Consider the following 144,179-nt stretch of genomic DNA (forward strand, 5'->3'; position numbering starts at 1 on the left):
CACGTCTAATCATGGTTAGCCTCAGCCGTGTTAAAGTGACAGTGCCCTGAATATCACATGTAAACACAGGAAGACTTGAGAGTCATTTTTGGTCATTTTATATAAAACTTTATCAAAAATGCTGTAAATTATTTGACCTTTTAAAGCTAATTATGAATAGTGGGTGCAATGCATATTTGTTGCCGTTGGCTGCTCTGGCCTTTGAACTAGTTTTAAAGTAAGTAAAGAAAACAACAACAATGTCCTGGACTTGTGACTAGACTGTAACAGCAACACCTTGTCCTGTTTGTGTCAAAATTGTCTAATAACTGTGGCTTTGTTATGATAGCTTAGATTATTTGTTTTTCTGGGTTTCTTCCTCACCACCAACCCTTGCTGATGGCTGTGATTGGACACATTAAAATTAAATTCAACTGAATTTCATTTGGCCACTTGGGGGCAACAATGTGCACAACAAGCTGCACGCTAACATATTTGTTATGGCTAACACTCTTTTAGCAAAGTAGTTGATGGTAGTTCATATAGATATAGATATTAGTCTACTGTTAAACTGGCAATATAACTACCCACATAACATATGTAAGTCCAGTGTCTTTACATTTTATCTCTTTTATTTTTGTTGTGCTCTTAATTTAGATTCACAGCAAAATATGTAATTTCTTACCTAGCTAACTGTTTAGAACATTAGCCAAATTAGCTAGTGAGGTCAATTTCATCGTATATCAGTGTAGATATTAACCACAATAACAACTTGTCACAATATAATAATCGAGGCTATGACAATATGCAAATTTTTATCAAAGAAGAAAAAAAATACAATTTAAAAGGCAGAAATTATTTTATTTAGTCTTCTATTCTAGTGTCAACTTTTGTTATCGATATTATTTAATTTTAATTATGCATCAATTAAGTTAGTTGTTTTTCACTGACAAGTTTTTTGTTCTTTATAATAATGTTATTAACTTCTGTTTTCTTTACCCTTATTATAAGCCCCTCCTTGAAAAAGTAACGAAGTCCTAACTTCGGTATTTTTAATTGACCAGTGATTGCAAGAGAAACAGATTGTTGTGCCGTATTCATACTTGCCAACTGCTAGTGTGCTGTAACAAAAACCCAAAAAACAAAAAACCCCACGCAAACAAGTTACTGAGATCGTTTTGCCTTATGAGAACAAAAGCATCCCTCTGTCTAACTAAACCATTACCTTTGTCTGTGTGTCTGTCTTGTGGTATCCGGAAAAGCAGTAGACCCTGTGTGCACAGATGACAGAGATGTCCAAAGGGAATCTATTTTCCTGTGGTGAGGCTGGTTTGACTGTTTGATACTGTTTTTGGTTTCCTCACTTTGTTCTCAGCTGCTCCCCTCCTGGGTGCAAATTCCCACACACAGCCCACGCTGGACTTAAGCGTAACATCGGATCAAGCTATTATCCCAGGTTGGTTAACAACCCAGTGAGAAAGTGTTTATGAATAGACATGTCTGTTTATTGACATGGCATTTGCTTCACTAAAGCCTGCTTTGTATGAAACAATCCTTCATTTTCTTAACAGTATGGAATGTGAAAGGTGCTCTGCATTACACATTAAAATGCTACTGTATAAGGATTTTATTGACTGCGTAATGCTTTAATTACGGGGATTCATTCTGTTATTTTTGTGGTCTTGCAGGATGCTTGTGCATGATATAAATAAGCCATCTATAGGAAGAAAGAAGAAAGGTTATCAACAGAACAGACACAAAGATTAAAACAAACAAAATCACAACTTAAAACTTGATTAATACTTTCTGATCATTAGATTCAAGAACCAAAATAAATTTTTCATTCATATTTCAACTAGTAAGCTCAGTTTTCTTTTTACTGATAAGCTAAAATATCCTCAGTGGTTCATTAGTAAATTCAAATATTCCCTCTCAAACACCCATACACCATGTAGTCTCATCACCATCTAACAAAATATGTAGCAGCTCTCAGCCCCAGCCCATCCTCTGCCTCATAATCAGGATTTAAAGTAATCTTTGCCACAAAAAGCCTGATTAATTCTACCCTGCCTACAGTGTTTGTGTCTGCATGTGTGTCGTGTCTGCTGTCTGTGTGTTTTATAGGTCCACCAGGGGCACCAAAGAATAATATTCAAAAGTTATACTTTGTAGCTTTAATTAACATTTGATGATTTCAACAACTGTTTTGATTTATTTTGCTAAGGCAAGTCAATGTTCATTTTTTAGCTTATATTTGAACCGTTTTTTGACTGTCTGTCTGTCACTTTTCCCTTGCATTTAGGAAACATACATTGTCTCCCATGTTTAAATAATCTCACACCGATGACATCCATTAAAATAATTAAAAAAAAAAAAGCATTCACATCAAACTTATGTACAGTTGCTTTGTTTCTTTTTATTTAGTTCTTTATGTCTCCAATGTACAGTAGTGTTATTAGAAGATAAAATGACAAAAAGGCACAAATTCACAATAAAAGAAAGAAAAACAGGAGACGAGTTAACAGGAGTGAGAGAGAGAGAGAGAAAGTAAGAGAGAGAAAGAGATTTAACGATTTAAAAACAGTTTGGGATTATTATGGAATCATTTGGTTTCATACTCTGATTATAAATCGAGGAATCTAACAACAGATAACTATGAGATTGTCTCTGTTAAACCACGTTCTCTCACAAGTTTGTAGGTTCAGACTCTTAAAAACATCAGTATCTGTTCTCAAACAACCACATATTTCTCATGTGTAGCTTTAAGCTCCAACACTCCAGCACCCAGTTGAAGCTGCTCCGAAATGTAGAATAATTTCCCCTCGATTCCCCCACTGCTAACCACAGGAGGGCAAAGTCTAACTCGTGCCCCGGCGTCACGAAGGGCCGACGCCATCAGCTAATTATGTGGATCAATGAAGTGACCCAAGCTGCCGTTCCTTTGCAGAGAGAAGTCAGTGTAGTTCAGAGACTGACAACAGAGGTACAACATTCAGAACAAAAATATATATTTATACACTGTCCTGCCAATGAGACGTGGTACCTGTGAGGGAATAATGAAAGACAGGAAATAGTAAACAGGCTCTTTTCTTATTTTTTCCTCCAAATGTGAAGTGCTGCTTCACTTGAGCAGCCTAAACATCTATAACAATATGTAAGAATGCCTTTTTATGACTACAGTTGACAATATTCCTCAAAATGTCTTATCACTACTAAATTCAGCAACTAGAACTCAACATTTTCTGATTCTGTGGCCAGCGTGGGGTGTGTAATGCTGAGTAGATAGCGATTAATTAAGAGGATCAAGTGTTAAGAGGTGTGCTGTAGGCTTTGGCAGGACAGTCTGATCTATATATATGTGTTCATCTACAATAATTTATTTACTATTTACAAAGTCAGTACATACAGTACATCCACAAACCTCCATGAATCAGTTGGTAGCCCCATCACAGACACTGAGTGAGACACTTGATGGACACAGAGGTGCAGGGATTGAATATCCAGGGCCAGTGTTTTGGAGTCAAAGAGGAGGCAACAGAAAAATGTTTGCCACGATGGCCTTATTCAAGTAATCTGGCATATGCAAACATAAAAAGATCAAACATTATCCTTTTAAAATTTATAGTTCACAAGGTTGATAATGATCCTCAGAACAGTCCCTTTTAATAATTCATCAGTAATGTGTGTGCACATTAGATTAGGCTCAAAGACAATGCTCAAATGTCTGTCAATCATTTGCTTTACCTTTCTTGTTAATTAGGGTTAGGGCTGAGCCAATTCAGCTCCACGTTTCCCTGTAAACTGAAAACCTGAATCCAACCAGATTCAGCGTAATAGTCCTTTAGATTAATGTAGCTTAACATGAGAGTAACTTCTGGAAGTCTTCCAGAAAACCTTTGCATTTTTAAGAATTTCTGCAAATAACTTATCCTAATTAAAGAGTCAATGGAAGAAATAATTCTTGCAATGCTTGGGACAGACGTCATTTTGACTGATGACAGTACTTGATCGATACCGTTTTTATTTATTAATTGCAAATGAAAAACCCAATACTGAAATTGATATTTATACTACAAAATTCGGTAAGTATGCATTATTGTACTTTAGTAATGATTGTGCATAAACTAGAAAAAATAGGCTTTATTTATCTGTTATTTTAAAGTTTCTAAATTATTTTACATGAACTAATATTAGCTTGTTAGTGCAAAATGTCCATAATCATTTTCTTGTCTCGTTACCTGTTGCTTTCTCTTTAAGCTTTCCATACTGTTAAAACATGTGCAGGATGTGAAGTAGATGACGGGACGGAAGGAAGGCAAAGGAGGCCAAACAAACACCAGCAAGAAGAAAAACAAAACAGTGCCCGCTGTAGCTTAATTTGTTCCTTGTTTGTAACTAGGATCAACTTTCTACAAAGACACTCACTACCCTGCATGACACATTCACACTCATGCATACACCCAGAAAAATCCCCTCCAAAACAAAACACAAATTTAAATAACAACCTTTAGATCCCACAAGAGAAATCAACCCATGCAAAGACAATAAACATGGAATTTAATGATGAGTAAGCAACTTGAGCCCTCTTGAGTTGAGGCGCTCCAGTTTACTAAAACTGCAATGACCAAGGAGAGACCAGCGTGTCATGATAGTTATTGCTATTGCTGGATAACACCATTTATCCACTGAAGATGACACAACGGATGACAAGGCAAGACCTGATGCAGAATGACAGCACAGGTCACCAACAGAAGAATAAAAAAAGACACAGGCCTACACTTGTTTATGACTGTTCCAGTTGTCTGCTCTATATTTTTTATTTTGCAGGGTGACACATTTTACCAGCACCCCTCTCAGCTATTGCTCTCTCTGTATTTCTATTTATATGCATTACTCTATACTTGTATTCAGACACAATCTTCAATTACGGCAATTTCGAGCACCCCGAACAGCCAAATGAAACTGGGGAGGATCTGCTGAAAGAGGCATGAAAAATACAGCTGAAAAACTTGGTGACCTAGCAATGTTACAAAGACACACACCACTAAGCCCTGCCACAACCACACACACACACACACACATATATATATATATATATATATGCAAACACACATTCACAAAGCAGCAGAAAAGCTAATGAACTTGTCAACATATTTACGGGGGCAAAAATCGTATCTGTTAGGTCAGATTTATAGCAGAGATAACACAAAACTCTTAGCACAATCCCAACCTTGCAGCTGGGATTTGTAGATTTGCAAATCGATTTCAATAAGAAAGGGAAACACTGCATGACACAAATGGAGAAAAGGAGATACAATGACAAAAAAAGAAGAAATTAAAGGATCAAACAAGCAACACAGCACTGAGCATACAGCTTGGCTTGATCTGGAAAAAACATAAACATCCACTCACAAAATGTACTGAATCATTTTAAAAATCTTGTTTTTTTTAATATATATATATATATATATATATATATGTATATACACATATATATGTACTTCAGTACAATTATTCAACTCTCCGATATACTTTATATATACACTACTGGGATATCCTAAATAGAAATAAATCCTAAATTGCAGAGATAAATGACACTATTCTCTGTAGTTTAGAACAATTTAGACAGAAAGAGAGGACTGACTGACAAGATCTATAATTTTGCTACTGGAGGCCTCAGAGCAATTAACATGGGGACACTAGATCAAAAAAATAAACCAAAAGTACAGATGAGTGTGAGAGGAGGGAAGGACGGAGAACATCAGCTGAAAACTGGAAGTTTACTGGGTCCAGGTCCCTGAAACCAAATTGGACTGCAAGAGGTGGGTTTTGGACCGGCCGGTCGGATGTTGCGTCAGTTGAGACAAAAGGAGGATGTGAATCCGCTGGTGTCTGGATATTCTGATCTAAAAGAGAAGACAGAAAGACAGTCATCACTTACATTGTCTGCTTTTTTTAATTGCCTAATAAACAATTAATTTCCTTTATTGCAGAGGTCGGACCAAGTCATTGTCTTGCAAGTCTCAAGTAAGTCTCAAGTCTTTATCCTCAAGTCACAAGTCAAGTCTCAAGTAATGTCAGGCAAGTCAGAGTCGAGTCTCAAGTCACTGGTGTAAAAGTCCGAGTAAAGTCACAAGTCTGAAACTTTGAATTTCAAGTCCTTTCGAGTCTTTAAAAAAAAAAAAAGAAAAAAAAAAGCATGTTGCAGTTATATGCTAAATGTAAATATTAGACCATGTGATTTTTAAATCTGTGTTTTTCTCAACACATGACGAAATAGTGAACTTAGAAAATATACACAAATTGTGAAATTGCACCTCTATAAAATGCAGCTCAATTAAACTTAGCTCCAAGAATAATTTTCAACGACAATTCTGAGATAAACTGCATGTTATTCTTGGATGCGCTTGTAGGACCGGCTTTAAAATAGCATGACAAAAATATCATACACATTAAAGTTATTTGACATCACAAAGTTAGATGAAGTCAGCTATCTCATCGTAGCAAAAGAGAAGCACCACCTACCGTTTTTTATGCAACTTCAACTGTCGGACAAAGTTGGAAGTTGTTCCATCTCTGTCTGTGATTCTGTGATTCTCTTCTTGCATGTTTTGCATATTGCATTTCGGTTTTTTGTTGACTACTTCATAATTTATGTACCTGAAAAAAATAACTCCTTGTAGCATTTTTGAGCGTTTTTTTTTTCTTTCTTAAAAAAAATCTGGTTAATTTGATTGGCTGTGCTACAGCTCACGCACACATACGTACGGAGTGTGGTTTGAATAAATGAATGAATGAACTGAATTAATGGCGCACACTTTCTACATAATATACATGTTAAATTTTAGATTTGGGGTGAAATATCAAGCCTTTTCAAGTAAACCGGTTCAAGTCCAATTCAAGTCCCAGGTCATTGGTGTAAAAGTCCAAGTCAAGTCACAAGTCTTAGAACATTTTTTCAAGTCAAGTCTAAAGTCATAAAAGTAATGACTCGAGTCTGACTCGAGTCCAAGTCATGTGACTCGAGTCCACACCTCTGCTTTATTGTTTATTGCATGCTAATTAAATTGCATGCAGTTAGTGGCATGCTAAAAGCATACTATTTAGTTAGCATGTAACTAAATATATATGTAAATTTAGTTGGATGCTTTTCTCAAATGTACTCAGATTTCAAGCCTGCCTGCTCTTGTGAACCTCATTTCCAGCAACAACATGCATGTGAACTAGCCGATAATCACAGTGAAGAATTTAGCAACAAAAAAGCCTGTTAAATGTGTTAATTGGCGACTTATTAAGGTCACATTCTGCTGTTTTAGATTCAATAATCCAACATTTGTGACCCCTAATAACCATATAACTTCATTCACTGGCTGCAATTTCTTGTTACTTATACACTGTAACTGATATCTGAGATCATTTAAAGGGCTCTTGGACACTAAGGTTTAGCTTAAAACAAGACAAAGGTTTTGCTAATTGATTAATTTCTTAACTACGGAAGAAAAAAAACACTGAGGTTTCTGGTCAAACAACGCAAACAATTTGAACACATCACCTTGGATTTGGGAAATTACAATGAGCAGCTAGACTGGGGAAAAAAATCCAGTATTCCAATTAACACGTCATGGCACAAATTTACAATCACACAAAGGACAAAAATAATTTCACCTGATGAGCAGCAGCATTCACGGTCCAATACAGCCTCAGTCCTCTAGAGCGACCATCCCTTTCACAGGGTCCTTCACTCTCATCTGACAAAAGAGAAAAATCACACAATAAATTTTTAATTGTTTGCTTTAGTGTCTAGTAATCACAACATTTCAAGGCAACGAAATATGTGTGTGAAATACGTAGAAGTTGAGCTGCTGCATATGAAAGAACTGCATCTTCCAAACAGACAGAAGTAGTATAATAAAGTATGTCTGTCTGCTCCACAGCTGTCTGTGTGTGTGTCTGCAAAGGACTACAATCATAGCCTTACTTATAACAAGGTGTTTACATGGTGTTGGCTTCATCAAACTGTGGCATGGCCTTGACCTGGTCTGTACTAAGTGTTAAATAGCAGGGAATAAGCACTTTTAAGACTGAGGTCATGGTTTTCAGCCTGAAAAGACTGGGTTTCCTGTTCTAGATTGGGATTAAGGTGTCATCTTAAGTGGAGGGCTTCAAGTACCTCTTGGGCTTGTTCATGAGTGAGACAGAATAACAGGCAAATCTGGTACAGCACCAGTACAACAGCTGAGTGCTGTACAGGTCTGTTGTTTTGATGACAGATGCAAAGCTACATATCTACTGGTTGATCCTGGTCAAAAGAATAATACACAAGCAGCATAAACTACCTTGCTTTAAGGGGTTTCTGTGATCATCCTATGAGAGAGACTAAGAGAGACTACATGTAGAGGAACTCTACATCGAAAAGAGACAGTCAAGGTCTTTTCCCAATTAGAAGAAAACTGTGCAGCAGACCCAGAACACGCCAGATCGACCATGTCTCACAGCTGCCCTAAGAACGCTTCTGTATCCCCACAGAAGAATTGCAGGAGGTGATAGGGGAAAGCGAACTGTTGGTATGTGGTAGAAAACATTAAAAGATACACTGTATCAAGTTCAATTTAATCTTGCCTGGCTTACCTCATCCAGCTCCCTACATGTCTGCTCCTCCATGCGACGTATGTCTTCCATGTTCAGTTCAATCCATTTGTCAATCCAGCAGAACAGCTGGCGGTGAAAATTAGTGAACAAACGCTTCTCTTGCTGTGAGACAACAGAAACAATAAAGAGAAAAGTTATGGATTAGTTAAAGGAGCTGGATTTCTTAACGTAAGAGATGTGTAATTTCATCCTGTTTCCAATCTTTTACCCCGTTTATCGCGGAGAGGCTGGCAGCATACATGTGGAACATGATAGTTAGTCCCAAAAGGTTGATTCTGTTCATCTGGATGTAGAGTTTTCATTGGGAGAAACATTTCATCACTCATTCAAGCTGACTGCAGGTTTCCCTGATCTTATAAACAGTACATTTGCATAACGACTGAAACCAGCACCACTGAAGGAACAATGGGCTGTGAGGTCAGTTTCTTGATCATTAATAAGCAAATTGTAATGACCATTGATCAACAACCACTGATCAAATTCCACTGATCAATGACCATGGATCAATGGCCATAAGTACAATTCACAGAGTACCATTCTTCCCACTAAAAATGCTTCATCAAGGTGAACAGAATCAGTCTTTTGGTATTTATTTACCTGGATGAATGAGCATGCGTCAAGACATGATAGTGAGTGGTGCCTTTTTCCATTACTACCTCAAGCGGTCAGGATTTACTGTATGTGTGCAAAGGATAACACACCGTGGTGCAACAGCCATTAACAGATATTGTCAAGGAAGGAAAAAAAGGATATGTCCCGCAGGATAAACAATATAAATGACTTTTTTATCAATAAACCCTCCTCAGTAGCAGGCCATGACATGTAGCTTCCTGGTTGTGTCAAAATGATAATAAGGTAAAAAGCAAATAAAACAAAAAACCTCTCAACAAACCTTTTGAATGAAATTCTCCACTTTATTTTGCAGGCCCCACCACTTGAATTTGACAGTGACCAGCTTGTAGGCACACATGTGTGGGCAGTCTTTCTTGTTAGGCAGTTCCTTCTGCAAGTACATAAACACATTTTTTTTTACGTTACCAAATGTTCCTCAGGCATAACACATCTGTATGTCTGGACCTTTGCCTCTATTCAACTAATATTTAATCAATAAAGATACACTGAGGGCTATAAATAATGTTTTAGAAATCCAGAGGTCATCACTTCTCCTGATTTTCTCCAACACCTTTTGACAATAATAAAAAGGCTCTAAAACTAAAAGTATTGATTAAAAGATCCACTATAATATATACTAACTGCAAATAAGGGCTGGCTTCTAAAACCATTCAACTGAATAAAACCACTCAGGAAAAACTGATAAAAGACAGGACCCTAGTGTCCTTAGAAGCAGCTATGGCTACATTATATTGCTGCATTATGACCAAATTTTGTTCTGCACAGATCAGGCATCACTGGCTAAACATCATAGTTGCTAAGCAACAAGTATCAGTGCAAATATATTTTGTATTTTGCACATCAGTGATTAACATTAAAGTGGTTGAAAAATGTGCCTCTGCCTACTGAGATGTTTACAACAAAAAAGCTGCACCTTCCAGTCTGGTCCTAGAGGTCCTCGTCCTGTCTTCACTGACTTGAACTTGCAAGGATCTTCTTCAGGCTTGTAGTCCTGAAGAAAAATGGCAAAAGCCCCCCAACAATAAACAACATGTATAAGGTGACACGTAAGTATGAAAGCTAGATGCTGTGATGGTCTCATTGATTTTAAGGTGATGTTTTCACCTTTGGTTCCACTTGGCTTCTGTCTGCAATATCAATATAGACTACATCCACTTTCTTCCAGGTTTCGGCATCCAAACCGTGTACCTGAAACAGAGACAGAGAGAACAAAACTAGATACTGTGTCTGAAGGCAAGTTTCTCCAGGCAATAAAATAGCTTTTTAATAACATAACATTTACATTTATGCATGTATAGTAGCACTGTCCCAGTAAATATGAGCACCTACAAAAGGGGGATGCAATTTGGATTTCAAATAAGAATTATGAAGCAGATTTTGATTAGGAAACCACTAAACAACAGAAAACACAACCACAAGGAGAGGAAAATAGACTATAAACCTCACCATCGATAAATTAAACATTTTGTAAAAAAAACCCAACCACATTTGTGCCATCTGCATTGTTTCCACTCAAAATATGGACATTCAACTTGCTGCATGTAGCACCAAAGGTCATTACTGCCATTAATAATTACATTTTCAAGGTGTCCCATGTCAGGTTTGTGCCATGTCTCAATCTTGATCAAGAAGTTATCTTTCATATACTCATTCTGCAGAGAAAACACAAGTAAAATTGAGTGAAACAGGAAGAGTAAGCAAAGGATCTTAAAATATCACCTAACTCCTGTTCTCATACACACACACACACCAGCGCATACAGCTGTGTATCCAGGACTTAAGAGGACATTACATTAACTTACTGTAACCCTAATCACCTTAATCATAATTAAACATTTCTAAACTTAACCTTAACAAAAATGTCCTCATCAAAGTTTTTAATGATTTCTGTAATAGGGAGCCCCCCGCCCCAATAGAAAAACACATCTCCATATTGTGTGAACAGATTTAGGTCCCCATAGCTTGAGTAACACATGAAGCACACACAAAGTAATGGTGTCTGACTACGCCTGCTGCTTCGCCACTGAAATAGATCACGTCTTTCTCAACTTTCAGGTTAACTCGCTCTCTCTCTCTCAGCATCAAGGTTTGAGGTGTCTTTTGTGTCAACGCACACGATTTCCAAAGTAAACACGCATACTTACAGTGATGACTGCAGAGCCCGATGGCAGACAGCGCAGGAGCAGACAGAGAGAAACACAAGAATAGTTGAGTTGAGGAACATTTGAAAACACCACGAAACACTACCAATGCGCATTAACAGTATTGGACAATGTACAGATGTCACGAGGAATTGTTAAACACCAGTTGTCAGTGTGTGTGTGTAGGTACAGGTTGTGCCTTTGCCTGTTCTGTGTGTTTGTGTGACAGATGGCTGTCTGGCAACTGGCAGGCTGTGTGTGATCTCAGCCTGAAAGGCTCGAGTGATTGCACGGCTCTTCTCTCTGGGCATACAGTAAATTATTCAGCTACTCTTTCAAGGTGACAAAGACCCAGAGACACACAGTTAGCAAGAGTGTGCGCCATTATTTAAATCAGTTATCTTAAACCCCTATTAAACAAAAGAAAAGGTATATTTCTTTCACAAATAAAATCCACTGAGCGAGGCATCCCTGAGCTAAAAAAACACGTGATTCTGATAAATGTCACAAATCAAATCTGTATTTTATGTGATGAATATTACCAAAAGCACACGTGTTTGCACAGAGATTAAGCATTTTGTGTGCTGGTATAAAGTGTCTCTGCGTGTATGTATGTCGTACCTGTGCGACAGTATGGGTACGCGTTCCAGGCTTTCTCGTGGATATTGAGAGCTGAAGCTGGAGCCAACATTCTGACGAATGATGGCACTTTACTGCAGGCCAGAGGAGTGAAGAGAAAACAAGCCTAGTTAATTTTAAAGCATTTTTATTTCAGTTATTTAACTTCATTATAAGTTCTCATATTGGAGGTCTTAAGCATCACAGCAAAACCTTCCTTTACCTGACCAAGGCCTTTATATTAAACTTTAGATTTAGCTTTGCAATATAAACATAAATAGCTATAATACATATGAATGCCCACTATAAAGATCTAAAGCAACAAAAGCACTAAAACCTCGATAGGCAAAAACTACATGTGGTTGCTTCTGGTAGCTTACTTACATGCATCAGTGTGCTATCAGCATATTTAGATCTTTGTAGGTGAGCAAACAGTCCAGAACCCTAACCTTGCTATCAGGTTTTCCTAAAAGCTTCTTGGAAAGCCTTCAGCTGATCCAAAACACTGCAGTGACAGTGCTAACATGGACTGGAATGAGAGATCAAATTTGTCTTTCTCTTTTTGCTTTGCTGCTAAAGGATAAACAAACTAAGTTCTGAATGAGCATGCCAAATGTTAAAGACCTCATAGTAAAACATTATCCCAGTAAAGCATCCCACTGTCAGAGTACAGGCTTACTATGGTAGAATAAGAAGCAGAGCCTTCAGCTATCAGGCTTCTCTCCTGTGAAACCAGCTCCCACTTGGGATTCATGAGAAATATTCTCTGGGGTGGGAAGTGCTAAGTGTTGCTATAATTTACTGATTATGTCTCCACTGCCCAAGTGTTTATTTGCCAGTTTGCATGCTATGCTGTGTTACTATTTTATGTACTCTCTTTCCCCTCCAATCGATCCCTAAGTCTGGTTCTGCCAGACAGCTCTTCCTTCTAAAAGGGAATTTTTCCTCTCCACTGTCACCAAGAGTTTGCTCATAGCGGATCATCAGATTATTAGGGCTCTTGATGGTGTCCTTGTTGTTAACTGCTGCTTTATATAATGAAGCTGAAGTAAATATAATTAAGACTTTGAAGTAGCGGGATAATAGACGTACAAATATATGAAATAGAAAAATGAATGAATCGGATGCAAGATTCTTCTTCTGCATCGTTTGACACTGCAAACCTGTTGTACAAATACTTACCTCTGCAAATGGTATATTTTGTGTGTGTACTGTCCCTTCTCTCCATCTTTCTCATAGGGTTCATTTTTTAGCACCTCCACTCCTTCTCCTCCACCCGTCTCATTCTTACTGGCCTCAGCCACAGAGTACAGCTGGCCAACCTGGTACTGGAAAAAAGAAAAATATATAAAAATAGTTGGATTGATGTAAAAACATGGCTTAAAGGGACAAATAAAAAGCTACTTCCTCTCAAGTCTAGCTTAAAAGAACACATGCTGAAGTTACAATGTATTATTACCCAGATGAGAGCGCTTTCGCAGTGAAACACAGGTATATTTTTTCATGTGCATTTCATCTTTTTCTTTGGCTCTTTTCCTTGATTGCTCCATATTCCTCTCCTTCTTCCTGAATTCTCATAATCTCCCATATACTTATGCTTGCTCTCCACATTTTATTTTCATCCTGTCTACTTTTATGTCGCACCCGACTGTTTTTCTCTTTCACGACTTCTCAGTCTCACGCCTCTGTCTTCATCTCACCCCCCTCTCCCTGATCCCAAGTATGCATGTGATTGTTTAAGCACAGGACAATGGCTCTTTCATTTCTTAATCACCTCTAATCCACATATAACCTCTGCACAAAGCTGGACCAGAGCGCAGACACGCTTACAACATCGCAACGATGGGACAAGTTGATTTATTATGTATTCTGACCTTTTAACAGGAGACATATAAAAGTTATTCTTTGTATTCAGACGTTGCCGGGTGTGACTTCCTGTACTTCTGTGTCATTCACTAAAATCAAATGATGAAAACGCTGATTATGTGTTTGCACACAATGCAAGTTTCTCTTGCGGTCAGCAAAACCTGGCAAGCAGGAAACAAAGAGGATTTGACAATCTTCGGTAATCGCAACAAAAACTCATGCTTAGGCTGAAGAAATATGCTGCGCCTGCTGCGGCACGTTTGTATACATATAGATACATTTATAGGGCACAGAAATAACTAAGCTTGACAGAACATCTCACGATGGATTCAAGTGGTAATCTAATGCTCTCCTGTCCCTCCATGAACCTTAAGTGAGCATGGTAGACAAGATCTCACTTCACTTTCAGGCAGTGAATGTTGGTGTACAGTAAATCAACAGCAAAATTCCTGCCTCTGCCTGGCTCTAAAGCTAGTAAATAGTAAATTTAGTAAATTGACTTTTTAACATTAAAACATTGCACTTTATATTACATTTTTATGTAGTCAACAACTTTCAGTTTTCTCCCTTAGCAAATGATTTGTCTGTCTCAATTTTGTAGCTCAAAGATGAGCCTTCTCTGAAGTTTGGTGTTGGTAGTCCAGTGAGAGGCCTTAGGCAAGTCATGACTTAGGTAGTAATTTTAGATACCTCGTATAATTAGAGCAGGAGCTATGAAATTAATGGGGATGGTGAATTGAAGCCAAATGTTTAAAGATAAGTTTGGTTCATCTCGCAGCACTAGTTCTGCTGAGTGTGACCAGTATGTGGGGGTGGATTCATCTTTAGGTACCCACAGATCACTCTGTTCAGTGCAAAAACATAGTGATGGGTTGTGACTGCCAGATGTTTTAGATTTCAGAAAGTTGGTTTTGTTCATCTGGAAAAAAAGGATTACTCTGCAACAGCAGCAGCAATAAAAAAAAAGATGAAATGAGCCACAGAGGTTTAATTGACCTTCTTGAAATATGCAGACTATTACATTTTCTAAATAAGCAGTGAGTGTGACCATGATTGCTTCTTAGAGTTTATTCAATGACTAGACACATCTGCTGAGAAAAAAACAAACAAACCAAAAAAACTGGAAAGCCAAATGGACACTGGAGACGGTTCCCTCTGAACAGGCATGGATACTGTAGCTACCCCCTGAAAAAACGGGATGCAGGAACAGCAAAGCCTCCTGGGTAACAGCGTTGGACAATTATAACTCGACCTTGCCTTGTGGGATCAGTCTTTGTCCAGTTACGCCAGAACTTTCTACTTTTCATGCAAATAAAGTACTGATAAGCTTTATCTTAAACGCTGGCCCTTGGCAAGAAGTTAGCAGACAGGAAATTCAATTTCAGCAAAACTCTTCAGGGAGGTTTTACCACCACCAGGCTCTGACAGTCAGTACAGTCTCACTGAAAAAAAAAACACTGTTTCACTCAGTGAAATGGCAAATAACTGAAGACTGCTGTTTCAGAGAGTCTGAATTTAGAGAAGGAAACAGACATGCTCGAGGGATGTGATTCAGTTGGTTAACTGTCTTTAGGATTAGGTTTGTCACATTTAACTCGAATATTTCCTTTTCAGTACTTTTCTCAGCATCTGTTTGTGACACAGTGTCCACTTGTTGTGCTTTAGAGGAAATCTGCCTGATTATTAAGAGATATAATTGGAGATAATAAGATAATGTCTACAAACAGACACAGTTAAGAGAAGAAACATTTAAATCTGAAAACGCCTTCGGAGGAAATCAGCATTACTTATTTCTCACTCCACTGCTTCGTGGTTTTGATTTTAAACGAAAATATGAAACAGTATGATTTGGTCAAGTCTCCGATTTGAATTCTTGAATTCCTGTGACTGATCTGGCGTTTATGTAGCACACTGCAGCGTCTGAGCACGCACTGGTGCTTCACACCGATGCTTTAAGCTACAGTAAGATTAAGTGATTTAAATGTATTTAAATATTTTGTAATAAATGCGCAGTATTAGTCATAGGTGTCTAGCAAACGTAGATTAGACTGCTTTAATTTTCCAAAAATATAAAGGCAGAGGAAAAAGGAGGTGGGGGGTAAGCGTGATGTCATGGAAGCAGTTTCAGGTGACTCATTTACAATGCAGGCCTGAATAGACAGGCAGACTGCAATGGAAGTGATGACAAGACACGACAGATGGACGCAGACACAGAGTGTAAGGACAGTGAAATACTGTGTGGATTCAATGGTCTATCTAAGATAAGAGATTCTCTTAAGCTGGATCTTCCTATGCAGGCTGGATGTGTGTGGATATATGAAAAATGTGTTAGAACATGTGGGCATCAAAAATGTAAACACACAAAACAATCCAAAGGAGAGGAGCTTTACTGATACAGCTTCTGAGGAAACAGAGCTAAAAAAAAAAAAAAAAAATCAGATAACATAGGCTGAGCCTTGAGCAAATCTCGCTAACACACAGAGACACTTACACACATTGAAATATACTGAGATAGCACTTACCTCTTCCACGGAAATAGGAAGAATCACTCGACTGGAAAAGAGGGAAGAATACGTGAAATTACTCAAAATGTTACACTAAAACTCCTGAACTCGTGCTTGTAATGTATATTGAACAATGGGCAGACATGCAGCACAGTTCCATTCACACCAAATATGATGAACAAAAAAAGACATAAAAATCCAGATGATTCTGTTTAAACTGCTTCTTTTAATGCGCTAAAAACTCAAAATGTTTTTGGTTGTGATGTAACAGTTGAAGTTTAAGTCTCCAACATGCCCCTGACAGACTCAGGGGCATGTTGGAGACTTGGGCTCTTTCTTTTAAAAGTGAGTTCTTCCTCCCCACTGTCACCACAGGTTTCCTCATAGGGTTTTTTCATAGGAAATGGACAATTTTGCTATTGTGAAGTCAGATCTTTTGCTATTTTCATGCTACAATGGAACAATTCAAGTTTCTCAGAATATCTATGTTGAGTTTTAACTGCCCTTGTAAAGCACACTGAACTTGTCTGAGTACAAATCCCCAGAAAGGTGTTTTCTTATGCCTTTGGCGGGAAATGAGCTTCCTCTGTGAAAATGTCAAGCTGACAACATGAGAAGCCATGTTTAACTATTCAGCTTAATATTTATTGGAATACCAATTTTTCTCAAATACACACCCTTTTTGTTGTGCCGTGTGAGCAAAGGATAATAGTCTTTATCTGGATGTGCAGTACTGAACTATACAAAGTATGTGACAGCAGCTAAACTTCAATTCATCGTATAACACAAGTTGTTCAGAAGTTATTCTTTAAGATGAAGTAAATGACAAATCTAACAAATCTATCCTTGTGTGGATGGATATGAGACATTTGGAAAAAAATAAAATATTAAAAGTCCCATTTAGTATAAATTTAATGTATTTAAATGTGACCCTCGTATCACTGAACCATTAAAAAAAGAAGGCATGATATTTTTGCTGTTGCTTAGTTACAAATAAATCCCCGAATGTTTATATGGGCTATGTGAACGAAAACAGTCAAATTCACTTGCATAAACAGACATCAGATTTCTCTCATACAAGCAGCATTTGTTGGTTCATCTGCTGTTTTTGTTTTGCCTTTTCCAATAACTGCTGTGTCTAATTTTTTCTGTTGTATCACTGTGTTTTAAAACAAGCACTGGGGAAATGCAGAAACCCAACACACGGCCACATACACACATCACCAACAAACTTGTCCTGCAAAATCTGCATTTCACTCATATTGATAAAATGACATATTAAAAAATAATGATAAGACATCCAACTAGGAGTGCTGAGATAGCATGTTGCATTATACAAGCTACAATAATATTTGTATACATACAAATATTATACTGAAAAATCTACTATTTTTATTATAGTAATCTATTAATGAGTTCATAGTTTTATGCTAATTTATTAATCAACATGTAACTTTGCACTGTTGTTTTGATTAAATAACCCCATTCTTGGATTTTATATTGATTTAAAAAAAAAAAAGATCGCATACAATGAAGAATAATGAATAAAGTCACAATTAGAGAACTCTGGCACATCGATGTGTATGGAAAAATAAAACTTTACAGTCCATCAACGCTAACAGTTACACAGATGCCCACACACATTCAGAATTCAACATCTTAGCAAAAATTCATTTTGCACGAACATGCAAGCACACACACACACAACATCTGGGCTCTGTTACATTGCACACAATAAAGCAGCAGCTTAAACATGCTGCACCGCCTCCTGCATCCCAGACCACAGAATGCACATGTACAGTATGCAGCTTTGTTGATTGTTCTGCGAGTGTGTGAGGTATGCCCAAATTCACTTAATCCTACATCCCATTCGCCACTGAGTGTAATCTGGCTCTGAGTCCCAGCCAAACACTGACCGGTAGACCAGATGCTGCAAAGAAGGCAGGGACTGGCCCTAATGTCAAATGACAATATTTGAGATTTGAATTTACCAATATAAGTTCTGTTTTTGTTTACAAGGGTTGCAGTTACATTGTTTTGTTTTTTTCTGATGCATTAAAATTATTACTGCTCATCTCTTTTTAAATGGTGAAAGAAATATCTGCGTGCCTAAGGCAAATATTAAAATTTAACCGTCGGTGTAAAAAACAGAAAATGTAGTAGCCATAATGCTTCTTCTACACTCACTGACCATTTTGTTAGATACACCTTTTCAGCTGTTTGTTAATGCAAATATCTCATCACCCAGGCACAGGGCGATTACTCGATGCATTTAAGCACGTGGACGCATTTAAGGCGATCTGTTGAAGATCAAATTAAAAGGTAAAGAAGTAAGTTAGAATGTGGCGTTGTTGTTAGTGTCAGAGGGGCTGGTCCGAGTACTTCAGAAAGTACTATATAATGGGAATTTGCCCTACTACCATCTCCTGGGGTTTACAGAGAGTAGTCCAAAAAAGAGAAAATGCAGTGAGCAGCAGTTCTCTGTGGGGGGGGGGGGGGGGTAGTAATGCCAGAGGTCAAAGGAATATGGCCAGACTGCTTTGAGCTGATGGGAAGGCAACACTAACTCAAATAACCATTTGTTATTTGTCTCTCATGTCTAATATTAAAGGGCTACAGCCGCTCAAATTAAGAAAAATTCACACAGGCTAATCAAAATTGGACAATATAAGCTTGTAAAAATGTTGCCTGGTCTAATGAATCTCAATTTCTGCTGCAACATTTGGATGGGATGGTCAGAATTTGGCGTAAACAAAATGATAGCATGGATCCATCCATCTAATGCTTCAAACGAGTGGTGTAATGTTGTGAGGGATGTTTCATTAGCACATTTGAATACGATCTGAACATTATTCAAACACCACAGCCAGCCTGACCATCTGACAAATCTCCAGCAACTCTATGATGCTATTACAGGCTGGACTCACCAGACACCCCATAGTACAATATTGTCATAATACTTCACTTGCAACAAGATATAACTGTGATTTTTAATATTTTGCGATACGCTGAGTATCCCAATAACATATGCCATGATTTATCACCTTTTTAAATGCAAATTATGTCCTCAAAGTTAAACCTTGTCAACATCTGTTTTATCCAGTAAGATAAGCTTATCTCTCTTCAGTTATGTTTTTCTGCAAAATGAGACTGTCAAGCACATCAACGCTGTCACTAAAACCGACCATAAGATGGAGTCAGTCTGCTACCAGTCAAAGATTGAATGGAGACAAGTTGGCAACTAAATTCAATTTGATTCTGTCAATACAGCAATTAGGTGTGATAAATAATAGAAGGTCACATATCTGTTGATATTTATATTTAAAAATTCACATTTAACTCACTCTCTTTGCTCTCAGCAGCCTTCATCTACAGAACAATAACCAGAATACAACCAGCTGATATCCAGTTGAGTCGAGTCCCCTCAAGTTATACTCACTGACATTCAGACTGATGGCAACATGCTGGAAATCTGTCTGCATTTATAATTTAGAAAGCAACTATTTGCATACCTTCAGCAATCTCTCTGAGAGTGGTTGCAGTTAATCTACTGTAAATTAGACCGTGACTGTTTGTGGAAAAGCTGCCTCCAATTAGGCAACCTCTGCAATCTCTTTGCAATCAGTAGTGATCATGAGTGCAACACTTTACACACCTGGATAACTATTTAGTTATTACAAGCTGCAATTGGTCACAAGATGTTTAAAAATTCAATACAATCACCAAACAGCCATTAATTTTTGTCGTAGACACAAAGAGATTACTGTCTTATATTTACTTGTGTGACTGAGCCTTTAGCTTGCTCTGAATTAGGAGTTTCCAGTGTTGGATGGTTTTTTGGTTGAGTGGGTTTAATGCAAGTTTGCTTGTTATGTTATGTTTCTGTATTCGGTGACTGTTGTAACGTATTAATATATAAATATTTGGTGTCCCTGTATTGAGTATTGCAGTACTCTAATGTATCAATTTTCCCTAGATGCTAGCTTGTCCATTTGGACCAAATATCTGAGAAAAGTTTCTGGCACCTTGATCTAACAGCAAAAAGGGAGTCCAGCCTGGTACTAGCAATGTGTACCTAACAAAATGGCCGGTGAGTGTATATTTCTCTTACTCTCTGCAAGTCTCCTTGGTCTAATGGTCTTGACAGGAAGATCAGGTGTCACTTTGTTGCTTTAGAAAACAAACACCCATCCTGCATTGCTCGTCTTTTCTTCTTTTCCTCTTTATCTATTTTCCCTCCGTCTTCCTCTTTTTCCTGCTTCTATTCCTTTGATCAAATCAGGTTTTTATTTAAAAAAAAAAAAAAAAAAAATCAGGTTTTTAAAATCTAAAGCAGGTCCTACATGCATGTACACCTGCCAAAGTGCTTAAGCTGAAGAAAAGTGGATCATGAGTGATGTAGGTCAGTGGTTCAGGTGAGGAGCACTGAGTCTACAGAAACTGGACATGGATCTGTTCTTTTTCTCCTGACCCTCATGATGGTATCTTGGCGTGCGTAACTCTGTGTGTGGATGTGCGTGTACAAGCATCTTTGAGTGTTGACAGTGCGTAAATACATTTAGAATTTAATCGTGACTGATTTAATTAATTTCCAGGCTGGCTGTTGAGGCCCAGAGTCTCCCTAATCACTTCAGATCTTTAGGATGCCATCACTCTGATCCTGTGCTTTTTGTGCTGGGCCATTTATTGATTAAATGTAGAGGATGTGATGGTAAATCAAGACAATAACCAGTGACAGAGAGACTCTGATCAGAATTTTTTTTTTTAGACATTTCTGCCACACAGTTCAGGTCTGACCTTGCCACAAAATTGCAGCAAACATGCTTATAATAAAAAATGTGAAAAAAGCCCAAATGTATTTGGATTTGTTTTTTATTTAAAAGGCGATGCATATCATTGAAACTACTAAAACACAGAACACCTAAAGGAAGCACACATCGTTCTTTTTTGTGTCTTTTTTTTAAACAGGTGAACATCAGCTTCCTGGAACAAAAAACCTAATATACACACTGCACACTGACACCAGCAAAGAAATAAAGGAACAACATTCTGTCTGTGTGACAATGATGATTAAAACGTGCAGGATTTTCTCCATTTGAAGGACAATATCAGCCCAGTTCATCTGCCATTCATCGGCCTTGCCCTTATTTTAACCACCAGCTAAGAGTGAGCAGGCCTCAGTCAGTTACACAGAGGCCCGCAAAAACGCATTCAAACAATTTGTCAATTTAATTTTTTTCCCCATTTCAAGCCACAAAACCACACTGTGTGCCATTGCATCCTTTCGGCCCAGCAGCCAAATTCTCTAACATCTAACTGGTGCATTAAAACCTCGCCATTTGCCCTTTTCTCCCCCAAGCTTTGCGCCCACCTCCTCTACCTGCCCACTCCCACCGCTCCTGCTCCTTAATCAACCATCCACCCTGGGTCATTCTCCATCTCACTGTCTCCATTCCTCTAGATGCAAATGCTGGAATGCTTCATCGGTCGTTTCACCTTCACCGCGCATCAATAACATGGCCACAGCGGCTAACAGGGATGGACGCTGGCACGACGCGGCTTACGCCAGCCATTTGTCCCTCAGCTCCTCTCGAGCATCCGTCATTTTAGCACTACAGCGGAGGGAATTACTCTGTTCGCCACCACAGTGAAAGCCTCCAGATTTCAGCTGATGGCTTGTGATGCAGGATGTGAAGGGCACAGCCACGCCGGCTGCTGATGCAACTACAGCTGCCGCTAAATTTCCCTCTCAGTTTATTCCGCGAATACTTCAGGGTGGCGAGAGTGTTGCATGCATGAAAAATGATCACGGACACCGAGCAGGTGCGGGGTTTCGACATCACCCTGGCCGCGCTATTGCAATTTCCCGGTCGGGCGACTGGCCACAATGTCAGCGGTGCGAAAGGAGACGGGGGAGACAGGCAAACGCGCACACGTTATCTTTTCGAACACTCTCTCACTTGCACACACACCTACTTACTATTCCTTTATAAGCATTTTTTGTGTGCAGTATATCCCGGGATAACAGCCCAATACAGGTCCAGAAAGCAGGTCGATTCTTCCCTCTGTTAGTCGCTTCTTTTTCCGCTTGCTTCTCTTCCACCTCCCGCTCCCTATGTCATTCTACCTCCACAGTCGCTTATTTTCTTCAAATTCACTTCCTGATCGGGGCCGCGGAGCGGCGTTGCTGTTACGCGCAGAGCACCGAGGCCTGTGCAGAGAACACAACACACAGAAAGCGATGGTTCGTCATGGGAGTGGTCTGCGGTGGTGCCACAGAGCCACAACTCCACAGAACACATCTCACAGACACCAACATATTATAGGGTAGTGTTTGAAACAAAAAAACACAAAAGTAAGTCAACCCTCAGGAAACCAGCTGCACGGTAATTTAAGCGGTCTAAAAGCCATAAAACGTCGCTCATTAAACGTTTAGAGACTTTTTCAACAAATATTATTAACAAACATCACGCGGGACCCGTGCTAAGTTTATTCACACAAACCAGTAAAGCATCACTGACCTCTGAGTAGGGTTTTGACTGGTGTCCCCAGAAGACAACATGCCCCACCCCTCACACCTGTCTTTATTCGGCTCTCCTCCCTGTGCTGTAAGTGCGCACTGCACAAACAGCGGAAATTCACCAGGTGCGAGTCGTTACGTATGTGTGAGTAAAATAACACATATTCGACTTTATTGGGTGGAAATGTGTTTTGTGCTAGCAACCAAGGCAGCAGACCCCAAAGCAGTTAAAAAAAAACCCTCATGTTGGCATTCGGGCAAAATGAGGCTCCCTGAACCGTTTTTCTAAAGGGTGTGCAACACTCTGCGTCATCGTGACAGCGATGACGTAGAAGCGTAGTTATTCACCATCATCAGAGTATGACACGGAGATCACCGCTGGCACAGACGCACGGTGCGTCAGCTCTAAACCCTTTCCAACAGAGTCCTTGCATCTGATGTGATTATCCTCTTCCACACCCACTCGATGACAACTCACATGAATTACAGGCTGATCTGTAATTCACTCAAGGACCCCGGAGGCGTTCGGACCACACGTTTCAAGCAAGGCATTACAGATCCCTAATCCATGCAGTCCCTCATCCCGAAGACCGGGATGTGATTGCGAATGTGTGAGTCTAAAATTATGTAACGATGGAGTCTGTATTTATGGCGCATCTGTAACAGTCTGCCAGCATCCACTCATTCCTGTGTCATCTTGGGATTGCCTTTACCTCCTGTAATATCTATCTATCTATCTATCTATCTATCTATCTATCTATCTATCTATCTATCTATCTATCTATCTATGAGTCCACCGCCTTTTTTACACCGAGTTCCCAGATGTGAGTGACGTGCAGGTGACGAGAGGAGCTGAGGTGTCAAGTGACAACCATCTGCTAGAGTGTAGTATCAGGTGGCAGTGCTGCCAGGCCTGGTTAAGGGAAACATTTAGTGAGAGTATGCTGGGAACATCTGGTGAGAAAACTGCTCAGAACTCCTCTCAGTAAGATGTGAAAATTATTCAGTGTTTGGAAATGTTTGGCCATTTTTCTGCACAAAGGCTTATTTAAAACATTAAATTATGTCACCTGCTTTGTGGAACTGTATCTATGTTTTGATTTGGTTTGAATATTTAAGATAGTCTATTTACTTTTAAATCTTAGGCTGTATATCCAAATTTAATACAACATAACTGTAATTAAGGGTTTATAAGGACTATGAGCCGAAATCTACCCAGCCTTCTTCCTCTGGTGCTGGCTCCAGTGCAGGAATATGCTCCTAATGCTGACTCCTGCTGGCTGGTTGCAGAACAATCAAAAACCAATCTCCAACCAGTCTCAATAAATATTTTCTGGAATAGCAATTGATTGCAAGGCTGTACGTTTGATGAAAGGTGCTGATGAAAGTACTTCATCGGATGACTTTCATCTTGCATTTAAAGATTCCTCAAACCAACCAATCAAACAAACAAATTGCCTCAGAAAAAAATCTTAAAATTGACCACAGTGGTCATTTAATTTCTCATCCTTAATGTGGATGGAACAGATTTCAAGGTAGAAAGGAACACTTTTGCAACTTGATGAGAATTACATGCAGACACTGAGTGCAGTCTGATAAAAAGTGAAAAAAGCAAGAGTCTTTATTAACCTCGGCAGATTTCTTTCATATTAAACAAACTTGCACAACAAAACATCCCTACATCATGACAGGAGGAGCTCTATGCTAACAGCACAGCATACAATCAGACACAGAAGTAGTTGTCAGCAGAGAGCAACTTAAATATGCCAAGAAATTTGAGTGTAAAATAAAATAAATAGAAATAAGAAGGCAGAAAATTCTAAGGCTAAGCAGAACTATTGCTGAAGAGATGAAGGGGAACTGTCAAACTGAGCTTTTTTTGTGTGAAAGAAGGGTAAAAGTGCTGTATTTCTCTCAAGAGTAGGCGGACAGACTGGACCAAATACTGACTTTAAGGTAAGGCATCTGAACTGTAAGTAATTTACTCGTTTTTTTATTTGTATTGACATCGATGTGTAAATGGTAATGTGAAAAGCTGTTTTCACTGATATGTGTGATGAACCTTCAGTTAGATTCGACATCGAAATGCACCCTAAATTTAAATTATAAATAGAAAAACTAAAGTCAAAGAGTAAAATAAATAGTCTACAAACACACCACAGAGTGGCTCATGTCCTAATGGATTACAACCTTCAAAATACTGACATTCATCAATACTACACGATGCGCTAAGCTACAGTTGTACTGTAATCAGATGTTAGCTTTAAGAAAAAAAAAAATCCACCTCTGTAATTACTGTCCTGGCTGTCTTTACTACTCGCTTGAGAAACATCAGCAAAAAGGCTCTTCTCCCCTTTCTGTTTCTCCTTAACAACACTGAATCAAAATCTACTGTACAGCAAAAACCCAGCAGGTGAACAGAAAGGTGGTACTTTGCTGATTTTAAGTCAAAGTATGACAAAAACAAAAGAAAAGAAAAACAGATTCTGGTTTTCTGAATGACGTGGGCTTCACAGAGGAAGAATCATCCTTTTTATGGTCGCGGGAGAAATACTGAAAGCAGTCTTAGGAGTGAGCTGCACTAGCGTGCGGCTCATTGGGGAGGGGATACAAAAAGACGTCAGAGGAGGATTTGGGGGAATACAGAGGCTGTTGCCTCTTTCCTTTCACAGTCTTTTCTCTCTCTTGTTCTTCTTTTCGCCCTCTGTGTTTATACCCTTAGGTTTATTTATCTCTGTAGCATTTGGAAAATGGGCATATAGGTCCGTTGGTTTGTGTAATGTATAGAGAAGTACAAAAACATTATGTTTCATTGTGATATTTAACATTTCAGTTTTCCTTTTACAACCAGCTCCTTGTGTTCACGCGATTGCCCATGTTTCTCAAAATCTTCTTCATCCCTTCTTTTGTTTTCCTATGTTTGCTTTTCTCTAGACAAAGGCCTCTGGGATTTCAGAGCCGTTGATTTTGATGTAGATCTTAGCATTGTCATCCTTCAGCTGCTGCTCTTTGTAGAGAGTCCGTCGGTACCAGATCAGGTAGAGAGGCAGCAAGAAGCCCAGCATGCTTAGTACAAGGAGTCCAACATTGACCTGGAGGACAGTACAAGAATTAGCCACGCCCGAGGGCCTAATCTCTGATTGTGTTCATGTGTATGCATATCCATACCCAGAGTGGATCTCCACCCAGTGGTCCCATCATAGCCAAAAACAGTGGCTGCTGCAGCAGAGCAAACACAGCACTGACCAGAGACTGCATCCCTGTTAGACTTCCAAACAGTGACGAGGGATACCTGAGGACACACGAGACACGGCAGGTATCTTTAGCGTCTTAGTGTGAAGCTGCATCCACATATAGAAGAGTAAGATAATATGTGTGTGTGTGTATGCATGTGTGAGACTTACACAGCAGCATAAAGGCCACCAACAGCAGAGTGGATGAATCCTCTCACAACCGTGTGTAAGATAAATGACACAATCTAGGGAAAGATAAAAGTATAAGAAATTATTATTCATTATCATTTCAGAAGATCAATCATCAAGTCTATTAGATTAAAAGATTAGCTACTCTTATCTATTTACTCTTAATTAGCTAACAGCTAACACTGGTTAATCTTAGCTGTTAGCTAGTCTTAGTTATTAACACTTAGCTAACAACTAAGTATGGCTGATCTTGGCTAGCTGGTCTCAGCTGTTAAAAATCAAATTAGCAGCTATGGAATAGCTGCTAATTTGATTTTATCATTCAGGATAACTTTTCCATCTATTTCTAGAATTTCTGCTAAACTACGCAAAACAGTAAAAGTGTTTTGTTTTCACTTTGTTTTGCAAGAAAGTAAACATAAACACCTAAAAGTCTAACTGTACTGTGCAGTGTAGTATAAACTGCAGTCAACGGAGATTGCAATTTACATCTAGTGTTAAGTGTGAAAAATGTTGGTAAACTCAAGCTGGACTACTCACCTGCAGGGGGAGATTAGGCACTAAGCACGTAATCCCAAATCCAACCAAAAGCAAGTTTGTGAGCAAGAATGCTCGCAGTGCATTGGTCACCTTCTGAATCTTTCTGTCTCTGCGCTTGGTCTTTGTTTCTCCTCTTCAGGTTTGAAACAGAAAGAAGGAGAGGTCATTTTTCAGTCACTGATGTCACAATAACCTTTTATTTTTGGCTATATTAATCACATTCTGTGTCTAGAAATGTTGAGAATTTCACAAAGTGGGTTTGTCCTGCATTGCAAAGGATTACTAATATTTGACATACTTGTTTAAGGGTTCCTTGTCTTCTTGTCCGTCATCACAGTCCTTCAGCTTCCAGTCCATAATCTGACCAATCACAGGGGTGGTCATCAGGCAAAGTAGCTGCAGCACCCCGAAGATGGAAGAGTACAAACTCACTGAAAAAGAGATCAGGGTGAGCATACAATATAAAAAGATAAGGAGAACGTTTAAAATACAGTGACAGTGTTTGAAAGAATATACCTATACTGACTTGGTTAATAGGACAGTATAGTTAATATTTAGCATCTAGTATTAGTGCTATATTGAGTGGAACAATGGTTGATGCAGGGAAATGTCAATTTAAAAAAAAGTCAACAAAATGTTATTATTAGGAGGGGGTAAGGTTGTGTGGGTTATTTCTATGGGCTAAGGGAGTAATGATACACGGAAACTGCATCACGTGAAACTGCTCATATGGTGTGCACCCTTTGCTGCTAACGGGCAAAGTTAGTTAATAAGTACAGTAAATGGTCATTCCGTGCAGATTAAAGCAGAATGAAAGATCAAAACAACAGCCAAGGTCAACTGATGAAATAAAATAACTAGCTATTAAAAAAGGTGCTATTCAATGCTGTGAATGGTACTATTCACAGCATTGAATAGTACTAATCACTGCTGTGATGCGTTTCTAAATTGTAAGTGTTTTCACCTTGAAATGTAACAGTCGAATGATTTAGTAATCTACTGATACAGAAGACTTCTTATCTTACCAACTTCCATTCTTTCCACTGAAAATCCAATTAAAACAAGTAAGCCAAACTGCTTTCAAGTTATGATTCATATTTGTTGAGAAAGAAACAGCAAAAGCATTCATGTTTAAGTATGCGTGCAAACTTCAAGCAAAGAGAAGTCGAGAAAGTGACCTGTGTTGAGGTCTCCATCGGTGAGTGACTCCAGGACGCTGTTCATGGCTCCCATGTAGAACAAAAGACGAAGCTGAGTCATAGACATGGTCACTAGACTGAGCAGGAAAACTGGAGTGATGATAGTTTTAAAGAATGACTGGGCTGCAGAGGAGAAACGAAAAACGAAGAAGGGTAAATTCAGTGGATTTAAGTAAAAAGTGCATACATGGGTTCAGGTTTATAATACTGCAGTCTTACATTCTTCTTGTGGCTTGCACTCCATTTCCAGGTCCATGGTAGAGAGACAAAGATTGTTTCCATCTTTGGTAGTCAGCTCCTTTTGCTTTGTGTTGGTGCCCACGCTCAGACGACGGCCCACTGTGGTCACTTGCTTGTAGAACTGCTGACCTGTGATTTTATGGTCGAAGCCAAGCCAGCTGAACTTGATCTTCACACTGAGGAAGCAAAGGATGAGAGAGGGATTAGAAGACTGGATAACAAGAATGGGAGTAGAGGGGATTATGTTAAGGGTAACAGAGAAAAGTGGAAAGAGATGGGACCATGGGGGAATTGAACAATTAAAAAAAAACTAACTGTTGGTGTGAATTGGCGCTATATAAATAAAATTGAATTTAATCAATTTGCATGTGTGTTACTAACGTGTAGTCCATATCTTCTGGGCCTGGGAATGGTTCCAGTGGCCAGTTGAAGAAGCAGTTCGTGAAGACCAGTCCTGCACAGGCGGCCCACACCACCAGAATAGTGATGAATGGTACGCCAAAGTCATAGATCACCTGTGTCCAAAACAAGGGCCCATAAATACAAAGTACAGTGCAAAAAAAGACATAGAGAAGACAGTTCTATTCACAGTTCTTGGACTAAACCTGTCTGGGAATTCTAAGTTCTCACATGATTCTTATGGTGCACTTTGTTAATTGGGTTAGACAAAATCAAAGTTATCCTGTACTAATTGGCAGGAAAACCCACTCCTTGCATTTAACCCATCCTGAGAATTAGAACCAGTTCTCCTAATACTTCTGATAATCCATCTGTGGACCAGTTCTAGATTTTGGCAAGTGCCTTGATTGCCAAGATTAAGGTGCCAGGAGAAAATACGTAGCCTTCAGTGTTTGTTACCTTGACGCCGGGAAAAGTGACAGCAGAGGATGCGTAGGAGCCGATCATCAGGGCGATGAAGGTTGAACGGAGGTCCCCAAACATGTTTGGTAGCTAGAAGAGAAACGAATGAAGAAACAGGGAAAGAGGCCGTGAGCTTTACAGTGTTTTTGTTCTCTAGATTTTTGCATTAGATTGCACAGCAACTGAGATTAGATATATTCAGTTATCTAAAGGAAAAAATGGGGAGGTCAACTGTTGTGCAGCTGCACTTAGTTTAGTTTGGGAGGGGGTGGAGGTAGAGGGTGTGGGTGCAGTTTGGGGCACTGTGAGGCTGGTACCTACTGACAATGGGGTCACAGTTTACAGTAAGACCCAATTAGTAAGCAGACTTGGCACCACGGCGCGAACATCAGAGAAAACAAAAGTGCAACAGAGTGACATGAAACCAGCCCACCTCGGTGTATGTAAATATAAAACAGCATCACATAACACACACAGCTGTCCAACATACGACACTACTGATGAGTTCTTTCCAGCTGAAACAATCGGACGGGTCGGCTGAGGCGAGGTGACATTTGAGGACATAAAGATGTCTTTAATATACTTTTCTTTAAGAAAAAAAATGGATTTGGAAGCCAAAATGGGAGACAGCGGGTGACAACAAAACATCCGAATACAAAGGCATTCACAAGCTGTTCTGTTTTCAGGAGACTGAACAACAACAACCCGCTCAATTACATAAGAACGGGGAAAGCTAAGGAAGAGGTATGCGGTAGTGTTTGAGTGCTAAATTGAGAAGGCATGTGCACCCAGGTTACCAGGATTTCCCAACACTTTAATCAGGAATAACTTGAAAACTCATCTCATTGAGTTTAAATGACTAAAGGTGCTGAGCACAAGCAACTGCTGGATGAAACCTAGAACGCGGAAGGTGAGCTGACATTGGCACTGAGCCAGTAGTGGCCACCGAGGGCAGCTGAGTGTTACCCAACATCCCTCAGCTGAGAATGAATGCTTTAAGGTCTGCGGAGAAGTCACGGACAAGCAGTCAAGCAACAGGGTTGTGTCTAATGATTAACCCGACACTGAGGCTTTCTTGTAAATTGAGCTGCTGAGGAGATGAAGTGAAACTTGGTGCGAGGGAAACACATCTTTTTATGCACCATCTCTGGAGACTGACAGTAAAGGGAGCAAACAATTCTTTAAATCAAGGTTTTACTATAACACTGATATGAATGGCCATGGCAGCAAGTAATGAGAGACACGACAAATACAACAGGAGAAATAAAGGATGTAACAGCAAGAGTCAGTGCTGGTATAGAATCGGGATGTTTCACTGGGAGATTTAGTGGAGCAGAGGCCCTCTCCAGTGAACAGCATCACCATGGTAGAGAACTGGACTCCCATGTGAGTCACTGCAGGCTGAACTGATGTCAAGGCCAGAGAAGAAGCGGGGTGGATAATTGCAGGACAAGAATGCAAATAAATGATGATCTTTAGACTGTTTATCTCGGCTTTTGTATCCTTGCCTGTAGGGCTGATTACATTTAAACTGTTTCAGGTATAAAGGTTTTTTCTTTGCTCCAAAGAATCTGTGAAATTTGATGAACCGAATCGAAGGATATGACTTCAGGAATTAGGCTCTTAACTGAAGTTTTAGACTTCCAAGAGTGATGCTGCTTGGTTTTTTTTTTAAAGTGGGAATTTCTGTGTTTAGGGTCTGTGCAGCAAGTCCATTAAGTCTTTGCAAGAACAGAGAAAAACGAGGGATAAGTAGGAGAAATTCTTGATTCCTCCTTCATGTCCTTTGTGAAGCACAATAATATCCCTCTAATCAACTCCCTTACCCGCTATCTGACACTTGGCAGGGTAATCCCTAGGAACGTGTAGTTCAACATTAGAAAAAAGGCAAAGTTAAAAAAAAGAAGATTAAACAGGAGACAGGGTGGAACGTCAGACAAGAAGGGAGGGAGAAGGCGAGCAGGCAGGGAGCCAACAGGCTATTATAACAGAGCGAGTGAGACAAAGAGCTGTGTAGATAGAAACATACATCTGGACAAACATATTGCAGCAGGTGCAAGGACTCTATGGAACAAGGATTATAAAGCACACATCAGTGTGCACACTTACTGTGAGAGAGGTGAAGGTCATGCACATGCCCCCGAAGCCATTGAAAGTAAGAGCAATGAAGATAAGGACGGAGAGTTCTGCAAAAAAAAAAAACAACTATATATAAATATATATAAAAGTCAAAATCCATACAGTGCTCCAAATGTTACAGTGCAAAAAAGACTTTTGTTCATATGAACTCACCATTTGGTTTGTAGGCTCCATAAGCAATGAGTAGACAGGACAATCCAAAGCAGGTGCTGAAAATATATGATTGTGTCACACTTCTGATAACAAGCTAACTAAAGCTGTTCTTTTTAAAACTCTATTTATGACTACACGTGTATTTTTCTCCATACATCACAGTAAGTCTGGATAATTTCTTCCCTTCTTTGCTTACCTTCCCAGCAGTCTCAGTTTGCGAGGCCCATATTTATCCATGACAATCCCCAATGGCAGCGTGATGGCTGAGAGGAGGAAGGAGCCCACTGTGAAAGCCAAGTTCAGCATCTCATCCTGTTCTTTACAGATCAGCCAGCCGTTCATCCTCAGGGGCCCATCCATAGGGACCAGGGGCCTCATCTCGACACCGTCTCCCAAACCCACCACACCAGCCTCACTTTCATAGTCATAAGTGTACTCATCAGACGCCTGTGCTGAATGAGACTGGGACAGATTGTAGTTGGAGCTGTTACCTAAGGACCGAGATAAAAGTTGGTAGAATATAAGACGTTTTATAGGAATTATGCAAGTGGAAGATATTCAATAAGTTTGGATGTTGCAGGCTGACTTAATGTGCCCTTTTCACTTAGAAGTTTTTTTTTTTTTTATAATGCTGCGAAAAAACAAACACCACCCAACTAAGATGCAGTGTTGTGGATAATCAGGAATTTTTTAGGTTCTCTTCTGTGGCTGAAGAATATAGCTCTGAATAGTTTACTTATATCTCTAATACATCAATACATACCAATCAAATGTGCACAGCCAGTTAGATTAATTGTGAACCTCAGCATAAAATAAAAAAAGTGCCCCTAAAGATTATAATATAGAATGCAATTTGGATTTTATTGCTACTTTGGAATGATATGAACAAAACGTGATAAGCTAGCACTTGCAATAAACTTCACATCATTATCAGGACCTGCAAGGAGATAATGTGAACAAGTGCAAAAGTCCAGAAGACGTCCAGGTGATGAAGTGAGGGGAGCTGCAGCTTTGGACCTTCTTAGCATTAGCTTTCCAGATCACGCTCTTCCAGTGCTATCAGCCACCGGTTATCTCTGGGAGGAAAAACGTGTGTGTGTGGCATCCCAACGTGAAACACTGTGACGCACTTCATGACCAAGTGCCAAAGTCTTCCCCAAGAAGACAGATCAGCATCTCATACCCTTTGAATCACTGGGACACAATGCTGACGGGAGCAGCTGAATGGCAAACTATATTGCTGAACGTGCAGTTAATACCCAACACTGTGTCCCTGTAGCATGTATAGCAAAATGTTTGACTGGGCATCCTGGTGCAAAATGACTTACAAAGGCTAGAAAAGGCATTAAGATGTTGGCACCGAGCTAACGCTGAACCCTGCACTAACACTGCACACAAAACGAGAAAAGGCAGCTTCTAAATGCATCGATATCTTTTGCTTTATTTCATTTGAAGTGATCTGGTATTTCATAATTAAAATTCATAAAATGTTTATTACGAAACACAAAGCACAAAGTGCAGTCTATATATTTTAAATGCCAAATGTGTGCTTCTTGTGCCGGTCTATGCTGGACCATTATCTTTCCATTTCGCCATTCTATTTTTTACTGTTTCCTGGTTTGATTTCTACTGCTCATCACTTTAGCTATCTCACCCTCTCTGCCCTTTGTCACTGAACTTTAAACTCACTTATTACCAGCTATAAATGCTTCCTGCTGATTACTTTGTTCCTCAATCACGTCACATGTTTGAAAAAAAGCTGAGCTGGTGCTTGCTGCTGTTCTCCTTTTTTTTTTTTTCTTCTCTTATGTCATCAGAACAAGATAAGATGACTGTGGCAGTTCTCCAGGAAGTTATTGCTCAACTTTTACTTGACTGGTGAGTGTGCACAGCTTCACAGCTAAAACATTTGCACTACCCTATAAAATGTTGTTCCTTTGCAGGTAAATGTGTATGGGACAGCTGTCAGCCTTTATAAGTTTTTATTGCTGAATGTTAATATTAGCCACTGGTGCAGAGGTGAGTAAAACATCCTGCTGCATGTTATAAATGCTCCAGGACTTAGTGTGGATACTAACATGTTTACCTCTTTCAGGCCATGGGACGCCACACAGTATCACCTGGGGTCCTCCTTTACGTTCCCCTTGTTTATTCTCTTTTAAAAGACCACACCGGGGTCACTTAGGCTGAGTGCATCAATCCAACCTTTGTTCTTAACGACACAAAGTACCCGGTGTAACTTTTGTCATAGTGTGGGACTCTTGACATAAAGAGAGCAAGCTTTAAACAATACAGACTCAGGTAAAAGGATCAGCCGATCAGTCCATCATTGGTCTATCAGTTGACTCTCAACAAGTCTACTGCACCATAAAACCTTTTATACTTTCACTTTAGACCAACTGACCTACCTGTTACACTGCTCTTTATTTCATTTGCCTGCTCAGATTTAATTTCCTGAGTCCTTAAAACAGGTTATGACACTTGTACAGAAAAAACCCTCATTCTCCCTAAAGAATGGAAGAGGCCAGAACACAGTAGTGTCGTATTACATCTGTTGAATAAAACCTGCTCCTAACTTAAGATCACCATTGCTGTCAATCACTTAATCCTTATTTTATTGGGATATTTCAGCGTACAAAAAGAAAAAGTGCTTTCCAAAAACTAAGTCAAAAAACCAATTGTCTTTTCTTTCTTTCTTTCTTTACAAGGCATCGCCATAACTATTTTGGTAATTATAAAACACAAGAGTTTCGACTTACCCTCCTCGCTGCAAAGGTACGAGTAGAAGCCCTCTGACTTGAGCATGATGAGGAGCGATCCCCATCCCAGCAGCACAGCAGAGAAGAGCAAATTCTCAATGATAGCAGTCACTGCCATCCACCAGCGCCTGGCAAATGCTGTGGCCAGGGTTGGCGCCATGGTTGATTGGGAAAAAAAAGTTAAAGACAGAAGCAAAAAGCAAGAGGAGAGAGATTTAGGGGACAAAGAAAGAGAGAGGGAGAAAGAAGATGTAGCTGGAAGTGCAGAAAGAACCTCCCTGACTGACGCTCGGATGAAAGATCACAGCTCACTTATCTGTGAAGAGAAAAGAGCAAGAGGAGGGGGGGGAGGTCTTACAGTTAGCCTATCACTGTGACAGACAGATAGAAAGGCTCACTTCTTTTTATAAGATTACAAGATCAATCACTTAACTTTGAACCCAGCTGGCTGCACTGCATGGAAATCTGTGCTGTTTGTTTGTGGCACTTTTCTGATTAATTTAAAGTGTCTGTGTTAGTTAGATACAGAGAAGACGCTAAGCTCTACACCAACTAACATTAAGTGGTGAATGATTAACTTTTGTCATTGTATGAGGATTATGACATCATGAGACAAAGACCTTGCATTACATTACAGGCCCTTATAATACATGCACCCATAGTGGACTTTCTGCTGATTTCTGGAAAAACCAAACTGGTCTAAACTGGACATGCACAGAAAATGGGATTCTCTCACTGCCCATGGCCCCTCATGCCCATCCAACCGCAGCTTTTCTCTGCAATTAGTGTGGCACATCCACAGCCAGACAAACAATAAACAAATCAACGGGAACAGCCAACCTCTCTCTCTGTCGCACACACACACGCACGCACACTGTCTGTTCAGCTAGTAGAATAAAAGTAGTTGCAGAGCTGCAGAGTTAGTTGTACGCCTCAATAAAATGACCAAATCAAACGAGAATACACTCCTGGAAATCATTTAATTGTAGGAGCTGATGTTGTTGAATGCTTCATTTAATTAAAAAAAAAAATGAAATCACTTTCCCACTCCTGTTTCAGTCATCCACTCTCTATAGCACACTTCAAAGCAAATTACAGATCTGCTTTGACATGTTCAGTGAGTCTTAATTTCTTACCACTGCGGCTCAGAGCTGCTCCTTCCAGCTTCAAAGTGATGCCTTCTGGTAGGCTTTGAGTAACCTGGTTTCTGTGAAAATCCACTTTTATATGCCAGCGTCGCCCGCACATAGCGCCCCCTATGGACATTACCATGCAGTATGTCTGGACTCCAACCAGCCTTTATTTTGTTGACACTTTTATCACCAGATAGTTATATAATTTAATAATTGTGGGTCTAAAGCCATTATTTTTACTTTAATTAAATGTGGTGAACTATGAAGAAAAAAGAAAATAACCTGTGTCTAATTAAACAGATTTTACAGGTAATGACAGGAAATATGACGGTTGTGTGTATCAGTTGATAAAGAATAAGAGCAGACTTCCCCTATTTCAGTATTTACGCCACCTGTTTACTTATGTTAATCTGAGAAATAAAACATCAAAAAAGAATACTGCATTGAAGTCTTTGTTAAAATTCAGCAACAGTAAAAGTTAAAGTCTTAAATCTTTAAAGTTGATTTAACTAAAGCTTCAGCATAACTGACCAAAACCCTCTTGAGCAACTCTTGTATTGAGTGTTTTTGTACACATAAGACTTTAAATGAGCTGCAGTTTTTATTTCCTGTACAGGATTCGCCCCTTCTTAATTTTTATTATTGGTTTTGTTTCTTAGTTTAATTCTAAGCACACTGTTAAATGAAAAAAACGGATCTGGTTAAAGCAAGTTAACACACATTTACACCGAAATGTCAGAGTTATATCAGCAAACTTGTTTTTCAGGTTGGACACTTGAGTTTGTCCCCCTGCAGTGGACTGTGATTCAGCTCTAATCAGTTGGCCACTCAATGATTCAGTGACCACTGTGACCATATCTGCATAAACACTGATGTGCTGCTTTGTGTTGTTACAGTCTTCAGTATCTCACACTGAGAGCACTCTTTAAACCTTTAAACCTTTCAACAGCAAAACAGTTAAACTAATGGGATCTCTCATCTCTAATTTTCAGCTCTAATCAGTCTGTTTGAATATCAGCAGGCCCATCACAAGGTGGAGGTACCCAGCCTTACTTCACAGTTATTGACAAACTCTTTACAGTCACATCAAGTACATTTAATCACTAGTGCACTGTTTTTCCAAGCCTTATCAAAACCATTTATTGACCTGCTTGCTTCTCACACCTTACATTTGTGTCAAATAGTCTAATCATTTAGATATTGTTTACTGTCTCAACAAGGGGCCAAATCTGTATGTTTAACTGTTAATCTTAAGGTAAAAACCAAAAAAATATCCGGTATCTTTTAAATTGTGGCACACACAATGAGAACTTGCTGTTTTTTAATAGAATTAACGCCACCTTGTGGCTTTTAGTGATCCTGGCACAGGCATGCAGGTTCATGGCCCATATGCAAAGCTCAAGCTCAGCTAAAAAACAGTAAAATGAGTCAAATTTGGGGAATTTGTTCAATTTTTTCACCTTTCAGGTTCACAAAAATGCTGCTATTTTAAAACAGATAAATGTATTGTGACTGCTTTGCTTAACACTTTTACTTGTCTGTGGTATGTACCATGAGTACTGTTTATTCTCCAATAAATCTTTACTCTCTCTGGAATTTCTACTCATTAGTACTCATTTCTAAGCATAAATAAGTCTAGCTTGTCTTAAAAATGTACTCTCCTCAAGTGTTCACATCTAGAAAAGAAATCTGTGGGTGTCTAGTGGGACAGATTGTTCCACATCCAAACCCAGCACTGTTGTGCTAGCACAAGAAAATGAATTACTCACACTGACGCATGCCACAGTGCAACTGAGTTTTTTTTTTTTTATTGCACATTCATACTTGAAATCCAGTATTTGGTAGCAGAAGTAAAAAAAATAAAAATAAAAGCCAACATAGTGCAACATGACAGAAAGCAGCAACAGAAACAAATCCCAACTGTAAAATGCTTTGTTTCCTTCATTCTAATGCATAAAGTCATCTTGAACATTATACATGATTGTAAAGTGGTATATATAATTTAACTGGCCTGGGCCGTGCTTGATATTTATGTACATGATCTCAATCAAACACATAAGTGACAGCAACTCCGTGTTTTATAAGTGCATCAGTGACCACTGTTATAATCCACACATATAATCTGTTGTCAGGGTCCCTCATCATTAACATATAGCCAGTAGAACAAACAGCGAGAGCAGCATCTTTATGGAGCTTTTAGTTCCTGGTGGTGTAAAAGGAAAAGAAATATAAGTGAGAGATAAGGGAAGCCAGAAAAAGCATTACCCAAAAATCTATGAATCTTCCCTGTGATGGGCTGCAGGTAACAGTTTTCTAGAAATGCATATGTTTGATCTTTGAAAAAGGGAACACTAAATGTAACACCCGCCTTATCAACATTTACGCTTAGTCAAAAATTCCTTAGCAGCACTGCATCAACAGTGCCACAAGGACACCTGACGCAAATTACTGTTTTGCTATACCCAATACAAACAGAGCAAAGACAGATAAACTTTAAAAACATTCCCCATCAGTTACACAACAGTACTGAGGAAATGCTTTGTCCTGCAGTACTTGTGACCAATGGTGTGCCGCAGAGGAGAGATGAATGGTATGCTGTGGTAGTAACCACACCAAATAAAAAAGACCACTGCTCTTGAAGAAATATTCCAGTGTTTATGCATGTTTGGTTACTGAAAAGCATGCCTCCAAACATTTTGTATGTAATTCCAGGCACAGGATACGGAATCAGGAATATATTCAGACACATAATACATAAAAAAAAAAATCTACAATGTTTAAAAGTATAAATAACAACCCAGTGTGTTAAAGTGTATTTTTGTGACAATGACATCATAGTTATTGTAATGCAATGCAGTCCTTTGAAACAGTAATAGTGACATAATACAAAAGTTGTTAAAGAAATTCAATACTCTGTGTGAAATTTATTTTTCAATCATGTATCCTACAAAATTAAGTTGCATTACTTTTAGGCTCTATTTGATATAAAGTTAAGGTGACAGAATACTGAAATCTTCCACCCAGTGACGCCCAGTAACAATTTTTACGTGAAAAAAACAGATCTTACCATGCGAGGAGTTTTCTGGAACTGAAAAAAACAAACAAGCGAAATGTTAAACTCATTTCTAATTAATAGGTGACAGTGTATTAACATGAGAGACTGCCCCGCAGATCCTTTACACTGACCAACCTTTGATGGTGAAAGTGGTCTCCATGCCAGCATGGATATGGTCAGTCACATGACAGTGGAGCAACCATGTGCCTGGGTTTCCAGCCACCATCTCCACAGTCTGGAAGGTCCCAGGGAACAGATCAAAGACGTCTGCACGGTGCACAAGGTCCGTCTGACACACATAAGAGTGGTGCAAAAAAGGGGGAACAGCGAAGAGGAAATATAAATGGAGATATGATTCTTTCGGTGCGAAAGAAAGAATGGTCTTCCCGCTGCGAGTGACCACTAACAAAGCACAAACAAACCTTGTAAGTAAAGGTCTCTGCATGAAAGTGAACAGTGTGCATGTCTATTTCGTTGCCCATTCCGATGAGATACCAGTCAACTTTCTGGCCCTGAGTCATCTCCAATCCATGGAGGTTCCCATATAGCTTCCCATTGATCCCTGCAGCAGACACATTCACACACAGAATCAGAGACATGGTGCACAAGAGAAACAGGAAATGTGAAAGCAAACACACTTCAGCACACTCATCAAAAGCAAGCTGAGGAATACAGGTCTGATTTTGTATCCAGTACAGGACTTTATTGAATTTAACCTCATTTCTACTGTGTGATAAAGAGAAGTGGAATGCCCCTGCTTCCTGCTGGATCAACTTTAGATGATGTACATTGATGTTTGTGGGCTGAATTTGGGGATTTGCTTGTTATTATGCGTTATATGTAATTTATTTTATCTCATATAATTTGCATTTGAAACTTTTTGTGTTGTTTAACTCTCCTCAGAATTTTATTGGCACTTCTACACTGTGCCCTAACTTTACCCAGATTTGCCTATTTTATGATACAGCCAGGGGTTAAAGTGGGCCAGAAGAGGAATCCAGCAAAGATCCAAAACATCATTCAAGCACCGTCATTTAATGAGTAAGTAGACAGGTTAATGCATGTTACTACTGGATGAGTTTATTTTTCACGAGCTGCAGGCTGGCATGCCTTTCAGTGGCAGCATGGAGATACTTCCTCAGTAACAAGAAAATAATCCCTACGATGCCTTCATGGTACAGATATAAATTTGCAGTTGCCGAACTTAAGCATCTAGCTGCAGAAGAGGAGTGAGCATAAACGGAGTAACGTCAGGTCATTTCAGATGTAACTTTTCAAACAGCTCAACAGACACGAAATAAACTGTTTCTTTCACAAAATGTGTCTCTGACTAAACACCAGATTTAAATATTGATTAATTCCATCTTAAATCAACACAAGCCTGCTTGATCTCTGATCTGCTCGAGTTCCAATTTGCCTAAAAATTTTATGGGCGAAAGTTTGAACATGTATAATGAGTGCTGTAGCTGTAGCTTCATATACCAAATGCCTTTCAAGATCATTTTTTAAAAAATGGTCAGTCGACCTGCTTTTTGCACGTTGAACATTGTTACGGCCCTGGGCCGGCTGTGTACTGTTGTTGTGCTCTGTCTTTAAGACTCCACAGGTCCTTCCCGATTGGAGACCAATCAGCCGCCGCCAGCTCTCCAATCGGGAAGGACCTGTGGAGTCTTAAAGACAGAGCACGACAACAGTACACAGCCGGCCCAGGGCCGTAACAAAGATATTCATGTGTGAACATGAATATCTCAAAAACTGTTTAATATAAAAGCATTCAAAAGTTCTTCCACAAAAGTAAAACTATTTTAGACAGTCCTGTCCAAACAGAACGGAGTTTCCAGATGGTGCTGTAGTTATAAGTTAGAAATTAATTTTGTTAAATTTGTGCATATTTTCTATTTTCGAGATCTGGGTCATTCCATTTCAAATCATCAAGTTTTTTTTGAATATTTTCTGCTCAACCATCTCTGATTTGCTGTCCTGATTCATTGTGGTGGCAACAAAAACGATTACATTTATACTAGGTTACATCAAGATCAACAGACATCAATTTATGTTTATCTTCTCTGGATATAATAGGTGAATATGTTTACTAAATCTAAAGTTTAATTCTTTGGCCAATAGGTTGTTTTTCTTTCTGTGGCCCCGTTCACTCTTCTTACCGTGCATCTTGTTACTCTCCTCAAACTCTTCATCTGGAGTGAAGTTCTCAGGGTTGAGACCAAGGTACGTTCTGATGTTGTCTCCCAAATACCAGGACTTGTTTTCATCATGCACCATAAAGAGCAGTGCAAACTCCCTCTCCACGTCACTCCTCTCCCTATCGGGACCCTCCCCACGCTTCAGAGTCCCAGGCCTGCATATCACCAGAGGCCCCAGAAGGCCGCTGTACAGATCCTGAACATAAACAAACACCTTATCAGAATAAAATCTAATACTTCAACTCCTGCTTAAATATTCTAGTTGCCCTGTAAATGATGTGCTTCTATTTTTACCATAACAAAGTCAACAGTGGAGTAGTAGATATAAGAGATACAGTTAGGATCCGTGACTCCTGGACCAGAGCTTTCAGGAACATCCCAAGTTACTTCAATAAAGTTGCCTGAAGGTTCAGAGAACATAAAAAGCATGAATCCTACTGCTTCTTTAAAAAGCCAGCATTTTTTATGCCCGTTTAAAAATTCATTTCTCACCGGGTTTGACAGGAATGTGTCCACCGCTGGCCCTAACGCCATGTGTGGTTATTGAGTATGGTCGGGTGGCATTGTTCTTGAATATAATCACGATCTGCTCTCCTACTTCTGCTTTGATTATTGGCCCTACAGGAGAAAATAAAACTCGTGTCATCTTCATTCTTCTCTTAGTAAAAACAACATAAAGAACTGTTAAGCTTACCTAGAATTTCCAAATGCTGCTGGTTGGGCTGCCTTTTCTTCTGAACACTGAAGGTGTCATCAGTATATTCTCTATACACCACCTTCTTATAGCGTGAGCCAATTCTGTTCTTTCCTTTTCCCACAAATATGCTGCCTGGACTGGGAGACAAGTAGCAATTTGCTTCTATTAACAAACAGTAATAAGTTATGGCATGAATTACAGGTTGTGGCTTCAACAATGAAACGTATCATCCTGCAATTATCTCACTCACACACCTGTCCTTTGGTGTGCTATGGTGTTTCTCCAGCTCCCAGTCTCTCTTAGGTGAATAGTCCCACTCTATTTCCTCAGCACTGATGAAATATCGCACAGTCTTGTTCAGCTTTGTGTATTTGTGATTTACTTTTTTTCCTGGGCACTCATTAACTTTATACCACTGCCTCATGCCACCTGAGTAGTGGTCTATTACTGTGCAGCTCACCTCATACACACCTGTTTGGAGAAACAACAAACAAGAAAAGGTTAAGGACTTGGACACATTCATGTGCCTTAAAAACAGGGCCCCATGTGAAAAAGGCAAACTTAATAACTGATTGTGTTGCTCTTCGCAGAATGAACTGCAATCAAATGTTTGCAATAACTGACAATAAGTCTCTCACATCACTGTGCAGGAATTTCAGCTCACTCTTCTTAGCAGAAGATTTTTAATTCAGCTACATCGGACGGTTTTCAAGCATGAACAGTATGTTTAAGGTCAAGTCAAAGCATCTCGACCTGATTTAAGTCACTTAATTGGTCACTTCAACTTGCTGGTGTGTTTTGGATTGCCGCATAAGTCGAGTGAGCTTGAGCTCAGGGGAACGGACTGATGGCCGGGCATTGCCCTTGTGGATTTTTGGTAGAGAGCAGAATTCACGTTTCCATGGTTCAGTTATGACAAGACGCCCAGGTCTGGAAGTAGAAAAGCAGCTCCAGACCATCGCACTACCAAGAGCATATTTGACTGTTGGTGTGAAGTCATTTTTTTCTCATTAGTCCACAGAATACTTTCCCCAAAGTCTTTGGGATGATCAGGATGTTTTCTGACAAATGTGAAATGTGTGACATCCTGGAAAAGCCATCGAGGACTAACGCCTGGAGTAATTTTGGTCTCGCCAGACACAGTTTTCGGAAGGTTCCCCACTGTTCCAGGTTTTCTCTCACAGTGGTTCACGAGAATACTAAAGACTTTATATTTACATTGCTTTATAACCTGTTCCAGACCGACAGACCTCAATGATTTTGTCTCTCAGCTTTTTTCTTTACATTGGGGCCTTAAGTGTTACTTTTTGAGATCTTTTAGCCTACTTCACTTGTGCAGACAGGTTCTGTGTACGTGATTCCTTGATTCAACAGGTCTTGCAGTAATGAGGCCTGAGTGTAACATGTGAAAATGAACTAAGCTTTAACTCAGGGATAATTACTTTCTACACAGGGCTATAGGTTTGGATAACTTTTCTCAATCAATTAATGAAATCATCATTGAAAAAACTGAAATATTATATTTACTCGAGTTATTATTTATTTATTTATTTATTTATTTATTTTACTAATTATTAAAATATGTTTGATGAAATGCAAAAAAATAAGGAACCAGGAAGGGGGGAAAGTACTTTTTCATGGCATGGTAGATATAAACGCACAGAGTACAAAAAACCTTTGATTTCATGTTCATTTCAAATGGCACCTAGCTCATGTTTCCTGTCAGTTTGACTGCATGTATTTTGAGTCAAGCTGAAGAAAAGCATGTGACAAAAAAATGCAATAATAAACTGTCAGTGATTACCACTGCAGGAAAAAAGATGTTGTTTGCACCTTTTTTGCAAAGCTTAGCTTCCTTGGGGTTTTCCTTGTTTTGCAAATGTCTGCGCAATATGAGCAAACAGATGCTGTATATTTTGTGAATCTAGATCTTTGCTTTGTTTTTTTTTGATGAGTGAAATTCTAATATTCTATTTTTATGATACATACCACTATTTAGATCTATAGTGCTAACTTAGCTACCTATCCATACTCCCCTTTTTCACTGCAGGAACAACCATATAGCATTTTATATATATATATATATATATATATAAATGTATATGTGTGTGTGTACAAAAAAAAATCCTAAAATTGACAAGAGCTGAGTTAAGTAACACGTTTCCTAAAGGTGAATGTCTAGTGTGGAACAAAGTAAATGGCATAGCTAAACATCATTCATTGTGGCATTTCCCTTTAGCAGAACTCAGATAAGAGCCTCAAACATACATAAGGACAATGTGAACCAGGTTCTCTGGATAATTTCCTGTTTGTACTGTATAAGCATTAGTGCATGCATCACAGGAGGCATTCACACAAACTTATGTAAACATGTTTATAGAGGATAACTTTAACTGCCAAACAAAATCTGAATGACAGATTATGTGTGTGGGAAAAGATGAAGTGTGTTGTTTTTGTCAGTGTGTGTGTGTGTGTGTGTGTGTGTGTGTGTGTGTGTGTGTGTGTGTGTGTGTGTGTGTGTGAGACTAACCAGGAGTGTCAGGCTTCATGTCAACAGCTACAGTTGTGTGAGGGAAAAGGTTGAGAGTGTCCCGGGTTGTGCTTTGTTTGTTGAAAGTGTTTCCCTCAAAATACACGCCATGGATGTCCACCTCTGTACCTAACCCAAAGGTGTACCACCTGACTTTGTCCCCTGAACACATCTCCAGTCCAAGAAGGTTCCCATACATGCGCCCATTTACAGCTGAAATGAAAAGGAAGATATAAAAATATGAAAAAAATACAAAGACACACCTGAACCGGGTCTCAAATATAACAAAATCTGAGTTACAATCAACGCTGATTCAATAGCTTTTCAGATAAATAGGTAAGGTAAGATCTATTCAGCTGATTCACCAAACAGACTGATTACCATGCATCATGTTGCTCTCCTGAAAGTCCTCGTGCTCTTGATTAGTCTCATTGCTGCCAAACTTCTCAATGTTCTCATCTAAATACCAGCTCATGTTTTCATCCATGACAGAAAAAAGAAGGAAGAACTCCTTATCTACATCCTTCTGTTAGACAATAGAGACAAAATTACAGAATCAGTAAGGCTCTTAAAGTGCTGCTAATTTGATTTTAAGGTAACATCACACAGAATTTAAAAAGCACTTAAAAATTACACTTAAAATTTTCATAATAAATCATTTTGTCCTTATCTTAGCTATCTTGTATTATTAAAGTTCTAATAAATTTGATAATCCCCAGCAGCTTGTCAAACAAAAGGCAAGTGCTATTTTGATTTTAGCTATTTAAAAGTGTATACAATCAGAGGTTCCTTAAGGTTTTTTTTTTTTTTTTTTAACATGAGAACGTGTCTGAATACATAACCAAAGCAGCACCTGTCTGCCGTCGTCCCCAAGCGCTCCTCTCTTGCATACAAGAAGAGGTCCAACTAGTCCAGAATTGGTGTCTTTGGCAGGATCGGTGGCAGAGTAGTAGAGATAAGGGATGCAGGAAGAATCAGATGATGATGGGCCTTCCAGGACCTGCCAGGTGTAAGTAAAGTTCTCACCTGGACCAACATGGGAGCCTGGCTTTTCAACACCTGCAGTGTTGCAGACAAAGAAGTACAAACAATTTGGTTTACTATAACTTGCTGTCAGTACAGACAGCAGTCAAAAGGCACTGTGATTCTCTTTTCACTATGCTTAACACCTTAATATAATATCATATGTATTAGTCAAACAATGTGCACTTTGAGCATGAACAAGTTCATTTACAGCTTTTATTTCTTACTTTGTGTGATTAATTACCTTTTTAAATTTGTAGAGATATACTCATTTATTTCTTTGCAGTAACTCTTTTTAAAGTATCAGTAATGCAAATGTATGCTTTGGTCAGTCTGAACAGTTAGTCATTAGTTTCAGCTTGTGTTTTTAGAGAATAAGTAGCGTCCCCTAAGAATTACAGGATATCCCAGCTCCTTGACTTGCTGAGTTAACTGTGCCAGTATTATTTGCGTTTGTATCGTTGCTTCCTCACCATCTTCATAACTGCTTCCCTGGAAGTGTTTATCATAATGAAGGCCATGAGGCTGGATGCTGTAGTTTCTATCAGCCTTATTGAGGAATGTCACTCTGAGAGTGTCACCCTCCTCTGCCCTCAGGACTGGACCTGTAAGAATAGAAAAGGAACACTGTAATCAGATAAGAGATCTTGAGACTTAGTGAACTTGATGAATTTGGTGAATTGTTTCAGGAAACATATAACAAAAGAGAAAAGGTTACTTTTATTCAGAACATGGTGAAAAAAGGGAGTACTTACCCAATAGTCCTAAATGTCCAAGATCAGCTGATTTCTCAGTAGTGAAAGTATCATCTGTGTACTCTTTGTATATCACTTTTATGTATTGACCACCGAGCCTTCCATCATCTCTGCCAAAAAACACATCTGATGGACTACAAAAGAAAGAGATGGGATAGTTGGAGGAAGAAAATGAAGCAAAAACTGTAAATGTGGGTTGTAGTAAATATGTGACCTAGATGTAAAAGCGATGAGAAATGTCTTACTTGGACCTTAGTTACTTACTTAGAACGAAAACTGGTGTCAGATCAGCAATAAATACCAGATAATAACAGATGGGTTGCTGCATGATCATCTAGACTGTTGAATCTTCACAAGCTACTCCCAAACTTGAGAATTCTATTATCTGATGTGAAATCTTTGAAAGTCTGCCACCTGCCCGCACCTTTACACACAACTCTGACTCTCTATTAAAAGATTTCCTTTTGTCACCAAGGAGCTGTCACTACATTTCAACTCTCCATGCAAGTTATGAAAGATGACGTGCTTTTCAGTGCATAAATAAGTGTAAAAATTGATTACATATAAATTGTTTTGATACTTTCAAACTTTATTACAAGGTTTTAAACTTTTTTTTTACTTGTTGCACACAGAATCACATTGTTCACCTGCATTACCGTCATGCTCCACCTGGGGGCTGTGACCCATGCTCTGGAATTGGTCGCTCAAACCAGACCACACAACATGAATGAGCATCACATGTACTGTATAATCAGCCCCTTCTAGGGGGTATGCACACAGAAAGTCAAGCCCCATTTTAGAGTTAGGAGTACTGACAGAGATAGAGATACAAGATCAACCCATAAAGGTATCTTGAGTGTGTTTTGGGGAAACCTGGCATGAAACTATGTTGGTTTGACTGATGGTGTGTTTGGTTTAAGTCTCTTCTTGAGTTTTTTGGGCTAAATAATAAATCAACTTTTATTTTGAGGTACATGTAAACCATTATTTAGACTATCTTGATGCATGCTCAATCATCCAGGTAAGCAAATCCCCAAAAGTTTATTCTGTTCATCTGGATGTAGCGTTGTCCAGAGAACAGAATAAACCTTTGGGGCATTATTTAGACTGCATTTTGCAATATGTTGCTCACCTATCTGCTTCAGTAAGGGATACGTTGCTGATCAAATCCCTTCCTGAGGGAGCATAGTTCCACATGACTTTCTCTGCCGCCAGGTAGTAATTCCTTACAACTCCACCTGTCAGCATGGATCCGGTCTCATTGTTACACGACCTCACTTCATAAAAGACCTGCATCCCAGCTGGAACAGCACACACACACACACACACACACACACCGTAATTTAGATAAGTAAAAACTCACTGAGATGTAGACCTTTGAGCAGGTCTCCAGGCTACAGTAACTGTCTATAAAACGATAAAAACATTCCAGAGTTCATTTTAAATGTTTAACTTGCTTATCTTTTAGGAAATTGGGTTTACTCTCAAAATCTGAGCAGATCTACAACATATAAAGCTGTCAGTTGTGTGATTTGCAGCCTAAATAGGTTTATAAAACGGTAATGTTACTTTTTTTTCAAAGGGTCAGGAACAAGAGAGAGCCATTATAAAAGGCACAGCCTTATAAAAAGTATTCTTCACAAGAATTAGCGGTAGTCGTTGTATGACTCTCTCAATGTTATGTTCACTAGATTTTGAGCAGCCTGAAAATAATAACAAATGATAAAATGTCTGCTCATACCCTTCAGCTTTTAAATTCAGCTGAGTTCTAGAAAGAGTTTTACAAGTCCAGGCAGGCTCAGAGTAGAAATCTAAATCTCATCTCTGCTGTGGGAATGCTCAGGCTTTGACAAAACAGCAGCACCCCCATGAAAAGGGTATTTCCTTTGTCAGCAAAGTGCTGTAGCAGAAGGTCAAAGGTGACACATAGGTTAAAGGTCAAGCATCCTACCCTGCAAGTGGTCATTAACCTGGCAGGCCAGCAGCCACTTTCCATTTGCTTTTGGGACCATCTCGGCTGTTGCGAATGTGGCTGGGAACAGGCTAAGGACGTCAGTGCGGTGACCACGGTCCAGCAGGGTATTCCCATGGAAAAATGCAGAATGAATATCTACCTCATTACCCATCCCAAACAAATGCCAGGCTACTGCGCGGTGCTGACATAACTCGATTCCAGGCAGGTTACCAAACATGTAGCCATTAATAGCTGTCACACAGAGAAAAACACACACAATCAGAGGACAATGAGACATTTAGCCATCAAAAACCTCTCCTACAGCCTTTGTTGTCAGAATTAGAAATGTGAAGTGAATTCACCATGAACACATTTTAAACTATATGATGCAGATTGCTGAGTTGCATCAGCTGGTTTGGCCCGACTGAATGTGTGCAGTTAGTTCAGTATTAAATGATCCTAAAAAGACTTTAAATATCTATCTCTCACCGTGCATAAGGTTGGACTCTTTAAAGTCTGGGTCTTCTGGGTCAACTGTTTCTGGATCAAAACATGTCTGAATGTTGTTTTTCAAGTACCAACTCATGTTTTCGTCCACCACACTGAACATTAAGAAAACATCCTGGTCGACATCACTGCGGGCGGACTTTACGGCAGAGTCTCCCTCGGCTGCATTTAGTTCATTAGTCTCCTTCAAGGCTCCTGCACTCAAAGAAAAGGAGCATGCGTAATCTTTGTTTCCTTCTGGTGTCCCACTGTGTGCGATTTTCACGGCAATCCTTCGTTGGCAGTTTTTCAAGTAAAGCAATTTTTTTATGTTATTTTTACAAAGGCTGTTTCTGAATGAGACTACTGGCTTAGGATGTAGAAATACATTTGATTTAACATACAACTTGTGCATACAGAAAGCTGGATACAGCAGGCAAAACACTGTATGAAACACACCAAACATACAATCAAATATATTTGCCAAATATATTTGTACCTTTCTTGCATGTGAGTAACGCCCCAATAAGTCCTGAGGAGATGTCCCTGGGGGCGTCAATATGAGAGTGGTAGACCCAGGTCAAGCAGTTGGCATCATCATCTGTGGGGCCAAACTCAGGTTTGACCTCCCAGCGGTAAGTATAGCTGCCTCCTGGAGGGACACAGTCATCTTTCTTCAACTTGCTTGATGTCCCGTCTGGATAGAGTGCACCTGGTACACGAAGGGAAAATGTTTGCAAAGACATCACTCTGTTCAGAAAGCAGCCAAGCAGAGATATTATAGTTTATAGTCTCAATAAGAATTTTGTAGAAAATATTAAAAAAAGATTTACAAGGATGTTATTTAAAGCAGGTTTCAAAAGTCAAGGTAGTATTCATTTTCTTTGTTGTTTTTTTTCTACTTTCTGGTAAGCCTTTAGTTTCTATGGCAGTGTGTTTGAAAACAAAGCATAAATGAGAAGTCACGAGAACACTGATCTTTGATACAGTGTGAATATCGGGACAAGGTTTAACAAATTAACTGCTTTCTCAGTTCTCAGTATCTTAATGTGCTGACACCACTGACATGTGATCTCATTATCTTTCTGCTCAAGTTCCAGTTTAAGCAAAAAGATGCCACTTAACGTTCCTCATGTTTAATAAAATTGCTGATTTTAAACCATGACACAAAGTACCATTCTCTATTTTAAGTAGGAAAGGACTGCAGCTGTAGTCTCAATTTCCACAAGGCTCTCAAGTGTACTCCGGCAGGATTTCCCCTTCACATGATTGGGGTGGGGGTGGGTGGTGTACGAGCTTCTTGCATAGCAGAGAGCTGTAAAGTTCAGAAAACCTAAGAGACATATCTTTATAAAACATCTGCCATAGCAGTCACTCATTTTCTGGAATTGTGATGTGCCACTTTTTCTTCTGTTTCTAGGAGAACAGTACCACGCCTTCTTGGAACTTCATAAACAATGTTAGCTGTTTCATGTAACTTCAAGCCCTTTTGGATTTTTAAAAAGTTATATTATTCAGTTCTTATTACAAATTTTGAACACAGCAACAATCGGTATCATTCAGTATGAATAAATGACACTTTGTAACCCTCACTGACAGCACTTTGTTCTTGTAGGTGTGCCTCTGTGTGCAAAAGCACCATGAATTTTTCTGTCTATATCCAGTAGTATGGAACATTTTACCTTCTGTATCCTTCTCATAGAAAACCCCATGGGGATGCATAGAGTAGTTCCTGGTTGCAAAGTTCTTTAAGTGGACAACAATAGTTTCATCAACCTCAGCACGCAGTATGGGTCCCAGGAAGCCCAGCCAATCAGGTCGAGGAGACAGGCGACTGTATGAAGCATCTGTATACTCTTTGAACACAGCTTTCTTGTAAATACTTCCAATTCGATGGGGCCCTCCCTGTAGGAATATTGATGCATGCCTGAGAAAGTTTGAAAAGGAAACAACAAGAATGTGAGACACACACAGTGGAGCGATTATACAGAATTCCGAGAGTGTGTAGGAGACAGACAAGAAAAATACTTTTTTTTCTTCTTGCATTTGTATTTGTTAGGGTCAACGTCAAGTTCCACGCTGCAACACCAACTTTCAATCAAACTTGTACAAATATAGCAAAAGTAAGTGCATTGCCTTTCTAGGTTTTCACAAAAGGCTATGATAGATCTTTTAGTTTATACAATTTTGATTATTGTCTAACGGCTAGAATTTCATTGTAGACCAAACAAGAACTAGATCTTACCTGGTGTAAGAATAGATGTAAAGCCACTGAACAAATTGCATGTGGTTGCAGGTCTTTAACAATTAGACATATCATTATTTTAATAACATGTTTTGGGGAGCTAATAACAGGTTGTTGAAACTGTAGCTGATGCACTTTTGGAAGTAAGATTATCTTAAATAGATTCTCAAATGATTTTGACTGAAAACCTTGATGCCTGTCTGATTACCGCTGTTTCAGTCAGAACCCGAACAAAGCAAAATAGTGCTAACATTGCTCCAACACTGCTTATTCGTTTCCCCTTCTCTGTCTTATAATACGACATATGGCTTTATTAATCTAATGCCATGCAAACGCATTGCAAGTTGATTTGACGCAATTCCACATTTTAAATGATGGGATACAAATGGCAGGAAGAAACATCTTAAAGCTTCTTGTGAATTCAGTTTGCCATGAAATGGGAGTGAAAAGACAATATGATATCTAACAAAGATAAACATGCCCTGCAGTGATTAAACAGCTTGAGCTTGAGACAGTTTAAGTACAGCCTGTACACTTTGAGAACGTTATTAGCATGTCCAGAGGTTCAGTTAAATTTAGGAATGCCATGTATTGTGTAAGAATGAAGCAATTTCCTTATGCTTCACAATTATTTATTTCTCTGACAGGAAGGACAAAATTGTCTCAATCATTGCGCAACACCCATGAGCATTCCTTCATTTCATGAAAAATGTGCAAATGTGTCCAGTCTAATGTCCTCTTTTTTAATATAAGAAAGGGATTTTTGATTATTAGGTATTGGTTCCTGAACTATAACAGCAGAAACACAGACAAATGTTGTGAGTTGTCAATGCTTACATGTGATGTAAGTACAAGCCGCATTAACAGTATTATTTTATATGTTTTTTTTTCTAGAAATTGAAAACTGTGAAATGCAAGGGTCACACAGTCTCATTGTCACATCTCTCATTAAATTCCTAACCATGGTGTGATGCAAATGCTTCTGTCAGACAGGATCTCTGTGCCTCCTTTTTGGTGATTGGCTGCACATAAAGACACATGGCAGATAGATACACAGTAAAGGAAGCCTCTAATCTAATGAGAGGAGACAGTAATTCGCTGTTAGTCATTGTCATCTTTCCTGCACATCCGTTAGACTGCCAGCAAAGCACACAAAGTCTAGACACTGTCACACCCCGAGCACGCGACATAACCCACAAGTTTTGCACTAAAACTTTTTTGTATCTCTAAACTGTCTTTTCTTTCGCGGTCTATTTTTTATTCCCACATGAGTTATAATGACTTTCTACTCGTGAGTGATCTTAGACATTATATATAAAGGCGCTAAAAATAAAAATGAATATTTACAAGCAATTAGTGCCGCCACTATCTGAGCATACTTTTCCGAATGTCAACTCACTCATCGTCTTCGATGTCTTTCCCGTTAAGCAGGTTTTTTCCACTTGGTGCGTAATCCCAGAAGTCCTCAATGATCCCCACATAATAAACTCTCTCCCTGCCGCGCTCCCCGCTCGCGCCCAATGAAAGAAGAAAAATCAGCAAACAAGTTGCAAACAACCCCAAAGTCCGTGCCATATTCAGCTGATCGCAGTCTAAAATGCTGGCCAAAGTGATCAGCGGGTTTTGCTGGTACAGGAACAAGTGGTAACCTTCTTTCACTCTTCCATGTGAGTGCGAATGTCCGTCTGGACCGCAGCGCTTACGAAACTCAAAGCAAAACAGTCAGGCTATTCAGCCAGAGGCTACGCCTCCAGTAGTATCTGATGTGCAGGGATAAGAACCAGTAAGTATTCCCAAGTCAATTATTTCTTTCTGGATTTAATTGAAGCGGTCTGCTGGGAAATTAGGTTAGTTAGATCCACTACGCAAAAGAGGCAGTGCCAAGCACTGTCTCTAATTTGACTTTTCAGCTTCACAAAAAGCACTTTTGATGTGTGTTTACAGTTTTATTTGTTTATATTTGATCCTACAGTAGACTGATGAAATAGCAGCCCACAAAGAACTCAATTTTTTTTTTTACCTTATCTTCCTTTAACGGTTCTAGGTGTTGCCACCAGTGGCGGTTCCAGAATTTTTAAACATAGGGCGGCACAGTGAGGGGCCAAGAACAATGGAGGAGAGCCCAGAGGAAATAAGAATTTTTCATGAATGTCAGTGTAGAAAATATTGGGCATGATTTTAGGCTCATGCGCAGCTCTGTTTTCTATTACAGATTTATGAAAAGCCAGCTGCAAGAATCCAAAAATCCTTTTATAACCATAGCTTCTTTACTTTAAGATTACTAAGTTTTATTTAAGTTACTTAATAACAAGTTATATGTCAAGCTACAAATAATATGATGCTGGACTTTAAGCATAGTATAAAGTATTTATAATAAGCATCACCTTAAACATATGCTGCAGTAATATTAATCCATTTAATGATGATGGGGAACTTTTTTTCTGCAGAGTAATTATTTTTAATTTTGATATTTTATGCAGAAATTTCCAGTATCATAGTTTTATCGTGAACAGTAGAACAAATGCATCTCTCATGTCCTGTGTCAGGTCTTTGCAGGATTTTTTCTTATTTCCTAAGAACATTAGTTTCAGATACTGTTCATGTGCTGTAGATGATAAAAATACCATTTTATGCCTGTTAAGCTGTGTTATCACTAAAATGTTTGACAGATTTAGTTAAAATAGGAACAAACTATGGTTTTTTGCAAAAAAAACACTGTTTCATCCGTTTTTTGCTCGATGATTCATAGGTCAGTGTTAAGTGCATTAAAAACAAAACAAACAAAATAATAATAAAAAAAAGTTCTCTTAAAATAGTCTTGAATGGTTTTTAACAAGTGGAAATTCTTAAAACAATACTGAGCTCATTCCCTTCAACACAACCTTACATTCTCTAACTTGAAATTTTGTGTCGTAATTTCGGAGGCAAGGATGACACCTGCTGACCTAGTCGGGACATTACAAGAATATACATGAAGCTTGGTGAACTATATGACGTTTCTATGACTTTAAAACTAACAAGTTTTAGATGATGTGTGGTATTAGTGTTCTATTAAATTTTGTTTTTAAACAAAGAATATCTGCTCTGTAAAATTTGCATCACTCTCCATACTGTACACAGTGCAGTGAGATGCTGTCGATTTGCTGACTGTCATGGGACAGGGAACCACGTGATATAAGAGCATGAGTTTAATGGAGGAGATAATTGCAGTGATTCCATTCTGTGCTTCTAATTTGAGATAGGGTCAAATCTTAATAAAGCTGAATTGAAAATTGAACCATAACTTATGTGCTTACACTGACGGAAACAAAGAAATTATTCGGCATATCTGGGTTAGTCGCTGGATGCAAGACTTGCTTGCAACAGGCTACCTATAAAAATGTCACAGCTGTTATTGCACCCGTGTAAAGAGGACTCTTCTCCTAACCTTATTGATCAGCACCGGGCGCGTGCATAGCTCATCCTCGTGACCGCGCCCCTTTTAGGGAACGCGCACGGCAGCCTACCACCTTCCTGCTGTCACTGTGCACAGACATGGCTGCTCTCAGCAAAATACCGCATAACTGCTACGAAATCGGCCACACTTGGAGCCCGTCGTGTGTGCAGTCTGCTGCCGATGTGACTAGGAGTGCTCTGGAGGTGTCCTTTAAAATATACGCGCCTCTTTACCTGGTAAGACGTTTGACCTGAAATATAACTGTAGACTGTGAGGCTAGCTAAATAGCTAAAGTTAGCGAGCTAACTAAAGTAAAATGGCTTAGTAGTTCGCAGAAAACCTCTAAAGATAGGCTGGCACGTCGCTAGTGTTGCACTTAGGTACGAAGTCCAAGTTGTACATGTGGCCGATCAGATAAAGGAGCAAAAACATGTCATGCAACTTCAGCCAGGTTCCCCTTTGTAAATTTCATTGCCCTCTGGGCACTCGTCACGACTGTAAGTGTAAACTTTAGCAGAGTTGGAACTGTATTTGTCTTGCATCTCCAGTGTGCAGTAACGCACTGTGCTTTGCAGATAGCAGCAGTTCTAAGGAGAAGGAAGAAGGATTACTACTTAAAAAGGCTTATCCCAGAGATCTTTTGGTCTACCTCTTTCCTGACTACCAATGGGGGTCTCTTCATCGTTTTCTTCTGCATTCTCAGGTCAGTGAACCCATGTCTAGAGTATGTAAACACAAACTTGGCACTAAGCTGCACTGTCATTATGTTTATTAATGAAAACGAAAGTGAAATGTATACAGTATGATATATGGATAAACTGAGCATGAACGGTCATGTTCTGTGAACCACACCTGCTGAAGCTGAAGCCACTTTAGCTTCTTCCACGTGTGCCTCCTTTCCTTTAACCTGTCAGCATCTGAGTGTGTCAGCTTCATGTCCTGGCCACTGTGGTCATGTTTGCATTAGGGTCACCCTCTGTGGACATCTGTGATAAAATAAACCCACTATTAACTTTATGGTCTTGTTTGCTAGTTTAAGAAAACATTTTTTTTAAAATAATTTTGTAAATTTGTGTCCCATTTAGAGTAAAGTAAAAGGTGGTTCTATAGTGTCATGGTTTGACTAATAAGGAAAAGGTCCCTGGACCTTCCAGGAGTAGATACAAATCCCTTGGGTGTTACGTCAGGAAGGCCAATCAAACATGCAGAGATATCTGCTTATTCATAAGGAGCTGGCACTGCTGTGGCAACCCCTTGTGGATAAGGGAATTGCAGAAAGTAGTGTATGACTACAGTATCAGCTTGGATTGTCTTTGTCTATCATTTCAATAAGTGCACATTTTAAATACTTGGATAATACTTTCCTTATCATGGAAAAATGGAAGACGGAAGAGCTGACAAAATCTTGTGCTGACAGTGTGGGATTGTCTTCACTGAAACGTTCCAGCTGGGAAAAAAAGGAAGTGAAATAATGCAGTGTATTTTAACTGCAGGAGACTTTTGGGAGGCTTCTACTCCTGGTCTGTTGGGTTTGGTTCAGCACTGCCAGCCTCTTATATTGCCATCCTGCTGGAGCGCAAGAGCAGGTGAGATGCCCGTCTGTTACGTTTCAGTATGTTTTTTTTTCTCGCCTCTCCTAGATTCAAACATGTTTCATTCACATAGTTTACTTTTTGCCTTTTCGCCTCTTTCTTTTTCATCCTCACAGGAGAGGGCTGCTGACAATATACATGGCAAATCTTGTAAGGGCTGCTTCTTTCGAATATTAGTAGTTGTATGTGAACCTTGCTATGTGTCTGCATTTTTAATAGCATAATGTTGTTCTCAGGCCACTGAGACTTTGTTTCGCATGGCAGTGACACGAGGCGTCGTCAAACCCATTAAACATGGCGAGGTAAGGTCAAAGGGTGGGGCTATGAGCTTGTTATCAGGGTTAGGTTTAGATCATGTAAATTACTGCCAACCTAATTTTTTTTAAGACTCTCTCTTGTTTTTGTTGTTGGATTATGAGTCTAATAATGCAACTACAGGGAACTCCAGTTGTGAAAACTGAACAGACTTCAGTAAAAAGTATCAACTGATCCAAAAAGAAGCATTTATGACTTTATAGTTCTGACGAGACTGCACAGTGGTGAAATGAGTCATGTGTTTGATTCTTTCTCTCTCTCTGCTTCCCATTAGGTGCTGTTGTTCTGCATTACTTCATCACTCTTTATGTTCTTCTTCAGGTTAGAGCAGCACAGTGAACACATTGTTGCAAGTGTTAATGTTTTAAGTTTAAGCTGAATTTTGTTTTATACTATAGAAGTAAAGATGGTCTCAAAGGCTTTGCATTCTCCGCATTGAAGTAAGTTGTTCCCGTTTCTATTGATGCCTTCATTTTCACTGCTGATGAAAAAGGTTTATAGATAAAAGTTTATAGAAGTGGTGTGTGTTTTCTGTCTTAGATTCATCATTGGGAAAGAAGAGATCCCAACACACTCTGTGCTGGCTGATGATTCACAGCCATCAGCAGAAAGGCCTGACTCTAGAAGAAAGACTCTTCTATCCTCCACCAGGAAACTGCTCGAATCGATGTGAGAGAAAACACACCCGACATCATGGCAGTGTGTTGGATTGTGGCTTACATGAACTATTTTTCTTTTTTGTCAAATCCAGATGCAAACGGGGACCAAGACACAGATGTTGCAAACATTATAATGACAACTGCATATCCTACTGTGTCAAAGTAAGTCTCCCTCTTCCCAAGAAGTTAGTTTTTGTGTGATCCCAATCCTTTGTGATGTTCTCATAATGCTTATTCATTTACATCTTAAATAATGATACTTGATTAAGATTTGTTATCATTTGTCACCGTAGGGTTTTGTCAGGATGTTCAGTGTTGGCTACGTGATTCAGTGTTTACTTAAAGTGCCATCAGCATTCAGACAGATGTTTTCGAAACCCTCCCGGCTTCCCTCCCTCTTCTACAACAAAGAGAACTTCCAACTCGGGGTTTTTCTAGGCTCCTTCGTCAGTATCTATAAGGTAGATGTGCTGTTTTGTTTTCTATTAGTATCTTTATTATGTTCCTTTCCTGCTTACACATTTGATTTCCTGTCTTTTTCTTGTCTAACCTTGCCACGTTGTTGTATGTTGTGCTTTTCTTTCACTCAGGGAACAAGCTGCTTGCTGCGCTGGATGCGTAACATTGATGATGAACTCCATGCGCTTATAGCTGGTGAGACAGGATGATGTAACCTGTCACATAAAATCCCTGCAGAATGATCCTCCTCGGGATTCTGTTGTGCCTTTGCTGATTAACTTATTTTCTCATATGTTTCTCCATCTCTCTTTTTCCTGAAGGCTTCCTGGCTGGAGTTTCAATGTTCTTCTACAAAAGCACAACAATATCCATGTATCTCTTTTCTAAGCTGGTGGAGGTAAAAACAAACACAAAAATCATAGAAATAAAAAAAAAGGTCCTGATACTGATATATTGTCTTTGAACTAAAGTGTAAATGTAATAATAAACTTGTATCAATATAAAAAAACAGAATTAATGCTTTATTGATAAATACCACATTTTTATCATTATTCAGGTATCTCTGCCTGGTTTTATGTAGTAATCACTGACATGTGCAGCCACGTAAACATGTTTCAGAAACTGCAACAAATACACTTAACATATACAACATTCCCTATGTATCCCTCTCTTTAGACTATCTACTTCAAGGGCATTGAGGCTGGCCGGTTGCCTTACATTCCACATGCAGACACAATCATATATGCCATCTCCACTGCGATCTGCTTCCATGCTGTAAGTAAACATGCTTTCTTACTCACATGCATATGCTTCACACAATTTTTTTTTTTTTTTTTTTTTAAAAGCTGAGCAAGGATATAATGCTTGATGTATGGCTTCTACACAGGCTGTGATGGAAGTGCAGAACCTCAGGCCAACTTACTGGAAGTTCCTGCTGCGTTTAACCCAGGGCAGGTATGGATGTATGGACATTGTAAATGTCATCTTACTTTGAACCTCTGACCGCTTCAAGGTCAAATAAGGTCATACTTGTGTCTTTAAAAATATGCTTAAAATTTACTGAATTCGTTTGTATTGGCAACATTTCAGAAATGATACTGGTGTGTGGGGATTCTAAATATCACATTACAGTTTGCATCCAAATATCATGTCACATTTGACCTCTGACCTCACTTTTATATTTCTCATCTGCCTTTCTTTCAAGTTGACCCCAGTATGAGACGCATGAGATGCCTGCAAAGAATTGTGGAGAGAAAGAGAATGAGCTGGCTAGTTAGTTAGAAATGTAATGTAGTTTAATAATAAACTCAAGTTATTCATGTCCATTTATTTACCAATCAATTCCTGTTATCTATTACCTACTCCTGCAAAATGTTTGTATATTTAAAGTAAACCTTTGTCATGCTACCCTTATCTGATTTTTGCTGCACTACAAACTTCTCAAAGTACGTTTAAAAATACCAATGAAAACAAAATGAATATATGAAAATGACAGTACTACTACACTTAAGAGTAAATAGTGCCCAGAGATTGAGCTGCCTTGCAGAGGCCTGTGTACTTGGAGTGCTTGTTGTTAATCAGGCTTTGATCCAAACCATAGAAGAAGATATCAAAGTTACTTTGCAGGAATCTCATATAAACGAACAATATTTTAGATAAGTTGTCACTTTTATTCAACATCAGCTTTGTTCGTGTTGACTTCAATAAAACTGTACAGGGCCTTTTCTCTCTCTGATTTTCTAGGTTTGCTCTGATGAACCGACAGGTGCTAGACATGTTTGGGACTCAGGCTTCCAGAGACTTTAAAGGCTTTGTGCCCAAACTGGACCCCCGTTACACCACGGTGCCCAGCAAGACAGTGCTTCTACCGGGAGGCGACATCCAACTTGGATGATTTGGGACCAACAGATTGACTTTGGGGTTACCTCAACATGAAACTAACAGCCTGGTTGTTCTCTCTGAGGAACTTAAGGTTTTTTTTTTTGTTTTGTTTTTTTTTAAAGGTGTGATGCTGCAGAAGTAGTGATGTGTTATGAAAAAGATATGCTTTGGATTGCACCCAAGTTCAAAACAGGGTTTCTTGAGGGTTAATTGTTGAGCTGTAGAAGCTCACTTACTGACAAAGACTGAACTTTTCAGGTCACTTGTTTGAAAAAAGTGAAACGTACAATTTCATTTTAGCTCTGTCATTTTTGTCAAAATTGACATGGACATTAATAAAAAGATTTGTTAGTCCTAATGAAAATGAAAAACCACGTAAATGATCTGAATGAACAACAGATTTTGCTAGATTGTCAGTTTGTATTTGACACGACGTAGTGATCTAGCAGCTGGGACAGTTCCTTCAATAACAAAATGCTTTTGAAAATAAAAATGATTGGGTGTGTTTCAACCACATTCTTTTTATCCTTTAAACACAATCTGGATTTTGGCAAGTTACCTTTCAGTTTGCTCTGATTTTTGTGCTGTTCGAGTGGTTGTATTCACAGAGATTAAACCTCACAACTCCTGTTGGAGTAGCCACAACGATGTGTTTTGACACTGATTTAAAAGCAGGAAGAACGCAGGAAGAATTTTACACCCTGATCTTTTCTGAATGTGTGTTTAAAGGCAGGGAGACATATAATAATGTAGCCTTATTCAATCAGTTATCCATAGTAGCACTGGGAGTTTTATGTAGATCCTCCAATACAAAACACAGAGGTACCATTTTAGCCAGATGGTTAAACTACAGTAGATAGTATTTATTTCAATTAATTGATCCACTTTAAGAGATACTTGGCAATTTTAGGAGTTATTTGTGGTCAAATTGATGTAGTAATAAATCTCACTGCAATTGACATTTACTAAAAGTCACAGGTGGAAAATAAATCCATTCACACTGACAGCGTTAATTGACGCTGAGTAAGTTCACTTGTGAATCGCACTGAGACTCTTTGCTTGCACGTAAGAAACCAAATTACTAGTTCAGTTGTTGTAGGGAGGGAAATGAACACATGCAATGTGATCACTTTAAACTTGTTTGGAATGTGCAAATTGTCTATGAACACACCTCTGCCTCATATTTTAAAAGGTGGGGTTATTTAAATGTATTGAATGTTACATGTAATTATGCTACAGTCTAAAGAGATTATTTGTTCAGTGCACTGACTATTGCAGTTAGCTTTGCAGTGATTGTAAGTTTGACTCGGTTTAATAAGTTTGGGTACTTGGATTTACATCCTCAGGCTCTGCATTGAGAATTTTAATCTAAATTTACTGGAAATTCCAAGTTGAACCCTGTCACTAAAATTCCACTTTGATCAACTGTGTAAACTGACGAATTTGGAGCATTTCCTTAAGGCTGCTGTGTTCTGTGAATAAAAAGAAACACTCAGCTCAATTTGGTTTTGGTTTTGATTTATGTATTTATTATTGTTTTTGCAAAGATATAATGTGTCTGCAGGAAAAGATTGTCGTTTACTAAAGAGTGGCATTTGCATGTTTTACTGATAAATGAACACGTTTTACAATTAATGAAATTCTGAGTCTAAGGATACTACGTAAAGTTGTGAGTGTACAACACAAATTACATCATATCAGTATCAGATTAAATACTTTACAGTATATTTTAACAGTAATCAGAAAAAATGTCATACCAGTGCAGTGTATCACATCCCGATTTACATTTATCAAATCTAGCAAGCAGACAATATAAAAATTTCCAAATATCATGCAGGGGACATTTAAATTAGCTTTTTTCTTGCAGCATCCTCGTCTAAAATTCGAAAAACACTGTTTACTTGCACAGTCTGCACTTTGTCTGTGGAGGGCAGCAAAGATGCCCGCAGTGTTTCAGCTTAAGAAGAAGAAAGAATTAACGGAAGTAAGCACAAGCGATTTCAAGTTTTTTGAGAATGTGACTGCTACTGCTGTTATGTGTATAGCAGTGTTTTAAAATATAAATTAAAATTTGTTTAACATTAATTCCCAAACGATGTCGCATGATAAGTGCAAACTTAAAATATTTTAGAATCCAAGCAAACCTACTGTATGACTTTATACTAATATATATATATATATATATATATACATATATATATATATATATATATATATATAAATAGCATTCAGATTATATACAAGCTAGTACATGCATATTAGTTCTTAATTTAAAAAAAAACATTTTTAGAACAACAAAACACCACAATCATCACCATGGTTTTGTTAATACACTCACAAAACCAAAGAAGAGTAAAAATCTATGATAGCAACAAGAAGTCGTACACATGACCCATGATTACGTAGTGGCTATTGTAAAATGCTCCAAGATCTAACCCCATACTTAAATTTTCTGTTCTTAGAAAGAAAGAATTCTTATCTGGGGTTTAAATTCACAACAACAAATATACATACAGGGGGAGGAGATAAGAAATATGACCACTTAATTCCGTAGATGAGCATTGTTCTGTAAAACTCAATTTTACACTGATGGACATATCTGAGGGAAATGTCCGTCTTATCTTTGCAAATTCCTGCAATTAGTTTGTCACAAGGCATATTTCAAGTACTTATTATCTATTGACTACAAAAATGCAAAGATCCTGTGACAACGAGCACTGATAATAGTCTTCGTTAGAAAAGCCAGTACCAATAGTTATCACCAAAACCCCAAAAGGCAGAATTATAAAACTTTGACACGGGCGCTTTACTTTGAAAGATGTAAACAGGAAGTCCAGACTTCCGGAACACGAGCGTGACCACTGGCGTTAGGTCTGTGTAATGAAATGCTGTCAGCTTTAGTAACTACAGAGTTATCATAGGAAATATACACTTTAAAGATTAATACATAGCCATGGGGGGTAAGAATAAACAGCGAACTAAAGGAAATGTTCGGGTGAGTTGCTCCCACTGTTTGTAAGACAGAGTGTTAAAGACAACAGCTAAAATTGCTAACAACAAAGCCGAAAACGAGCTAATGTAAACTTCTGATTATCACAACGCGTGACATAGCTGTGGTGTTTGATAGATGTAGCTAACCACACTTCGTTTTTTTCTTTCCCGCCACTAGCCGTCCAGCAGCGGCCGAGCTGCTGAGGTCCTGACCCGGGAAGGTGGCGTAATCCCGGCGTTTGTTGGCTTCGGTTCGACCGTCGCCTCGGAGCTGAGTTACGTTCCAGCTGTCCACGGCGCGGAAGACATAGACAACCTGGTAGATGCAGATTTCCGCCTGGTGCTCAGAAAATTGTCGAAGAGGGATGTTGTCACCAGACTCAAGGTGAGTTTAAACCCCAGCTGTAAGTTTAACTGTTATTCTGCTTGATGCCAGATACACAAACCCCGTCATGATTTCACTGTAAATAAGTCATATTACGCAAAACATATGCTGGGAGTTTAGCATATGTTTATATAAGCATATGAAACACTGCGAGTTTCAGTGAACAGCCACCAAATAAAAGTTTAACACTTAGAGTGAACACCAAATCTCCATACTGATGAAACTTTCCTCACCCAGCCAGGAAACTACTTGTCAGTCAATTGTCCAATTACATTTGAGTCGTCTCTGAAAATAGTTGATCTGTATGTAAACATGGTTACCTTTTTAAAACGGTGAATTCTGTACTTTTGATTAAACTTTTGAATTAAAGCAGCAAGTTTGTTTCAATCGTGTCTTGGTTGCTTGAGTTAAACTCCACTTTGTTGTGTACAGAGGTCACTTACAAAAACTTAACATTTGTTGAAATCTAACTGAAACGCAAATTGTAGCAGCTTACTCTCAACAGGAAAGAAATGACGTGATGACATCACACCTGTATTAGCCTCCTTAAACTGGCTTGCACTCCATAGCAGGATTTACTTTTCAGGATCTAAGTTTTAAATAGTCTCAGTGGTTTTGATGCCATCTTACTTAGCTTTTCAGTCATGGCTTGTGACCTTTGAAAGAACTTATCTTTTCACATAAGAGCTGCCCAGTCTGAACAGACTGATTAAAAACCTACATATTCTCACTTGCTTTCAGTTCTAGTTGAGCAGGGTACACTGTCTTTTTTTTTTTTTTATAATGCAAGCACAGTCTTACTTACTTTGTTTAATTTGATTGTTTTTAGTGTATATTTGTTGTTGATTTAGTGACTGTTGTGTATAGTGTATATTTCGTATAACAGCTGACATTGTTTGAAATGTGCTATAGAAATAAACTTTTGACTTTAGTTGACTTGACATAATTGCTATGTAAAAAGTTAAAAAAGCACACATACCCACACACATGTTACAAACAGTACCATAAAATACTGTGTGGACATGACTGTTAGATACGTTGTTTTTTGGTCCAAACTTGTCTGGTGATTATGTGTAATCTTCTCAGGCTGTGCAGGATTTTGGGTCCATGTGTCAGGAACGGGATGCCGATGTTGTCAAAGGGATCCTACCATACTGGCCAAGGATTTACTGCAAAATATCAGTGGTGAGCTGTCCATTTATTGGGAAATCATGATTAGTTTTCATATTATTTCGATTGTTATTATTGTTACTATTAATTTCAACTATTCTGGAAAAATAAATGACATTTAGTGCATAACAAACCACTCCAACCAGCTCAACAATTGTAGATTTTACGCTACTTCAGATTTCATATCAATCAATTCAATTATCCCTTTTTTACCAATGTGTAATTATAAAAATGTGTAAAATTATTTCTCACTAAGTGGCTGCCTAAAACTACACTAGAAGAACATTTTATATGAGATTTAAATATGTGTTTGTTTGTTCTTAGGGTGTGTCTATATTAAAAAAGGTTTTCTCTTCATAATGTCTGTCAGGATCACGATCGACGCATTAGGGAGGCTACCCAGCAGGCTTTTGAGCAGCTGGTGCTAAAAGTACGTCGCAGCTTGGCCCCATTTCTGAAAAGCTTGATGGGTCACTGGATTCTGTCCCAGTGTGACACCCACACACCTGCAGCCTCAGCTGCGTTCCAGGCCTTCCAGGCTGCTTTCTCACCCGCAAAACAGCCTGAAGCTATCAGCTTCTGCAAGGATGAAATCCTTAATGTGAGTAGAAGCGGTGGCATCATTGTGGACGTGGTGAATTTTCTGCTTTAGCTGAATTTAACATGCAATTGTTGTTTTTACATTGCAGGTACTTCAAGATGTTTTGTTGAAGGAAACGGCCGACACACTGAGTGATTCCCAGTATGCTAAGATTTCATCTCATTGTAGCACCTCTGTTCGTCCTTCTCACTGTGCGCCACGATGATAATGTATTCTGTCTTTGCTGAGGCACTGATTTTTACTTGTTCTCTAGAAGTTTGACGGAGGAGGAGAGGGAAGCCAAATATGTGCGCATGCTGACCAGTTCTCTGTTGGGGGTGAAGAGACTTCTCTCCCTGCTGCTCCAGGATGACAGGGCGGCCCTGGAGACAGGACTAGCACATCTTGTTAATTCTGGAAAGTTTTGGAAATATGGCAAACACAAGATTCCACAGGTACTAGCTGATTAGGCCTGATTTGAATGGTATTTGTTGTGTGCAAAAAACAAACCCTCAAAACAAACAAACAAGGTGTTTTTGCTGGGCTGTCACCTGCCAACAGAAAGCTTTAAATGCACCATGACATTAATTTCTGTTACTGTTTGTTTGCACGTTTTGGCTAAATCTGAACTGAATAAGCAACTATGAGAAGTTGCATCAGACCTGTTTGTGCTGCTAGAAACCACATATTACATGTCTAATATACTGTTGTAAAAATTACAACCGCAGGTGAGGGGGGCGTTTTTTGAGATGGTGTGTGCTCTGTGTGAGTTCACACCAGGACTGGTCCAGGCTGAAGCAGCGCGTCTCTGTCCCGCTGTCCTCCTCAGTATCGACGACACGGATCCTGTAGTGCTGCCCCCCGTGTGGGAGGCTGTTCTCCACGTTGTGTCTACAATCCATGTAAGCTCATGTTTAAAACATGTCCATGCAATAATGATAATACAGCTGGATTTCTGATATTAAAATGAAGTGAAAAAGTAGTGCAAGAAGACATTATGTTAAGCAACAACAAGTAGATGTGTTTTATTTTGTTGTTGTTTTGTCTGTGTGTGGTTTAGGATTGCTGGACACACGTGAATGCCAAGAAAGGCTTCTTGCCCAAACTTTGGGCTCTGTTAAAAGAGGGCGGCAAAGGCATGGCTAAAGCTTTACACCCGAATCTGATGCCGCTTCTTAGTAAACTGCCCCCAGAGGTCACTGATCCAAAGATGGACTTCTTCACCATGTTCTTCACTACATTCGCACAAGGGTAATTAGTTTATGTGTATATTTCTATCTGTTTTTTAAAGTGTATGCATGTATTATGTTGAATGAGAAAATTGTACAGGTCAAATTAATACACTCAGAAAGTAAATGTATTCCTTGAATTCTTTAGCAAGTCATTTGATGAATAATATTCTTATTACTCTTCATGTAACTTAATAATCTTTTGCACTATATAACCTCAATTGTGTGATTGTGTCAGTCTTTCTAGTGAGCGTGCAGTAACGAGCCCATCAGAAAGTGCGGCGATAGTGACATCTTTTGTTGAGTGCTTGAGATACTGCGTATTACAAAATGCAGAGGATGTGGACGACCAGGGGAAAATAAGGACCATGCTGAATTCACAGCAGGTGGAGTCACTCAGTCATGCATGCTTTTCCCATAATGGTAAAGCTAGCGAGGTTGGCATCTTTCTTACATTTGCTTTTGTCTTTTTGTAGCTTCTACCCCTACTTGAAAATGCTCTAAGAAATCCTTCCCTTCAGAATGGTCCTCTCTTCCTTTCGGTCACTGAAATGCTCATTTCCTGGGAGAAGAGGGTAGGTTTACAAAGGGAAGGTGAAGCCAGTGACAGCAAAGATGTCTTTCAAAGACTTCTGACAGACTTCTGGGAGGAACTTGGTCTTCTCTGTGTGAGTTATGTTGACAACGAGGAGGCAGATCCACAGGCTTTGGAAGGGATAGCCACCTTGCTACATGTAAGCTTACTTTTGAAAAGTCTCTTGCTCAAATGTATTCTCCACAGAAATGGCAATTTTGGCACTGAGGATGCAGGAGATCAATATGACTGTCAGAGCAATTTATGTCAAAAAAAGAAAAGGAAAAAAAGGTCATTAGGTAACAGATAAAGTGGCGCCAAAACAAATCTATTCTCTCCCGTGTTTCTCCAGGTGATGCGTTATCCTGAGAGGGTAAACAAAAAGCAAACGCAGAAGAAGAAATCTGTCAGGTTGTGTTTTTCTAAACCAGAAGAAAATGAGAAAACTGGAGTTGAGGGGGATGGTGCTGAGAAGCTTGCGCAGGCGGTGTCAGAGCTTGTGAATGAGAAAGCATTTGGGTCCCTACAGACGCAGCATTTTGAAGATGTAGTGTGCCAGCTGGCACAGCTGTGCCTGGTGCATGTGAATGAGAAAAACTCAGAGAGACATCTTGTTTTCCTCTCCCATCTTATGCTTTCTTTCCACACCCCCAGAGTTTTCAGTGTAAGTCATTTGTTTTTTAATTTTAATTGCAGAGAATTGTATTTTAATGTCAATCATTTATTCCTTCCTTTGATTTTTAGTGGTTGTGTTCTGCTAATCTTCTTTTTTTTTTTTACACCCAATGAATTTGTCTTCTTAATTGCAAAATCTGTGAAAACATTGTTTTTACAAATAGGTGTCATGATTTGCAAAACTGCCGACGGTAACGTTAATTATCTGTAATTTTAATGAAGTCTTAAATGTGAAAGAACCCTTGTATGACCCTTTGGATTCAATAGTGAAAATTATTTCATCCTTACCAGCTCTTATAGCTCATTGAAGGTTTCATTTTTTTCACCCTAACTGTGCTTCTCTTAGACATTGGTTGAATTGGATGACAAAATGACAAAAGACGAGAAGCAGAGGGATGAGGGGATTATGAAAAATCCAGCAGTGCAGTTCCTGTTGGAGCGGGTGGTGGTGTGGCTGGCTGAAAAGGGGCGCACAGACACCGAGCACCTGGTGGAGATGGTCTTCAGCTCGCTTCACTGCTGCAGTGGGCAGGAGACCAACGGCATCCTCAACCATATCACCACGGTGAGATGCAGATGTGAAACTTGATGTCGAGTCTTCACTATCATCAGGATCCCCACATTTGCTGGAGATTCATCTCAAACCTTTTTCCTGTGCTAATATTTTCACTCTTCACTCTGGTTTCTAGATGGGTCTGTCATGGGGAATTATCCTGCAGATTATTCAGAGGGTATGTGCTACTCACTCACTCATTTCTTTTTTCTTTTCTTCAGCTTGTTCCCTACATATATATCCAATTTATGATGCTGGAACTGTCTGTGCTGCTCTGCTATCTTTCCTGTCAGGCATGTACGGATCCGGAGACTCTGAAGAGCTGCAGTGATTGGCTAAAAGGTTCGGTTCTGGGTGAACAACTCCTGGGATTGACTGAGGAGCTCTGCAAGGTGGGGAGCAGCTCTTGCGACTCCATCTCTTCTGCAAGCGGCCACAGTTGGACGCTTATCAGCCTGGTCCTCTCTCAGCATCACAACAACGGTGAACACAAAATCAAACATTTCTACAAAAAGAAAATACTTTTTTTGTTTGCTTGTTTTACTCAAAAATCACGTGTTCTGTCTGTTTTACATATGCAGAGTCTCTGATCGGAGAGGTGTACATGGAGAAAATCTTGGAGAAACTCCACGCCACTCTGTCTGAGACCAAAAGCCTATCAGATAAAGGCAACATGGAGCCACTCATCTCATTCATTTGTGATGTGGCTTCCACGTTCTTCTCTTCTGTACAAGACTGCCTTCTTCTCGTCTCCGCTGAGGAGCTCTTGCTCACCGTCTTCCAGCTCACTGCTCAAGATCAGGCGCACACTCACTTATCTGGTGGGTATTTGCACAGTGCACAAGCCTCATGCATACTTGACAGGTATGATTTAAAAACAAACAAAGCAAAACTCATTTGTCGTGATATTGTTTTGATAGACTCACTTTTACATAAAATGAGGAAAGTGTGCGTGGCTGGGGTCCAGTCATTGGTCCAACACTGTGAATATGAGGTCAAAGAAGGCGGCTTCCTGCACAGTGCAGCTGTTTGGGTGAGGAAGCAGCTGCTTGCCACACCGCTGGATATGAAAGGGTAAGGAAATGCTTCTTTAAAAAATAAAGTGGTCTGTAATTGAACTAATTCTGACCTGTTTATTGCATGTGATGCATACTTGAAGAATCTTTTCCTGTCTTGTTGCAATTAAGATTTCCGGCTGTTATTTTGTTACAGCATACAGGTTCTAGTTTTGGCCGTACAAAGCGCGGTGGAGTCGATCATCTCTGTCTGTGATCAGGCGTCCTCCATCATCATCCAGTTCTTTACCCTCCTGATGCCCAGCCAGACAGAGTGGACAAGAATCAGGCGGGCCTTACCTCCTCAGGTCGGTAACCTTAATGCGCATCAGTTTTACTAAAGGGATCATTTGGGCGCTGGTAAACAATGGGCAAATATTTTAAACGGAAGAATTTTTTTAAAATGAAAGCTTGCAATTAAATATTTGATACTAATCCATAGTTCTACTCCTATTCTCTGTGTCTTCAGTGGATCAAAAGCCCTTTACTGTCTAGCCGTTTGCGAGATGTTTGTGAAAATCCCTCCATGGACATGTGGAAGTTCAGGGAGTTGAACAAGCTGCCAGCCCACCTGTGTGCCTGTGCTCTTTTAGGGAAGGTAGCACACAGTGCTGCATTCACACATGGTGGCCAGAGTGAGGCAGAAAGTCCTTCACTTCAACAAAACCTTACATACACAGGTAGACAAATTGAACAGAACATGAGCTACAGTTTTCCCTCAACTTAGTTTTTTTTGTTTTTATTCCGAGACTACATGATGTATTTTTTATTTGACAGACTATAATGTTTAATCCATTTTTTGATGCCCTTTTGTTCATTAGTTTCAGAACTACTTTACGCTCTGCAGTGGTGTAAGGAGTTAAACTACAGCCCTACGATGGTGTCGACATATCACAACATGCTGACTGACTGGGGCCTCTCAGAAGGGCTTAATGGACAGGTTCCAATGAAACTCCTGCTGGAGACTCTCTACACGAGGTGATATTTACTCACTAATTCCTGACAAAGAACAGATTTATTTAGCACTTGGCAAGACCAACCTGTGTCGTAAAATTCTGTATAAACAGAAGCTGATTTATTGAGTTTTCAGCTCTACTGGAAATATCTCATTTATGTTTTTTGCTCTGTCTTTGATTCACATCTCACTTTCTAGGCAGTAATTTAAAACACCATTCAGTGATTTATTTATTTATTTTTTTAAAATTGTCTTGTTGCCATTTAGGTCAGTGACAGAGGGAGGTCTGTGGTCTCTGACTCTAGAAAACTACATGCACAGCAACAGCTTGGAAGGCGCAGCAGTGAGGAAGCTTTATGGTAGTGCAAACAGGTCAGCAGTTGATCAGTTAAAATAGTTTAAATTCACGGATTTCACACTCAGAGCCGTCATGTGGCTGCTTTTGTAGCTGTGTTGCATATTCATAATTTTCTGTGTTTGACTAGTTTGTTCCCAGTGTCTCAAAGCAAACTGAACACACTCCAGGTACTCTGCCCCAGTATGAGCAATGAAGACAGGGAGAGTCTTGTAGCTTTGGCTACTGCTGGATTAGTCAACTGGCAGGAGGATGAAAGTAAGAACACACATATGAATATACACACAAATGCACACATGCTTATTTTGCGATTGAAGAAGTGAATAATAATTGTGCCTGTGTGTCTCAGATGTGTATGGGTGTCTGGCAGTGCTGCTGTGCTGTCTGAATGCCAGCACACAAGTAGAGGTTGTGCAGGCTATCCTGGCCACTGTGATGGAATGGAGGAACAGCAGGGAGGACTGGTTCCTCTTTAGCTGGTAATGTAACTGCATAAGCTGTTTATTAATCTCTCGAAACACAAAGTTTGTGTACACTGATATCAAAACCCTCAACAGCTGAAGTTTATAACATCTCGATAACATTGGTTATCGTATTCCAGGGGTCACGGGATAAAGTAAGAAGCAAATGAGCAGTTCCAAAATGCTAAAGTCTTATAGGGGGTTCTTGGTAAAATGTGGTTTGTACCTACTAAACGAGATGATTCACATGAATGTTAATTTGACACATACCCCTTGCACCACTGGCATCTGTAAAATATGCTGGAAAACAAGTCCTACTATAAGATAAGGTAAGATTAAATTAGCTATACTTTATACCAGATTTGGTCAATTCTTTTAAAGAATGGTATATTCTTCAATAAAGTTAAAAACGGTTACAATTGGTTAAATTGTGTGACTCACTGGTGTATTTTCTACTGGTTTTGACTGCTTTTTCTATTTCACATGTTTTAGTGACCTGTCCAAAGCAACTTCAGAGCAGTTGAACCTTAGTGTGGAGATCATGCGGTTCCTGTCCTGGCTGGTGACTCGCTGTCCAGCAATTCTAGGGGGAAGCCAGTGGGACTTCCTGCTGTGCTCTATGTTGGCATGGTTGGAGGTGAGATGTATCTCATAGATGAGCCTTTTTCACATATACACCGCAGTCAAAAATCGTTCTAAACTTTAGCCTGCTGAGCGTCATGCGAAAACAGAAACGTCCAAATCGGTATGCTCAGGCATTAAACGGATTATCCTCCAGCTGTCTTCGCACTGCAGAGTCCCAAACATTGTTTGGAGTTTATCTGTGAAAACGGCTGGTTTTTTTTGTTGTCACTGTATTTAAATTGTTAGTCTTTGTTGTGATACTCTGCTACTCCCAGAATGTTTATTTCTCACAGTCTTCGACTTTATTTGCTTGGTTTCAATCTCAGACTGCCAGTGAGAATGTTGGAAGTCTATGGAACCCATGGGTGCAGCTGTTTGTGTGCGAGAACGCTGGATTGATAGTGAAGCTGAATGAGTTCTTCACAACATTATCTTCGTCCAATATAGCAGACAAGCTGCCACCAGAACTGGCTGGCGAATGGACAGATTTCTTTGTAGAGGGAATCTACAACCTGCTGTTACCGCTGCCTGTCAGTATCACAGGTATGTGTCTATATGGTGTTTTTTTTCCAATTTTGCTAAACATTAGATAGCACATATCCTGTGTGTAACTGAATAGTACATTTTTGATCCAGAGATTCAGTCGGAAATTGTGGAAGAAAGTTGATACCTCAGTCACGCCTCTAAAGTTGAAAGTGGACAAACATTATCAGCAAGAGCAGAGAGTGGTGTGAAAGTGTTTGACCCTCTTCCTGAGTTCCTCTTCTTTTATATGCATGTCACATTTAAATGTTTCAGATTATCAAACACATTTAACCTCCTAGGACCTGGCGTCCACATATGTGGACATCACATTTTGGGTTATTTAGACCAAAATACTCAATTTTGCTCTTCAAGGGGCTGATATCCACTTACGAGGACATTATACTGCTACTGTTCTATCAAAATTTTAAACAAATATCCTCATATGTGGCTCTGATTTTTCATAAAAACAAAAGGTTAAAAAAAAATCTGGTAGTTCTTTGTTTTTACATTTATCGGGCCCCAATCAGCCCAAATATCAAAGAGAAATTAAAATTGCATGCCGTGGAAGAGTTCGGGTCTTAGGAGGTTAAATATTAGACAAAGATAACACAAGTAAACACAAAGTGCAGTTTCTAAATTAAGGTATTTATTGTTAAGGGGAAACAAAATCCAAACTTACATGGCCCTTTGTGAATAAATGATCTGATTAAACCTAATAACTGGTTGGGCCACCCTTAGCAGCAACAACTGTAATCAAGCTTTTGTGATAACTGGCAACGAGTCTTTTACAGCGCTGTGGAGGAATTTTGACGCACTCATCTTTGCAGAATTGTTGTAATTCAGAAACGTTGGAGGGTTTTCGAGCATGAACTGCCTTTTTAAGGTCGTTGATTTTGTCTAAGCTGCTCCAAAGTCTTTATTTTGTTTTTCTTAAGCCATTCTGAGGTGGACTTGCTGGTGTGTTTTGGATCATAGTCCTGTTATAAGAACCAAGTGCGCTTTAGCTTGAGGTCACAAACAGATGGCCGGATGTTCTCCTTCAGGATGTTTTGGTAGACAGCAGAATTGATGGTTCCATTTACCACAGACAGTCTTTCAGGTCCTCAGGCAGCAAAACAGCCCCAGACCATCACACTACCACTACCATTTTTACTGTTGGTGTGATGTCCTTTTCTGCAATGCTGTGTTATTTTTACACTAGATGTAATGGGACACACACCTTCCAGAAAGTTCAACTTTTGTCTTGTCAGTATTTTCCCAAAAGTCTTGGGAATCATCAAGATGTTTTCTGGTAAATCTTTTGCTCAGCAGTAGGTTTTGTCTTGGAACTCTGCCATGCTGGCCATTCTTTCCCATTTTCTGTCTTATGGTGGAGTCATGAACACTCACCTTAACTGAGGCGAGTGAGACCTGCAGTTCTTTGGATGTTGTTCTGGGGTCTTTTGTGACCTTTTGGATGGGTCGTCGCTGTGCTCTTTGGGTAATTGTGGTCGGCCAGCCACCCCTGAGAAGGTTCACCGCTGTCCATGTTTTTGCCTCATAATGGCTCTCACTGTGGTCTCACATGATGTCGATCTTTTGGTGTGCTCCACTTTGTGAGGTAGGTTTCATTTAAGTGATTTCTTGATTGAGAACAGGCGTTGCAGTAATCAACCCCACCCCACCAATAATAAAGTTTAAAGTAAAAACATGTGGCAGACAGTGTGCAATATGAATCTCCAGAGGTTTTTTTAATCTCCTCAGCGGCTTCATGGTGTAGTAGTTAACAGTTTGCCTGTGTGTGAAAGATCCCTGGTTTGAGACCTGGAGCAGACACGAGTCCCTCAGAGGGTTTCATCTGAAGAGGCAAAATCTGTGCCAAATCAAATAAAGTGGATCGGTTGAAGAAGAAGACAGATGTTTTAGCTCCTGACAGTAAAGGACTTCAAATTTAGTGGAATTAACTCACTGTCATTAGATAAATTTATATGTAGATGTTTTAATTTCTGTATACCATTTAATATATGCAGTATTATAGCATGTATGATATTTAATGTCGGTTATTTACATATGCACAAGTGCATAATGAGTGTAAGTAATTGTCTTTTTCTAATACCAAAAAAACATATCTCTCTATTATATGGTTTAGGAAGATGATGTACATGTTAAAACATTACGTAGTCCTGTATGTAGTACTCTAATCATTCTCTTTGTTATGTTATTCAGAGGCCTTTGCTGAACCAGATGACCCCGTGTTCCCTTTGGCAGTACTGCAGTCAGTCGGTGTTGCACTGACGCATGTACCTGTGCAGCAGCTAACCCAAAACTCGCTGCCACCGCGCTTCATAGCGGACCAGAAGACGAACCTGCCAGAGCCTCTTCAAACACTCCTCAACACTTTCTGTCCTCTGCTCCTGTTTAAGGCCAGACCTCTTCAGATCGCCGTCTACCACATATTGGAAAAGTGAGGATTTTGAATATACAGTGTTATATTTGTCCTGAAAACTTGAGTGCCTGCAGGCATTTGCACATAGTCCCCTCACGTATACGGTAAGGTATAAAAAATGAATGTACTTTCTTCTTGTCAATGCAGGGTCATGCCTCAGCTGCCCGAGTGTGATGGAGAAGGCGACAACAATAAATCTGACGACGACAGAGATGAGCCATGCCTGTAAGTCATTTGGGATCGTCTTGTTGCACAGTTGCAATGGTTTCTTTTCCACTTTCTTTGTTTTGTCATATACAAAATATTGTCAGGTTTTGTTATAAGTAAAATTTTTAAGCGATTCTTACAGTTAGATCTTGTGTTCAGGTCTCCTCCAGCGTCTCTGATGGCCATCCTGTCAACCTGTGAAGAGCTGTGTGATAACATCCTGTCAGGCATTCAGGTGGGAGAGTTTGCAGTGGTCCAGCCTCTCAGTGTGGAGTACTCCTGCATACTAGGATACTTGCTGTCCTGGAAGCTGCTTCTCACTTTTTTTAAATCCTCACCGTCGCATGTGAGTCACAAGATGGAATTTTAAATTTAATTGTATGACAGAATATGAGCAAGCCATATTAGTTCTGTGGTGAGAATGAGATTTGATGAGGGTATTTTTCAAAATATTAACTTGTCTTAATAATTTCTGCAGCTGCGTGCCAATTATGCCCAGTACCTTAAGAGAAGCTGCTCCCTTAACAAACTCCTTCTCCACGTCTTCAAACTGATGCCCGAGAACCCGGCCTATCCAGGCCAGGAGGCAGAGGCGAGGGAGACTAAAACCTTCTTCACAGAGAGCCTGAATCTGGCTGTTGACAGTAAGCAACATATACACACCTACAGTTACGAGACAAAGTTTAACCCATTAGATTACCAAGATTTCAGCGCTGGTTCACAAGTGAATATGTTCACCAGTGACTGTCAGTAAACCGTTGTTTTCACAGTATCTCCCATCAGTTAATTCAGTGGCCATTGAAAAACAAGGGTTAGGATTGTTCATAACGGGTATATCAGCACCTTTGCCTTTGCGCCTTGCTCTCTGTTTACACTGGTATTGTATCACCAAAGCCAGTTTGTGTATCGATTTCTCACTTCCCTCATCCCTATCGTAACCTCGGCCTATAAATGTGGTGTTTCCAAGGAGTTCTCAACCTTTCTCTTGAGAGCATATGTAGCTGTTTTTGTACTTAAACATCAGATTTAAATATCGCCTCCTGTTCTTCTTCCCTGTAGAGTGTGACAGTGTTGAGTGGGAGCTCCCTCACCTGGCTTGCAGTGTGTACTACAGCACAGTGCAAGACCTGCCTGCCATGGTTCGACTGTGGTGGAATAGCCAGGAGAAGAGAGTGAGCGCAGCCGTGGAGAAGTTCACGATTAAATACATCAGTCCTGTTCTCTCAGCCCAGGAGATCTCATCTGTCCACACCAGCACTCAAATGTTTGACAGCATGACTGTAAGTTTACTTAGTTATTACTTAGTTAAAGAGCTTAAAATTTCCAAGTTAGTTTGAGCACCAAATCTGTTGTCTTGTTGGTACAGATTTCTTTTTTTTATTCAAGTTACAATCTGAAACCTTTTGCAATTAATTGATATTAAAAAACTATTGCAGAATTCTCATATAATTCTAATATGCCGTTTCAGCTTTTTATAAATTGTGTCATTTAAAATGCAATAATAGCATAAGATGAGCGTTTCCTCCACTACTCCGTCTACTTTGTTCATTTTTAAGCTTTCATTATTCACATCCTCACTGCCAAAAACACACCGAGACCTCTTCTCTTCATTTTGAATGGCTTTTATGAAGCCGCTGTTGACACACTGTTTCTCATGTTTTCAATTTTTTAACATCACAAAGTTAACATGAAGTGGAATCATAGAAATCAGAATCAATGAAACTCAGCCACACAGCCTGGAACCGAGTATATGAGCTGAACACTCTAGTGTAGCTGAAATAGCCGACTCGTCTTACATTTTAAATAGGAAAATGTATTCACACATAATAACTTTCTTTTAGATTGTTCTCTGGCATTTTCAGAAAATTACAAAAAAATAATGAAACAATAACCAGCAGCTCCCTTGGGTCGCAACCCTACTTTGGGGAAGAGGCGTAGTAAACAATGGCATTTCTGCAGTTTACAGTCCAGATGTTTAACTTTTCTGAGCTGGCCTCTGGGCTTTTTTTTTTTTTTCTTTTCTTTTACTATGTGAAATTCCTCATCTTCTCTGCACTGAACCGTTTGCAGTTACTTACGCGATCTTGTCAAAATCTGCAGATGCCTTCTTCTTAGCCTGTGGTAAAAGGTTTTTGTAGTAATAAACACTGAAGATGAATAAATCCTGCAGTGCTACACCTGCCTCACATTTGGAGTATAATGATGCACAAACAATAGTTTCTGTTAAATCGAATTTAATGAACCCTCACTTGACAATAATGCATTCAGTTCATTAAGTAGGATCCTGGCATTTAATTATATAGCAGGTGGCTGATTGTTTAACTGAAAGACCCCCAGTGAAAACGGTGAAAACGTGCTTTTTTTTTTTCTCTCTTTTCTTTGTGCCCCAGGTCAAGGCCCGCTCAGCAGCACGGGAGGTGATTGCCACCTATTCTGTGGATGATATCTTCATTGAGTTGGTGATTCAGCTTCCACAGAATTACCCTTTGGGTTCTATCGCTGTGGAGAGTGGGAGGCGTGTGGGTGTTGCCGTGCAGCAGTGGAGGAACTGGATGCTACAGCTGAGCACCTACCTAACACATCAGGTACACAAAAAGAAACAAACAAAAAGTATATATGCAAGAAGCTGCTGTAATAAGTTGGGGTGTTGTTTTTCAACCCTTGTTGTTTGTATTATATCCTGATAAAGTAAAGTTTGTTGAGTAGAAAGGCCAGTGCTGGCACTACAGGGCTGTGCAGATACTTTCTTTTCAGATAACGGCTAAGAAAAAGAATACAAAACCACTGAGAAAATGTAATTATATGTGCTCTTTTAGAATGGCAGTATAATGGAGGGTCTGGCTCTGTGGAAGAACAATGTGGATAAGCGTTTTGAGGGAATAGAGGACTGCATGATCTGCTTCTCCGTCATCCACGGATCCAACTACTCTCTGCCGAAGAAGGCTTGCCGCACATGCAAAAAGAAGTTCCACTCTGCGTGTTTGGTGAGATATTGATATATTTTATAAATATTCATTTATCTTTTATCAGTCTTTATAGAGATCACTGACCATGAACTGCAGCCTGTCTATTAGTAACAATATTTTTTTTCCTCTTCTTGCTACAGTACAAATGGTTCACTTCCAGCAACAAGTCCACCTGTCCACTCTGCAGAGAGACCTTTTTTTAAACGCAGTCTGATGACCTTGGCTGAAAAGACGACTGTTCTTTTAATGAACCGCAGCTGGATTGACATTGATTACGTGAAGGTTATTACAAAACTCAAACTTAAGGTCGAACTTATTAGATCAGTGAAATGAACGGCCTCGTTTGGATCGAAAAATAATGCGGAAATCGAAAGTAAAATCCACCAGAATCTAGTTCTAATTGTAATTTCAGAACGTTTCTGTCTGTATTCACAGTCCAGTTGGTTCATTTGCTTTGTTTATCCCAGTGCATTACTGTACTGTATATATCCAGCATCAGCTGCTCCCTGCTGGTGTTGCGCTGATTTTTTTCTGTAGTCTGATTTGTTCCATCTTTGAAAATGCACAGGTGTGCAACAAAAAAAAGTTGCAAAGTTGAAAAATGAGAGCTGGTCGTGCTTCAATCATTAAGAAGCAGCTGTTTTAATTAGTAGGTCTGTAAGCTTAAAAAATAAAGAGAGATTTAGTTGAAGGATTACAATGGCTAGGAGGATTTTCACCAATATTTCCTAATATTTAGGAGTGTACAAAGATGATGTGTGATTTAATTCCATGCATTTCATCTCTGAAACGCATGAACGAGAGCTTCATTGAGGTGGTTTTTAATATGAACACGATTATTCTAAAATATAGCGCAACTTAATGTTATGTGTCCACCCTGTGCCTGCAGAAAGCTGTAAATGGTGATTGAAAGTAAATAAAATACAATTTGATTAATGCGTGTCTTCGATTCAATGCAGCAGAGCTGAACAAAGAATAGATGCAGGAAAATAAACTCTTAAGCTGTGTTCCACAGAAAATTATGTTGTTTTTACTGTCAAAAGTTTATGCTTGTTACCATCAATAGTCGTCACGGTGATGTATACCGTATAGCAAGTTGCTTTTGTATAGGAACACAAAAGGCTGGCCTTGAAGTCTCCCAGGATGTTACAGACAAAGACCAGGTGGAGAATTATAAATAAATATATCAGTTTTTCTGATGACTGAGTCATGCAATAGAGGAGAGTGCATATGCGGGGATTCATAAAGGTAAAAAAAAAAGACTGCCCTTGTATTTCTTCACCTTTTGCATGCACAGACTTTTACTCTCGAATCTACAAAGTTTTATACCTCTGGTGTATTGTTGCAGTCATCATCTATAAAATCACTTTTCTTGTTAGCTAGGAAAGTGCAGAGCCCAGGGCCTGATTCTGTAACTAAAGACAATATGTTCACAGGAGGAACAAACTGTAAAAACGTATGGCTTAAAGGATAAACCCATGACTTAACATATGGTAAGAGATGTGATACTGACTTGGGCCACTACCTGCTAAAGAGAAGTGTCTGTATAAAAGTATATAGGTTAACAAGGGTGATATTTATGGCATGCATCACCTGAAAACCTTATTTAAAGTCAGCTTAAATGACACGTGTGCTTCCATGAACTGTTTGGTGAACCTTAGCTTCTAGTTACACTTGTATAGTATTTTATATCCATGCATTTATAACTGTAAGTAACCTGTGCTAGTTTCCCAGAAAAGATTGTAATTAGCCTCAGCCTGCGACTGCTGCACAAGTCTCCCAAGCTCATTTATCTTGGGCCCACCTCCTCCTCATGTTGAATAATTTATCTGTTTAATGGAGGCTTGCTCTCATCACAGTTGTTCCTATGGAATTAATTATGACAGATTAAGCATGATCAATGAATTAATCCCTATCATTTGGTCTGCTGTCTATGCGTGTGCGCAGGCATGTGTGGATTTGTAATTCATTATAGCAGCCAGAATTTATCGATAACCTACAGCCAGCATCCATCATCATCTGCCCTTGACCTTTTTAATAGCTATTGATCTGTTTGCCATGGATAAATATTTATACCACACCCCCCCTCTCCCTCCTGAGTTTTGACAGAAACACTCACACCAACAGCCTCAAATCTTACTGCTCATTATCTGGTTGATTAAGCAGTGGTGCAAATGTTATGAGCTACAATACAGTTCTGTTTGAAGCTTGTTCAAACCAGAACCACGTCAATCCTCACCGGAAGATGGCAGTATTATCACAAAGACCGGCTGACGTCCTGTGACTTAAGAGGTGCTATTTGAGGAAATGTGGCCATATTAACCTAGAAGAAAAGGGATTATTGTTCTGGGTCTGTCTAGGGAGATTAAATTACCTATGAAGGATCAAATTTCTGTTGTAAAATGTTCTGTCTCAAGTTACTTTTCAAACAAATAGTTTTTCATTTCATTCAAATAATTAATGTGAAATTTAAAAGGGAAATTAAAAAGAGATCACAGAGGGATTATTACCCTACTATCTCTAATTACTCTAATGAATTTGATTCATATTTTAAGTCACAATGCTAGCAGCTTTTGAATAGGACAGTTGCAGAGGTTAATTATTTCTAATCTGCTTCTACAGATTATTGGGAGACTGTCGATCGAGACAATAGATCAGATGTCACATGCATCTCTCGTCTAAACACTAAAAGAGCTTTTGATGCCATCCATCCATTCGTTTGCTGTCCTCGTACACTGACCCACTTGCATGAAACTGCTGTACTAGTGCAAGCTAATTAGAAGAAACCCTGTCTACAACAAGTCAGTCCAGTGGCCTCTCTGGCCTTCGAGCTTGATCAATGTAGACTTGGTTACTTCATAATTAGCCAGGCCTAGTTAGCTCTCATTTAGCTCTCTCTGACCCATTTTTGAGACTCTTAGCATTCCAAACCATTTGTAGGAGGCTTGACCCATCACAGTCACACCACTCCGCAACACTGCAGGCAACTGCTCAGCTCTGGAAATGGCTTTGAATTACTGTGTGTGTGTGTGTGTGTGTGTGTGTGTGTGTGTGTGTGTGTGTGTGTGTGTGTGTGTGTGTCTTACACGTACACATATCACAGTCAGTATGACTCTACTCATATTAGTTTTATTGAAATTAATCCCAAATAGTCATTTCATTGGCATCTGCATGTCCTCTCTGTGTAGCTCTCTCCCATGTTCCCCATCGTACAACAAATTATATGTGTTTGGACGTAATCCTGGGAATTTCTGGAGTTCGTTTAGGCTGAACCAAAGTGGTTTGCCTTAACATTTTGTGTTCATATAATGAAGTTTAAAAAAGCAATGATTATTGACCTCAGTCTATTGGCTCATAGACATGCATTTGTATTAGTCATTATGCCTGGGAGAGGCTTGCCTGTGCTGCCACAGTTTAAATCTACTGTTATTACTCTGTCATCGCGCACAGGCCTTTTATAGTTTTCTATTACTGCTGCCATGTTATAGCAGCAGTGGAGGACACCAAAGACCGGGTGACTGAAATTGCTGTTTTCAAAAGACTGGCTGTGATCCAGAAGCACCGTGAGTAGATTTAAAACGAATCTATGTCTGGAGACTAAACTGATAAGAGAAAAGGTAAAGAATTACAGAGACATGCAATATATCATGACATGATATTGTTTTACGAGGAAAAAATATATATAACTGGTTTCGATCGTTGTGCCTGGATAATCTATTTGTATGACTACTGAAAACATATATTTGCTTTTCTTCTTTCCCATGATTACTCTGATAAGCACTGACATTCACAGTCAAGAAGCACATGTGCGCCAACAAATACGACCGCCTGTGTGCTGTTTGCCCCATCAGTAAACCTTCTACATGCAGCTTCAGTCAACCAACCACAAAGTAGGGCCCCGAGTTTACAAGTAACAGCCCAAGAGAACCCTAAAAGGAATGTGAGCATGGCCAAATCCTCTTAGATGCAACTAGGACAAACGCATGAGTGGTACTTCTTGAATATTTTAGGTTGCATGTGTTAACTCCTGCACACGAGCTAAATGGGCACTTGCTCAGCCCCTTCTGCAGCGCTATTGTTTTCTTAAGCAGTAGGTTAGGGATGGATCTACTCTGCTCTTTGTGACTCGGTGCAAAGGAAGCAATTAAGCAGCAAAAATTCACCTACCGATCTCTATATTGAGAGAAACCCACAGGCATGTCCATATATTGTACAAATGTTCTATATATAGTGATGGGGGGTAAGAAAATAGGCTTCCATTCCCTCTGGCAAAATTTGATTTAGTGTTCTATTTAAATGGCCACACTTTTTTAAAGAGAGGCTGGTGTTTCCATAGCTGAGCCCAAGGCATTTAGATAGATCATGCTGCAGAGTAACAAGACATTTACCATACCCCACAGACAGTGCACCAGAAAACACAGAAAACTCCAAAATATAGTTCTGCATTTAAATCCCACAATTAGCGCCTGTTTTAATCATCCAGACTGGGGAGGGCAGTGTTGGCAGGGGATCTGCAGCTTAGTTCCAGACTCAAATTTCTATGGGATCCATTTGCATGAAATTTTCAACAGACATCCATAGCCAACAGATGTGAATCTTAAGGACTTGTAGAGGTCCCAGGAATTTTTTTCCTCTAGTGTCACCATAAGCTGCTATTTTTACTGAAAACCTGCAGGTCTCCAGCTCCTGGATTATATGAAATTTGATGCTGGCACCTTAAAGTATTTTAACAGCTTAAAAAAAAAATACAGATATTTCCACCAGCCCTAACTCCTCCTTGTGTTAAGATAAGATGGTGAACATGATAAATATTTACTTGATGAGCCCTCAGCTAATCACCTGCTGCTATATTATCATTGTAGCCTTCTGACATTAGGAATTCGCTCAAAGCAGCCCTGAACTAAAGTAGCCTCCAGCCTCAGAGTGCTGCCATTTCATTTTCAGCTCAGAAGACAGATCTCCGTTGTTACTTGTCGAAACTCAAACAAAAGTTTGAGCTCACCTTGGCATTGGTTGTCCTGATACAATTCAGAGATAGAGTCATGAGTTTACCTTTTTTTAGTTACAGCACTACCTGTCCCCGTCCGCCTCAGCTGTGGCATTTACTGCCGTGAGTATATCACAATTTGATCCCGGCTAGTTGTTCTCGTCTCTATAAATCATCAGAATGGCCCGGCCAATAAACAAGTACACAGTGTGATATAACCTGATGCACTGTCGCAAACTGAGTGAGAAAGCATCAAATTCTTGACTTTTTTTTTTTTTTTAACAATTAAGTAAATCCTAATTGGCAATTACTTTGATTTGTAATCCTAGGTGTATTTAATGAGTTCATTTAGTGGTGCCATGGAGCATGATGGGGTATGGTAATTGGTTTTTATAAGACGCATATAAGGTGTGCTTGTGAGTTAGATGGTGCTACTAATTCAGCAAGCCATTATGGGACATTAAAGCAAAGTTTTGTACAAAAGAAGTTAAGAAAAAACATCTCGAATCCCCCACCCCTCACCTCCAGCTGCGCTCCTTTGGATATAAATAGATGGAGTTTTGAAGTGTGATGTTTTGGTGCTGGCAGCCCCTTTCTTAATGATCCCTCCGATGATGATGTGTTTATGTGCAGCTATCTTCCAGTGTAAAACTGGAAGGTATAGAAGGAAAAAAGTAATAGCAGCTTTTTACAGCTGTAAAAGTGGACATCTTACTCTTCAGTTCTTTCAAGGTCAGAGCTACCTGTTTAAAGTACTTATATGCCACGATTAGGGTAGATTTTTTTTAGAAAAGCCACATCCAACTTGTAAAAAGAACCTGTAAAGGCAACAAACAATTCTTACTTTCAGATAAATGTACCAGAACATATTATAATAATACATACATCTGATTCCAACTAAAAATGTACCTATATCAGTAGTATGTACCCCTCACCACAGGCCTGCCACCATTTATACCAGCATTACAGGCATTCCAAGCTTGCTGCAGTTTTCCCTGAACAATAGGTGTCATCACTATATAACCTCCACATTGTGACATCAATTTTGACTGTTCTCCTGGGACCAAAGGGACCAAATCTCATCAGCTAGATAATTCTTTTAATATGCTGTAATTTTTTTATTTTGTAAAAAACAAAACAAAACAGCAGCACGAAGGTCGTAGGTTATAATCCAGCCTGGGGCCTTTCTCTGTAGTTTGCATGCTCTCCTCGTGTCTGCGTGGGTTCTCTCCAGGCACTCACGCTTCCTACCACAGTCCAAAGACCTGCACGGGGTTAGGTTATATCATGATTCTAAATAGGTCATAGCTGTGAATGTGAGCATGAATGGCTGTCTGTCTCTGTATTTTAGCTCTGTGATGGATTGGCAGCCTGTCCAGGATGTACCTCACCTCTTCCCTATGGCAGCTAGAATAGGCACTAGCTCCCCTGAATTGCATGAGCAGAAGAAGTCGGATGGATGGATGAAAATGCAAACAAACAGATTTCAACTGAAGACCCAAGCAATTAACCCTAGAGGAGCTACCAAATACCTACTAAGAATACAGAGTCAGCTTGCTGATGCAGCCATGGACAGACAACCTGCACTGAGCAAAAACATGCTATATTACAATTAGTATTAAAGCACAAGGAGCACAACAACAGGGTAAATATTAATAAATCGATTAATAAGGTTAAACGGTAGTACACGTGAATGAATAATAAAAATTAATGATAATACATTTCAAAGCATCATGGTTCAGTACGAATGACTCATGTTCTTGCTATCGCACAGAGAAAAACGGAGACGATGGAGAGCAGAAGTGAATGGCTGCCCCTGCCAAAGAAAAAGAAGCAATACTTTTTGGTTTATACTTGCAGCAATTACGTAACGCACGCTTTCAGAGCTGCTGCTAAGTGGTGTGTGTGTTTGTGTTTGTACTTAGCTGCAGTGTCTGTGCATGAAATACAGACAAAAATGCAAAGAGAGTGTAATCTGTTATAATAAACTATGATAACACTGCAGCAATTTAATGAGGCATCACCATTCACAGCACCCAATCACACACACTCACATACACACACACACTAACCACTGTGCTTTCTCATCATTTGGAGCTGTGCCCCAAAACGCGCAGTCTAGAATGGACAGACCCCAGGCCTTTTATATCCTCCATTAGTTGTGCAGCAGATATAAATTAGCGGTACCACTGCAACCATGGCAGCATCCAGCCAAAGGCGGACTAATGCTTTGCAGTCCACCATAAAGCTCACATTCCACCATGATATACTCCTACTACACTGGTGTCTCACATAAAATGAGCTTCTTTGGACAGCCATACAGTGATGTTTGGCTCTGTGCTGTTATTACTTTTGATGTGAAACCGCACAGCTGCTATTAGTTTCATGTCCAGGCTGTCAGCTTTAATGGATACGTTCTCTCACATGAAATAAGCAGTTGGAAAACTTCTGCCATGTTTTGACAACTTTATCCAGGGCCAGTAAAGTAGTTTTTCCCCCTGTGCCACAAATGTATTATTGTTTGTTAGAATCGCAAAGTTTTCAGCTCTTTTTAGCAATGTAGTGGATGCCAATTTGTTTTAAAAATATGGAAAGCAAACGCTAGAACACACCTTTTTTCCCCCCACAAGGGCCGTAGAGTGAACAATAAATGTGCAATTGCACAGAGACACAAAAGCACGAGCATCAGAAGCTCTCTCTAGGAGCTCTCTGTGTGTATGTATATATATATATATATATATATATATGTATAAAAAAACACCCAGCACGCCCCTGCGGGCGGTTTATCCTTCAAGCTCGGGTCCTCTACCAGAGGCCTGGGAGCTTGAGGGTCCTGCGCAGTATCTTAGCTGTTCCCAGGACTGCGCTCTTCTGGACAGAGATCTCCGATGTTATTCCCGGGATCTGCTGGAGCCACTCGCCTAGCTTGGGAGTCACCGCACCTAGTGCTCCGATTACCACCTTCACCCTCCACATCCTCTCGAGCTCTTCTCTGAGCCCTTGGTATTTCTCCAGCTTCTCGTGTTCCTTCTTCCTGATATTGCTGTCATTCGGAACCGCTACATCGATCACTACGGCCGTCTTCTTCTGTTTGTCTACCACCACTATGTCCGGTTGGTTAGCCACCACCATTTTGTCCATCTGTATCTGGAAGTCCCACAGGATCTTAGCTCGGTCATTCTCCACCACCCTTGGGGGCATCTCCCATTTTGACCTCGGGACTTCCAGGTTATACTCGGCACAGATGTTCCTGTACACTATGCTGGCCACTTGGTTATGGCGTTCCATGTATGCCTTGCCTGCTAGCATCTTGCACCCTGCTGTTATGTGCTGGATTGTCTCTGGGGCATCTTTACACAGCCTGCACCTGGGGTCTTGCCTGGTGTGATGGACCCCAACCTTTATGAATATTGTGCTCAGCGCTTGTTCCTGTGCTGCCATGATTAGTGCCTCTGTGCTGTCTTTCAGTCCAGCTTTGTCCAGCCACTGGTAGGATTTCTGGATATCAGCCACCTCCTCTATCTGCCGGTGCTACATGCCGTGCAGGGGCCTGTCATTGATGTATTTGTGGATGTTCATTTGTCACCATCCTGGACTGTGGTGATGACACTCACTAGTCTGGCCTCCTTCCTTCCACTTACCATTTAGCCTCAGGGTGCTGGAGTTGGGGTGAAACCCTCCATGCATGGTCAAAAGCTTCTTGTTTTGATGTCAGTGGCTTCTATCTCCTCATTTGGCCAGCTTATGTACATGGGGTACATGATCACAGGTATGTGTTGATATCCCGGATCTTGTTCTCACCGTTCAGCTGACTCCTCAGGACTTGCCTGACCTTCTGCAGGTACTTGGTGGTTGCAGCTTTCCTAGCAGCTTCTTCATGGTTCCCATTTGCCTGTGGGATCCCCAGGTACTTCCCATCACATAGACAGTGCCATCTATGCCAGGCCTGGCCCATATCTGGATGACATACTGTACGTCTTATCAAGCCAGAAGTCAGCCAGCAGTGCCGGCTTGATACCAGATCTGGGCCAGACTTCCTTGCTATGTGGGTTGTAGTTGTCCTCTATGTCTGCAATGTTGCCTTCTGGTAGTTTGATCCCCTCAGTTCTGACTACCTTCCCTCTCTTCCCTGTTTGTTATCATCTGACTACATCTCTCCAGTCCTAACGACATTCTGATCTCATTGCTGTATATCCTGGTGGTGTGGATCAGTGAATAGATGTCTTGTTCACTCTTGGCATAAAGCTTAATGTCATCCATATATCTGAAGTTGTACATACTCCAAGATTATTAAGTTAGACATCACCGATTTTGCTTGATCTAACTTTACCTATAACTTCATATTTGGTTTGGTTTGGTGATTATATATTAATATTAGTTATCTTATTATTTTCTCAATGTACATGCATTACCTAAAAGAATGAAGTACATCTGATAATTTTCTTTGTCTTTTTGTGTTCTCTTGTTCTGCATCAAATATAATTGCATTCAGGGTCTGATGAGTAAAATATGCACTCAAAATTTAGTATTTTCTCACAAATCGAATCATTTCATATATAACTTACCAGTGTCTAAACTTCTGCTTCTCTTTGTTTTTATTCTTTTCTATTGCTGTTACAATATAAAAATATATGTTCTCACTATGTCTCTGTGACATGGGAGGGTGTCGGGTACAAGGTGTTGACTGGCAGTCCCCTGCTTCATCACCTCTGTTCACTGGCCTGAACTTCACGAAAGTCAAAGAGGACCTCAGTGGTTCATGTGGGGAAAATTCCCTCAAAGTAAAACATGTAGACATCAAAGCCTTTTTCCTCTCTGATGGCATCTCGAAGCACAGCAAACATTTTGTGTGTGTGTGCGCATGTGAGAATGTGTGCACATGTATCTAGGCAATGTGTTGGCGAAGCTTTGGCCTCACATGGTCAGCACAATAACTGAACTTCAAAGGCTACTAACATATCTTCTGTCATCCTCTGAAGAGAATCATCTTGCAAGGTCAACGGAGTTCTTATTGGACAGGATCCTGCAGACGAGTGGGGAATTAAGGAAGATGAAGAGGGAAATGAAGATGAATTAAGAGTCCTGCATTTAGAGCAGGGGAAAAGCGGTTGAGAAAAAGATAAACATCGATAGAAAGATAGAATAAAGTGGCTCTGCCTAAAATGACTGAAAGAAGGAGATATGTGGGCTAGTGCATCCACATCATAAAGAAGAGGAATGTATTTGCATATGGAGCGGCTGATACCTTCGAGACAGCTCCAGCTCTCACAGCTGGCAGACTGACAGTGCTGGGCAGGTGTGAGGCTCGACACCGTGGCACATTCAGAAAGTGACACTTAACGAGAGTTGTGTGTCCGTGTGTGAGCGCGGGGCACCATTCATCTTAAACAGCCTTTTGTGCAGCAGCCTTCAAAAATAGAGATAAACTCTATGAGATCACTCTTTTCCTGAGCAAAACCATCTGCATCCATGTTTCTAATTGCTGCTTTTTTCTCTCTCCCCCAAACAGTTTTCTCCCGTGCGTCTCCCAACATTAAACTAAGGGGCAGGAAAATTCTGTACTGAGTAAACACATGAGTGAACATTCATGTGTTATATTCATATTCCAGACATTTGTGTCTATGCTCAAGACTGATTTCAAGACTTTATTTTTTATTAACTTAAACTTTCCTACATGAACGTGTTTAACGTGCCCTAACGTGGTTGCTTTTGCAATATGTGGGCTATTCTTTATTCTGAAACAGTCTTGCACTGACAAACTTAAATGAATGCATCAATCAATAATACCCCTATTTCCCTTCCTGCTTTATTCCCTTGTCATTTCTCTGGTGGCAACAAAGCAGCAATTTTAAATAGGCTGCACAAATTGGAATGTATACTGTGTATTGCAATCCTTTTTTACTTTAATATAACATTTCTGTATCCTGGCTTGTTGTGCTTTTGTGTTTTAACTTATTATTAAGTCACTTTTATAACAGGTTTAAAATCGTAGTAATTCATGATTTATTAATCATGTTTGGGGGAATATTTGAGCCAAATTCCCACTTGTTTTCTTTTGTGAAAAGAATAACAAATAACGGCTTAGAAACATTCAATAAAGCCTCTATGTCAACTTTTACCGAGAAAAATATTGACAAATCTAATATTTCTTATTGCCAGTAAAATAACTGAGAACATAAATCTTCCATTTGGAGAAAATTGAAAGTCTACCTCAAAGGCTTAAGGTTTGAAGAAGTATCTAATTATTTCTGATATAAAGAGAATATACATCCATCTAAAAATGGATACAGTGATGGGTGTTGGATTTGGATTATGAGACAGTTCGGTGGTGTGTTTTATTGTGAAATACTAAAAAATCATCCAACTCATGGCCACTTAAGGTTAGCTCAAAAGTGCATCCATCCATCCATCCGTCCATCCATCCATCCATCCACCAGGGGCTAGTAAAAGCTGTCACAACATGTGTGGAGAGGCAGGGGTCCCCCACATCATGTTAACATGAAAAAGTTAACATGAAAAGAGTATTCTTAGGACGCGATTACAGAAACAAGGTGTACGATGTCATCGACACTAGTAACAAACAGACCCCTCTTAAAAGTGAGTCCTTTAGAAGCTAGGGAAGAGGAAACAAGGCTTGGACGTTCAACAGTATGAATTAATATATGCCACATAAACTAAAATATATAAATACATAAAAGAATAAAAGATATAAAATCATTAAACTGATCCCAAGATTCTGCTTGTTCAATGAAAGGTGTCCCAGTGAAGTATTCTTTCCAGCAGTGCTGTGCAGTGCTGCAAATTTTGATATAAATCCAATACCAAGCAAATTGCCGATATCAGTGCAGGTACCGCTACTCTGTATGGGAATTTATTTTATTTATGTATTAATCCCATTATTTTATCGTATAATGCCTTGGTGCCACTGGATTTTAACATGTCTCACACCCATACAGTAAGACAAATGGTGGGGGTCTAGTAAGGAAGTTGGGTGAAGCAGACCACTCCACAGGAAGAATCTTTTGTCTCTTTGAGGACTCTGGGAGGTAGCAAGGGAGTGTGAACCTTAAGGTGTGCAACAGCTGTGTATGTACTGCCTTTTGTTCCTGGAGAAGGTATTTAACTGAGAGCCATGTTAGTGTCAGGAGACGCTGCTGACCGTTTGGCTCTCCACCAAGCTTGGTTGTCTGTTCTTTGTGAAAATTCTAAACTCTAAATCACTGTGATTTTTACTTTCCACAATACTTAGTTAAGACAATAAATTACACCTTTCAGCTTTCATGCATATTAAAACAGGGTTTGTTTTTTTTAGATCTGGTATGTAAATGTGTCTATAGGCTATAAATAAAATAAATTCAGGTTCAGACATTTTTGATAGCTCTTTTTCCCCGTGTTAGTATCAATCTGATCCCAATACCAGCACTGATGTTGATACTATCGAATCAGTCTACCACCTCTATTTTCCACTCCAGGCATCACTCCATCCTCATGCTTCACCACCACAGCTACACTCTGCCTGGTCTGCCAGTATCTGTCAGCTGCCTCCTGAGTCCCACAGAAACAGAACAACACTTGGGGTGGCCATTCCTCCCAGTCATACCCCTCCAGGTTTCATCTTCAGTGCCCAAGTTAACACTGAACTTCCTCACTACTGTAAACTGCGGCTTGGTGAGTAACCTGAAGGTGCAGGGAACTAACCATCAGGAGGGATATAAGTATAGCGACCCCTGCTTGATGTGCATTGGGACACCGAACAGTGGAACAAGTCCAGCCTGTTTGCAGGAAATTGGTTCCAGAGTGGAATTGGAATAAATTTAACCAGTATCTCTCCTTCCCCACCAGAGAAGTGACGTTCCATGCTTAAAGCCACGAAGCGCTGAACCCCTACAGTACAGACTTCCTGTGGATGTTGGAAGCACAGGAAGATGGAGCCATGTGGTTTGTTGGGCTAAAAAAAAATTATCCTTTGATTAAAATATGGTAACTGGCTCCAAAAAAATAAAGATGGCTACAGATAAAATGGTAAAATCAAGGCTTTTTGATTGAAGCTAACAAAAAAAATGGATGGCTAGATCTAGCTTAATATCCTTCATATAGACATTTGCATGCGATCCAGCAGTTTGGTACTTCTGCACATAACACCTATCAAAGCAATAATATTACAGATTTAAATCTTTCAGCAAATTTGACAAAGCTAAAGTATATAGGTATATATAGTTAGACCTGGTATATAGTTAGACCTGCTGTGATGTGTGGTTTGGTGACAGTGATACAGACAAAAAAGCAGGAGGTTGAGCTGGAAGTGGCAGAATTGAAGTTGCTAACATTTTCGTTGGGAGTGACCAGGAGGTACAGGATTAGAAATGAGTATGACAGAGAGAGAGCTCAAGTTGAACGGTTTGGGGGCAAAGTTAGAGAGGCAAGGGTGAGATGATCTGGACATGTGCAGAGGAGGGGTAGCGGATATATTGGACAAAGGATATGAATATGGAGCTGTAGACAGGAGGACAAGAGAAAGACCACAGAGACGATCAACTCAGGTGTAAACGAGTAGGATCCTAGAGATGGGGTAGCAGATGATCTGCTGTGGAGACTCCTAAAGGGATCAGCTGAAAGAAGAAGAAGAAGACATATTTCTTGCATGGGATACAACCCCTTTGGCTACAAAGCCTAGCCAGTAAGGAAGTATCGGTCGGGGCTCAAGAGTTGGGAGTTCGCCTTGTAATCGGAAGGTTGCCGGTTCGAGCCCCGGCTTGGACAGTCTTGGTTGTTGTGTCCTTGGGCAAGACACTTCACCCGTTGCCTACTGGTGGTGGTCAGAGGGTCCGGTGGCGCCAGTGTCCGGCAGCCTCGCCTTTGTCAGTGCGCCCCAGGGTGGCTGTGGCTACAATGTAGCTTGCCATCACCAGTGTGTGAATGGGTGGGTGACTAGATGAGTAAAGCACTTTGGGGTCCTTAGGGACTAGTAAAGCGCTATACAAATGCAGGCCAAGTATGAAAAACATGTCCGCTCAGTAACGTTTTGCAAGAAAATGCAGTTTTGCTGGTCCTGTTAGGTCTTCCTCATTCTCAGTGTGCCGGTTCACAAGACTCCTCTGACAAATTGAGTGGTAATTGAGTCATTCACTGACCCCTCACTTTCCATCAGGAGAAGAATCATACCTTGGTGGCACAAATGCAACCCACTCCAAGCTGTATTTATTCCTGACAGATGGGCTGATTGCAGCTGCTTTCTTCAGTCTAACGTGACATCTTATTGCCATTACTTAATTCCCCCCTCAGTCATCATCTCCTGACTCACTGAAAGGGGTGGATACCTCTCCCTCCTGTCTTTCAGGCTCCATTGCATCCACACCTCCTCCCAGTCTTTCCCTTTTCATAGTCTTACATTCCTCTTTATGTGCTCCATCTTTCCCTTCATTTATGCCCATTTCTCACTCTCCTGATGCAGTTAGAAAGCAAACCTTAATCTTTTCACAAGTATTGAAAGAGGATAATGTACGTGCCGATCTCATTACTACAATAAAATACTCTGCCTGCTCAAATGTCTGGATTTGGGTTTGACTAATTCAAAGGATCTGAAGAAAATTATGGCTTACTTATTAAAGCACTCTGCTCTTTGTGAATGTTTTTCTCTCTTTTGGGCACCGTTTCTAAAACTTTCATTAGAGTAACTAAGAAGCTAGTAGAGATGCGCCTCAGTGAAGGGTGTAACGATACATGGAGTCTCTATTTTTCTTATTTCTCTTAATACTTTGTCAGCTTTTACAATTTTACCAGTAGAATCACCACAAAAGAGCTTTTCTCAGCCTTATCTATGGTGAAATACACTGAGTCGTTAAGTAAACACCCCTCTTTTTCATATGGACTTTTCCTGGCGCAAGTTTATCTTACATATTTTCCACCTTATTATTATTTTATATAGCAGCCCACATGGACTGGAAACCAGGGTGTAGCCTGCCTTTCCGGACTGGGGCATGGTCCAGGACCGACTTAGTTGGCTCATCAGTCAAGAAAAATAGATGGATGGTATGACCAGCAGTTCAATAATGATTAGAAACTTTAAGAATTATCTCCTCTGTATTTCATCTCCCTCAGTGTCTTTCAAGCTAGAGTGATTTCTCCCCAGCAACATAGACTTGAAATAAATCACCAGGTTTCCCTCATTCTTTTCAACGACTTTTCCATGCACTGCTCTCTTCTGATTTACTGACACTAATTTCAAAGTTCCTCATGCATATCTCAGATAGCGACACTTTTGAAGGAGTATTACAACCTCAAATCCAACAAAAGTGGAATTGTAAAAAGAAACAGGATGAACACAAAAACGTACCAAATGTTTAACCCTCCTGTTATGTTGGTTTCCAGGAACACCAATTATGCTCCTGGGTTAATTTGACCCGGGGCATGTTTCCTCATCCAAAAGTGTCAGACACACTGGCATTGATTATTTTACAATTTTCTTTTATAATTTAGATTTTTTTCGTTTTCTGTAGTGATGCAGATGACATGTGACATCTCTTCTGTTCTGGGTCAATTTGACCCGCAACATGACAGGAGGGTTAAAATGAGAAAAATTTGCAATTTTAAGAAAAAAGTAATGTAATTCTGAATTTAATGCAGCAACATTGACATTTTAAACATCTGGGAACTTAAGAGTGGAGCTTCTGAACTTTCGGATCTGTTTGAGGACTACAGCTGCTCAGCAGCCCTGGGTCTTCTATGAGCTATTTTTGCTGTTATGATGTGCCAAATGTTTTTTTTTTTGTTTGTTTTTTGGTAAAGCAGTGATTTCCATGCCTGTTTTGAACAAAGTGCCACTCTATGGAGTGAAGATCACAGCAATCCAATATTGATTTTTGCCATTATTCCTTATTCACAGAAATTTCTTCAGATTCTCTGAATCTTTTGTTGTCACAATTTGTAGAAGATTCAAAATCAATGCAATTTTACAATTATAATTTACAATTTTATGCCCAATCATATTACTGACCGGATGCCAATAAACCTAATCAGATGAAAAATGTTTCTCCACCACTTTAGCCCCCCCCCTTACTTTTCCACCACAACCTTTTTTTAGATGTTTTTCTGCCGTTAAATTCATAGCGTGTTACTATTAGTAAAATGTCACAGTTTAATTTTTTATGTTTTTTCTGTGTTCTATGTTGTGAGTAAATTATGGATTTATGAGATTTGCAAATCATCGCATTCTGTATTTATTTACAGTTTACCTAATGTACCGACCTTTTTCAAACTGGGGATTTATTAATATTGAAAACATTATAATGTGGATGGTATCATAGTACCATCACAACCACAGAGCTCAGATAGGGCGCAAAAACACAACACGAATTATTCTTGTTAATAAAAATTCATGAACACGTATCTGTGCATGCGTTTTCTTGTCTTTTTGCAAGTATGTGTATATGTATGTGTTTGTGTGGGTGTGCTTGTGCACTGATCCTCATGAGGACAAATTCAGATGTTTCCAGTGTATTCATTGTATATCATTATCGCTCAGTTGAGAAATACTGAGGTAAGAGGCTTTCAGGAGGAAAATGATGACTGAAAAAATGGAATCAGGCTTGTACAGATGTTTTGGCAACTATTTATTCAACAATTTCATTTCATACATACGAACCTCTAAATTAAATATAATAAATCCCACAGACAATGGGAGAGAAACACCTCCGTTACGGTGCTATATATCAAATCAAGCTTTCGGAGTACAGCTTGATATCAAACCCCCTATTTCACCAAGGTACATCAGAGGCTGAACTAACATTTGTCTAGCTCTAATCCTGATCTTTACTGAGCCTCACTGTGGATATTTTGTATTTAGTGAGAGACAGTGCCTTGCAGCACCTGCCACCTAAAGACTGATATACATAAAGATGTGTGTTGCTACAAAGGGAAACATGATAAAGGACAAAAAGCACTGAACCGCTTACATAAGCTAAAATTAGATTCTGTTAAAGACACCTTCCATCATTGTTGAAACGCAGTAATTTGCAGCATATTTCTAAATCTCAGTATTTCAAGTCAGTGATCAGAAAATTAAAAAAGAAAAGAAAAAAAGTTTCCTTAGTCTAATATTCCAATGACAGCAAGGTGACAGAATTATTGAAGAGTCACTGAATCATTTTTTATTATCATTGTGATAATCTTAAAACTCAAAAAATACATGGTGTCAGCACACAGGGACTAGCAGAGTGAAAAGTGCTCACGAGTCCCCATTTTAAGACAGGAAACAAACAAACAAACGAACAAAATCTAAATGAAATATATTCCTGAGATGCAAAACAAAAGAAACAGATATAATAATAATAAAAAAAGAAACATCACTACATGCGATTGTGTCACATGTTGTCATCGGTGTGACAGTAAAGAAATTGGGCTGATTGATTCTTGTGTCACTATTGCGGAGTGATAGAGAAGTGCACTGAAGCCATACTGTACAGCAAAGACATCTGAAGAGCCAGAGGAAGGGAGATGGGACAGGAACAAGCCATGTCATGTTACAAGCACTACTGTAGAGAACACATTTGCCATTAAACTCACGTATTAAAAAAAATATAAACCATAAGATTAAAAAAAGGAGAATTTCTGACAGACTATAACCCAAAGTGTCCATTACGCTCACTTCTGCTTATAAGCAGATTTTAATATTTTGAATACTAACGTGGGCCTCTAATTTCCTGGAAGTTAAAAAATACGTGTGTGTCATTACTGCCTGCGATGTTTGGTGACCCGATTTGCTTCGAGGTCAGCGTGGTACGATGAAACGAGTGTCTTTTTTTAGCAGATTTGTAAAGCTTCATTAATCACACATCGCATCAACTTGTCTGATTCCTCTTTAAATGAGCCCAGGAGGGTGGTTCAGTGGCAAACTTCAGGTGCAGAGTCACAAGGCACTAATATAAAGATTTTCAAATATGTGTTTTAATGTGACTTTATAAGATACTCTGTAATCTGGTCATTTTTTAGGCAACAATATACTGTATCAGCCCACATTGTAAATAGTAACAGTAATTTGAGATCATACAGTTACCGTCTTTTGCATTCAGAACAGAACACACGAGATGATTACAGATAGAAGTTTTATCAACTCAAAGCGAATGGTCTCACAAACCCACGAGGAACTGTGAAACTATAAACAATCTTCCAATTTAACCCACTGCAAGCAGCTTACATCCCGTAAAAGGTGTGGGTTTTGTGCATTTCAACCTGACAAATCCTAGGCAAAACAGTAGCCTATACATGAAACTTTTTTTAATGTGATTTTGCACAGGCTTGTTTGTGTCTCCGCCAACCTGGAAATTGTTCACAAAACTGGGTGCAATTTCATGTCGAAATTACTGCCAGTATTGCACTGTTAAATCTGCATAAATGCACAACCGCAGCTCCCTGACTCGCACCTTTAGTTGAAGAAAGCGGGTTTGTTTGGAGCCAGGAAATTAGAGACTTACAATCCCACAAAATGGACTTGTGCCCAATGAAAATGGCACTGCGGCTCTGTTAGTGCCTTTACCGTCTTGCTGCCAGGATGAAATTAAAGGCTTGTGATCTAGCGAATATTAACCCAACTGATAAACGTTGAAAATCAAGGAGGCAACGCGTTTAAAGCTTATTTTCAACCGACAACAATACAGAAATAAAACAAAGATAGCCAAGATATAACAGAGCTACAGTTGATCCTGTCGTAGTGCATGGTCGTATGTGCCAGGCTGCTAAAATAACAAATTAAACAAGATTCAGGTTTGGTCTAATGATTATAAAAATCCATTTGCAACAAATTAGCTCATTACTATTATGTCAAAACAAATATTTACATGTGAGTTTCAGAAAGAAAAAAAACCCCTCAAAACAAAGCACAGATTTTACTAATTACTAAGAAATATCCACCACATTGGTCAGAGTGCATACTTGAGTAAATGGCAACTGTTTTATTACTTTAGACCCGGTTAATTCTCAGTGTGTTTGATATGAAACCGCCTAACTTGTTTCTCTGACTTCAGAACCAACAAATTCATTCAACTACTTTCCTGTTTCAAAGTTGGAGTTGTAAAGCAACACCAAGTGTGATCGACACCATCAGTGATTTAAGACACAATGAATAGAACGAGATACAAAAACCAAAAAAAAAGAAAGAAAGATAAAGATGTTAAATCATTGTAAGAAATGTATCTACACATGTAAAACCCAAGGTTTGCTAGAACCATGTTAGACTAGAACACTTTGTATAGAGCATTTGTGGTGACGCTGAAGTTGAACCTGTATATAGTGATATGCTCAGTGCACTAAAGGTGTGAGATATGGAAACTGTGGCAAAGCTTCTTTATTTTCAAAACAAACAAATAATTGCTTTTAAAAATGTATTAAAATGTCAAAAACCCCTAAATCCTACATCGATGATGAAAGGTAAAACTGAGTAGATTGACTTAATTATTCCCAACTTGTGGTTCACTCGAGAAGTGCTCGAGTAACAAAATACAGACAAAAGATTTTTGCTGACCCTATTTGCATAATGTTGTAAATTAGACCACCGAAATGGAGACAATTGGGCCCAAAATATTATTGCCCTTGATTATAATTTGCTCCCTGGTAGCAGACTAGTGCCTTGCTTTTGAGCATTTAGGATCATTTCTTCGAAGCCAAACTTCTCCAAACTCATGAAAGATGAAAGGTTGCTGACTATGACGCGTCATGGCTGTCTTAATATGTGGAAACTTTCTTGCAACCGGCATGGAGGTATTGTTTCTTTTGATTTCAGCTCCAAATTCTATTACCTCAATTTCCATGGAAAAGCAGCTTATTCCGGAGTTTTGCGCGTTTGATTTGCCAAATGTCCTAGAACATCAACTTCTTCAGATTTGGAGCAACTAGGGTCAGGCCACAAACACACAAAGCCACCGTTTTCCCAAAATCAAGGTACAAATATACCATCTTCATTGTGGTTCTCTCTTAAATAAATTTCAATTTCAAATAAATTAAACATGAAAAAGAACCAAACAAAAACATGCTAATGTGTATTACCAAAATTTAGTTCTCACACATTATATACATGCCTTGTGCCAAAACAAAAATACATTTGTTTTAAAATTTCTCTAATGAGGATAATGTAATGGAAAAAAAAGTAATTAGATAAGGTGGCTAATATACATATTTGAGCAAATACAGGAATCCAGAATTTAACAGCAATTTTCACAACCAACCACATTGTAGCAGACACAATATACAGCAGGGAGCTTAACCATTAAAACCAAAAAAATATTAGAAACATTTTCTTTTTAAATATAAAAACATGATTTAGCTTACATTTTCAAAAAGATGCACTGCACTTTTTTTTTCTTCAGAATTGAATCAAAGACAGCCTTGTCATCTTCTCGTTACCCATTAGAATGAAAGAACCGTTCACAAGGCGATCTAGTTGTTGGCAAATGAACACAGTAACTCATTCAGACAATTTTGTGCTTTTCTATTTGTTTTCAGTTTTTTTTAAGTTTTGGAAAACAGGCCCCTGCAGATCCCTGACCCAGCACTCACACCATTTGTTTCTTTTTCTATTTGCTTTTTTTTTTCTTGAAGACCCCGTGAAATGGAAATGAAAGTTGAGTTAATGGAGACAGACTGGGAAAATAGGCATAAAAAGCATGACAAGCTGATGAGGGCAGCTTCACTAAACTATTAAAAACTATTTAAAAATAAATTTGAAGGTGACAGAATCAAAAACAATGACAGTAATCAAACAGATGTTATTGGTCTGGTCTTGTTTTAACACCTTATGGTTGAGTTTACATTTCACGGGTTCCTCAAGCCTTAAAATAATTTCAATGTGACAAACGATAACCAAATTATTCAAAGTGAAAAGCTAAAGTTATTTGAATACAATTTATACAGCCTATACAGAGAGAGGAGAGAGACTCTTTCTGCACACCTGAACCCTTTATGGAAAACACAAACTACCGTAAGCTGTCCAGATGACACTGAAGGTGATGGTGTTTTGCTAAACCGCTGCCTGGACAGTGCAGGACTATACAGGTAAAAGTACCTGGGCAGCACATTTAGCAAGTGGTTTTATATACTTGATTATGCTTGCTGAAAAGGAACGCTTAACCTAGCATCTTTCATATATTTTTGGTGTGTTTTTCTCTGCTCTAAACAATACCACACTACCCTTTATTACTCCTACCCTAATAATGCAAATCATATTGTACACTTACTGTATCTGATAAACCTTGCTACAGTGTTACACAAATCCTTCTTCGTATCTTACAAGGGTCAACGGTTTAATTACAACTCTATTTAGAGGGAGATGGAATAGGGAAAAGTGGATCACCTAAAAGTACCATATTTAGTGTGACAGACATGTATAAGGCGTAAATAGCACAAATTGTCATTCAAAAAGAAAAAGAAAAGAGAAAAAAAAAAGATTCGATGCGTAATCAAAAGCTGTGAGCTAAGCAATGGAATGATGGCTAAGGTAACCATCTACAAAGCATTTACATTGCTACTGACAGACGATACATGAAGGCATTGACAGAAGTTCAATGGCGTCTGTATTTTTAGGCACCGTGTTGATGTGAGAGATGATATGTGTTCGTGGATGTGTGTGAACAGGAATATGTGTTTGGGTGTCTGCTTGGTGAGGAAGAGGAGCAAAGAGTAACGAGAGGGCTAAGGAGCAGTCATGGTAGATTTACAGATTTCTAGGTATTCATGTTGAAGATGAGGAAGTGACAAAGGGGCAACTTCAGCAGCAACAGCAAGCTGCCAGTGAAAAACACCTGCCAAAAGCAAAAAACAACAAACAAAAAACCCCCAAACCAATGAAAAAATAAAGGACAAGATGTAAATGACAGAGATCGTTTCAACAGAAGGAAATAACAGGAAAACACACTGGGAACTTGTCTGTTTGTGGACTGCCTGTGGGTTCCTTGTTGACATGATGGGGGCCAGTGGCCGGAGGAGAACAAGAAAAGTGGGAGACGGAAAGAGAGAATAAGAAGTACAGAGATCAAAAGAAGGAAATGAGAAGGCAAGAGCTGCACAGCTCCCCCTGCAGTCTAAATGAAGTATTCTTTCTTTTCTTCCGCGTGCGCGTGGTTTCCCTCAGCGTTGATGATAGCTGTGTCGGCATCGGGGGCATCATCCGCTCCTTTGGCCTCGTTTGTCAAGTATGTTCCTGTGGCAACGAAAAAACAAACTTCTATTGAGGAAAACAAATACCAAGCAGCCCTGCATGGTGTTGGCTGCCTGAGGCGAAAAAAACACATGTGAAGACAACATCAGTAGTGTTACATTATTCATATCTAAAACAATGAGGAGCTGGGATAGTGTAGTGGAGTATTTAAATAAAGCAGAGCAAAATTTGTGAGACCCTGCATCGATACAGCAGAATAGCATCAACACCTCCTACGTTGCGTGTGACGACCATCAGAACTCACAGCTGCAAATCCAAATTGAGCTCTTAGCTTAAACTTAGAAGTTAATGTTGTGGCATTAGTGACGAAAACCGAGCAGCAACTTGGAATTCACTTTATTTCCACTCTTCTTTGCGAACTTGGAGCTAAACTGTAACAAGTTTGAGAATCAATCGATCACTTTCTGTTTGAGAAGTGATTTACATTTACACATACAGGAAGCACATTTAATTGCGTAAACGAATTTCTTCCCTCACATTATTACTGTTTGTCTAATACTGTTTGGGAATAAAATGCTTTTTTTTTCCTGTGGTGCCAAAGTGGATTTATGAATGTTTATTTTCTCCCATCATCATCACAACTACATTAAAATAATATTACGGACCTCTGCGCAATTAAAAAACTCCATTCACATTATTGATAAATACATGGATAGAGAGTGAATTACAATAACAACATGTGCTATTACTTTGTGCTGCATATCAAAGGCACATATTCATTAACATTTCTGATGTGTGGATGGTGTAAGCTTTCCCACTTTTGTTCTACACTTGCAGGTGTAACTTGGGAATTGGGAAAGGACTGTATTCTAATGGGACAAGAAGGACATGCTCCACTAGCTCCATGAGCCTTGAAAGCCGTAGGTCTAGTCCACTGTGGATTTTACCTTTATGCCTGGCCAGGTATCTTCCCAGAACGATGATTAGACACAAGGTGACAAAGACCACTACAGCCACCACTCCTCCGATCAAGGCATGGTCAGTGCCGTGCTGCCCAAGAGCATTGGGATCTGAGGAGAGACGGCGAGAGAGAGACAAAGAGAGCTGATGAAAGTGCCAATTGGTGAGGTTAGGGAGTAAGAGAAGAGAACAGCAGACGGTACACAACAGAGCAAAGAGGAAGGAGATGATTATTTCCAGCTCGTTCCTGCTTTAACGATTGTTCTAAGCTGCTATCATTTGGTTCACATCATGCAGTCAGAGCAGAGCTTCGTAGCTGTCTGAGAATAATAAAATAAAGAGAGAGGGGAAGAGAGACGGACACCAGATTTACACAAAGAGACAAGCAGGCACACATTCGCCCTGCAAAATGAAGGAAAAAGAGAATGAAAGAGGGACTTGGAGAAAAGAAGTGAATAATTCAGGACCACCCTCACAGTGCCGTAAGAGTCCCCAACATGCAAACCAGGGCAGTAGTGGAAGAGCAGTACACAGTAAATAAATCATCACTTGGAAAATAAAAAGGGGGGGGGATCAATCTCTTTCTGATTCTTAGCCAGAAATTGTTGTTGGGAAAATGAATAAGGAGTCAATACAGGTCTCCAGCTGCTGGATAAGCAGTAGAGATGATAGTCATGAAAGAGAAAGGAATCTGCCTGTCCACACCTCATGCAAAAACTCATCAAAGGTTTCCCTTTCTTCTAACAAAAGCTTATTTCCTTTATTCGCACTGACTTCCTCTTTTCACAAAGTCTGGTTTTCAGGTTATTCAAGGTAAGACACGACACCGATGCGCTGACAGCATACGGACACGTTGTAGGTGGATCTAAAAAAAAGAAGGTGACAGTGACAGCAGTGGGGAAGATAGGTAACGGAATGGCCTGTATTATTCATATCAGTCTATGACACCTGAGAAATTAGTACTTATCTCATTATCCTCTCCGAGGAATGCCACATGCAACCCTGCCCCAGTCTGTGTGCAGTGTGTGGGCTCGTGATAGCTAAAATACAGCAATGTCAGAGCAGGGCAGGCAGTGATAGGAGGATGGTTTAGCCATACAACACACGTCGTATATTGACACTGTTTCTCTTCAGTATTCTCCTTTTCTTTCTCTGTCTGCCCATGTGGCCAAATTGAACAGCTGGCTTGCTCTCGCTCCATAAGTCTCCATGGTCCGAGTGACCAGGCTGTCAGACTTCACTGCCTCCCAGTGGACACACGCACTCAAATTGACACACACACACACGCATACGCACAGACGTTTGTGGTTTCACTGCGCCGCAGTTCTGCTTGGTCAGTGGAGCAAAGAGTAGAGGAATGTTCCCCTGGCAGGACCCAGCAGGGCGAGGACTAGGGCATTAAGTTACACACATGGTTGTGTCTCCTCACCTCCACCTGTCAGGACTGTGAGTATTTTTTTTTCTTCTTTTTTTTTTAAACACACATCATACACTATCACCGTCTGACCGCTTCCACTCTGGTTTGGCTATTATACAGCCACAAGTCAGCCACAAACAAGCCAACTGGATGTCTGATTGTTGTATAGATTACAATGCAAATTTCAAATCCTAAAAAAAAAGCGCTTTCAGTGGCTTCAGAAATAGAAGAATAACCCATTTGGTTCTTACTGACTACGTTCAAACATTTGAAACATTAATGCAATCTTCATAACACGAGTCATACATCGTGCTGCTGCCCCCTCATAGCTCCAAGGCCATGCCAACACTTCCATTTTTATTGATTTATTGGCGATAGCTTAGGGAGTATTACTGCATATGTGAAAAAAACTTGCAGAATGCCTTTTTAGCTACATATAGAGCTGCTCAGAGTTCAAGTGATATTATTCGAGTCGTCGTCTGCGGCTGAACAAAAGAGGTTTAAAAAAAACAAAACAAAATCAGTGTGTGTGTTGATGTGGCATTAGAAAGAAGCATACTAGCCAGATCCTAGAAATTATAAACAACAAAAAAACATCTTAGTCTCTCACCAAACTGTAGCTGGTTATGTTGCATTGGTGGATAGGCTTTGACAAAAATAAGAAGGTCCTGCTTTTGCTGGATCAATCTGACCACCATGAGCCCAACATTATCTTCCTCTCCTCTTGCCTCTAATCCACTCTGCTAAGCAAGAGTCTTTCACTGCACCACGCATACAGAGGATTTTTCAAAGATTTTACAATGTGCCGTGAGTGGTCACCCTATTCAGCCGTTCTTACACATGAATTCCATACACTGTCGAGATAATCAAGCTGAGGCCTTGTCTGAAGTTGTCCTTCTTTAAAAAAGAGAAAAAGAAAAAAGAAAAAAAAGAATACTGCAGGAGATTCTCGACAGAAGATCCTCACTGGAGGAAATCCTCATTTTGATGGGTAGAGCCTGCAGGCTGCAGGACACGTAATTCTCACTTGCTCTGAATTACCTGGGTAATTACCGGCTCTTTTCTCACACGAGCTCAATCAGACTTTCGCGGACTTTGTGCTAGGGAGGTGGGTGGTTAACGTCAGATCCAGCTGATTCTGGATTCTCACATGAGGTCCTGATGTGTAATGTTTAGAGAAGTACAGAACATGTGTGAAAATGTTCTACTCTCCCTACAGACACAGTAAGGGGCCAATAGTTTGAAAGTTGGGACCTCAAATGGGCTGAGGGTACAATGCAGAGGGAGTCTGACTTCATTCTGGGCTAAGGGTGCCATTGATTTTATCTGCATACTGTAGTTGTTTGGTTGTTTTATTAATGTTCAAAATTTCACAACTTTTCAAGCCCCTTTTAAGATAAAGGGAAGACTGTGTGACATTCAAGACCAAATTTTCCAGCACTCCATTAACTTGATATTCATGCAGCGTCAAAAGCTTGCAACGTTTACAATGTGTAGATGCCTTTTGTGTGAGTGAGTTAAAAAAGAAAAAAAATCATCTATTCTCCTCTTATGTATTCTGGTCTAGTCCGCTGTTACTCAACGACGGAGAAAAAAAAATACAACAAGGCTGTACAAAGAGACAAAGTAAAAATGGACAAAATAGAGATTGATGCACACAAAAAGGCTGAAATTTCACTTGGACCAAGACAAAAGAGGAAAGAAGGGGGAGGAGGAGAGGGATCTAGAGTTGTGGGTTATACATTTTTATGGTTCCAGAACACATTATCTTTTAATAAGGGCAGATACATTCTTCTCTGTGTGATTTAATATGAGAGTGTGGCAGAGCAAACTCTTCTTTTAATATTTATAACACCCTCCTTGTCGCCTGGCCTTGCGAGTTGGGCTTGTTTAATAAATTAAAGAGGGTTCAGGTCTTCTGTGAACCACTGTATGGCCGCAGAGAGCCAAAAGTGTAACTGCTCATCTGATCTCTTCCATTGTTGCTGGCTCCATATGGGGTTACTGTGGAAGGGTATGTAATAAAGATACTGTGCACATTTTAAGAGACTGTGTAAAGGCTGGAAATAAAAAAGTGTATGCATTAAGCATATATACCTAATGACATGATGTCTAAAAAGTGATATAAGGATTGATGTACTTAAGAACTAAGTGCTGTAAATCCAAAGCAGATATTTTAACACTTTATCTACAACTGTGACTTAAAGAGACTCCTTTGACACTCACAGCTGACAAGTATGTATCTAACACTAAGCTAGTTCGCGTTTGGTTCAGCGGGGCTGCTATCTCCACAGACAGCACGTAAGCAAAAGAAACGTGTGCAGCTTAAGTGTCAAAGAAAGCTTCTTAGAGCAGCACACTGCATGTCAACTGCATGTCCTTATCTCACTTTTCAAACGCCGTGTGCTGTCAGTGTCTGAGGAACATCACGAGAAATGTTTGCCACGTGTAAATTATTGTTATAGCTGTACACCATCCACCGCGCCGCCTTTCATCTGCACTGACAGAATCCTTCAATTCGTCATACAGTGCAAGCTATTCAAATGTCCTTTCCATTCTGCTGCTTTAACATACACGCATCTTTCTCCCTGTCTTCCCCTCTCGGTCGTAATTTTGTGAATATTAAAATTCATCCCCCACAGGCACCTTTTCTTCTTTTGTGTTATGCTTTTTTCGTTCTCAGTTTTAGATTTAGCTCTGTGAAGCAGTGGTTTCAGCTCAGATCAATAGAGCAGAAGCTAGCTTAAGCACGGGCTGCTTACAGAGCTGCAGTGTCCTTGTATCTGTGGTGTGGGCCGGGGAATCTTTCGCTGTGGCAGAACAGAGAATTTTGCAACTGAAACTCAACATATGTCTCCATTCATGAGAAACATAAAAATAAACAAATACATAAATAAATTGGATGCTATTTTAGCAGGAAATATGAAACTTGTTGTACATTAATGGAATGATTACCGAATGGGATGTCAGTAAGTTTAAAAGAGTATGTGTATGGAGCTTATATGTTTTATTGGCTTGGGGACTACTTTTTTGGTTAATGATGCCTGTTGCTTTGAGGTGCTGCAAGAAAAATATGCGACCACCTCTGTCCCTTCATCATGAAAAAAAACAGTCTGTGCAAAAACACCAGTGCTTATAATGTACCACACACATCTGTTCCCCTTTTATTACCCATTTAGTAAGTGCAATTAAAATGTGTTTTGATATTTGCCTGCACACTGTTTGGCACGCCTGTCTGGAAACCTTTTAAACTTTTACTTTCATTTGATATAAAATTAGAAAAAAGCAACTCAAAACAACAACTTAGAATATACTGTGAGTTTGAACTCCCACATTAGAGATGGTGAACAAAACAGATTTTTATGATCACAAAGAGGTTGTTTTGTGCAAGTGAAAAGAAATTCATAGTAAAGGTGTCAGCACCCATTAGTGTAAGCATTCAGAAAAAGGCCAGAATCCTATTGCACAGGCTGCAGTGGATCCATAAATAGACTAAATAATTTCAATACATTGTATCCCTCAGTTTTTATATATTTATTATATTTTTGTATTATACTGGGTAGCTGAAGCCAGCCTATATTTGTGACATTTGAATCACCCTTCCTGATTTTGACAGGCTGTATGGTACACGCTATAGTGTTCACTTTTCTTTTTTTAAATTTTTTATTTCTACATTTTTTGCCAAATGCTGATTGTTTCACAGCCACCATGATTTTTCCTGCAGGACTCAGATACAGCTCTTTCAGTCTAAACGGTTCCATCTACAGGTAGCAGCCCAGACATTAGGGATGACAGCAAATACAGCAGCTTGTTGTCACATCGTCTGTTTACACACTCACCAGCCATTCTTTTAGATGCACCTGTTCACTGTTCACGAAATATGACCATACCTTTGAACCTGGAAAACAATGGGCTGCAGCAGAAGAAGATCACACCCAGTGCCACTCCTGTACGCTAAGAAGAGGGAAACTGAGACCACAATTCCCACAAGCTCACTAAAATTGGACAATAGAATTTGGAAAAATGTTGCCTGGTCTGAGGACTTTCTCCTGCAACACTCATATGGTAAAGTCAGAAATTCATTCTGCCTTGTATGAATGGTTCAGACTTCTGATGGCGGTGTAAGGTGTGGGGAATATTATCTTGGCACACTTTGGGCCTCTAAGTATCAACTGGGCATCATTTAAATGCCACAGCCCACCTGAGTATTATTATTCCCCACGTCCAACCCTTAATGACCACAGTGTGCCCATCTTTTGATGGCTGCTCCCAGCAGGATATCATGTGCCATGTCACAAATCTCTAATTATCGCAAACATGCATCATGGATGTGCAGCCAACTGTGTGATGCTATCATGCCAATAAAGACCGAAGTCTCTGAGGGATGTTTCCATAGATTCATGCCCGTGTGTTTTATGTGTAACACAAGTCACACCATAACATCATTGGGTAAGCATAGCAAAAGTGTGCTGTTTCCATGGCAAGGTGCTACATATTGAGGTATAGCTTCATGACAAAACTTCCTGTGTGCTGCCACAAACAAATCGACCCGTAGTTTACATCCATGTCTATCCAAACTTGATCATTTCATCATCATTTTCATTCTTGCAAAAGTGACCTTTGGAGATCGAACTATAATCACATCCTCAGTCAATTAAACATTCTCATTTTCACAAGAATGGAATACACCTGCATGTATGGACAAATGATGTCAGTCCAGGGTATTCAGAATTCCATCAGATTCACACAGACGAACAGGCTAATTCCAAACCTCTTTGTGTGTTTTAGGGTAATAATGTATCTAGTAATAGTCTTTTCTACAACAGTATTTGAAAACACTTCACATTTAACGTGAAATAAAAATGAATTACTTTGTGTTAATTCCTCTGCACTGATGGTATGTTAAAGCCACCGATACAAAAGCTAGAGTGTCGACCATCAGAAAGTAAAGGGGAGAAAGTGGTGAAAAGTGCCTGCAGACTTTGCTTGTTCAGTGAGTCAATTATGCCCAACTTTTTGGCTGAGACTGGAAATTCACCAATCTGCATCTAATGCTGGCTCTACTGCCAAGATGAAAGAGTCCCTGGAGGCTGTAGCAGAGGGCCGAAAGACACTTGTGTGTCCACCTTTGAATGCATGCACCCAAGCCCATGAGAGAATTAAAAAAAAGAGTAATGTTACCAAGATGTGTGTGTTGCCGTGTTTGTGTGTGTCCTTGCACATTACTGTTTGCTGGGTCGTGCGGATTAATTAGATTCTGAAAACAAATTACTTCAGCTAATCATTCAATAAAGCCCACATGTGGACACTATCTTGAATATTCAACCCAGTGGTTTCCTTTCTTTTTTTACTCGCGGAATAAAAAGAAATTGTGGTCAGCAGGGTAACAGCATGGAGTTATAAGCAAAGCAAGATAATTAATCATAAGAATTAATTAAGTCTCATGCAAGAATCATCTATCAAAGCAGCTCTACATTCTGCAAAATCCATAACCTCTTCAAAACAGCAATAAAATCCACCAAAGGAAGAAGCAGAAAGATAGCATCAATGTTACACTTGTGGTAACTTAATCTTGCCTGTGTTGCTGCTGCTTTTCAAATATTTTCCACCACAAACGACACTGCTACATTCTGCTGAAAGAACCGCGCTGTGTGAGCCAACTGCAGCACAGGAGCAGCACAAATAATGGCTTAAAGAAATGAGCGATTCTGGATGAAGTAAGCTGCCACCACAAGCCCAACTTGGGGGGTTGGGTGGGAGACAAGGAAGGAAAAATTTATAAAAGGACCAAATAGCACTTCATGTCAATAAATGAAAATTGGACTGCCTTCTCTGTGTGTATGTGTTTCTTCAAGATTGCCAAAAGTGTCCTCTGCCATTGGGAGTTAATGAAAAGAAGGGCTATTACATGTAATTCATAACAGTAGCCCCAGGAACTAACGATTTCTCTTTTTCTGTTCTACACTTTATTCCAAATTGTTGCTATAATTCTTCCCCAAAGCGAGTTAATGTGACAGGATATCAATAAGCTTTCCCGGCAATAAGTGGAAAGACCTTTGCATTATGTTTTAATTTCTCCAGTGCTCCTAAGCTTTATCGTCTAAAGAGCGGTGTGAAGGTGATCTCCGTTGTCCGATATTTAACCATTTCACCCCAGGGATGCAGCGGCCTGTACCTCTCTGGTTTAAGCACAGCGACTAAAAAGCTGTCCGGGCTACTTGCCCTCCAGAAAATATGTTTTCTGGTCATCACATTGCCTTACCTGTGTCCTTTATTTAAAAGCAAGATCGATATCAATAGAATAAAACAGTTACAAATCCCTCCAAGGATTTTCCCTTATTGAGTTTTCACAAAAGGTTTGTCCTTAGCCTGAATAGGCTTGAATAGAATTGTGTGGTTATAGCCAGAAAATGGTCACCTGTGGAGTACAATCAGCTCTTTTGAATTCAAAACACTTTGTGACAACGATGAAAAGAAATGATTTGAAATTTGAACAATCTCCCTAAATACACAAAGCTTATTATTAAAGACCTTGAATTAACCACCCAATTATTTAGTTTTTAGTTTTGAGATCATTAGTAAGGTTAATTACTGTATTCTCTGATGCATGTTTTCTCACCTATTTTCACTTTTTGGGTTACAAAATCATGTATAATTTAGATTTATGTAAGGCAGATTTAAAACAAATAGCTTGAATGTTATATGTTATAGTCTATATATTATACTATATTACATTCTGACATGTACAGATAGGCTTAATGATGTTTAATAACCTATTTTGGAATGTGAATACAGCCTATATTTAAACTGTCTATGGGTATTTTGTGAATTATGCAGGCAATCACAATCTGGAGTGACTGCAATGCCAGAGCACAGAAGGAACATGAAATGACAGTCAACAATCAGGTGACAGGTTGTCAGTAAACATAAGCAAGTTTACATACATGTAGTGTGATAATGGCCTGTGTGAATGTGTGTGTGTGTTTTTCAGGTAAATGATGATTGCCTCAAAGCTGCCATCAGAGTCTGAGCTGCGGGGAGCAGATAGAGCTGTCTCTCCCTCTCCTTTCTCAGGAAGCAAAAACAGACGTTAGTAATGGCAGCAATTACAGCTGAGGTAAAGCCGCTCGTTGTTTCACTGTGTGGTTACATATAGTTTTCAGCATGTTTAGCATCATAACATTTAGAAACTGCAGTGTGGCTTAGTGTACAGTTTCAGAGCCATGTGGAGTGACATCCCAAACTTTCATTAATGGCCGGCTTGACCCCCTTTTAAGTTTCAGAACTGCTTTAATTCTTAATGGCACATATTCAACAAGGTGCTGGAAACATTTCTGAGCACTGTTGGTTCATATTGACAGGAAAGCATCAAACAGTTGCTGCAGATTTGTAGGATGCACACACAAAGGTGCTCTATTGGATTGAGATTTGGTGACTGTGGAGCCCATTTGAGTACAGCGAACTCAATGTCAGGTTAAAGAAACTAGTTTGTTATGATTTGAGCTTTGTGACACGGCACGTGATATCCTGCTGGAAGCAGCCATCAGAAGATGGGTACACGATGGCCATAAAGGGATGGATATGGTCAGCAATAATACTCAGACTGTGGTGTTTAAATAATGCTTGATTGGTACTAAGTGGCCCAAAGTCTGCCAAGAAAATATTCCCGACACCATTACACCGCCAGCAGCTTGAATCATTGATACAGGGCAGGATGGAGCCATGTTTTCGTCTGTTCTCTGCCAAATTCTGACTTCCATCTGAATGTTGCAATAAAAATCGAAACTCTCAGTTATAACTTTGAGTCGCTGCCGTGTGATTGACTGATTGGATATTTGCATTAACAAGCAGTTGAAAAGATGTACATAAGCAAATGGCTGGTGAGTGTTTAGATTAATATGTTTCTGGCCACATTTCATCAAAAGAACTTTTTAAAGGAAAGTAATGCTCCCAGTAATAACATTTTTCACATTAAATGTGAAAAAGTAAAGACCTAATTGCTCTCCTTTAATTCTTCTTCAAGGACAGTAAGTTGGGAAAAAAGAGTAACTGCAAACAGAAGTTGGTAAAAATAGGCCTGCAGACTTTGACTTATTCTGAATCTGTTATGCCCAATTCAGCAATCTGCATCTCAAGCCAACAACCTTGCCTTACTATTTGCATGCAGCATTTTGGCCAGTGCACTTCAGAAGGGAGAAAGCTCAGAGGCTAATCCTGATCTTTGAACTTGTCTCTGCTCTTGAATTCTCCTTAAGTTTGCAGGTACTGGTTTCAGTTTAAAGAGGAGAAGAATAATGATTTGGCTTTGGAGCACCGGCCACAAAAAAGGGGAAAAAAGTACAGAGTATCATGATAACCTCCACTGTCAGTAAAAATGCTAACCATCCCTCTTGTATCAATTAAGACAACTACACTTTGATTAATAGTCCCAAGGTTCTTGTTGCATTCCTTGACTTTTATCTTCTTATCCTCGTGGGCAACAAGACCTTTACTCTACAATCAGGTATAGGGGTATTTTAGTTTTTCTCTCTTCTCCACAGGAGAAGACACTAGGCATGAATAATTGCTGTCTTCCCAGCAGTGGGGCCTTTTTCTGCAGCAACACCAGGCTACAGGGGCTGGGGTTGGCCACACGAATGCTTATTATGAGAAGTGAATAGTAAATATTTTAAACACCAAAGAAACCCTTGTGCATGATTCACCTTTTAGCATCACAAGGTCAATGCTAATTTGCAAGCCACAAAAAGCATTTGGCATATTTTAGAGAACTCAAGAGAGAGAACGTGTAGATGTGCGCGCATGTGTGCATGTGTTGTGCGTCAGTGCGTGTGCGTGTGTGTATTCATAATGTGAAGGTCTGATGACATTACATAGACCTCTGATACTTACTGAAAGAGTTATTATAGCCATTAAGACTGCCTGGGCTACTGAAGCAGTGTGAGTGTTGGGCATACCTGCCAGCACATCATTAATAAAGAGAATTAGAGACTGCAGTAATGCATCAGTTCTGGCATTATACAATACAAATGAAAACCAGAGGAATCTCTTGGTTTTTTGTGCACTACTAGCACTCTAAAGGTCAACAAGACAAGTAAAGGCATGGGTTTTATCAAATCTAAATTTCCTATTAGCTTCGGTAAGTGTACGATAAAATATTTATTGTCTAATATTCATACAAGGATAAATAAATGTCTCGGTATATGATTATATTGGCCACTAAAACTCGGAGAGACTGTGTCAGCAAAGTAACACATAAAAAAGCCATTACTGTGAAATCCTACTAGACAATAACATTTATCATTATGGGAACACATTTTTGTGAATACGGTATATGAAATCCTTTAACAACGGAAAGGAAAGATATTCATATCTGCAGCCAGTTTAAAGTTGCTGTGCAACACGAGTTAGACAGCATTTTTCATTTACTGTATACAAAAGATGGACATATCCACTGTGACATCACCCATTGGTTTTAGTGTCAACATTTGGATAAGAGATTGGAGAGCCAGTTTTTCACTTAACACTAGAAAACTCAGTTGACAAGCGGACTCCTTTTACTGTATAGTTGCACACCAATAGGTAGATAAAATATTAATATTTCACTCGTGAAATCTGAAGCACAAACGTCTTGAACAGCTGTACCACACAGCAAGCCATATCCATGGAAATGCTCCAAAAGGGCCCTGCGACAGACTGGCGACCTGTCCAGGGTGTACCCCGCCTCTCGCCCTATGACAGCTGGGATAGGCTCCAGCACCCCCCGCGACCCTGAAAAGGATAAGCGGAAGCGAATGGATGGATGGATGGATGCTCCAAAAGGTACCAACAGCATAACTGTCCACCCAATTTATTGACTGCAATTTGCAGAAGTGAGGGCTTACATAGAGTAATCATCTACAGCCAATCAAAGAAACCACAACCCTAATGCTGGTATCCAGATAAATGCATAAAGGGATAGTCGTGCGCTTTCAAAACAAACCAAAACCCCATACGCTGATAAAAGAGCAGAAGGAAAGATCACCGAAACGACAAAGGGAAACCTGAGAACGCATACAGCCTATAGTGCTGAACCTACAGCATGCCTGTGGAGGAAGACAACTTCATTATGCAAAAATACAAAACGTCATGGGGCTGGTAAAGCTCCACAGTTGTTTGCTTTCATCCAGGGCCATAAAAAACCTGGTAATAAATCAAGTAGACAGATGAAAACAGATAGTGTAGTATCCTGTGACTAGGAACGCAGTGAAGGAGTCTGATATTTAGATTCCCTGTAGATATACTGAGAGGCTCAGCTCCTCTTGTGTCTCTGAACTACACAAACAGACATCAGAGAAGAACTGAGGCACACTGATGAAGAACATCCAACAATGTGTGGAAGACTGTTATCTAACAGGGCCTTCAGAGAGATGTAAGGGGGCAGAAGAGATGAAGCGGAAAGGAGAGGAATAACTGAACAAAAGCTTAGAGAGGGACTAAAGCGGAGGAAAGGTAGAAGGGGAGTCAAGCCTCCCAAAGGACTTTAAAGACGGTAATTTACAGAAAGCAGCAGTGATGAGAGGAAATTATTTTGAGATGGAGACCATGATGTTGAGAGGAATGAAGAGAGGGAGCAAAAGAGCACAGATAAGACAGAAGATATCTTGCTTAGGTCTATATGATGAAAAAAACCATACACACATAAATGGAAATGAATAAAGCTGCTTGGGTGAACTGCATGTAAAGGATCAGTGACTCTCTTCTCTTATATTTCACCGTTTATTTGAAGTAATGGGCAGAAATTTTTTGCACACCTAAGGAGCAGAGGGTGCAGGGTTTGGCGGTCTAGGAATCTTGTGTGTTATACGCAGACGATGCTGCTCTGTTGGCTTCATCCAGCTTGCCATTAGGGTGATTTCAGCCAATGAGATGCTTTCATCCCAACCACCTAACACGGATGGGATGAGATTTAACATTTCAAGTCTGAAATACTGGTTCTCAGTTGGAAAAGGGTAAGGTAAGGACAGAGTTGCATCCCCGGTTAAGGAGTTCAAGAATTCTGGGGTTCGTGAGTTCAGCAGCTGCAGTAATGTGGATGATGCTCCAGTCTGTCACAGTGAAGAGAGAGCTGAGTGTGAAAGCAAAGCTGCTGCTTTACTGGTCGACCTACATTCCCACCTTCAACTATGGCTACGAGCTGTGGCATACAAGTGGTGGAAATGAGCTTCCTCTAGAGGCTGGCTGGGCTCAGTCTTAGAGATAGCAAGGGTCTCAGAGTAGAGCCGCTACTCCTCCACATCATAATGAGCCAGCTAAGGTAGTTAAATTATCTGACTCAAATTCCTTCTGGACACCTCCTAAGCGAGGTGTTTTGGGTACTTCCTACTAGCGGGAGACCCAGTAACCCTCGAATCAATATATCTCTTGACTGGCTTGGGAAGGCCTCCCTTTCCCACCAGAAGAGTGGCTGTTGTCTGGCTGCCCCAGTGACCCAGACCTCGATAAGTGTCAGAAAATGTATGAATGCATAGATCATGTAAGTATATTTAATTGCTGCTGAACTGAAAGCTCATATTTTGTGCAACGTTTTGTGAGAAAATACACAGTGTTAAATATGTTGCTTTGTGAGAAAATATACAGCGTTATAAATATGTTAACAAAATTTCTTTATGTGCTATTACCGATATCACACTATGATGGATTGTTTACACAATCACTTCAGGAAAACATGTCACACACTGATAACAGCTTTGGAAACCATGATGAAGATGATATATGAGTGAGCAAGTTCTTCTGCATACGGGCCATCACAGCACATTAGCTTTAAATTGACGTGTCACTCAAAAACGTGGACATATCAATCTACTGTAGCAGATGTGGTGCCATGTCAGCATCTGTGCCCTGGCAAATAGGTTAAAGCAACTACACCCGCCCAGAGGCTCGCCATATCCTTTTCATCTACTGCATCTGTTTACTGCCAGTTATGTGCCGCAGGGGTGCCGAAACATCCTTTTCCATAGCCGTGTCCTCCTGAAGGATCCTGATGCTTTCCCTAGACAGGTGGGATATGCGATTCCTTTCAGCATTTTCTATGTCCGCCTGAGGGTCACCTCCCTGTTGTATAGGGCTGAGCGCCTCAACGGAGAAGACTGATTTAATGTGATACATGATATTTTTGTAATGGAAAAACTGACATTTCATTTGAGACTCAGGGTGGACATGTTTGATGATTACTGGAAAGTACGGACAGAGTTTATTAAACAATTTAGATCAGATTTCATGGACGAGAGGAAGAACTGTCGTATAAAATACACTACAATTAGTTGCTACACACAGATCCTTGGTTTTATTTTTTCCTCTTCTTTCTGTTTTCTTTCCTTTTCTCTTGCCTTTCTTTTCTTTTGTATTGCTTAGATCTGTATGGCCTCAGGAAAAGCACAGTGTAATTAGCCAATGCAAATAGACTTTGTTCCTAAAATAAAAGGAAAAACATAAAAAATACAGTAGGGCTCTTGGTCAGAAAACAACCAAAGAACTAAAAAAAATAAATAACAAGAAAAAAACTCAACTGGCTTCTTTGAACAAGTTCAGCTGGACGTGCTAGAGGACCTCAAGTGGGACTGACTCCTTTTGAAGCGAGAGTATGCATCGTATACTGAGGAGTGGCAACAGCAGCCTATGATGCCGCGAGTGGTAATTAAGTCTGTCAAAATCAACTAACTTTGTTAATTATCACATCATGTTACTCGTGAGATCGACGAGCTGCAAATGTCAAGCTGGAATTGAACCTGGGACTCACCACTCAGTGCATTATAATTCATGTGGCTTGCAACCTTGGCTGGTTGGTGCTGCCCTTGTTTTTGAAAGGCAGACAGCAAAGTGAAAACTTCTGTGGAAAACTCAGCCAAAAGCTAGCAGGAGGAGATTGTTATGCCAGCCCTTTGCTGCAGGGCCTTGTGTCATCAGTAGCTGTAATCTGCTTCTGAGACGCTGCTGAAACGGGCTGCAGCATGTCTGGTGGAATCGCAAGCATTGTCTTGAGTGGGAGCGATCGGCTCTGGCAGCCGCATTAGAGCTGGAACAGGATGCTGCCGTCCCCCGTTGTACACAGGGATAAGGGAAGCACGGCCTTATGCTGCATTTGATCTACCTCGTATGTGAGAATTCGGACGCCAAAATGAAAACATTTTCAACCTCTGCCAAGTTAGTGCACAAACTGGCAAAAAAAAACATGGCTACCCCAACTTTTTCTTTGTTTCCTTTTCCTCTACAGAAAACAAAAAAGGTCATGAATGTAGTGTAGTTTACTCATCTAAAGTAACACAAAAGCCAAAAAGAAGCAAAAATCACAGTTTTACTACATTAAAAGCAATATGAGAAAGATTTTATGTGTGGAAAATGCAGAGTCAGTGTTCAGAAACAGTATCCGATTTACTAAGTGGAAAAGTATTGTTTGTTTTCAATAGAGTCAGGAAATTCTTAGTTCCCAGTTGCTATCAAATGCAGCATTAAGCCCGCCTATGTTCATGCATGATTGGAAGCACAAAGTTTAATGAAGCTTGCTATATACTTACTGGAGCTGGCCTGCTTACAAGCATGATGAAATTAGCACTGTCTTATCTATGTTTAAGGGCATAAGATGAACAATAAAAAAGCCTTAGTTCTGTACAGGGACCACTTTAAAAACACCAAATATGCAGCCTTAGTGGCAAAGGGACTATGTCAAGTTAGGATTCTCTAAGAGTTAACACAGCATTAGAAGGCATGATGAGATATCTCCAGTGGCCAGACATTTTCAGTTGGACATGACATTTGCTTCTTTGAGGTTTCAGGGCACAGAAGTGCTGGAGTCTTTGCAATTCCAAGGGGACAGCACACAGAGTATTTGAACACCTGGAGTTTCTCTGAAACTCAGAAAAGTCTGTCCCAGTGTAAAAAAATATATCATTGCTCATAAAAAAGAAAATGTTTACAGTCCTTCAGCTGAGAAAATAGTTTAAGTAGCAAAAATTAAAGGCAATAATTGGGTAGGATGACCTATAAGTGTCTTCACATGTTTTATGTCCACAAGAAATAAGAATATGAATGACTGAGGTAGAGAAGTAGCAAAGAAGTAACAGAGGAGATATGGAAGTGAGAGGGAAGTTAGACTATGCTGTAGCATGCTGTGGAGATGCGTGGGGTGGTACTGTACCTCTGTTGCCAGTGACTGTGGGGTCTGAGGCGTGGGAGCCTAATAGTGCGGTAGGATCTGGAGTGATGGGATGTAGGGGGGGAGTGGTGGGTGGAGGCAGGGTGGTGGGGGCGTCTGGTGGAGGGCACAGATAAACACATATACACAAAATACAACAACAGCAAAATGAATTCACATGGGGAAAGTTAGATACGTTAAAAGAACACAAAGAAAAAAAACTATATACAGTGATGGGAAACACAAAGGGAAAATTATGACACAATTCCAAGCATATAACATAAGATCACAGCACAAGAAAGCATGCCTTTTCCAGTATAAGGAAATGTGATGCCCTTAACAACATACATGAGTTGAGTGCATTACTGTTCCTGTTTTAGTGGGCCAGTAAGGCTTTCTCACCGATTCTGAAATGATCGGCGATGTTAAGAGTCCCAAACTTCTACATTTTCTCCGTCAACTCTGATTTCAAGTATTCTGTCTTTGAATTGTGAGGGCAATTTGTTTAGCAAAAGAGCAGAATTAACCTTAAATCTGCTAATGCTGGCGACTGTCTCTGGAGATAGACCCTGCACTAGCAACCTTTCAACATGTGAGAGGGAAGACAGCTGATGATTTGAAAACGTAATCTGACAAATGGATTAAAAATAAAAATCGGTTAAGCTCTCATTTCCGTGTTGAATTTTGGCTTCTCGCTACAGGATAATAGTAAAACTGATCGTTTCTCACTGTCACATGTTAAAGCTACAGAAAAAAGTGAGAGCGAAACATTGGGTGACAAAGTTAATGAGGTTACATTACCACCTTGGCTTTTATGTTTATGTCACTCTGCATTTTATGGTGATCCAGAAGCTTTTAATTGGCTCTCATAGTCTTTCTCTGGGCCAACTGTCCTCTGTGTCTTGGTGACATTTCAGCCTTAGCGTGACTCACTAAGCAGCTAACTGCATGTCTTCGGGAAAGAGGGAAGAGAGAAAATGTCCCCTTGTTCGAGAACCATTAAAAAGGTATTTTCCAAGAATTATGGAGGCAATTGTGAAAGGCTAAAAGGTGTGATAATCACTAATGAAGGATAGGAACAGACTGGGTGCCATTTCAAGAGAACAAGTAATGAATCTGAATAGGACTTTTTGACCCTCCCGTACCCAATTGTCTTTTTTCTGGCAGAGAATTTGTCAGTTTAATAACATCACTGTCATTACATGCATTGGTTATTCTTGCTGCAGCTTCAGAAGAAATTGTTAGGTGCGGTGGCGCGCCATGACAAGTGTGAGCAATCCACTAATTAAATAAGAGCCACAGCTAATTGCTTAATTAATCATAGAATTTTCAAGAATTCAGCACTTTTGGGGTTTAAACAAAGACAAGAATGTAAAGACATCTCCTGGTGCTTTTAGCAAACAGTGAAAGGGATTTTACAGCTCAAACAATTAATCAGCTAGTAAAAAAAATGTTTGATGGAATGAAAGAGGTTAAAAAAAATCTAAAGGTCTCTAACAGCACTGTTTCAGAATCGCCTCCTTTAATAAAACCTATGGACAGGATTTGAATTTGAAGCTGAAAGGTATCATACATTTTTGATGGTATACATAATCAGTCTTCACTCATCCTATTTTGTGGCTTTGAACTCAAACAAGGAATCTTTAACTAAATACCTGAGCGATATACTCTACGCCAACGGTATTTTAAAAGCATCAGCAATTATCTGCAAAAATCTGACAGACAGAATATATATAGCAAATGAAACTCATTTGCATCTTTGCAGTAACCTTCTCTCAGCAGATACTGAGTGTGCGTACTAAGTTTAAATTTCAGTGATATGAGTAATTAGAAAGATGTAAGGTTTCTATACCTAATCCTTACCTTGATTTTGTCACATGGCATTCTGCATAAAATAAGCATATTTTGTATTGCCTTTTACATCCCCGAACATCTGCTTGCGTGGACTTGCGTTATATTTCAAAATTTACAGCATTTACTTAGAGAAAGGCTGAATGGCTTATACGTTCATCGCACTCTCATTAAATAAATCTAATTGCATGAACGAGTATTTCATTTTGTTCTGTCATTCATCACTCTTGAGGTTTCCACAGCCCTTTATGACCTATTCATAGTAACCTGTGTTACTCGGGTAGCTCGGCTTTATACTCAAAAGTTTGTAATTCGATTTTTCATTACTTTCTGTTTTTAAATAAAAGAGCTCATGTAATATTATTAATGCTATGTTTTTCTTCATCTCCACTTCTTAACGTCAGAACGACCTGTTTTTCAATGATCACGCACTGTTTCTATAACACAGTGAAAAGAGATGTTTTACTGCTTTGCTATTTTTTAAAGCATTATTACTTAATGCCAAGAGACAAATGGCAGTGAAGAAGCGGAAGAGAGGAAGAACTATCTGTTTTCCCTGACACTGAGTCCCTTTATCCTCCACCTCCTCTGGCGTTACTAGGAATTACTTATCCTTCCTGGTGATATTCCTGACAACGCAGCACTAAATTTTGCCTCTCTCACACATTTCCCTCCTAGTGTGTTTTGTGTGTGTGTGTGTGTGTGTGTGTGTGTGTGTATCTGGGACACAGGTTTATTTAAGGAAAGGCGTTGGTGGCATTTGTGTCACCTGGGGCCCTTATTCTCCCTGTGAGGGATGGTACCACTAATCACTATTAGCATTGATACAGTATGCAGATCAGGAGGTATTATAATCCTGTATTTTTTCAATGGTGTTTTGTACTCATGCCTATGAGGTTCATACTTTTCTCAATTTTTACATAGCTTTGTTGGAAACCAAGTTTTCCTCTTGAAGCTTTTTTTCCCAGTGGTGTCATATTAGTAACTGACTGACTTACTTTTTTATATTGTGTCATGAAATGCAATTATCCATATTTCAATGCTTCCCCTGAACTCACCATAGACGTAGAGTACATATTGAGCACTGCTGGTCCCTAGGTGGTTGCTAGCTTCACAGCGGTAGGTCCCATTGTCTGTCTTGTTAAGAGACGTAAAGGTAAGCTCTCTTCCTTCTACAATCATCCTGTCCAGGTCAGGAAGTTCACTTCCATCCTTTGTCCACATCACAGGATCTGGCCTAAAAGGTAAGAAAATATGTAAGAGAAAGAAAGCATGCTACATCTAGGTCTACTCTATAAAACACTATATGAAAGCATGATGTCAACCAATTAATGAAAATTTTTAGAGACTTACGAAGGGTTTCCTTTGGACACACACTCCAACTTCAAGTACTGACCCTCCTGAGGGACTTCAAGGGAATGGGTGATCTCCACACGAGGAGCATCTAAGACAAACAGAGAGACGGCTGAAATTGAGGGAAGAAAATATAAAACATTGTTTTCACATTTTCTTGACATAAATGGGATACATATATATATTCCCCTGAGATGAGCTTCTCCAAGCATGCCTCAGGCAGGTGGATGGTGATGAGGAACAGGAAGAGGAATTATCCTAGACAACCAAGCTCCCACATGTGTAACTGGCTGACATCAGGAAACCCTACTGGTTGATAAAAAAAGAAGGACAGCATAAAGGACTGTGTAGCGGCAGCACAAGCGCAGGCCTTAAGCACTAGATCCATATAAGCAGGAGTCTACCACAGGACCCAAGTTGCTGACTTTGCAAAGGGCCCCCGGAGACTATCCAACACATAGTACAGGGTGTAAGATCCAAGCTGGCAACATCTTGTTGGAAGATCCAACAACAACCAAGGAACAACCAAAGAACATCTGTGCTGCATATGGACTAAAAGTCCCCAAGTCCCAATGTCAGAGTAGAACAAAGGGGGTAAATTCCTGTGGTTCTTCAACTTCCAGACAGACAAGCTGCTGGCCAACAAACCAGGTGATAGTTGTGGCTGACAAGCAGAAGAAGACTGAAGTTCTGATAGATGTGGCAGACAACAAGATCAAGAAGAAGTAGCATGTAAAAACAGAGAAGTATCAGGAGCTGAAGGAACAACTGGAGCAGATCTGAAAGGTAAAGTCCAAAGTAGTCCCAGTGATAATAGGAGCAATGGGAGCTATAAACCCAAAACTAGAAAAGTAGCTCCAGCAGATTCCAGGAACAACATCCAAGGTAGTGGATAATGAACAGAACCCTCAAAACACAGCATTTGGATCACACACACATACAATCCCAGGGGGTGATATAAATATTATAAATATATTTGGACAATTGGACAGTACATTTTTGCCCAGACCAAGGGATACTGACTGAATAAAATACTAGTGCCTAAATGTAAAATTATAAATGCAAGATCACAGAAAATCAGCTCTGAAATAGTGCATTTACATACAATGATGGAGGCCTCATTAGTTGAAATGTTCTCTAACTGTGTTCAACAGCCATAAAAGCTCCCATTACCATGGCTATTTACAGTAGTTACTGCCTTTTATTGGTTTGAATTTTCTGTTATCCATTATGCTCATGTGTACACTTCATATATGTGTTTGAGTGCTGTACTTTGCGTCTACACTCACAGTGGACCTCCAGTACTTCAGTGGCCTGCTGTGGTGCTTGTGTGAGTGCCACGTGGTCCACTCTGCAGGTGTAGGCCACTCCATCATCATTTCTGTCCACTTGCAGCTGTAGAGAGCTCCGTACTGTAAATGTCTTCCCACTTGCATTCACCTCTTTGGCACCTTGGGAGAGAATTGCATTCTGTCACGGTTGCAGCACATTTATCTTATAAGGTGAGATAGCTACGAACCAATGTGTTACAACCACTGGCAGATTCCACCCTAGTCTTCGATTCATACAGAAAACATGCCTATCATGCAAAACAATTAGTGCCTAAAATTTCAATGTACCTTCATAGGGATTTTCATTACAGGTATACCTGAAACGGGTCACATTTCACTAGTTTAAGAGCAAGGATCATTTTCCCATATGAATAGGGTGATTAACTTGTTTTTTAAACTCAACCAATGTACAGGATCAACATTGCACTGACCCGTCACATTGTTGTGATTGTCTTAGTTTTGCAATATAGGTTAAAAAAAATCCTTTGTTTTAAGAAAAAAAACCTCTCTTCTACAACAAACGGCAACAATTTCAAGTGTTTTCTTTATTAATTTATAGAATAGAATACATATTTACATATCAAATTATCCAAATTTGCATTACTCATGTTGATTTGCTGGTGACTGAATATTGAGTTAGCATTAGCCAAGAATATGGCTAATGCTAACAGCCAATCAATCCAATATACAAAATATGCAAACAGAGCTCTTACTAAGCAGTAAGAAATGTATTATAAGAGCTGCTTGTATTTAAAGCTACAACATGCTCTAGTAATGTTACAATCATCTTACTATTCTCCAGTTACATGCTGCAAAAGATTACAATAGATTTGAAGCTACCCTATTGTAGCTCTTTTACTGTTATTGTACTGTAAGTTCACTTTGTTGCATATCTAGGCTACCTCAGTACGAATTCAACCTGGATTTTGCTGCAGGCAGTGTTAAAATGAAACGCAGCTGCCTCAACTCTAAGTTGTGGCTCTTTGAATGCATATATTTACACTGTTAACATTTCTGATTACGTGTGGCCTCACCTGTCATCTCTGCATGTGCTCCCACTCAGCTTGTACAAATCAACACTTTCATGCACTTCATATCTATCCGACCTTTTGGTCTGATTCATCTGCCTGACAACTACTTCAAAAAACATTACCAGTGGAAACCAGACAGTAATTGGCAGTAATTAAATTAGCCTGTTAGCAAAGTGTCATTATGCACAGTTCTCTTTATCAGTACAATTTGTTCTCAGAGATATCCCAGCAACACCTGCTATCCTAAGCAATCAGTTGTTGCATCTCCCTGTGACCACCAATATCCCAGACACCGCAAAGATAGTGGAAAAATCCTACAACCAGCTTAAATTTGGAATATTCCACATTCCGTCATTTCTTCTCTGACACTGTAGACTTTTGATAAACTAAATGTGTTTGATTCACAGGTTATAACCTGCCCTCAAGTTTATGACTGCCATATCAGAGCCCTTGAAATGCTATCAGTTAGTGATAAACCTTCCTCTCTAAAAGCAAAGTACCTCAAAGGCAGAGATGTCCTTCAAAGTGGAAAATGAGACTTCTGAACCACAGACTTTCCCTTTCTCTGTCAAGCTGTCCTTGAGTACCCTGACCTAGTAGATCAGTGGTTCTCTGTGAACTCTACATGACCACAGTTACATCACAGAAGTAGTAACTTCTAATGCTTCTAATTCTTCTTCCTCCTAATGTTTTTGTTACCTTTTCTAGAAACCTAAAGTTTAAGAAAATTACTATTGCGCTGAAACTTTAGCACCCTCTTAAAGGATCTCACCTAAAACCAGAATATATATCAGGAAATAGCTAGTGTTTAGAGAAATTAGACACCAGAACTGAGAGCAGATGATGACATTAGTCACAAACATTTTCTCAGAATGTTTGTGCTGCCACTGGAAAATAAGGTATACGTGTTCCTAAAAACTTGGGAGCTGTTATATATGTATTATGCAATGCAAATTAGCATCCTGTTTCAGACCACACATCTCCCACTTAACTCAACAGCCTTTCACAATTCAACGCCACTGGGTTGTTGTTTTTTTTGTTTTTTTACTTACTGGCTGTCTTACTTGATGATAATTATCTAAACATATCCACCTCCAAGGAGTTATTTTAAAACCTTCTTTTTCTCAGTAAAATCTCTTCAGCCAGTCGTCAACAAAAGGTGTTTGGTCTGTTTACATTACGCCAGCGGCCAGTTTTTAAAAATCATATCAAGTCGCTACATCCTACTCAGAGTTTCTTTTCAAACAAGAAAAGAATTCCCTCCTATAATGTATTCAACACTCCAGGCTTATCTCTGCATTGAGATGTTGCCCTGCTTTGTCAAAAAATATGTCCTTCTTTTTCAGTTTTTATATATATCATAAGTGTATTGTATGTACCGTACCTCTCATGCTGACCGCCTTTGTTTGTACCTCCTAAAGAGACTGTTTACGCTCCACATCTTTCTTTCCTCTGTGCTCATCTGCTCCACTTTCCAAGCCTCTCCACCCTACTGTCTCCTCTCTCTCTCAATTCTGCCAATCAACTATTCTGCTCAGCCACTTCCCCCAACTGAGGCAATGAGCCCGCCTCCCCTAGAGATGAATGACTGACAGGTCTGCAGTGTTAGCAACATCTATGCGAACAACGGGGGAGAGAGAAAATGGCTGCATTTCACAAAGAAGATACAGGAGATGACAGAGGAAAAAAAAAATGACGGCTAAAATAAATTACATCTAACTTGTAGTATCAATAGTTTATTTTAGGAGTGCAAACATTTTCTTTCCATTTCTATTACTTATGGCAGGTCCTAATGAACTGATACTCCCTGCCTCTTTGTCAATACACGAGTCCAACCTGTCTTTCTCCTCCTTTCTGCAACACTAGAAGGTTCCTTCTAAAGAAATGCCCTTTTAAAAATTCAAACATGACGTGCTACAGTCAGCTGATTTCAGTCTGTGTGCAGAGAGGAGGAACATGGAGTGGTCTGTACCTTTTGAGGAATGGATGTACAAACATCTCTTTTATTTTTATGCCACGGGAAGACAAGAGTATGTTGGTAAAGTGCAAATTGCATCCAGGGCAAAGAATCTGCACTTTGCAAACATCTGTGTGGACAGCATGCTAACACAAAACTGGCAAAGAACCCAGTGTGATCTTAAAGCCGAGTGTATGGCAACAGAGCCTGAACTTCATCAGTAAGGCAGCGATGAAGAATCAGACTTGTAATAGTGGAGCCTCTATTTCTACTTATACATGTTTCAGTTACAGTAGAATTGAAGCAGAATTTGCTTTGAAGTTTCTCTGGGCTGATTTCAAGTTTGCTTTGTGTTGTTGGCTTTGTGTTCATAATTAAAGAGTAAAAGAACGATCTTGTGTATTTGTGTCAGTGTGTTGGACTGAAGTGCTTCAAAACTGCCTTAATTCTTTGTGGTATAGATTCAACGGGATGCTGGAGTCATTCCTTAGAGATTATGGTCCATATGTGCAGGAAAATCCCAGTAGATCAGGAGGTTCTGAAAAAGTCAGACCAGCCCATCTGGCACAAATAACCAAAGCACATTCAAAGTCACTTAAACCTTTTGTCCTCATTCTGATGCTTGGTTTGAACTTGTTGACCATGTCTACATGCCTAAATGCACTGAGATGCTGCTATATGATTTGCTGATTCGATATTTGTTTTAAAGAGCAGTTAAATGGGCGTAGCTAACGAAGTGGCTGGTGAGTATAATATATATTTCTATCGCTCAGCATCGCTGATTCAACAAGGTCATGGAAACATTCCTCTGAGATTTTGGTCCATATGGACATGATGGTATTTTACAGCACATTTCCAAAGAGGATAAGAAGTTACAGTGTTTTTATTTTATAAAAACTATTTTATGTAAATCAAAAGATTGTGATGACTGAATAAACTGAAGGTATCATCTTGAATTATGCAGTCTGATTATACACACAGAAAGGCTGCTAAAGACGCAAATTTAAGTACTTCAATCATTGTAATGCGCACTTGGCGATGCTCCTAATGTTCTATTTTTCACAGTAGACTTTCAGCAAAAAAAGTTATCGTTTTCAAGTTAGTTAGTTATCTTATAATATTACTATATCTGAGTTTTTATATTGTAATTCTATTTTTGAAGTTCTTTGATTGTAAATATGCTTGCATTGAAATAAAACTGCTGGAAAGACTCAAAAAACGACTTTCTCTAGTGTATAATTTGGCCGTTTAATTTAAGAGTGTGGATTCCTTTAGCTTTTTTTTTTTTTTTGTCATGGAATTTTAAATGGTCTCTGATTGCTTGCGTGTGATTCAGGATGAGAGCACAGAAACTGACATGCTCGCTCAAAGTTTAATTTCATTAACATTATAATTCCCGACTCTTCCGAGATCCACTTCGAGAACATAATCACAGTTGTCCAACACCAAGTAAGACTTCATCAATAAAGAGCAGCAATCAGCATGCACAAAAGTGTGTGTGTGGAAGTGTTTGGATAAGAGTTGATGTAATTGGTCCATAAATACAGTATCTTATCACATTTTAAACACAGCTGAAAAGAGCAGCTGCCATTGACATGCCATTAAAGCTCTCGCTTGTCAATCGAAGAAGAAAGAAAAACTGTTACATGACAGACATATTATATTCAGTGGCTTGAGTAAGAAAAGTTGCAAAAGATTCAGCAATTTTTTTTTTTTTACATGTATATGTAATGTTACAAAGGAAATAAAACCAGAAAGCATTTTTTAACTGACAGAAAAAATAATTCTGTAGAGGAAAAAACTGCAGTAAACACAACATCCACTGACCTGAAGGTGAAGGCGAAGCATCACTGTTAAACGTTCCTACCTAACTTCACATATGGCTATGAACTGTGGGTAGTGACTGGAAGAATAACATCTCAGATACAAGCAGCAGAAATGAGCTTCTTTTGAAAGGTGTCTGGGCTCATCCTTAGATATAAGGTGAGGAGCTCAGTCATTCAGAAGGGGGCTTAGCGTAGAGCTGCTGCTCCTCAGCATTAAAATGAGCCAGTTGAGGTGGTTTTGGCATGTCAGAAAGACACCCTGGAACTGACCCTGTGAGATTATTTATTTTGCCTTGCATGGGAAAGCCTTGGTGTCCCCTCAGAAGAGCTGGAGGTGGCTGGTGGTTGGGAAAAGGGTAGCAATGGCATCTCAGATTAGATTGCTGACACCACAATCGTGACCCAAATAAGCAGTAGCAAATGGAGGGATAACTGGAAATAATGTGAAAAAAATACTGTAGCAAATTTTAGCTTTTATTTAAAAATCATATTCATTTTTTATTTATTCTCATTACAAACACACTCTGTAGACCCGATATAATAAAAAAGGAGAAAAAAATGGCACTATGCTGCCATATGCACCTGTGGTACCTCTTTTCCGCAAATAGCCTGGTAGTATTTGGCTACAAATGCGGTTGTTTTGTGGGTGGGTGCTCATGGCTCTGTATCAATGGTGTGAGCCAAGACAGAGCCTCGGAGGATTAGAAATGGAAATGACAGGCGTACAATGAGAGAATCTGACCCCTTTAAGCGATTTCACAGGAGAGAGTTGAAGCCGAAGAAGAGAACATAGAGGGACCGACAAGAGAGACCGAGGAGGTCTGCTGGGGTTGTGGAGGAATCATGAGCAACAGTGCCAGACCTGACTAATCCTGGCGGCAGGGGCCCGAGGGCTGACTCAACATACCCTGAGCTGCATCCCATCTGAGAATTAAAGCAACTTGCACAAGCAAGAACAATATCAAATCTTTTACGGGTGAGAGTGAGAATAATCAAAATATATGCGAGACTAAACACTATTTTAAATTTAAATTTGCTGAAATACACAATATTACCAGAAAATATTGGCAGATTAGCACCTATGTATGCTGTTCCCTTTGCCTGCCAGATGAGCTGCATAACAATAAGGATGAGTAAACTTTAAAACGAGCAAAAATATGCAGCAAGCTCCCGCTCTAGCGAGGTGTGGAGATGATATAGCGTGCTGTCCACCATCTTCTCGCTTATTCCTGCTACTGTGCAGCATTCAGGGAGCTTGCCTGTTGGCTGTCTGTAAGCATCTTCCCCTGACTGATCTGCCTTACCAGCTAGACTCTGTGCTTAACTGACGTGTGACTACAACCGGGGGGAGCACTGTTAAATGTTAGGAGACTTTCTATCACTGCCTGGCAGACCAGTATCATAATGTCCTTTCTGACATGAAACTCCCTGAGCATTCACAGCGAAGAAGCGTGTACTGCGGATTTGTGAAGACGGTTTTCCACTCCAGAAGGAGCGGTCTGGTCAGTCTCAGTGTCTTGACATTTAAAAAAAATGGACAGGTGCTCCACCTTTAGGACGTGGCTTTTAATGGGCGTAGCAATATGATCTCTTCTTCTGTGCGCAAGTCTAAATCTGTTAACCTCAAACTCACAGGATGAGTCGGATATACCTTTTGCACTTACGCCCTTTATTCTTAACATATTGTTATTTAAAGCTTTGAAAAAAAACTCAGTTTTTTTTCAAACTCATTGTAAAAGTAACAAAAAAGGTGGAACATCTTGTTTGTCCATTTGAGTCCTGTATCTTAATGCTGATTAATATAGAAACAGATTTCCACAGATCATATGTCAGATGTGCGTGTTTGCAAGTACTTTGTTGCGCACATGTAACAGGATAGAGAGGGTAAAGAGGTATTTTTGTGTGTGCATCTAACGCATCTTTTATTCATGTCACCGTGACTTGCAGGAGCCATCTTGAAATTACATCTTTAATGGTCATTGATCCGCAGCACCCCGGGGAGCTGGATAGTATAAATGTAGTCCCAACGCAGACTTTTTTATGTATTGTGCAAAGCTGTCTAACACTGCCCAAGCAGCTGAAAAGTGTATTTTTTTTTCTTTTAACTGCAAAACTTCTTTAAATTCTTGAACTTGATTCATAGTGGGATGTTCACAGTGTTCACATTTTTTCCTCTTTCCCTTCACCTCTTCAACCCCATTCGAATGTTCGAATAGTGAGTAGCACCAAATTCTGGACAATTAACCATAAATGAATACAGTCAGTAGTATTTGAGTGATAGTGTAGCAAAATGTGAGGTCACAATGACCTTAAATAGTGTTCAGATCTTGTCCTTCACTAACAAGTTTGACAACTGAATAGGGATGTGACTGCAAACGAATTTGAATCAAATCTCTGTGTTTTTTTCCCCTTAAGCCCCCTTGGAATAGAGCTATTGCGTTACATGATGGAGCAATAACCTCTACAGTTTAGGTCAGAGAGTATGATAATGCTAGTCTGATAGAGAACATCCCCACCCTTATTTGAAATAAATATTCATTTCATCTCTGCCTTGCTTGGTCTCCACACAGCTCCCCCTGGTTCAGCGGTGTGTAAACAACTTCTACATGTGGTGATATTGGAAGAGGTCTCTCTGGGTTATGGTGTGTAACTGAGATAGAAATATATCATTACTGGGTGGGGACTGAGGGGATCTGAGGGACAAAGAGACTGAGAAATAAGAATATTGGATTCTGTTCCACACACACAAGCTTATGTCCTTACATGCACGCTGTCTGCTCCATCTGTCTGTTTTGCTCATGCAGGCACGCACGTATACAAAGATGTACACACCCACATTTAGCATAGGGTGTCTGTTAACTGCATGCGAATGGGTGATGGACTGCTCCAGTGGCTCTGCCAGTAATATAATCTTCTCTATTCCCCCAGATCCCACACCAATATGTCACAATTGTCATTTATTCCCAGCATGGTCGCTCACAATCAGATGGCTTTTCACATTGAACACACCCTGATCCTGTCAGGATGATGAACACTTGAAGTGCACTCCAATCCACCTACACGTGCATAGATACATCGTGTATTAACACATGCTGTTTTCTATTTGCTTGCTTTTAGGTGCTTTTTTTCTTTTTAGTCTGTCATTTTGGAGGACATCCCAGACCACCAGCCATCAGATGCATACTATTGGTTTCATTTCATTTTAACCATTTAAATGCATCCCAGTTTCTTTATAAATATATATAAAAGGAAATAAATATATTGTAATGTTTTGTGAATGGCAGCAGCCTTTCAGTGTCTTATATAACAAGGTGTCATATATAACAAGTTAGACCGACTGGGTCCATTCACACCTTCTTATTTGTACAAGAAATGGTCCAGTTAGTGGCAGACATGCTTTAGTGATTGACAAAGCAGAACTAAATATGTAAATGTGCCTGTGTCAATCATATTGTTGAGCGCTGGCTTTTCCCTGAACCAAACATGTCCTGAATATGTCTGATAAATAAATTGCAGAAAGCAACTACACTGCAGGCATCTAATTAAAAAACCGAAAACAAAAAAAGACAACCAAGCTGTTTAAACTAAAAAGTTTAACTTGGAACACTTTTTATGTTATCTTTACAAAACATAACATTTTCAAAACATTGAAATCTGTCAGCTTTTTATGAAACAGTTCTTTATGGACCGACACGTACTTGTCAAGGAAGACAGATTATTATAAGGGATCCATGTTTTTTCCCCTTTGACACCAGCACTCGCCAAAGTTTTCTATTTACTATTCATGAATTTGTTTGGTTAGAGGTGACTTTTTCAGGTGTTGGTAAATCGCTTCGCTCAGATCCAGTGTGCGAGATTAACAAAGCTCGTTTTAGGAGAGACCTCGTTCTGAGCATTTCCGAACAAAAGTGATGACACAGATTCAATCTCATCATCAAAGTAATTAAAATGAAAGATAAACATGATATCTGCTTAAAACTGTGTAGAAAACCAGCATTGATTTAGTCTTATCTGAGAGCATGTCTGCACCATAGAAAATCCTAAAGCCAGATAGCAGTCTGAGCTGTCTGGACTTAAACACGGGTGGAAAGGGTGTAGCGGCAGAAACTCAGGGAGCTTTTCAGTAAATTCAGCGTAGGCCAAACATCCTTTGGGATTGAAATTCTTAGCGAGTCCAACTGCGGGTCTGACAAAAAATTTCTAATCTGACATTTATATTTTGTCTCAAGGTTCTGCTTTATAAACGGCGGCTCCGAGGCACATTTTAGAAACAACTACATCGAACAATATATTGTTATACAGTTATTAAAGCATTGAAATAAAGACAGCGGTTGCCCATGTTCAGCAGCAAATTATAGCATCTGACCTTAATGAGAGAGCATATCCTCTTGAGATTTTCTCTACTTTAAGCCACAGAGGATATCACTGACTACCTGTTTCTGTGGTAAATTAAAAGAACATAATGTCCTGGCTAGCAGTGCCTTACAGGGAGCTCTTCTCTCAGTAGTTGGCCACTGGGAGTAGCAATAATCACCCGTAGAGACACAATAAGCCTGCAAGGAAAAAATACTCAGCCTGCTAATTAGTTTGTAATCTGTTATATGCTATATGCTTGTTCTTTGGAAGGGGAACAAAAGAAATACTAAGTGTAGTGGGTAAAATTACAAAAGAGTAAAAAGAAAACCCCCAACAACAACATTAATTGAAAGAATGTGATTTTACTGTTAAATATTATAATAATTAAAGAAGTTAGCATGCTCTGCACTTTACCAGGTGATTTATAAGGTGTCTCAGCAGAAGCAGAAGCATCTATTGATAAAGTAATTTTAAAAAATACACATAAAGAAAAAACATCCCATTTAGTTACAAGAAGAAATATGTGCCAGAGACATGACAGACATAACTAATTTAGTCTGTGACTGCTGAAATAAAAGTATTAATATGCCGAGTTAATAAGACAAAAAATTATCTTTGCATTGGCAAAAAAACATTTTATGTGGTTTATTAATCCTTTGTATTAGGAGGGAAATTAATGTTGGGGAGTTTCTGTCTCGCGCATCCCAAATCCTTCTCATAAAGCCTATTCTGCTACATTTAATTGGGTATTCAGAATGTGTAACACCTGCCTGCTTGTTATTCTTATTAGGTTTCAGTGATCTGTTGGGTTATACAAAGATTTTGACAGCGTCTTCCTAGAAATTTGCATTGTTTTCTGGCAGTTAAAAAGTCAATGTGTGATTTTCAATCCAATTCAGCAGTCATTTAAATTAGAAAAAAGGCAATTTGCATTTTGATATCTGACTTTAATCTGCCTTCTGAATCAACAGAGAAACCTTTGTAAGAGTTCTTCAGCTGTGATGATCTGTGACAGTCTGTCCAACTGGGTTATATACTTTATTTGATACACAACTGCATCTGTTCCTCCTCTCCCTGAAAAACTTTATTTCATCATTTCATGTCCAAATCTCTTTTATCAGTTTTCTCTCTCCTCTCCTCTCCTTCCTTCTCTCTCCCCCTCTCGCTGTCTCGTTCAATTACAAAGCGGACGGTTCATCAAGTAGAACAGAGCGGGAGCAGGGTGGAAATGAGGTATGTAGTCCAGTCAGTGAGATTTAGAACAGCCCTCTAATAACAAGGGAGGTTAATGTATCGGTCTCAGGCCAGAGGACACATGCTGAATCTGCTCTATTAGAAACAACTTGTTCGGAACAAGAATACACTGTAGAGACATCCAAAGCGGCAGTTTTATGGCAATAGTTTTATGAAAAAGAAAATACCAATTTTAAATCCATTGTGAAATACAAATGAGTACTTTCTGCCACATTTCTGCTCCGTTTGTTTATCACAAAGCACAATCACGAGCCATTGTGAAATGTGATAGCCAATATTTTTTGTATCTGACAACACAGCGAGACGGCTTTCCAAAGAGATCACTGTGGGGCTAACTGGGGAGTATTAAAATATCAGTAAATCAGCAGATACCAATTACAGAAAGCGATGCTATTAGAGCACAGCTAATAGGTACGGAATACAAAGAAAGTAACAAAATAGTTTCATTTATAAAAAAGTAACATTTTGTTTTACTTTAATTTACAGAGAACAGCCTAAATTTTTGATTTTATAAAATACTTTGATCATGTTTTAAAATAACAGAATCTTTGAACAAAAGCGAATGAATCATCAGCCTGTTTTTGGTGACTACAAAAGCAAACGTGCTTTTTTTCATTCACCAACTCTGATTGGGATTTTTAGAATTGCTTGCATGATGGCATGTTTTCTAACCACAGTACCCATAGATGTGATGCACGTGTAAACGCAGGTATGACGTTAAATACCTTTGACCTCCTTTTCATTCCTGAACCAGCGCAGGTCAGCGGCGGGCTTGCTGCCCTGGGTGATGCAGGTCAGAGTGATGTGGTCTCCCTCCATGGCGGGCTTTGTCAGGCCATCGATCTCTGGCTTCTCTGGCACACCTGAAGGATGGAAAAAGGAGATCACAGCAATGGCAGAACTAATTCATGCGCAGCAGGGTGTCATTATACAACAATAATATTAGTATGCCTTATTGGAAATCACCCGCCCCCCTAGCTTTCCCACCTGCAGGGAGATTAGAGAGCAGACTACAGAGATTCACCAAGCAGCGACATGCTCAACGGTACATCACAGAAGATTCGTGCTGGCACATGGGTGGGTGGATTTTTTTTTTTCTAACCACTGGGTCATTCCCTGCTTCACTGCTAGGTCAAACCAAATTATAAGAGACATAATTTTTCACCATTAGTTTTGTTTCTTTGGTTTTTCCAGGTCATAAAACACTGACTCTGCTGCAAAACAAATACAATGAGGCAGAGAGGAATTTTGTTTTTGATGCTCACAGAATTATAAAATACATAAAAACACATCAATGTGCAATCAAAGAACAATTCCACAGTTTTTCCTGTGGTTTTTATTCACTACTACACTTCCCTTGAAAACATAAAACCCCAAATATCATCACATCAATCAAAGGAAAAACTGTACGCTGACAAATAGTATGCTTTGTATGTCTGTGTGTGACAAGGCTGTGACCGCAGACAAGGCCATTACTATTTACAGAAAATGTTAATCACTGGCCTTTCCCATAATGAGTGTTTTAAATGTGTGGTGTCTGCCCTTCCACTGTCAATGAGCAATAAGTCTGCCTCCGGCTGAGTGACTGAAAGTTCTGTCAGTCAATGCCATTGACTGACTCTTGCCTTGTCCGTCTCACCACCTCCTGTAAGGTTTATTGCCACAGTTTAAAGGTCCTCCTGTTTTATGTTTCCCATTTGTTTGAAGGCGCAAACTGCATACGTAATCCCAACAACAGCTGCTGCTCGGCAGAGGCACAATTTAGCGATAAGCATGTGTTAATATTATACATGTGATTTTTAATGCGCCTGTTTTTTTTTTAATGCAAATTGCTTAGTTTTGAAGTATCTAAAGTAAGAGCGCCACAACAGCTAAGAACGGTGGTGTGCGAATAAGTGCGTGTGGGTTGACTCAGAAAAGTATTTGATGGATTTTCCTCCAGACTGAATAAAAGCAGATCAAGTGCATTGTTCATCGTGTACAGTCACGTTCCCCTTGGGTGGCTATAGGCTGTACAGCTTTACACCCTCTCTCTATAAAGCTGAGTTTTGAACACGCAGAAAAGAGCTCAATTTCTGATACATGGAAAATAGGGAAATTGGATTTCACTGTTTCCACAAATTTCTGTGGTGGTGTGCGATTACAGTGCTTACTATGCTGATCAACACATAAATATATATGCATTTCCTTTAAGCGTTTGAGAATTAAGGTCGATCATAAGGTATTTAGAGCTAAAGGTAATATCCATTACTGATAACATTTGCATACTTTTTCAATTACTGATCGAATACTAAGCACATCAAGTCATGCATCAGCATTAGCCGTATTAGCGGCAATGCTAGCAGCTAACGATGCATCCCATAGTTAAGCTCCAGAAATAGTCTGTTGGTAAACCTGCTACTTTGATGACTCAGACTTAAGAAAGATTACCAGGCATTAATGTGCCAGTATTGATGGCCCTTGGTGGATGAATTCCTGATTATTCAGAGCTCTTACTTTTACTTTACCTTCAGGACTTTCACATTTTTTAGAGAAATGTCTCAACTACTATAGGATGGATTGCTATGAAATTTATTACAGACATTTATTTTACCTGTAGGCTGAACTCTATCTCAAAATATCTGTAACATCTAGAGTGCCATCAGGTAAAAGGTTGAACACTACTATCCTTGATGACATTCTCATCAGCTTTACACACTGGCAACAGATGAGCACATATTTTTGTTCCAGCACCAAATCATTTGAATGCGAAGCTTGCATATTTGTAGTATTACAGGTTTTTTTCCAAAATCGTTTTCAGTGTTTTCTTTTATTCGTCCCCAGTGCTTACGGTCCCAAAGCAGTGGCAGATAAACCAGGCCATCCCCAGACTATTTGGTGTGTTTATTAAATCACCCTCTCTGTTTTCTAGCTTGCACCATTAACTATTGTTCAAAACTGCAAAATGATTTTCTCCATATTCTTATTGAGCAGTAGCCTTTAATGTCTAATTCTCAGAATGCTTGTTAACACAGAGAGCCAGCTAATGATCCTGGAGTGCACAAGCACATCTATTAAGATTAGCAAAAACTAATTGGCAAGATAATAAGCCCAGTGGCAAGAAATGAGACAATGTTTGTGTGAGGCCATGATCACAACACAAACACTGCTAAGGGGAGGGAGGTACTAACAGTGTACACTATTTTTTATCTGCATTTGCAGGCATAAGCAACAGGCTATTTCTAACAACATAGCATCACAGCAAACCAATAAGCTGATAGCCTCAAAAAAGAAAAGCAAGGCTCCAGTAAGGCTGCACAATTTCTGCTTGAGGTAAAAGGAAATCTAAAGGGTATGTGTTGCATTTGGAAGCTGATTTTTTTATTTTTTAAAACACCGTTCAGAGTTTAAAAAAAAGTATATATATTATTTTTTAGCCATGGCAAATGAGAGAGAGGAAAAACATGTACTTAGATCACTTTACTACAGATTTTACACACATTATAGCTGCTATAACGTCCATCTATGAAATTTTCCTTTGAGGTGGAGTTTTTGCTTTTGCTTTGGATCTTGTACTCACCCAGAACAGTCAGGTAAGCTTTGGCCGTTCTGACAGGCATGGTGAAGAGAGAACAGGTGTACATGCCTTCATCAGACAGCGTGACATCACTGATGCTGATGGTCAACTCTGATGATGTTGCACGCACAAGCTCGATTCTGTTGTCCCTTAGAGCTGGAAACACAGATAACCAGAGGCAGATAGTTAGAAAAATGTTCAAATAACTGTAAACTAGCAGCTGTGGGAGAAACTTGTGGACTTCTACAGTGCGGTGACAGGTACAGGGTTTAAGGCTGTAATATTTGAACGGTGGTTCTTATAATGCATTAGTGTTGATGTCCATATAGGGAATAAACTGCATCCACAGATAGAGAGAAAGAGAGTTTAAAAAGCACGCAGAAAGAGATTAACCAATCTATAATCATCTCATGAGGAAAAAAAAACAAAACAAGAAAAAAACATTTTCTTTGTTCTGAAAAAAACGACAGCAGAAGCCCTAAAGTTTCGACATCTGCTCTCGGTATTAATTAATGCATATCCTAGATGAACTTCTCTATAAAATCATCTATCAGTACCAATGAAATTGATTTTCTTCCATTAGTTTTAAAAATGAATGCATCAGCAAACCACCGCATTAAACTATACCACACAGCCTTCACTGCTGTAAACCACTGCAGACATTTACTTATATGAAAATGTAATCTTCCAAAAGACATAACCGAATGCAGTGGGGATCAATATTGCAATAAAAGGCAGAGAGTGAGGCTTAATGAGAATTTGGCAAGATGTGCAAGTAGAAATAGATTTGCTGTGATTGAATGGCGAGTTTAAAGATACAAGAGGGCTCTTCAATCTAGACTTCACGTCTATGATAGGACGGGAGCGTGCGCTAAAATAAAAAAAAATTAAATAAAATTCGTCGACACCTTGGAAATAGCAGTCGAAAAACTACACACTAATTTGCAATTAGAAAAAAAGGCTGTGTGAACTATAAAGTGTGCAGAAATTTCTTTCCTGCTGTTTCTGTGGCCTTGGCTGTCGGGAAGATTTAGTCAAGCCTTCCTTTTGCTAGTATAATGCCTTTCTACAAACCTTATTTAATATGAGCAGCCAAGGCTACTTTGCTTTTAATCTCCATGAAAGTGACTCATAACTCCCCTTGTTCAAGTACAGTGTGTGCGCATGTGTGACTTAGTATGGTTGGATTGAAGGAAAGAACAGAAAGATAGCATGACTATTTCTGTACAGATGTTTACATTTTCTTTCATGTCAGCTTTTGAAAGCGTATTTGTATCTTATGATCATTTTAAAAAACACTCTGGGTTTTGTTGCCTCTCTAGACAGGGTTGAAAAGTAAAAGCTATTACACAGTCTGTTTGAGGAGTACTTTAGTCTGGCTGGCAGAATTATGAGAAATGATACCCAAGGTATCTAATACATCAATTATAACATCATAAAGCGTTAAGCTTTTCAGCCTTTCTTCAAACTCCAATCCAAACTTTAATTAATTTTTATATACTACGCAATACTAGGTGAAACATCTTTTAAATGTAAGGCAAAAATATACATTGTATCTTGTTATATTCCTGCAGCTAGACCATCAGATGTAATTTTACTAGAGATGGATGCAATTTCCCTGCGATAGACTGGTGACCTATGATAGCTGGGATAGGCTCAAGCCCTGCCCTGCTATCCTGAAACATATAAGCGGTTAAGAAAATGGATGGATGTAATTTCCCAGTCACTTGAATTTATTAATGGAGTAATACATAATTAGATATTTTTAATAGGCACCTTAATAAGGCTAAGATATAGATCAGGCCTCATTTCAAATTCTTTGAAAGAAGCTGGCGCTCTCTTTGTATTTAACTGGTTCAGCTGGCGTCTTATTGCAAAGCTGGATAGTTGCACCCTTTACAGTTCATCAATATGTTACTCTTTTTGCTGATGGGCATCCAAGCATGAAAACATGAGATGTAAGAAATAATTGTACTGCCTCACACTACTGGCCCAGTAGACAACGGTACTGGGGATATTGTAAATCTGAATTGAAAAGATTTCATGTAGAACCAAAATGAACCTGGACCAAACAATTCTTCTGGGAATTTTCAGAATACGTGTAACAAAGAACAGAAGAACTGGGCCAGATAATTGCTCATAACTTTGGAAAGTCTAATGGTAATAATCTATGTGTTGCAAAACATTTTTTTCAAACCGTACACTATTATAATTTTGGGGATTTACGTGTAGTTTTTCCCGTGACAGTACTCGTGAAAAATTTGCTCATCTTCTATTCTCATTAAAACTTTGTGAAGCAGAAGGCATTCAGTGTTGCACAGGTAATAATCTATACGTAGTGGAAACTGTACCTTTGTAAATGTCAGACAGTGGCACATTTCTAGCCTTTCTAGGTGCATTATTTTGGAAGCTTCTATGTGTGCATGCTGTGATCACAGAGCTGAAAAATAAAGAGAAATGTCAGTGAGCAATGCTGTGTCATTTGGTCTGCCAAGACATGAAGGCTTTGCTTTGTGGGTTCCAGGCTAAACATCTACCGTCGATGGCGAAAGTGTTGTAATCGGTTTGGCTAAACGACAGCTGCTCTGTCTCATTTATTATTGCATTTGTTCTGTCCTTTCCCGTTCTTCACAACACCGGTTATCGCTACACGTTGTGTACAGAGCCTGAGCAGACATGACAAGTTGATATGAGCACATGACATATCTGTAGGCTCCAGTGTAGTGACAGTACACTGCTGTTTCTGTGAGTGTCTGTATGAGTTCACATGCCCGTTAATGCAAGACCACAGAATTAGTTTCAGTCTAATACGCTGCCAGTTCAGCTGATGGTTAAAGCTCTCCTGAACAGATAGGATTCCTGTCGCGTGTCATCAAACTACACAAACAAATGCATAGACTTTGTCCCAACAAATAAAATAAGGCAAATATGGATTAAATCCCGACAAAAACTGCTCTTTGTCTCTGTTTATCTATCTTTCTGTCAGTCTTTCAGTTTCTCTGTTTCCACCCACCCTAAGACCTCATTCTGTCTACTCAGGCAGCTCCGCTAACCTGTGAATGTGTAAAAGTTAAACAATGCTTCAGTTCAACTGTTGTCTTATTTGCTTTGGGCAAGGAAGTACGAGCAGGCAAATGTCAGGAAATACATTTACTGTAGCTGGCTCGCTTGCTGTCGCGATACAACTCTGCCTTCATCCTGTCCTCTCTTCGAAATCCCACTCTAAGATTTGATTTGAGAGAGAATGAGGGGCATGAGGAGTTCATTGAAAAGCATCTAGACTTTTCTGATTTGCTGGTTTACTTAAGCAAAGTAATGAGAATGATTTGACTTGCTGTGATGACATTACATTTATAATAAATGCGATTAATTGTAAAGTGACTCAGCTGTAACAAAACTTGATTGAATCAGTGGGAAAATCCTGTCAATCACCTCCTGATAAAGAAATGGAGAAAGACGATTAAATACTCCTCGAATACTGAATTTATATGATTCTTATTATTCGATACATAATCCGGATTTTGTAATCCAGTCATGTGTTCCTCCAGTAGTTTCCTCCAGTAGTTACAGGCAAAGATCAGGATAGATTTGATGCCAAAAAGCAGGATCATCCTGAGCCCCCTGGAAGGAGGGGATTCAGGCTGGGTTTAGAAACATGAAAGCTGTTATATATAGCCATGAAATCATAACATAGCTGTTAAGGATACTGCTAACAGTAAAAATACCCTTAGATTTCAGTCCCACTTCCATAATCAGACCAGTTGATCAGCAAGTTACAAATAAAGTCTGTCTTATCTAGAAATGTTGTAAGGTGTATATGTTTTTGGACAATGATTCCATTTATTTTTGTAATTTTAGCATTGTACACCAATACAGTGGTTTGTAAATCAAATAATCAACGTGTGACATAAAGATTTTCATATTTAATCAAGGGGAGTTTAACAAAAGTTTAAAGAATAAAATAATTAAAGTTTAAATTAATTTAAAGTAATTAAAGTTTTAAAAAAGGTTGTAAACAAAACTAAATTCACTGTTTTAGATTTAAAGCCACTTTTATACCAGTGCCAAAAAACAATTAATCAAAAACTGACAAGTCATTGTCATGGTCAGGCCTGTTCTTAGGTTATTTTTTTCACTTGTACTCTCAATATGAGGTCCAAACACATGTTTATGTAAATGAGAGAGGCTGTCATTAGGCTGAAAATCCAAAACAAAGAGATCAACAATCAGGTACATTTTAAGAAGAAGAAGAAGGACTGCGCAGGCTGATCAGCAACACTAAACATCCTGAAAGACAGCAGAAGCTAAAATGAATCATTGCACAGTTTCCAAAACCCACTCATATGATCTAACTAAGTTAAGAACGATCTCAGGCTGAGGTAGCCACATCATTGTCAGAGTCTACAATCCAGTGATGCTTTCACGTGGAGGATTTACAGCAAAAGAAAAATCACTGGTAACGCACATGAACAGAATGGCCAGATTTGAATTTTCCTAAACAAAACAGTTCTAAAAAGATTAGGACAGAAGAAATGAAAATTAACTTGTAGCGGAATGACAGCATATCACCTCATCTGTCAAACACGGTGAAGGCAATGTTATGGCATGAACATGTATGGCTGCAAGTGGAAGTGTTACAGTGTCACTAGTGTTTACTGACGATTTGACTGCTGACAGATGAAACAGGATGCATTTGGAGGTTTACAGAGAGCTATACTCTCTGCCCAGATTCAGCCAAATACTCTAAAACTTCACTATCTATTATGCACTTTACTATGCACAGCCATAATGACCTAAACCTTTGAGAAACCAAAAAGTTTCTCAAAGAATAGAAATGGAATATTCCTCAAAGACCAAGTCATCTGATCTCAGCCCAACAGAGCATGCTTTTCAGTTATTGAAGAAAAAAAATATACAAATACATATAAAAATTACAATCATCAACTCAAATACTTGGTTCTAATTGAACAGAAATTTCTATGAACTTGTGAGAACTGTGTAGGACATGAATCAGTCTGTGTCAGATCCTGAATTTGAAATTTCCACTGAAGTCACGGGTAAGAGACAAGTGGAACCAAGATCTAGGACATTTGCTTTTTGAAGTTTGCAAAGACTGCTAAATTTTGCCAGTGGTAGTTCACTCTTTGCAACATAGTACGCTGTTCTAAAGAGATTTTTCAGGTTTATTTTTAGTATGTTATTTGCAATTGGTGTTTGTTCTGGGAAAGATATTGCAGACTGAGCAATAATGCATTTCTTGCATTTCTCATGGGTTCTAATGGGGGCCTTTCTTAAAATGACTGGTCCCAGTAACAAAGGCGCTTGTCAACTCAGAAATCGAGAGAAAACCAACAACACACCCGGCAGAACATCATGTTATTTACACGGGTGCACATAAGTGGTCCGAATGTGCGCATTCGCTGTCAAAATAAAAGACGCGCACCAGATAAGAAGTTGCAACGGGCGTTTGCGTCCATATAAAAAGCACTGTTTTTGTCCGCTAGAGTGGGATTTTCACGGCACATTCTGCACCACATCTCTGTGCGTTCATCATTTGTTTGAAGCCAGCTCACCTCCTGCAACCACTTTTCCGAGAATACGCGCTTCTTTTGTGATTCGGATTCCATCTGACATTTCTTTGGAGGTGGAGGAACACCAAAGTAATTGCTTAAAGGAGCTTCTTCGACATCTTTAAGAGTTCTAAACAAATGTCTGTCCTCCTCCAGAAAATCTTATGTATGCAAACACGCGTTGCAACTTCATATCTTGTGCGTGTTTTTTTTTTTTGACAGCGAATGCGCACCTGCGGACCACTTATGTGCAGCCCCGGTTATATAGCTCGTCATATTGCAGCCACAGAAATTCTTTTGTCCATGAAACCATAAAGTTGCACTTTCTTTTTGCCTTATAGTCTGATTTGTCATAACTTTTCCATTTTGTGGTGAGCTTTTCTTTGGCTGTCACTTCTTCACCCTGACCTGTCTTATTTGGCTCAGCAGAACTAAAATATATATATCCTGCTGCTTTTACACACACATAACGGTCAGCGATTCTCTGTGCGATCAACCTCTCACATGTTTAAGCTTGCTGCGGGAGATTTCACTTGTCATGTTTGCATAGTAAGCTAACGATTGATAAGACGATGTCAGAGGAATTTGTGCGCAAATTATCATCACTCACCAACCAGTGCTGTCGCTCTCTATACACAGTTCGCGCGATTGCAAAATGAAAGCAAAAAACAAGCGCAAATTCAAACGCGATTTCAATATGTCACATATTGACAGTGGCTCATCGATGCCAATGACATAATTACCCAGCTACATTTCCGAAAGAATGCAAAAGCATTGACATATATTTTCCTTCCTATAATAGCCCGACGGGCAGGGCAGAGATAGATTTTGGTAGCCCGACTGGAAAAATCGCTAGCCCCGGGACGTTGGGCTAGCGATATTGCGAGCCCTGTATCTGATTGAGGAATCACTCATCTTTGGAAAAGAGAGTTTATTACAGAAAAATGGCTCTTTCCAAACTAAAAGCTATACTATACGCTTCTTCTGGGCTATATTCTCAGCAGCATATTGTAGCGGGTCAGGGCTGTTCGGGGTTGTTTGTACAGTTATGTTTTGTTTATGTTGCCATAGTGACGGGTGACGCCCTCTCGCTGCGACGGTGTGTCCTTCCGGGGTCAGAGGGCGCCTTGTGTGTTGTTGTTGTTGTTGCTGTGCGGTTGCCGCGCTGAGCAGTTAGCTAGCGGCAGTGTTCTTCTGCAGATGTCAATAAATGGCTCTGCTCCCTGGCTAGCTCACGGGAAGCAAGACCAAACGACACCTCCGTCTCCTCCTTGTCTGAGCTTGCCACATTGGTGTCAGAAGTGGGATGATGGTGGCACTCCATGTTTTGACCCGAGTGACTTTTCCCCCGCCGGTCGTGACCGGCCGGTGCGCCAAAAGAAGGCACCTGGACATTTGCAGGACTTTGTGTGGGTTAATGGGGTCGTCGGGGACGACTGACCCCTTAAGTGGGGGCTATGTAGCGGGTCAGGGCTGTTCGGGGTTCTGTTTGTACAGTTATGTTTTGTTTATGTTGCCATAGTGACGGGTGACGCCCTCTCGCTGCGACGGTGTGTCCTTCCGGGGTCAGAGGGCGCCCTGTGTGTTGTTGTTGTTGTTGCTGTGCGGTTGCCGCTGTCACTACCCGATCCGTACCGGAAACCCGATCGGTACCCCGCATGCGCGAAAGGTTCTACTTCCGGTCGTAGCGTTTTACGATAGTTATGGGTCAGAGTATCTGTTAAGATGTTAAGAATAACAAGTATATCTTAAAATGTTTGCAATAATGAAGCATTTCAGTACAATGTAGACAAAAACGAAAAATAAAAAGATAGTTACGGATCAGGACTCCCCGATCCTTACTGCGCATGTGTAAAGTCTTACCGTACAAATCGGGTCTACCTGATCCGTACCGCGCATGTGCAGATGTTTTCTTCTTCTTCTGTTCGTTTAATGGCAGTGTACTCCCCAGTGTACGAGGATACCGCCACCTGCTGACCGAGCGAATAAACCCTATTATAAACTGAATTAGCGTCATTACAAACGTGTGTTAAATTTGATTTAGCGATAGTCGAGTGTGTTTATGCTTGTCTGTGAGGAGAGGATTGTTGGAATAGTGATGATGATGTCCGCTATCACTGTCAATTGTCAGTAAACACTTCATCTGGCTGATGAATCTACACGTGAGATATTACAAAGTCTGCATTATTAACTCTGTAATTAGGTGCCATTCTTCTTATTTTACGGCGCTGTTGCTCAATCGGGGGACGCTCTCTGTTGAGGAGAAAAGCATGAATTTCTTTGTATACGGATTATCCATTGTTTAAATGTCCCGGGCAGTCGAAAAGGAGGCAGAGCTGTTGAGAAATGCTAGGAGCTAACTGGGCGCTAACCGTATCATTCAAATATATTGAATGTCGCAATGTTGGCAAGGAGAGGAAGTGACGTAAGATTTGTGCATGCGGGGTACCGATCGGGTTTCCGGTACGGATCGGGTAGTGACAGCCGCGCTGAGCAGTTAGCTAGCAGCAGTGTTCTTCTGCAGATATCAATAAACGGCTGTGCTCCCTGGCTAGCTCACGGGAAGCAAGACCAAACGACACCTCCGTCTCCACCTTGTCTGAGCTCGCCACAATATTAAACATGTCAGGTCCCCATAAGGAGAATCATGTGCTAACGGCTGTCTAAATGACTCGGGTAAAGTTTGTAGCATGCATGCTTGTTGTTTTTGTCTGCTTCCACTTGTCTTTACACTAGGATGATGTCCGCGTAAATGTGCAGTCATATTCGTTGTGTTCCCACTAGTGCTGTCAGCGTTAATCTCGTTGAAATGACGTTAACGCCACAACACGGCAAATCTCCGTTAACGAGCTACCCCTGATCGCCCGTGCGTGGGGCTAGACGGCCAACACGTTAACGAGCTAACTGGCTAACACACTAGTTCCCACCCATGTAATTGAGCATTGCGTGGCACATCCAACATACTGTTTTACTTTAGTCCATGACGCGCTTACCTTCAGGGTCATACGTCACATGAAAACCAAAATAATTCCAAACGCCAGATCTGAATGAGGGTGGGGGAGGTTCAATTTGCCATGTTGCAAGGAGAGCTTAACTTCTGTCTCGCTAGCTTGCCCTGCGCTCTTCCTTCTGACTATGCTGTCTGTGTTGAGCGCTCAGTGGATCTGCACTCGACAGTGCAGCCTAGGCGGAGTAGTCGAACGCAGATTCACTGAGTGCTCAACACAGACAGCATCGTCAGAAGGAAAGTCGATAAAATAAATTACAAATTTTGTATTGTTCGATACATATGCGTACCGAACCGAAAGCATTGTATCGAACGGTTTAATATCGATACGAGTATCGTTGCACCCCTACTAACTACCTAACTGGGAAGAATTAGAGAGATAGTCTGAGTTACAGGGGTCGCAGAAGGCAAATGACAATCAAAGGACAAAGGCATTGAAACTGGCTTCTGGAGAAATGTTTTCACTGTTTCTATCAGTGTAGTTTGAGGCACCCTTCCCTTCAGCTAACCTGCACATTTGGGAATTGAGACATGCTCTGTGGATACAAAAGCATCTTGGCCCACACCTTTGTCAGGTTGCAATATGTCATTTACCCAAGAGAGATGGTCCTCCTGGATCTGGCACATATCTCTGAGCAGGAGATGTGTATGAAACTGCAAACCCATTGGGACATCAGCACCATCCACCCAGCTGATCAGGGCAGGGGAGAAGCTACTTAGCTCTAGGAAGACCAAGAGCAAGATCTCTCAGAGGGCAGAGCTGGGAGAAGAGCACTGACTGGGTTAGGGTAAGCAGGAGAGGCCAGAAGCTCATGTGACCGCCTCATTACAACATCAACTTCTGGCTCGCCACATGGAGACGTTTACAATTAAGGGATGAAACACCCAATGAATGTAGGTTATATTTTTTAACATTTGGATTTTATTTAGGGTTCAAATTTTATATACTAATTATACATGATTTATACAACATAAAAGCTAACAGACACAGACATAAACAGTGCACAGGACATACATTTTTCCACAGCATGTAGAACAAACAGTCGACCACTAGTCTTTCACATGAAAGCTTGTATATTGACAGAGAGAGTGGAGAAGAGGAATGCATCCTTTGCTATTTGTCTGCGAAGGTGCTGCAGCTGCATGCCATCCATTATAGACCATTAGTGCCGACAGCCCTGAATGTGTTCGTGGAGGACGGTGTTGTTGTCAACATCAAAGAGTGGCAGATTTGTATTCCACAATAACTACTGACGGAATACAACCACATTTTTTTTTTTTGATCACTGAGCCCAAGTTTGTGATTCTCTCTACATCCAATTACAACCGCTGATGGCCTCAGGCTGAGAACAGCATCCATGCTGAGGTTCCCATGAATGCAGCCGTGACGTCAGATAACAATAAACGGCCGTAACACCAAAGCTCCAAGACTCTGAGAAGAAAAGCGCATCTTTGAAATGGAAAGCTAAGACAAAGCAAAGCTTGCACAGACAGAAGGTGCAAGATGCTTTAAAAAAAAAAAAAAAATATTTGAAGTGACATTTTTATTATGGGTGGGAAACTGTGTATGGAGGCACACATGCTCTGTTTGTTCTGTGCAATTTTAATTTTTGGTCCTTAATAACAGATTCAATTAAAATAGTGCATCTTCAGTAGTTTACGCAGACATTTACCACCTTTGGTCAACATTTTAATATAAACGGGTGGAGTAGCGGTGTTGACGCCTCTTCCTCTTAGCCTCTAATCTGTTAACATGTGTTGGGAAGCCTTTATTGCACTTATTGACATTATCTTTACATTTCACCATTAAAGCTCAAAACATAAGGTATGATCTGCCTGTCATGGACATTTTTCACCTCCTGGTTTTGCTATGAAACTGACTTTAATAATTAGTTAAAAACACAGAAAATAGCAATGGCACAATACATGTTAAGTATCCAAATCTGACTATGGCACAGTCCGACCAGTGTCTTACCCAAACCTGCATTATAGTCAGCATTCACCTTTAAAATGTGTTACCACAGTGAAACTAAAAGGTA

The 144,179-nt window shown here is 39.6% G+C and overlaps 6 protein-coding genes across 10 annotated transcripts in view; 2 read left to right on the forward strand and 4 right to left on the reverse strand.

Moving 5' to 3' along the window:
• Positions 1 to 3,079: 3,079 nt before the first annotated feature.
• pitpnab (phosphatidylinositol transfer protein, alpha b) lies at positions 3,080 to 22,626 on the reverse strand. The gene is made up of 12 exons (XM_040033144.1): positions 22,371 to 22,626; positions 16,409 to 16,439; positions 13,203 to 13,348; positions 12,024 to 12,115; positions 11,406 to 11,413; positions 10,839 to 10,913; positions 10,366 to 10,449; positions 10,175 to 10,252; positions 9,521 to 9,631; positions 8,608 to 8,730; positions 7,645 to 7,727; positions 3,080 to 5,885 (listed from the first exon to the last, which is right to left on the reverse strand). Exons 1-11 carry the CDS (start codon positions 22,385 to 22,387, stop codon positions 7,680 to 7,682), a joined length of 813 nt encoding a protein of 270 aa, XP_039889078.1. The 5' UTR covers positions 22,388 to 22,626; the 3' UTR covers positions 3,080 to 5,885; positions 7,645 to 7,679.
• A 1,882-nt stretch (positions 22,627 to 24,508) lies between these two features.
• slc43a2b (solute carrier family 43 member 2b) lies at positions 24,509 to 37,014 on the reverse strand. Of its 2 annotated transcripts, XM_040033139.1 has the most exons (14): positions 34,224 to 37,014; positions 31,661 to 31,955; positions 31,465 to 31,520; positions 31,282 to 31,358; positions 29,170 to 29,262; positions 28,693 to 28,826; positions 28,291 to 28,487; positions 28,051 to 28,194; positions 27,898 to 27,915; positions 27,171 to 27,303; positions 26,873 to 27,005; positions 26,315 to 26,388; positions 26,079 to 26,202; positions 24,509 to 26,002 (listed from the first exon to the last, which is right to left on the reverse strand). In XM_040033139.1, exons 1-14 carry the CDS (start codon positions 34,381 to 34,383, stop codon positions 25,841 to 25,843), a joined length of 1,800 nt encoding a protein of 599 aa, XP_039889073.1. In that variant the 5' UTR covers positions 34,384 to 37,014; the 3' UTR covers positions 24,509 to 25,840. The 2 variants fall into 2 exon arrangements, with proteins under 2 accessions (XP_039889073.1, XP_039889074.1); XM_040033140.1 differs by lacking the exon at positions 27,898 to 27,915.
• A 123-nt stretch (positions 37,015 to 37,137) lies between these two features.
• Positions 37,138 to 52,018, reverse strand: LOC120734360 (ferroxidase HEPHL1). Its single transcript, XM_040033138.1, has 20 exons — positions 51,702 to 52,018; positions 49,740 to 49,984; positions 48,557 to 48,769; positions 48,061 to 48,273; positions 47,569 to 47,823; positions 46,750 to 46,918; positions 45,618 to 45,751; positions 45,336 to 45,467; positions 44,693 to 44,898; positions 44,221 to 44,365; positions 43,840 to 44,052; positions 41,564 to 41,780; positions 41,307 to 41,446; positions 41,105 to 41,230; positions 40,907 to 41,013; positions 40,574 to 40,808; positions 38,834 to 38,973; positions 38,547 to 38,700; positions 38,424 to 38,444; positions 37,138 to 37,559 (listed from the first exon to the last, which is right to left on the reverse strand). Exons 1-20 carry the CDS (start codon positions 51,875 to 51,877, stop codon positions 37,501 to 37,503), a joined length of 3,300 nt encoding a protein of 1,099 aa, XP_039889072.1. The 5' UTR covers positions 51,878 to 52,018; the 3' UTR covers positions 37,138 to 37,500.
• Positions 52,019 to 53,756: 1,738 nt separating this feature from the next.
• Positions 53,757 to 60,145, forward strand: tmem135 (transmembrane protein 135). 2 transcript variants are annotated; one of them, XM_040033146.1, is made up of 15 exons: positions 53,757 to 53,974; positions 54,314 to 54,441; positions 55,232 to 55,324; positions 55,447 to 55,480; positions 55,567 to 55,632; positions 55,920 to 55,966; positions 56,044 to 56,085; positions 56,186 to 56,314; positions 56,397 to 56,466; positions 56,598 to 56,765; positions 56,895 to 56,958; positions 57,084 to 57,160; positions 57,439 to 57,537; positions 57,650 to 57,717; positions 58,507 to 60,145. In XM_040033146.1, exons 1-15 carry the CDS (start codon positions 53,837 to 53,839, stop codon positions 58,655 to 58,657), a joined length of 1,374 nt encoding a protein of 457 aa, XP_039889080.1. In that variant the 5' UTR covers positions 53,757 to 53,836; the 3' UTR covers positions 58,658 to 60,145. The 2 variants fall into 2 exon arrangements, with proteins under 2 accessions (XP_039889080.1, XP_039889081.1); XM_040033147.1 differs by lacking the exon at positions 58,507 to 60,145 and adding an exon at positions 57,968 to 58,500.
• A 1,318-nt stretch (positions 60,146 to 61,463) lies between these two features.
• Positions 61,464 to 77,310, forward strand: ltn1 (listerin E3 ubiquitin protein ligase 1). Its single transcript, XM_040033145.1, has 32 exons — positions 61,464 to 61,639; positions 61,814 to 62,020; positions 63,107 to 63,205; positions 63,561 to 63,791; positions 63,880 to 63,932; positions 64,045 to 64,225; positions 64,499 to 64,672; positions 64,831 to 65,021; positions 65,238 to 65,385; positions 65,476 to 65,733; positions 65,926 to 66,237; positions 66,595 to 66,813; positions 66,938 to 66,979; positions 67,095 to 67,284; positions 67,383 to 67,622; positions 67,722 to 67,875; positions 68,014 to 68,164; positions 68,326 to 68,536; positions 68,678 to 68,834; positions 69,079 to 69,183; positions 69,297 to 69,424; positions 69,516 to 69,645; positions 70,120 to 70,264; positions 70,578 to 70,794; positions 72,982 to 73,219; positions 73,349 to 73,426; positions 73,568 to 73,754; positions 73,887 to 74,052; positions 74,468 to 74,688; positions 75,799 to 75,993; positions 76,225 to 76,392; positions 76,515 to 77,310. The coding sequence occupies exons 1-32, from the start codon at positions 61,598 to 61,600 to the stop codon at positions 76,575 to 76,577; spliced, it is 5,301 nt and encodes a 1,766-aa protein (XP_039889079.1). The 5' UTR covers positions 61,464 to 61,597; the 3' UTR covers positions 76,578 to 77,310.
• A 15,643-nt stretch (positions 77,311 to 92,953) lies between these two features.
• cadm2a (cell adhesion molecule 2a) overlaps positions 92,954 to 144,179 on the reverse strand; it is a 211,103-nt gene continuing 159,877 nt past the window's right edge. For 2 of the 3 annotated variants that reach the window (XM_040033149.1, XM_040033148.1), the window contains 8 exons: positions 133,567 to 133,719; positions 130,733 to 130,870; positions 119,542 to 119,703; positions 118,253 to 118,343; positions 117,958 to 118,136; positions 115,052 to 115,165; positions 99,452 to 99,574; positions 92,954 to 98,546 (listed from right to left, as the gene is read on the reverse strand). In XM_040033149.1, coding sequence (XP_039889083.1) covers positions 98,428 to 98,546; positions 99,452 to 99,574; positions 115,052 to 115,165; positions 117,958 to 118,136; positions 118,253 to 118,343; positions 119,542 to 119,703; positions 130,733 to 130,870; positions 133,567 to 133,719 — 1,079 coding nt within the window. In that variant the 3' untranslated portion in view covers positions 92,954 to 98,427. The remainder of the gene's footprint in view (positions 98,547 to 99,451; positions 99,575 to 115,051; positions 115,166 to 117,957; positions 118,137 to 118,252; positions 118,344 to 119,541; positions 119,704 to 130,732; positions 130,871 to 133,566; positions 133,720 to 144,179) is intronic. The other variant, XM_040033150.1, reaches the window with a different exon arrangement.

This window comes from Simochromis diagramma, unplaced genomic scaffold (assembly GCF_900408965.1).
Source record: "Simochromis diagramma unplaced genomic scaffold, fSimDia1.1 OVJJ01000216.1, whole genome shotgun sequence".
In the NCBI taxonomy this organism is placed as follows: Eukaryota; Metazoa; Chordata; class Actinopteri; order Cichliformes; family Cichlidae; genus Simochromis; species Simochromis diagramma.

Coding starts and splice junctions, on each gene's coding strand:
- pitpnab (XM_040033144.1), bottom strand. Junction 12,116..13,202: donor AAAATATACCATTTGCAGAG/GTAAGTATTTGT, acceptor TCTGGCCTGCAG/TAAAGTGCCATCATTCGTCA. Junction 10,450..10,838: donor ACATGGGACACCTTGAAAAT/GTAATTATTAAT, acceptor TCTCTGTTTCAG/GTACACGGTTTGGATGCCGA.
- slc43a2b (XM_040033139.1), bottom strand. CDS start 34,383: ATGGCGCCAACCCTGGCCACAGCATTTGCCAGGCGCTGGTGGATGGCA. Junction 31,521..31,660: donor AAACTGAGACTGCTGGGAAG/GTAAGCAAAGAA, acceptor ATATATTTTCAG/CACCTGCTTTGGATTGTCCT. Junction 26,389..26,872: donor TGCCTAATCTCCCCCTGCAG/GTGAGTAGTCCA, acceptor ATCTTTCCCTAG/ATTGTGTCATTTATCTTACA.
- LOC120734360 (XM_040033138.1), bottom strand. CDS start 51,877: ATGGCACGGACTTTGGGGTTGTTTGCAACTTGTTTGCTGATTTTTCTT. Junction 38,445..38,546: donor GACCACTTTCACCATCAAAG/GTTGGTCAGTGT, acceptor TGTTTTTTTCAG/TTCCAGAAAACTCCTCGCAT. Junction 37,560..38,423: donor TCCAGAAAACTCCTCGCATG/GTAAGATCTGTT, acceptor TTACACCACCAG/GAACTAAAAGCTCCATAAAG.
- tmem135 (XM_040033146.1), top strand. CDS start 53,837: ATGGCTGCTCTCAGCAAAATACCGCATAACTGCTACGAAATCGGCCAC. Junction 56,467..56,597: donor GCATATCCTACTGTGTCAAA/GTAAGTCTCCCT, acceptor TTGTCACCGTAG/GGTTTTGTCAGGATGTTCAG. Junction 57,538..57,649: donor CTGCGATCTGCTTCCATGCT/GTAAGTAAACAT, acceptor GCTTCTACACAG/GCTGTGATGGAAGTGCAGAA.
- ltn1 (XM_040033145.1), top strand. CDS start 61,598: ATGGGGGGTAAGAATAAACAGCGAACTAAAGGAAATGTTCGG. Junction 63,933..64,044: donor GACACACTGAGTGATTCCCA/GTATGCTAAGAT, acceptor CTTGTTCTCTAG/AAGTTTGACGGAGGAGGAGA. Junction 68,537..68,677: donor ACAAAACCTTACATACACAG/GTAGACAAATTG, acceptor TTTGTTCATTAG/TTTCAGAACTACTTTACGCT.